Source organism: Rattus norvegicus, chromosome 9, assembly GCF_036323735.1.
Source record: "Rattus norvegicus strain BN/NHsdMcwi chromosome 9, GRCr8, whole genome shotgun sequence".
NCBI classification, from domain to species: domain Eukaryota; kingdom Metazoa; phylum Chordata; class Mammalia; order Rodentia; family Muridae; genus Rattus; species Rattus norvegicus.
The window spans coordinates 6,890,219-7,034,397 of NC_086027.1; the positions used below are offsets into that span (position 1 = coordinate 6,890,219).

General features: G+C 41.6%; 3 protein-coding genes and 1 non-coding gene across 25 annotated transcripts in view; 3 read left to right on the plus strand and 1 right to left on the minus strand.

Annotated features, from left to right (window-relative positions):
• The window catches only part of Kat2b (lysine acetyltransferase 2B), a 104,516-nt gene extending 91,118 nt beyond the window's left edge, over positions 1-13,398 (plus strand). For 4 of the 9 annotated variants that reach the window (NM_001024252.2, XM_039084398.2, XM_039084399.2 and 1 more), the window contains 7 exons: positions 930-1,040; positions 1,569-1,712; positions 4,826-4,940; positions 6,693-6,729; positions 6,932-6,995; positions 7,098-7,182; positions 11,376-13,398. In NM_001024252.2, coding sequence (NP_001019423.2) covers positions 930-1,040; positions 1,569-1,712; positions 4,826-4,940; positions 6,693-6,729; positions 6,932-6,995; positions 7,098-7,182; positions 11,376-11,569 — 750 coding nt within the window. In that variant the 3' untranslated portion in view covers positions 11,570-13,398. The other 5 variants (XM_039084397.2, XM_063266833.1, XM_063266835.1 and 2 more) reach the window with 5 other exon arrangements.
• Positions 13,399-18,442: 5,044 nt separating this feature from the next.
• Sgo1 (shugoshin 1) lies at positions 18,443-53,265 on the minus strand. 6 transcript variants are annotated; one of them, XM_063267351.1, is made up of 10 exons: positions 53,116-53,265; positions 52,734-52,875; positions 32,782-32,912; positions 32,520-32,667; positions 31,917-32,113; positions 26,838-26,938; positions 24,958-25,001; positions 22,385-23,167; positions 20,231-20,414; positions 18,449-20,029 (listed from the first exon to the last, which is right to left on the minus strand). In XM_063267351.1, the coding sequence occupies exons 4-10, from the start codon at positions 32,659-32,661 to the stop codon at positions 19,930-19,932; spliced, it is 1,551 nt and encodes a 516-aa protein (XP_063123421.1). In that variant the 5' UTR covers positions 32,662-32,667; positions 32,782-32,912; positions 52,734-52,875; positions 53,116-53,265; the 3' UTR covers positions 18,449-19,929. The 6 variants fall into 6 exon arrangements, with proteins under 6 accessions (NP_001386273.1, NP_001386274.1, XP_063123421.1 ...); NM_001399344.1 differs by lacking the exons at positions 52,734-52,875; positions 53,116-53,265 and adding an exon at positions 34,108-34,197 and having other exon boundaries at positions 18,443-20,029; NM_001399345.1 differs by lacking the exons at positions 52,734-52,875; positions 53,116-53,265 and adding an exon at positions 34,077-34,197 and having other exon boundaries at positions 18,443-20,029.
• Positions 53,266-54,381: 1,116 nt separating this feature from the next.
• Positions 54,382-76,487, plus strand: 4932415M13Rikl (RIKEN cDNA 4932415M13 gene like). Of its 8 annotated transcripts, none has more exons than XR_010054573.1 (7): positions 54,382-54,511; positions 62,703-64,277; positions 64,712-65,204; positions 66,458-66,852; positions 67,849-67,983; positions 71,163-71,400; positions 71,951-72,265. It is a non-coding gene; the product is annotated as an RIKEN cDNA 4932415M13 gene like (transcript).
• Positions 76,488-142,593: 66,106 nt separating this feature from the next.
• The window catches only part of LOC120093086 (sulfotransferase 1C2-like), an 18,470-nt gene continuing 16,884 nt past the window's right edge, over positions 142,594-144,179 (plus strand). The window contains exons 1-2 of one of the 2 annotated variants that reach the window (XM_039084404.2): positions 142,595-142,881; positions 143,464-143,580. The gene's annotated coding sequence lies outside the window, so the exon portion shown is untranslated. Of the gene's footprint in view, positions 142,882-143,463; positions 143,581-144,179 lie in introns of both variants that reach the window. The other variant, XM_039084405.2, reaches the window with a different exon arrangement.

Below are 144,179 nucleotides of genomic sequence, written 5' to 3' on the forward strand. Positions count from 1 at the left end.
GTTCTGTGCTGCGATTCTGTGAGGTTTTTTCTGTCTTTTGTGGGTGGTCACTGACCTCTGGATGCACCACCACCCAGCTCTCAGTTTGCACTTTTAAAATTAATATTTTAATTTAAAAAATACTTTATTAATTCTTTGAGAATTTCATACATTTGTACAACCTCTTGCCCCAACTCTCATTTTTAAAAATTTGAGACAGGGTTTTGTTTTTTTTTTTTTTTTTATATATATAGCCTTATTTATCAAATCTAGGTCCTCCCAGCTCAGCATTTTGAAAACCACCTTCACAGCTACACACCACAACACTGGGCCTGTTTTCATATATTAACCCAGTCATTTATTCAACGTTGTTCACAGTTTTTTGTTTCCACTGTTTTTTTGCTGACTCAGATTCTGGGTTTCTCAGGTTTTTCTTGGTCTGATAAACCAAGCTGGAAGTCCTGTGTCTGTGATGCAGTTGCTAGAAGGGTTGTTGGTGCCTGGAACAGGTAAATGCCTAGCTCAGTACACACAGTACCCAGTGAAGACCTGCATGGCTCATTTACATACCGCAGATATGCTAATGAGATCAGCACCATTCATCTGCCGCCCTCCTTTCATCTCAGCTTTTCAAATACTTTCAAGATTAAACTCACCATCAGCATTCACTCTGCAAACATCTGGCATCAGCAGGAAACATTGTAGGACTGAGTTTGGAGTCTGACTGTGCTATTTTCAAAGAACCAGGAGCTAGTGTTTGCCAGTGATGGTTTTGTCTTGAACCACAGATTTTGAATGGCTTAGTTTGTGATTCTTGTTCAAAATTCAGACATGCAAGAAATAGACCTTTCAAGAAAGACTCTGGTTGGTAAAATATTTAAAACTACAAACTACCATTTTCTGCCATGTCTTTAGGAATTTCTTTTCTTGAGTATCTTTACTTCCACCAGGGCTATGGAACCCACTTGATGAACCATCTCAAAGAATATCACATAAAGCACGAGATCCTCAACTTCCTCACATACGCAGATGAGTATGCCATCGGCTACTTCAAGAAGCAGGTCAGTCCCCAGTGGAGCGTGTGCTCTCAGACTGTGTGTGTGCATGTGTGCATGTACCGTGTGTGTCCAGGTGCATGCACATGTTTGTGCACGTTTGATGGCCAAAGCCAGACATCTTCTGTTTAGAGACAGGGTCACTCACTGAATTTGAGGCTCTTTTAAAAATTAAAAAAGGGAAATTGATTTGATTTCCTTCTGAAACGTTCCTTTCTGACAAAGTCTGCACTGTCTTAGGAGCTTGGTCTTATACTGCTCTTGAGTTACATCCCTTCTGCTGGGATTGGTGGTGTACACACTCCCAGACACTTTTACATTTAAATTTGCTTCCCATTGGCACTGTTTGATTTTTTGATGGTTTTGTTCATCAGGGGCCTCTCAGTGTGGCTGCTGTTCAGAGCAGGGCAACGGTGCTGGGAAGAGAGTTCCCCTTAATCCCTGGCACCAGGCTTGGCCTGGAGCCAACACTTAGCAGTCAATTGAATGGCGCTATGCACAGCGTCCTAATGAATGAATTGATTTGCCTTGTAGGGTTTCTCCAAAGAAATCAAAATACCTAAAACCAAATATGTTGGCTACATCAAGGATTATGAAGGAGCCACTTTGATGGGGTGTGAACTGAACCCTCAGATCCCATACACAGAGTTCTCGGTCATCATTAAAAAGCAGAAGGAGGTGAGCTGCCGATTCCTGTTGTGTCCAGGCCAGCCTTGGGGAAGGCTGCATTTTACCTGGCCGCTAACCCTTCTCCTCCACCCCACATATGTGTGTGTGTGCTTGTTAATTGTGTAAAATATAGCGTGTATCCAGTTAACTTCATTAGGGCCTATCTCTTCACTCTCATTGCCAAAAGGATCCTCCAGGGCCATTGCTCATGCTTTAGCCTCTGCCTCACAATACCCTGTTCCCTGTCTCTCAGGCAAATGGCATTCTTTCAGGTTCTGTGTCTTTGAACTTCTACAGCATTAGCCTCACCTACCCACTTGGATTTAATTATTTATACCACAGGCATTTCTTCTAGTGTCTGTTCCTCTCTCTTACACTGCAGGCTCTGTCGCCTTATCCTGCCAGGTGACAACTGGTTTATTATCTGTATCGATATGCCATCCTTTCGGCTTGCAAACAAGAAGAGGGAATGCGGGAGAAGGCTCCAGATAGGCACACTTAGAAGGCAGAATGGCATACTAGAGAGCCTTCAGGGTTGTTCATGAAGTGAATGAACTCTGGAATAGCCAGGACCATGAACCGGGGGAGCTGGGGTGCTGGCGACATCCATTTCATCCAGTACTCCTGTTACTTGATCTGCTGTGTTTTTCCCTGACAAGTTACTGAAGAGGGACATTTGCCTTAAAACCCGTCTGCTTTCTACTAAGATCCTTAATCCCAGTTCTTTTGCGTACTAGATGTGACCCAAATAACTGCCTAGAAGCTTACATAATGCCTAGTGACAGTGGTCACTCACTGAGTGTTTTATTTAAAGTGGGTCAGGCAGGTGCTGTTGTAGAAGAACAAAAGGTATTTTGTTCTAAGTTAGAAAATCAAAATACTTTTGTTGCATGGTCAAATATGTCTGCCCAATACGGAGTTCCAGACTGGGCTGTGGGGGGGATTCCTAATGCAGCAGATGTCTCTGGCCTGACTCTTTGAAGAGTCACCTTCCCTCACTGTCCTTTAGAGTCTAATGAGCAGGTCTAGACGTGACAGCTCTTTGTTGCATCAGTGACTGCTAATCAGTTGGCGCTGGCACTGTGCTGACAGCTGCTCACTGTAGTCTTCCTTCACCACAAGGGTCCATCCCCTAGTAGAATTAGAGTCCCTAGGAGGTCTGCAGGTCGCCATTGAGAACGGTCTCTTCACTCCTACTATGTAGAGGAAAGCTGGAAGCATGGAGCTATTTCATATGGCTAGATTTTTTTCATTTTTTTTTAAAAAGGCATGTCTTTCTCTTCTCCTCTTTTCTGTTCCTCTTGGCTCCCCCCTTTCTCTTTTACCCTTTTTGTCTCTGGTCTTTTCGCACACACACCATTGAATGGAAGAGTGTTTGGAGTATTAACCTAGCTTTTTTGCCCCCACACATATACAAAGTATCTTGCTCATATCTACCTTCTGCTCCTCCCCCCAGCATCAATATATCATCCATATGACTCCCAACTTTATATCTTAAAAAATAACCCCTGAATCACTAATTCTAGTTAGTGCCGCCCACGAACACCCATGCATGGGGTCATCCACTGAGGCGCTGACAACCTATCAATGGCCACACTTACAAAGAAAAGTGACTCTCCCTCTGAAGCCATCAGTTCCATTAGCTTCTTGTCTAAGGGGGTGGCATCTGGCATTCTTACCCTCTCAGTGAGGCAAGTTGTAACACTCGTGCAGGTGATGAGTCACTGCTGCTGTGTGTTCATGTGCGTACGTTTTGTGTCAGTGGTCTGTGTCCTGAGCAGCCTTCCCTTCACAACATTCCTCCTGCCTTCATCTTCTCCATGCCCTCTCATCTTTGATGGTCTCTGAGCCTTTGGGGTTGTACCCTCACAGCCTTATTCTCAGTGTTGTGAACTAGATTGTTTTTTTTTTTTTTCCCCTTTTCTTTTTTTCGGAGCTGGGGACTGAACCCAGGGCCTTGCGCTTGAACCCAGGGCAAGCGCTCTACCACTGAGCTAAATCCCCAACCCCGTGAACTAGATTGTTAAAAGAGAGCTGCAACCATGCCACAATAAAAGAAGTATTTTCTTGTAGAAACAGGCTAAGCATCTCTTGTCCAAAATGCTCCTGAACCGAGTATTTTAGAATCTGTTTTTTTTCCTTCTTCAATATTTTTATTGACTTACTGATAGAGCATTTTTAATGAGAAAATCCAAAATCGTCTAAAATGTGAGACTCCACTTGTGGAGAGCCCATTGAGTACGGAATGAGTGATGCACACTGAGAATTCTTTTAGTCCAGGAATGAATGCTTGATCCAAATCAGCTGAAGGTGGAGAGAGCCATCTCTACAGGTGCGATAGCTTCATAGAATACCTGTGTGTGTGCACTGGGGTGATGATGAACAAAGATCAGGTCCGTGTCCAGCACAGAATAAGAAGGACACAGAGTGGACAGGACCATGTAGAAAGAGTGGGAGAAAAGGTGATAGGCAGGGAGGCGCATGGCTGCCTGTGTGCATGCCTGTGAATAGGTTGTTGTGGAGTGTGATTCTTATATCTCAGTCCATATGTGAGGCAAGAGGCTGGGCCTAGAGGGGCCCCTGCTAACCTCTCTAACCGGCCCCATTCCTTCTTCTCTCTGATGGTTTTTTCCTTAGTGGCAAGGGGCTGGGTGAATGTTACTAGATGGGCATGGTATTTAAAAAATACTTCTTTTAAAAGATATATTTAAACTTTGTGTATTGTATTGATTTATGTGGGATGTGTAGGTGTACACGCACGCGCACGCACATGCACACGCACATGCACACGCACATGCATATGCACGCATGTACCACCTATGTGAAGGCACTCACATACCTATGTATGTGTGAAGGCCAGATAACAACTTCCTGGGGATGGTGCTCTCCTTTCACTATGTGGGGTCCCAGGGATTGAACTCTCAGGCCTTTGGACTTGGTGGTAGTCCTCTGGCCTCACAACCCTTTTGTCTCTTACCTGCTAGTGTGTACTCTGCCTTCCTTCCCTTTTCGTCCTATTGAAATATGTACAGCACCAGGCACACCGTCTTTGGTTTATCTGACTTGTCCTGGTCTGTGCTGTGGCTTCTTTGACTAATCACACTTTCCCCCATGTTTTTCAGATCATTAAAAAGCTTATTGAAAGGAAACAAGCTCAGATACGAAAAGTCTACCCTGGACTTTCATGTTTCAAAGATGGAGTTCGGCAGATTCCTATAGAAAGCATTCCTGGAATCAGTATGTATAAGACACTATTTTTTTTTTTTTTTAAAGAAAAAGCAAACTTTCCTGTTGCTCCTGTGAGATGTTTGAAGTGATTTCCAGAGTGCAGCCATTTGAAAAGCTTTCGCCTGTCTCCTTTTCCATGTGTGGTGTCTCTGGTCTTTGAAGTGGGCAGCAAGCTGGTTGTGGAGGAGCTCCCCTGTGATCCCAGCACTGGGAGACTCAGGCAGGAGGATGTAGTGTGGAGGCTGAGACAAGAGAGAGACATTATCTGGGGCAGGGGCAGGGGCAGGGGCAGGGACTGGGGCTGGGGCTGGGGCTGGGGAAGTCAATCATAAAGAGTTTCTGATGTCCTTTTCTTCCTAACTCAACCCAGACAGTGTACCTTTAAAAAAAGTTATTAATATCCATACTTTATTCAGTCTGGCACTTGCACACCACGCTTAGCAACAGGAATATGTACTAAGTAGCGTGGATTTTTATATTTACAAATAGAGGAACTGCTCTTCAAATGGTTGTAAAATTATCACGCAGAAGGTCAGAACAGGAAGTAACCCGTTCTGCTCTCCAAATGGCCTGCTGTGGACAACCTGCCTTGGTGGCACTGTGGCCTGCATGAACACATTGCCTGACTTCTCTTCTTCCGCCCTCTCCAAGAGTGACGGGGGTCACATCAGTTGTTTCACGTTTTTATTTCACAGTAGCTTTCTTAAGAATTCTTTTGTATTCCCGAAAATTGAACTATATTGGGTTGTACAGAATGACCAGGGTTTGTAGATTAGGAGCTATTGTTTGGCAATCTTATTTGCTTTGAATCTAAGTTCTTACAATGACTCAGCACTTCCCTGCCTCCAGCGGACACACACAGACAACTCAAATTTTCTAGAAAAGAGAGGATGCCTGTTTCACTGCATCTGCCCTACCTCAGAGCTCTCGATGCCGACCCTCAGGTCTCATGTCCCTGTGTAGTCACTGTTAATGACTGAGTAATTGCTCCATTGTTCAATGCCTAGTGGTGCCAGATATTTTTCTGTTTTTATTTTATTTGTTCCTGATTTATTACTTTTTCCTCTTTTGTCAAATATTTGGACTTTTTTTTAATTATTATTAATATCAACTAATGTCACAAGGGCTAACCACACCTAGTTTCTGTAGTTCTACTGTGTAGGTAGGTAAACCGAGAGAGGGATAAAGCGACATTTTAGGGGTAAGGGAAGAAGTCAAATCCAGATGCCCTAGATACCAGGTCTCTGAAAACCAGATGTGCATTGCAAGCAGGGGCTTGGCCGAAGAAAACAGCGAGCAGAATATTGTCCTGAGTTAAAATAATAGCCGTGCTTTTGTGCAGGGCAATTGAAGACACTGGGCTTCAGTTTAAAAGAGTAGTACTGTTTTCTTCTTTCCCTTTCTTCTTTCTCTTGAAGAGCTGAAGTTCTTGCCTTAGTAGACACTAACTAGCTGAGACAGAAGCTCAGGGATACAGTCCTTGCCTCAGTGGTGGTGTGTGTATTGGCTTCAATACTGAGCACTACAGAAGAAACGACTGAATCAAGAGAACAGAAGGTGTTAATACAGCCGCCAGGCTGGGAAAACCTTTTATGTTGTAAGCTGTGTGAGAAAGAAAGTATATGCCACTGATTGCAGTGTGTCTCCCCAACAGACATTTATTGAGATGTGGCTGTCATGTATGATGCTTTTGATAAGTAGTGTGTTATTCTCTTGACCCAAAGCAGTTCTCATTTAGTGTTTAATTTTGTTGACATATAGGAGAGACAGGCTGGAAACCAAGTGGAAAAGAGAAAAGGTAAGCAGACTGGGCTAGAGGATGTTAATGGAAGTGCTTTCCCCCTCCAGCGTGTTAGAGGAAAAGGGCCAAGTGATGGCCTTGGTGCACAGCAGTTGGTGGGCTTCAGTTCCTAGGCTGGGACCTGTGAGGCTGAGCTGAGCGGTAAAGGGGCTGGGAGCGAGAACACTAATCCTCTCTCCTTGCTCTCTGTTCTTTCAAGTAAAGAGCCCAAAGACCCTGAGCAGCTTTACAGCACGCTCAAGAACATCCTGCAGCAGGTGAAGGTGGGTGTGCCTGTCCTACCTCATGATCTTATTTTGAAGGGATTTCCCATTTGACATTCATAATAATGAGAAAGCTTTTTTTCCCCCTTTCTTTTACTCAAGAGCCATCAAAGCGCTTGGCCCTTCATGGAACCAGTGAAGCGAACAGAAGCTCCGGGATATTATGAAGTTATAAGGTTCCCCATGGGTAAGGCTACTGCAATTTTTTCAGTATAGATACAGAACTGGATGGTAGTGTGGGAGACCAATGTTGCCTAAGGAGGACTTGTCTTCTGTGACATTGAGTGTGTATTGAGCGGGATATGCGAGAGGGAAGTGGGTGCTGGTCAGTGACATTCTATGCATTTTCAGTACACTAGCTGTGGAGTGCAGGTAGGGATCTGCCTGTAGGCAGTTCTGGATTACAAACTGACAATTGGACTATAGCTGCCTGCTGGGTTTCTGACGAAAAGAAAGCATGTTTTTACCTTTCTTACATGGCTTGAGTCTGCCAAAAGGTGTTCTTATTTTTAAGGATTGTTCAAGATAGAGGGTTGGAGAGATGGCTCAGTAGTCAATAACACTGGCTGCTCTTGTAGAAGATTGGGTTTGATCTCCAGAACCCATGTGGTGCCTCACAACTGTTTGTAACTCCAGTCCCAGGGGATTGTATGAGATATACACGCAGGCGGAATGCCCATGTCTTAGTCACTGTTCTATTTCTGGGAAAAGACAACAGTTAGATGTTAGATCACCATCATGTGGAAACATGGTGACATGCAGGCAGGCATTAGAGCAGTAGTTTACAGCTGTATCTTGATTCATAGACAGAGGGAGAGACTGGGCCTCTTATGGGTTTTTGGAACCCTAAAGCCCCCTGCCAATTGACACACTTCTTCCAACAAGGCTACTCCTCCTAATCCTTCTAATCCTTTGAAATAGTACCATTCCCAGTGACTAAGCATTCAAATATACAAGCCTGTGAAAGCCATTCAAACCACCACACTGTATACATAAAGGATTTTTGTCTCTTTCTCCCCCTCCCCCATCTCCTTATTCCCCTTTCAAGTCAGGACCCCTCTATTAACCCTGGCTGACCTGGAGCTCATTATGTAGACCAGGCTGGCCTCAAACTTACAGCATTCCACCTGACTCAATTTCCCAATGCTGGGATTAAGGGTGTGTGTCAATATGCTTAGCCACAATTTTTATTTTAAAGAAGTTTTGAAGCTAACAGTATAAGGGTAGATTAAGCTCCCTTATGGTGGGAAAAACTGTAGTAAATGATTTTTCCCAGATTGTGGATGCCATATGTATATTTCCTTTAAAATATTCTTCTAAAACTGTATTGTTGTGTCTGTGTGTGGTGTGTGCATTCGAAGTCAAGTATCGTAGCACACACGCAAAGGAGAGTTGACAGCTTTGTGGATTCAAACTGGAGTCATTAGGTTTGTGCTGCATTTTACCGGCTTCTGTATATTTCTAATTTAATCTTTTTCCAAATCCAAAAAACTACAAAATATGCTTCTGGCATATAGAATTACAGAACGTGGGCTTTATCTGTGCTGGGATATAGGAACAATCGACTCAGAATCCTCACTTAAATCAGCTTGTCAGCATGCTGTGACAGAGAGCTGAAGCAAAAGCCAGAGGACATGTCTGTCCTCTTTTTTCTTGTGACCTGTTCCCAGTGTCAGAGTGGGGGAGGAAGAACTGGGGACTCACTGCCTCCAGTGTCTCTCTTCATGGCAGTCCATGCCATGTACACACACACACGTTGGTACCCAGGCAGATCCCCTGGAGACTGCATTTCTTACAGTTTGGAACCTATTGCTGTAGGTGCTGGGATTTGAACTCTGGTTGGCGTGCAAGAACAATAAGAACTCTTAACTTCTGAGTCACCTCTCCACACCCTCTCAACCTCCTTCTCGTTCTCTCTGAGCGCTGTTGAGCTTAGAGTAATTCCTTTCTCAGCATCCATCCCCCAGCGCACTGGCAGAGCTGTCGGACCTTCCCAGTCAGTGTAATCACTGCCTAGGGACAGGGCTTGCTTGTTTCTGCTTGAGAGGGCTATGAGCGTCTCTAGTCAGGTATACTTGTGTACACAGCTGAGGAGAAAACTGACTCCACTGGGTAAGACCGATGAAGCCTGGGAGATGTGCCTAGACAAAATTAACTAAAACATTCACCTACGCTCTGTAAGAGTGGAGTAACATTATTTCCTTGGGATATGAAATGTCTAATCCTTCCCTGGTATGAGACAGGACTGTCACACCATGTCGACACTGTCCCTGTTGCCTTTGTATTTTTTTTTTTGAAAGTACCCCTTCTCTTTCCTTCATATCCTAAAACTTCTCCTCCCATATGGATGGAGTCTAACTTGTCTTGGGGACAGATACAGGGTACTTTGGTACTGACGTACGACTTTTCTCTGCTTACATAGAGTTCCCAGGTTGGGATTTAGAGGAAAGGGAAGGAGAATAATTTACTATGGTTCCATGTTTCTTTGTATTTAACATTTTGTGTGTGTGTGTGTGTATGTGTGTGTGCACGTGCGTGTGTGTGTGTGTGTGTGTACATGAGCACTATGGCACATGTGTGGAGGTCAGAGGACACCTTGCAGTGGTTGGTTTTCTTCTTCTGTCATGTGGTTTGCACCAGGATTGTCGCCCATCTCATCAGCCATCCATATTTATTTCATGCACACCCCCTCCCCCCCCTTTTTTTTGTCAATTCAAAGAGTCTAAGATGTCTGCAAGAAGAAAGACATTATCTCTTTATAAAGCAAGTGTGGAGAAGAGGGAGGGACCAGTTATACTTACTTGGGAAGGTAGAAGCCTGCTGAGTCTAGCTTTGTGTCTGCTAGCAACCCTTTGAATTTACAACCAGCCCCACTCCAAGAAAATTTTGAAAAGCTTTGAATCAACATCTTGGCTTCTTTTAAAAAAAAAGGTGTGTGTGTGTGTGTGTGTGTGTGTGTGTGTGTGTGTGTGTGTGTGTATTTTTCAAGATAGGGTTTCTCTATCCTGGCTATCCTAGAACTCTCTTTGTGGACCAAGCTTGCCTTGAATTCAAATATCTATCTGCCTCTGCCTCCTGAGTACTGGGATTAACAGTCTGCCACTACATGCAGTTCTAATTTTTTTTTAATTTGTGTGTAAAGTGTTTGTCAACATGTGTATATATGCACCATGCGCCTGCAGAGGTTATAAAAGGGTCATTGGCTCTCCCAGAACTGGACTTAGAGATGTGAGTTATGGTTGTGAGCCATTTGTGAATGCTGGGAACTAAACCTTTGTCCTTGGCAAGCTAGTGCTCTCATCTCTCTCCAGCTCCTCACCCTGTATCAGATCATCTCTGTGCATGTTTCATCCCATTTTGACTTGTTATTTTGAGGTGGCATATCACTGGGTAAGCCTCACACTCAGTCCTTTTGCTTCAGCTTCCTGGATGCTGGCTTACCTCATGTTTCCTTCTTTTTGTATTTTACTTTGATTACCCCCTACAGGCTTAGTTTTCTAGAACATTATGGACACTCTATTTGTAGCAGTCTTAGGTAAGACTGGTCATTCATCTTACCCAGAGGCCCAGATTCCTTCCTCCTTCCTTGTCCCACAGAGGTATTGGAAACAAAGTCAGGTCCCCTACAGGTAAAATGCCCTATTAATTTTAGTGAGGGGAAATAAATTATTTTTGGCTAGAGCAATAGTTCAGCACTTAAGAGTACTGGCTGCTCTTCTGGAGGATCTAGGTTTGATTCCCAGCATCCATGTAGTTGATTACAACCTTCTTTAAATCTAGTTCTAAGGGATTCTATGTCCTCTTCTGACCTCAGAGAGCACCAGGCATATAGACATACACAGAAAAAAAATATGTATACAATGAAGTAATAATAAATATGTAGATTATTTGGTAAAGTTGGTCATTTTGACTTCATTGATGGACCTTCAACCAAAGGTCAATTGTTTTACTTTTAGTATTATATGTGTGCAGGTCACTAATGTATTTGCAAATGTTATTCATTTCTTTCTTTGTATCAACTGTAAGCTAAGCTCAGCTTGATATTTTTAGTGATCAATGATTCTGTGGTAGTGTTCTGCCTGCCCCACTCAGCATCCATGAGTATTCCACTCTTAGACTCCTGATGTACAGCAAGAGATGGGAGTGGACAACTACTGATGCTCCTTTGAATGCCAGTGTCTGTGCAGTGTTATAAAGAAATCCTTTTCAGAAGAATACTTACGAATTAGTTTTGCTTACTCCCAAGAATTTCTCCTTAGTATGGCCTCAGAGTGATAAAAATGTAAGCAAATCAAGAGTGTAGATCTCTTCCCAAGTCCCCTTTGTCAGTTGCTGAGAGGGCGGAGTCAACAGTGGCTAATGCTGCTCTTTCCCGTGCAGATCTGAAAACCATGAGTGAACGCCTCAGGAACAGGTACTATGTGTCTAAGAAGTTATTCATGGCGGACTTACAGCGAGTGTTCACCAACTGCAAGGAGTACAACCCCCCCGAGAGCGAGTACTACAAGTGCGCCAGCGTCCTGGAGAAGTTCTTCTTCAGTAAAATTAAGGAAGCAGGCTTGATGGACAAGTGATTTTTTTTTCCCCTTAGATACACAACAGCAGTGTGCCTAAAGCAGGTCATTTTGGTTTTTGTTTGCTTTTGTTTTTTTTTTTTAATTGTACATCATGTGTATTACAAGAGACTTGTAATAATTAGCACTTTTGAAAAACAAACAAAACCTCCTTTTAGCTTTTCAGAGACATATTTAAATGGAAATCATAGATTTTTTTTTTAATTTTGTGGAATAGATTTTAATCTATTTACTACTATCATGTAATTTTTCTCTGGCATGTCCAGTAGCTGACTATTGCATGGTAGATGATCAGGGGCTTCCTCAAAACCTGTATGTGAGGAAATTGCACACAGTACCAAGATTTGGGGGAATCTAGAGAAAATTTTGACCTTGAATGTCTCCATTTTTTTCTAATGGAACATGAGAGTTTATTTTATTCTGAAGGACTTTAAGGGTCCATGATACACCTGTGCAGTGAATGAACTGTGTGGTGTTTGAAGTCTCACTGTAGACTTTTTATAAGTATATATTTTTAAAACACTCGTCTAGATGAGGTGCTTTGAGCAGTTCTGAAAAATGCAGCTTCCATAATAGCAGCTGCTTTGACTCCTAAGGAAGGGACTTTTATAAGCTCCCAGGGCTTTGATCATTCTGTCTACCTATTACAGACTTGAGAATGCACAACCACTATTTAATAATTCTTGGCAGATATGTGTCCATCTCATATTTGACTTTGCTTGTGCAGGGCCCAACTTCTAAAAGATCCGCTGCCAGGCCACAAAGGTGTCAATTTGAAAACATTCAAGGTTGAGTCAATGTTAAGACATGTGGCCTACACATGAACCCAGGGGAGCCTTGCTCCAATATGTAAGGATTCTTTGTATTTTCTGGTACATTTAACCCCATCAACAGTGTCTATGTGAACATTTCCCATTTGTACTTCCAGATTTATGTTTGTCTGAGGTGAACTGAATTCTTACCGAAGTTTAGGCCAGTATTTTAACACCTGCATTGTTTCATTGGTCCAGGCTTCTATCCCACTAACGTTCTCTGTACAAACTCATTAACCAATTTGTCTTGGGACTCCAGCTTAGTGCCTGGATTTGTGTCCTAATTACACTACATAGAGAAGTGGGACCCCTGCCACCCCGACTCTGGGAAAAACCAACTAATATACAACCATATTAAACGAAGGCCACCTTAGTGGTTTCGACACTAATTTTTATGATGCAAATTTATAAACTGATTTTTTTTGTAAAGGCTGAGGTTTTAAAAATGTATTTAATGTATGTTTTCTATCACCATAAATTATATTGGGTCACTAACAGTCATTAAAAACAGCTCGCAGAGGGAGTGTGCTTGAAGGGAAATATCCTGGCATTGCTATCGAGTGCTGCTTCTGACACGGATGGCATGTCACATGTTCAGCGTGTTCACCGAGGATCACACTGAAGCTGCCTCAACATTTGGAAGTGTAAGGAACACTTTGGGTGGTGTCTAGACTCTTAATGAAGAATGATAATACAGGTCGCATTAAGGATCTCAGACTGGTTTAAAACAGCTTTGTACCAATCTCGCTGAAGCGTCTGTCCAGCTTGGTATCCTGTGAAAGTTTGTTAGACATTCTTAAAGAGTATTGTCTTTAAAATCAGATGGTCTCTTCTATATTGAAAGCATTTTTATGTTTTCTAATTTAAAATTAATATTTTCTTATAGATATTGTGCAATAAAGCAGAAGTAGAATGTGGTTTTTGCAAATGCTTTAATGGCCGACAAAAACTTTACATTTGTAAAATTAATATATTGTACTGGTACAAAATAGTTTTAAATTATATTTTGAAAAGCTCTGTCTGTGTTCTGTTTTATTTTCCTAACAGCCTGAAGTTAATAGAACAGTATGTCAGCTGGTATGAGTATCTTCATCCTTAGTGCTTGAGCACGTCCACAGTTGTTGCCACAGTTGTAGAAGTTTTAGAAACAAAACAAAACACAGTAAAGAAACTCTCCTTGTGGGGCAAGAGAGACAGTTTGCCATTAAGCGCACTTCCAGAAGGTATAAGGCACCCACATCTGATGGCTCACAGCTGCCTGTCGTTCCAGCTCCAGATCCACACCATCCTCTATACTCTAAGGCACCCATACGCATGTGCAAATATCCACACACATGTACACATAACTAAAAATAAGCTAAAAACATCCAGCCTGCTGGAATGTCAGAAGGAAGACACTTCTCTGTGTCATTCACTACACCACTGCCACTGAAAAAAATTTCACTCACATAAATGATGTTGAAGTTTAAAAGAAAAAAACTATTATCATTTCCACTTTATATCTTTCAGAGGGATGGGGAGAGGGCAAACATGTCATTTTTAAAACATCTACCATCCTCAAAACTCCCGGTCAAGCAATTACATTCGACCTGGGTGAGAGGACCCAGTAGCTGTGATGTTCGATGATTTCCTTAGGCAAAAGCAGGGATTTGCCCTTTAAGCCTTCTGTAATATCAAAAGCAATGGTATGACAGGCAGGCTTTAGGAACCTCTGGCAGAAGAGGGGTATGTACCCTAGCATGCTCAAAACCCTGGGTTCGTTCCCACCATGCCAGGGAGAGGAGAGGTGCACATGATCATGTCCACCCATGTTCAAACTACAAGTATGCTTAGTTGAGTTTCTCCCAAGTAAGGAACATTTGGGGGAGACAGGCTGGGGGAGACAGATGTTGGATGTCTTCTTACACATGAGCTAACTTACCTACCTATACATTTATAGTAAAAAAAAAAAAGAAAATTCTATTTTTGTGAATCTATTCAGTGCGTGATGCTGGGTGTCTTCGTCAATCACTCTTACCTCATCTTTTGAGGGAGGGTCTCTCCCTGAACCTAGGCTTACCAATTAGGTTAACAAATAATCTCCAGACACCCAGCTGCTCCTGTTTCTGGCACGGCACGGGGTGAAGTGGGGTGTTGCAGTAGCCTCTCCAACCTGAATATGCCCGTGCAAAGAGAACAACTCAATACGAGTACAAGCTCGCACCTAGATTGGGCAGATCTACCTCTACACGATCCTATTCCCCAGCTGTGAAATCCCTCAAACTTCCGGTTTCTCCATGTCATGTGCTTCAGCTCCATCTTCCTCCTCTCCTCCGACCCCACCTCCTCCAACTTCCCTTCCCCTGCACAATCTTCCGCACTCGCCTTTATTTTACAAATTAAATGGGGAGAAGATTCTGATGAAGTCACCAGTCCTCAGTACAAGACTAGGCAGAGGTCCTTGGGAATTAGCATCAAAATACAGATAACTCCAGGGCAAACCACAACAGTGGGGAATTCCAGTTCAGGTCTAGTCATTTTCACAGCAAATACTTTACATATGAATCACCCCCTCAAGGTTATTTACCTTTTATGTGAGTACCAGTTCTGGGCTGTGAACTCTGGCTGTCAGAGTTGGCACCAAGTTGCTTTTACAGGCTGAACAATTTTTTGCCCCCTACCTCAACTTTTCATTACACAGACAGTAATTTAAAAAGCTACGTGTAGCCAGGAGTGATGGTACAGGTCTTTAGGGTTTGGGAGGTAGATCTCTGTGAGGGCAGCCGGCTCTACATAGAATTCCAGGATACCCAGGGTTTCAGAGAGACCCTGTCTCAAAACAAAAGAAAAACAAAACAAGCAGCTACCCTAAAGTGGCTACATTTATTAGAAGAAAGGGTCAAATGACAGTGTTTTTCCCATTCTTGATTACAGAATCTAAGCACATAAACTCTTAGACCGAGGTGCTGTGGACAAGTTAACCGCCTGTAACTGTTTAGAGGCTGAGGCACCCCCTTTAACTTAAGAGACTATAAGACTGGTTGCAGGCCTTGGCCTTTCTGTATTGTTCTGAGCTCTACATCTAACCAGAGTCTCCTTGAGACAAGTAAAAATGTCCAAGAGAAAAAGAATCTGTTGACTTTGGAATACTGAAATCAGTCCAAGTTTTTATTTGAGGTATGAGAATTGGTTGAATTTTTTTTTTTTTTTAAGTCTCTTGGAACACTTGTTCAGAACTAGTTCACTTGTCCTGCCTCAGCCTCTGAAAATTTGGAATTATGGATGTGTACCACCCCAGTGACGTCAAGAAGAAAGCATAGTATGATTTTGCATTTGTGTGCAGAGTGTGTGTAGGGTGTATGGTGACAGGAGTAACCAGAATCATTGCCTCTCCTCGAATCTTAGGGCTTCTGATGATAGTACTTACTATGTTTATGTTGGATAAACAGGTAAAGTTGAATTTAGAGTGTAATACTTTCCTATCTTTTAATGAGATTTGTGTCTGGCGTCCATATATGTCTTGTATGTACATACATGCATGTAGTGCCTATGTGGACAAAGGCATCGAATCCCCTGGCACTGGAATTATAGGTGTCCATAAGCTTCTATCTTGGTTCTGGGAATTGAACCTGGATCATCTAGAACAGCCAGTGAGCTCTCTCCAGCCCAGACCTGATGCTTAGTTCTACATGTCTAACTTACCACTTACTACAATCATCCTGAGGACTCTTCTAGCCCCGGTTGGTCCCTTAAGGGTTGCTGTGGGGAAGACCCAGTCAGCCAGCCATCATGGGAAGTAGTATAGTCCGGGAAAGCTAGTGGAAAGGCCTTCATTTGTGCAGCTATGATCCCTGAGTGCAGATCTTCTCAGTGCACCTGCTTTTAGAGATACACACTCTTGGCTCTTAACCCCTTACACATGCTCAATAAGTAAGTCTTATAAATTCATGGTTCCTCAGGGTGAACTATATGTTAGGACATTAATTCACTCCTTTTGGCCAGATCTTAAAGGCTGAATCAGGCCAACCCTTCCTGCAGCTCTCTGGGACAAAGTTAAGAAGCAGTCTCCCTTGTGATTTCAAAACTGTCATTTAAAAAGATTTATTATATACACTGTAGCTGTCTTCAGACACACCAGAAGAGGGCATCAGATATTATTACAGATGGTTGTAAGCCACCATGTGGTTACTGGGATTTGAACTCAGGACCTCTGGAAGAGCAGAGCCATCTCTCCAATCTGACAACTGTTACTTATTTGTCCCCATCACACATCCCCCTTGGTGGCCATCTCACATTCTTCTTCTTGAGGCCTTAAATGGAAGCTGCTCATGCAGAGGCTCTCAACCTGTAAGTTTCGACCCCTCCCCCCTCCAAAGACCACTGGGAAACACAGATGTTTTACATTATGACTCATAACAGCAGCAAAATCACAATTATGAAGTAGCAACAAAAACAGGAGGAACTGTAATGAAGGGTGGCAGCATAAGGAAGGTGAGAACCACTATTCTAGTGGATCAAACTCAGGTCATTAAGCTTGGCAGCAAGCCCCTTCCCCTGCTATACCATCTCACTGACTTAATGCTTTGATAACTTTTGAGAGCTATATCTGACCCAGTATTGGTAACTCTAAAAGAGACGAATGAAAATTTCCTCATGGCCCTTTTTAGTTCATAGATGAGCCCGGTCTGGTCTTTCATTTCATGAAACCATAAAATGTGTATTCTTTGGAATCTGGACCATCCATGGGTAGCAATATTTATCTTTCTTTGAGACAGCGCTGCATTATATGGTATAGGGTGGTCTAAAGCTTAGATCCTCCTGGCTCATGCTTTTGCCTACTGAAATTAAGTCCTGAACCGAATCACCAAGCCTTTTAGTAGCAAGCGCTGTTATTGAGCCACCTCACTGGCCTGAGTCCTACTGCTTACTGTCTCCCACTCCTCTCTACGTCTCAGCTTATTTATAAATTACACATATTCATCTTCATGCTAGTTTTCCTCTTTTGGTATAGTAGTCAGGGTCTCACACATACTCTTTGCTCTATATCTCTGGCAGATACCCCTTATCGATCAATTACTGAAGAGGATTGATGCTGACACCATTGAGTAGCACACCTAATGAATCTTCCTTTAAGCTACAGCTCTCCATCTTTTCTAGAAGTGTAAAGCTGAAATACAATTTAATTCTCTCCATTTGTTTGTTACATGTGTCCCCTTGTAGAATCAGCCCTCTTAATACCTTGTATGTTGTAACAAACTAGAACAGTTAAAGGCCAGCTTTCAAGACTGTTACTAGAGAAGGAACAGAATACCAGGGAATTCTGAGGTAAGCGATCAATGTATAAATATGTCAAATGCTGGAGGACCTGGCTGGACTTCATGAAACACCCTGCTGAGGAGGAGCCTGGTCTTTATAGCAGGCCCTGGAGAACTACAGAATATTTACTGAAGCTGTAACTTTTAAAATAACAAATAACTGGTGTAGGATGATGTCACTATGCAGGTGAAGGCAGGTACACGATAGAACGAGGCCTGTCAATGGACAAGAAGGAAGGATGGGCGGGAGAAAAGTTTGAGAGAGGAGGGACTGGAGCGAGAGGAGGAGGAGAGCGGCCATGAGAACATGGAGGTGGATGTTAAGATTCCTCTCTGCACATTTACAAGCTGTTATGAATATTCTTAACAGATGGATGTGTACAGGGCTTTGTATGTCTAGGTGGACAATTATATCTTATTAATTAGATCAGAGGTTATTGTGTTGTGTGTTCTTTCATGTGGTGATTTAGTTGAATTCAAGAGAGTGTATGGTGGATGGAGACACTGGGCCTCCACAGAATTGGGATGTGTATATCTGGCATAGTGGCAACCTGTCTTGGAAACTAGCAGGGTAGAGAGATTGTTGCCAGGCTCAGAGAGTAGCCATCGGCAGTGTGATATGGGATGGAGCAAAGTGGGTGAGACACTTTGCTGACTGAGATGAAAATATCAGACAGATGTCACAGGGCACTATAGGGCCAGATCTAGTGTGGGATAAAAGAAAGCCATTTTTTATAATTTTACAGCAACAAAGTGGCAACCGACTATTTCTCAAAAGTGGTCATTAAGTCTGGTTTATTTATATAATATTATACAACAACAGAAATAACTTTATCTAACAACCAGGGAGGTCTCGAACTCTTAAGTCCATCATAAATGGTATGTACAACATATATAATACAATACATATTTTATAAAAATGTTGACACAAACTCCTTAATAGCCCATGAGTAAGCACTACAGCAAGAATAGGAAAAGGCGAAGAAAACTAAAGGTCTAGCACCAGCTTTAAATAGACATAGCCTATCTCTACATAGGCTTCACTAAGGTAATCACAGCTACATGAGGACAACTGAGACTGAGACTGGACTTTTAATTGCATTTATTTTTAGCTAAAATGGTTGCTTTCAAGGTACCATGACATTAGAAAATGATAAATGTAGTGGCTGACGACTGCTATGACTACTCCTATCACACACAGGGTTGTGGGTCCTATCCTCAGCACTATAAAAACCAGCAGCTAAAAGGCTGTGATGGGTGAGAGGGATGCACATGAGTGACAAAGAAAGGACTCTCAGTTTGATGGCAGATGTAGGAAGTAATGCAGATGTGGGGCAAATCTGAGATGAACACCAGATGGCCCTTCTGATAAGTTAGAAAAATCTCCTGTTTGCGGTGGGATTTATCCCTGGGCCTTGCCCATGTGAGGCAAATGTTCTACTACTGAATTAATGAAAATTGAAATGTCTTGATGTTGGCCCTGGAGGCCCAGGTGGGAAAACTTGACGGACAAATCTAATGGGAAAAGAAGGGAACGTTGGCAGGGAAGACAGAAGAGGGTCCAGCTAAGCTGGGAGTGGCAAAGGCCAGAAAGGAAGATAATCACGATTACCTGATTAAGAGCAGAAGCTGGTCATCATAGACTTCATCTTTCTTTAAAAACGGACCAGTTACAATGCTTTAGTTTTAAAGACATACATACACAGGTAGAGATTCACTTTTCTGAACTGGATACTTATATTTTCCCCATAGATCAAAACCAGAAGCCCCCTTTATTTACACATTTACACTGTAGACTGACCACACGAAGCACTAGCCCGAGGTTCATGACATGGTATTATTCTGCTGAGGAATAGCACTGTATTCACAGTTCACAACAGTTACCTTGTTCTGGAACCCAATTCATTCATTCTCTTAATCACAATTCCATATGCATTTTTCCAGGAAGAATCACAATGACAGAAGGGATCCTTACCCACTTATGGTATGTCTTACTGTGGTGTTAAGGATTTATGAAGTAGCTACATCATATTTAAGTTTTCTACTCTGCAAGTCTCCTGCTTAAGGAAAAAATACAGATGCCAGAGAAGTTTTAGATGTTGGTAGTAATCCATACAAAGTCTAGGTCCAAGGGACACTCCTGACCCAAAGCCTGACACGGGATGGCTCTGCCCATTGCGCACTCTCACAACACTCTATTAGGCAAAAGAGAAGGATCACCTCCAACAGTATCCAATGAAAGCAGTTATTGTGTTTACTTTGTTCTTTTACGATGTCTCATTTCCTTTTTCTGCTTGAAAATAGGAGAATTCAAGAAACACAAGTCTGTAAAAGGGTCCCCTCTTCTTAGCTTCCTGTAAGTAAAAAGAGAGAGGGAGGGAGGGAGAGATCGAGATCTTAGGCATGATTATAAATATACGAGTTTGAAGTCAGCACAGGATTATTCTAAGAATATGCCAGTCTTAGTGCTCAGGTATGATCCTCTCATGACTAAAGCTCTGCCTTTAGTCCTCCCACGAGAGTCATTAAGGATGAGTCCACACAATACTACTTACGAATTGAGTGTCGGCTCTTTATAGCTTATGATGGTGGTACACCTGCGCAGAGACACTGCTGGGCTGTCTTCATGCCGTTTTGGAGCCAGAGAAAGCTTCCTGCTTTTCACTATTGGACGCCGCAAGCTATTGGTGACATCCTTAAGGCCTCGGTGAGGTGACTCTTGAGTCTCAGGTGGGGTACCTATGATACAGTATTTATTGAATATGAACCAGTGGATAAAAACCACGGAAATAAGGCTGTGGTCAATTACACATTGTAAACACATACAATACCTGGCACTCCATGATCACTGATTAAAAATCTTTCTATTGCTTTTTCTTTTAATCCAGGTAGTGTAGAAACTATGATATACATAAAGCAACGCTAGCTACAACAGGCTGTTTTACTAAAACTCAACTTTCTTCCCCAAAAGCTTAGATGTTAGGAGTTGGTTTAAAGCATGACATGGCATTTTAGTCACACTTTAATACTTAGAATCATCAAGGCACCAGTCTCATTCAACACTAAAGTTTATAACACTGCTGGAGGTCCACTGATCACAAAGGTCCTTCAATTCATTCCATTAAATACACAAGAACTCTCAATCAGTCCACAAAGACCAGGTTAAAGTGTATTCCTAGTGGTGCTAATGTTAACAAAAATTCAGATGTCTCTTCCACCATAAACATCTGGGTCCTTCTATCCCTGAGATCAAGAGGTCTCTCCCACCATAAACATCAAATTCCGTCCATTTTTGAGATCTACGAGGCTTTCCTACAATAAACATCCAGGTTCCGCTATCCCTGACATCTAGTTGCTTCTTAAATCATGAACATCAAGGCCCCTGTCTCAGAGCTACATCTATATTGGGAGGTAGGTGCCCTATGCACAGTGAGAACACTGTAAGAAAATCTCCAATGGGATAAAAAAGAAAGCCCTGGAAAACTAAATTATAACTCTGAGATGATTTTAAGCTAAGCAGCCACAAAGTATCTAGGGTTCAGTCCCCATAAATATATGCGACTCCAGTCTTAATTGTGTAGAGTACCTTCAAACAACAGGATTAGACCAACTGCTGGATTCTAGATATTTATAACCATGGGGAAACTTGTAAAGCTACCTAAATTCTAATTCAAGAGATACGATAGAACCTATATTTATGGTTGCTTTCAGGTAATGCTGGAAGTCTGGGGTCAAACTACTTCAGTATTTGTTTTGTTCTTTTCAAAACTTCTTATTTTCAAAAGAATACAAAAGGTAACAGTAGTTCAATGAAGGCCTATGTTACTCAACTTCAATAATTATCGTTTGCCAATTCAGTTCAATTTATTCTATCATCATAGTATTTTTATTTAAAGCAGAGCAAACATATTTATTAAGAAAAAGAGAAACAGCCACTGAAAGTGGAAGGAATACCCAGGATGTATTGTTTATAAAACAGAGTCTTGCAAGCTACACTGTCCAGCTGTTCAACTGGGGAAGTTGATTCATTGTTTCAGGTTTAACATCCCTGCTAAGCAGACTGGGCAGGTTGACTGAGCTGTTACACTGTGACAACATTTGGGAGGTGATAGGACTCCACAGCCTGGAGCTATTGCTACAGGAATCAAAATTCCCAAAGGAGAGTCTTTGTGAGTAGGTGCCGGCCACTTTGATAATAGAAAAGGAAGAATGTCTCAGCCAAAGCTTTCAGCAGTCAGATGACACAAGAACTCCTTGCTCTCAGAAGCTCACCATCAACGAGGAAAAACAAGTTATGGTTCCTGTTAAATATAAGTTCCTGTTAAATATAAGTTCATTAAAATGGAGTTTGTTTTTCATTTTCCAGATGATCATGAGTACAAAGGTCTTTTAATTCAAACCAACCACAACAACCCTGTCGTCTCCTCACACTACTCAGAAGTTTCCTTTTCTGATAGGCATCTGTCTGGGAAGTAACACTGTAAGATTCACATTTGTCTGAAGTAGGTTGGAACAACACAGCCGTGTTTCCATTTTCCACCCCCTACTGTTTAATCAGGCTGTAACTTCCCCAACAGAAAGACAGATGGGAAGTCTCTTAACTTCCTCCAGAGTCACAGATGGTAGGTACAGCATCTACGATCACATCCCCATGAGGGACAACTATTTAGCAGCGACACTGAAAACAAGGCAGAAAGCAGTGTGCTTACCAGTGGGAGCTGTGGGTGGCAGCACCTCCTCCACCGCTTTCTCGTCTGGGTAGGTAGAGCCTCTTTTAGAGCGAGGCCTGGTAACTGGTTCCTCTGACCCTGTGTAGTCTTGCAAGCGCTTGTAAGGAGGCAGATAGGGGTCGTCGTCGTCAGACTCGCCCTCAGAGGTACTGCATGCACTCACTTCTGAGTTGATGCTGTCGGTTTCTCTATTGGAGCCATCCTTCATTTTTTGTCGGAAAGGGGTGTGGTGAACACGTTCTTTTAGATTAAAATCGTAAGCATCACTGGAACCAACACACCCATCCAGTGAATTCCGGGGTAAAGCCCGCTTTTCTTTGCCTCTGCTGCCCTTACTCCTCAATGAGAAGTTTGACTTGCATCTCTGGTTGGTTCTTCTATGCTCTGCTCTTCTTTTTTGTGCTCGTTTATGCTTGATCTCTTTTTGTTCAGGTTTAGATGATGAAATGGCTTCTTGTGTTTTAGTAATCTTTGCTGGGCTAATCAGTCTAGGGCATAAGTTAATTTGCTCTTTGTTCCACAGATAAACATTTTGTTCTATGTTGTCAAGTCTATGCAGGGTTACAGTTAGGTCTTTACATCTACTTCTTTTAACCTCCAAGGACGGCTCCTCTCTTGAACTGGCTTTACTTACATTACTAAAGTCTCTCCTTAAGTGCTGACGGGAAGATACAGTTCTAGGTAAGACTTCATCAGTAGAGTTGACTTTATCCGAATCAAAATCACAACCCAGTGTCTCTGGTGTAACAGTAGGACTTGCTTCTGAACAGTTAAAACACAAATCAGAAAAACAATGTTATGCTTCAGGAATCTGCATTCTAAGAATATTAGAATTCAAAGTTGCAGCAGTCACTCAATGGTTTCTCTGTACTTACTAAAAGTAAAGAAAAACCTAGACGGCTCAATATCACCATCTATCTATTCCTCACTGAACAACCGACAGCTTCCATCAGCATTTACAAACACCATTGGAATGAAAACCCAGAGGCATGGAGCTTGTACTTGGGAGACAGATGCGATCAAATGAGGTCCAACTTGGGCTACACAGCTCTAGGACTGCCTGGGCCACAGAATAAGACACTATCTCAAAATAAGAACTGAAGTCCGGTGCCAGCCTTTATCATCAACATTTTGAGTTCAAGGCCAGGTCTACATAGTGAGACCCTGTCTCAAAAGAACAAAACAATGCCCTCAACATAAGCAAATATACTCGTTATGCATACATTTTAAGAGGGGTTTTATGTGCTTCTGGTTCAAAGGTTTAAAGAAGCCACCTTTCTGTTTAGTCTGTGAACACAGAAAACTTCAAAAGCCTCAAGTAGGAAAATATATGGGAGCTAAATTAGTTTTTCAAAATGACCAAGATTAGGATAATTGTTAATTAGGCCTTTCAGATTAATATAATCAGTATTTATAGGAACAGCAGGGTTTTCATCTGGCTTAGATTATTCAAGTTTCATCCATGCTGGGAAGCTTAGTACAAAGTGGTGTCCTCTGCATTCCTTCTGGTGAGGTGTTTTATTTCTCTGAGGCCACAGAAAGTGGATTATATCTCTAGACTGCAAAAGGGCTAACTAAGTCAATGTATATCTAATGGTACAGCAGATAACAGCTGGTTACAGCTGCAGATGCATCCACAGTTTCTCCGTACAGACTTGGTCCAACGAATAGACGTGTTGGTGTGGTTTTTCATTACAGGGTCTCAACTGTGTACTCACAAGGTCTAGAACTCTTAAGCCTACTGTTGCACTGTGCTGTATGTTAACTTAACACATGCAAGTCATCTGAGAGGAGGAAGCTACCATTTAAAAAGTGCCTCCACTGGGCTGGAGAGATGGCTCAGCAGTTAAGAGCACCAACTGTTCTTCTAGAGATCCTGAATTCAAATCCTAGCAAACTCATGGTGCCTCACAACCATCTGTAACGAGATCTGATGCCCTCTTCTGGTGTGTCTGAGGACAGTGACAGTGTTCTAATATAGAATAAATAAAAAAAATCTTAAAAAAAAATGCCTCCATAAGATCCAGTGTAGGTGAGCCTGTGGGGTGTTTTCTTAATTAGTGACTGATGTGGAAGGACCCAGTCCACTGTGCACGGTGTCATCGTGAGGCTGGCGGTCCTGGGTTCTTTAAGAAAGCAGGCTAAGCAAGCGACGAAGAGCAAGCCAGTAAATAACACTCCCCCAGTAGCTCCTACTTCTTAAATTCCTGCCGTGTTTGACTTCCTGATTTGATGATGAACTGTTAGATGGAACTGTGAGTGGGAAAGAACAATGAAAAACCCTTACCACATTGCTTTTGGTCATGGTGTTTCATCACGGCAACAGTAACTAAGGCACCCACCTTCCTGAGTTCTGGGATTAGGGGTACAGGCCACTACTCATGCTTTGCATGGATTATTTTAATCTCATGCATAACCTCTACCTAAGATAAAGTTACTTTGAGCAGAATAACAGGAAAGCAGACTTAAAAAATAAAAAGAAGGAAATGGAAAACTTCATTAGGTTACTTGTCCACAGCGATCAGTATTTTTAGACATTCTACCCGACGTACCTGTGGTTTGGAAGGGACAGTCAGTTTCTTCAAGAGCAGTTTGCCTTAAAGAATAACAATGAAAAACAGGAATCTTAGCAATTATGTCAAAAGAAATTTAGCCTTTTCCCAGGCTACTGTATCATTTCACAATTCTAGTCCAAATCACCACATCCTGTTCCTTCCCTATCACAGAACACCCAAACACACTGACGCTGCTTACATGAGGCCTGGAATTTTTCTCTTTTGACTAGTATCAACTCTCACTGGAAGAAACAAAACCAAGGTAGACAGCTCCTTCTGAAAGAGTGACATAGTTCAGCCTCACGGCACAGTAGGAACAGTCACTGAGTTCTTCAGGACCTGGCATCACCTGCAGGGCTATCTTTGGTATATGCTTTAATAGTGTCAACTACGGACTCTTCTCAAACTGTTTGGTTTCCTCTGTTTCCTTTAAAATTTCCACGCTTTTGCTTCATGAACCAATTTTCCACTTAAAACCCGTTACTGATGATTTGTAATCTTATACTTTGTAAAAATTTCCATTTTATAAAAAGTAAAATATAGATTTGGTAATAAAGTAGTGGGAACTTCTAATTATTTAGAAATCTAATAAAAATCTGATTACCTCGTTTCATCTAACTTCATTTGTCAGATCTTAAAATCCGGCAGTTTAAAAAAAGACTAAAGCTTATTAACAGTGACCTGTGGTGCTAGAAATGGTATTTGTGGCTTCTTCTGTAAGAAAGGTCCAGACTTTACGGGGCAATCTGCCAAGATCTAGAAGCACTGTCTATCCTCACAGTTCGAGAGGGAGTGGCTCCTGGCACAGTGGTACAGGCCAGGGGGCCAACATGCACAGCTCATGGGCAGCCCCAGCTCAGTGGCAGCACTGCCAAGGTTGAGGCCTACACAGAGTGAAGCCATATTCTATAGCTTTCCTAGTTTTTGTTGTTGTTTGTTTCAAGTCAAAGTTCTGTAGCCCAGTTTTGTATCTTTGAATGTCCTCCTGCATCAGTCTCCTAAACACTGGGATTACAAACACAGTGTGATGTTCTCTATTTTATCTAAAGTATTGGATCTGTAGGTATATTTTTTAGTCAAAATCACTGAGTGGTCTAATTAAGAGCTGGATACCTCATGCCAGCAAAGAGAAAAAGAAGTTTTCTCCAATGAACCTTCACTAGGTATATTAACTACACCCCAGGGCAGGCCTCATGCCCAGGAGGATGACAAGTAGAAAATAGACTCAGTAGATTCTTGCCTGTTTGTTCTGATTCTCATTTTTGTGTTTCTTGTTTTTTATTTTTTTCTCTCTCTCGAGAATGAACATAATGTTGGTTGGGCAGAGAGGATCTAGGAGTTGGGGGAGGAATAAATGATCAAAATACATTATATGAAAAAAATGTTTGATAAAAAGAGATAGGTAATTTCATATATATATATATATATATATATATAATTTAATCTCCATAGTCCATGAAAGAACATAAAATATAAGTAATCAAAGAGAAGAGATCAGCATATGAATCTGGAAAAATAGAACTTACAAGGAGAGGTGTTAAGGTGTGGTATTTCACTGTATTTTTTCCTGCTAAATTGGACAGTTTTTAGGATTGGAAAAATAACCTTTTTAACAATGACTCCTAAAATAAAAATATGACATACAGAAAAACTCGACTGAAAGAAAACAGTTGAAAGCCTTGGGAAATTTCTAACTCTTAGTTGTTAAAGGAACTAAACAAAAGAAAAAGACAGCTCTAATTTTCTATATAAAATAGTATTTTAGTATCAAAAGTATACGCCTAGTAGAAAAAGCTTCAGATTATAGACACAAATAATGACAAATCCTTTTACAAATGGATCAGATTAATAGAAACAATAATGAACTTGGCACTAACTGTAAGGTCTTCACAGACAAGTCCCTGGTCGAATTGTCAAAGTCCCTGGTCATATTTTCACTGCTGGAGACCACTTCTGAGGGACGTTCTTTCCAGTTCTGCTAATATATTAAAAGAGAAACAAACAAAAATTCCTCACCATCATAAGTATATACTGCTATGAAGTATTCATATGCATTCTGCATTGTGAATGTCTTGTTGAATGAACAAATGCATTTGATGACAGTCTACAGCACTGTCATGTAATTTTAGGAACTAAAATTCTAACGGCTGAAACATCACACACTGCCTCTTACAAGTTATATTCTAGTCTATGTTATACCCTGCCTCTTAAAGCTTGCATTTCAGTGTACACCACACTCTGCTTCTTTTTTTTTTTTTTTCCGGAGCTGGGGACCGAATCCAGGGCCTTTCGTTTGCTAGGCAAGCGCTCTACCACTGAGCTAAATCCCCAACCCCCACACCCTGCTTCTTAAAGGCGTACATTCCAGTGTATAAAAAGAAAATTTAAAAACAAATCAGCAAGATAGGTCACGAGTAAGATCACTTGACATGCAAACCTAATGAGATCTGTGGAACCCAGCACAGAAGGAAGTTGTCTTCTGACCTTCCCATGCACACTGTGGCACATGTGCCTCTCGTCCCAAATGAAGAGATACATGTCAGACTTTTTCACAGGGAAAAGTGCTATGAAGGCAACAAGAGAGGGATCGAGAGCAACTAAAGTAGAGAGCTCTATTACATAGGGATGCTGACCTAAAATATGAGAACTAATCAGCTGTTGAAGAGCAGGAGGAAGAGAAAGCAGTGAAGCAGGAAAAGGCCTGGTAAGAAAATAGGTCGGTGTGGCTGAAACACAGAAACTGAGATCGAACGGTGGGAGATGTGCATCTAGCAGCCAGCCAGCAAAGAGCCCTCAGAGCTCTGAGTGTGATAGGAAGGGTAGATCAGTCTGGCTTACATGAAGCATGGCTCAGAAGGGACCCAGAGTGGAATGAGTGACGAATCATCACAGCAAATGGAGACGGGAGGCGAGGTAGAACTGGAACTGGCCTCTAGTGGTAAAGCCTGAGGAATGGCTCCATTAATAAGACATGCACAACCCAAGGGGTCTGTGGCAGAGTCAGAGTTAAGCAACTTGCTAAGGGGTTTCTGACAAGAGTCCCATCCTTCTCAACACTTAGTAGATGAGAATACGGGAAAACCTGCAAGCGTTGGATGTGGATGGAGTGATGACGGTCAGCATGAGTGGGCAGGCTACTTCATTGAGGTGAGGAGCAGCTGAGGAGGAAGAACTGGGCACAGCCTCATTTTAGCCTCTGTTGCTGAGGGGGAAGAAAATCAGGGTAAGGCTAGCTGGGCTGCAGACTGAGTTCTGGGCTGGCCTACGCTATATAGAGAGAGCATGTTTCCACAACCAACCATACAGGGAGAAAGGCAGAAGTGCACAGCACACTTGAGGACTGGAAAGCGGAGTTGTGCTTTGTATAAAGTCTGTTCGAGATGTTTTTAAAATCAAGTAGTAGCTCTGAGTGTGTACATCTGCATCTGAGCTTAGGCTTTGATAGATGCATTCGGTTAACCTCGAGAAGTCAATGATATAACCATGGTAGGAGCTAATGTATTTGGGCAACAAACATTTATAAATAAGGAAGCTGCCAACACAGGAAACTAACAAAGAACAGCAAGAATGTAGGAAGAAAACTCAGGACAAGTCTGATGGCCAGAACTGGACCAATATTTTTAAATAGAGAGGCTGCATATCACTACAAGGTTTAGAAACAAGGGCAAGCCAAACTTGGCAGCATGCAAGTTTTGCTAATCTTGACACATAGAAACAAAGTATAGTAAGGACAGAAGCTATGTACATGGTTTAAATGAGACAGGGCTTTACTATACAAGCCTGGCTGGCCTAAAACTAAACTCTCTATGTAGACCAGGCTGGCCTTGGCACTCACAGAGCTCTGAATGCCTCTGTTTCTACAGTGCAGGGATTAAAGGTGTGAACACCATGCTTGTCCCCCTTTCTCTTTCCCCATTTTTCTTTTTAAAGTTTTGCTGTGAGGGAGAAACAAAGAAAAAAATGGATGGAAACCTGACCAAGAGTTTCTACAGACACTACACCTCTTAAATATAATACAAATATATCACATATAAAATATAAAGATTTACTATGAACAATACTATTTACTATGAATCAATGATAACCTGGTCAAGGAAGAAATAAAGAAAGAAATTAAAGACTTCTTAGAATTTAATGAAAATGAAGGTACAACACACCCAAACTTATGGGACACAATGAAAGCTGTGCTAAGAGGAAACTCATAGCTCTGAGTGCTTGCAGAAAGAAACAGAAGAAAGCATATATTTGCAGCTTGACAGCACACCGAAAAGCTCTAGAACAAAAAGAAGCAAGGAGGAGTAGAAGGCAGGAAATAATCAAACTCAGAGCTGAAATCAACCAAGTAGAAACAAAAAGAACCATACAAAGAATCAACAGAACCAAAAGTTGGTTCTTTGAGAAAATCAACAAGATAGATAAATCCTTAGCCAGACTAACAAGAGGACACAGAGAGTGTTTCCAAATTAACAAAATCAGAAATGAAAAGGGAGACATAACTACAGAATCAGAGGAAATTAAAAAAATCATCAGATCCTACTGCAAAAGTCTATATTCAACAAAACTTGAAAATCTGCAGGAAATTGACAATTTCCTAGACAGATATTAGATACCGAAGTTAAATCAGGAACAGATAAACTATTTAAACAACCCCATAACTCCTAAAGAAATAGAAGCAGTCATTAAAGGTCTCCCAACCAAAAAGTGCCCAGGTCCAGATAGGTTCAGTGAATTCTATCAGACCTTCATAGAAGACCTCATACCAATACTATCCAAACTATTCCACAAAATTGAAACAGACGGAGTGCTACCGAATTCCTTCTATGAAGCCACAATTACTCTTATACCTAAACCACACAAAGACCCAACAAAGAAAGAGAACTTCAGACCAATTTCCCTTATGAATATCGATGCAAAAATACTCAAATTCTGGCAAACCGAATCCAAGAGCACATCAAAACCTTCATCCACCATGATCAAGTAGGCTTCATCCCAGGCATGCAGGGATGGTTTAATATACGGAAAACCATCAACATGATCCATTATATAAACAAACTGAAAGAACAAAACCACATGATCATTTCATTAGATGCTGAGAAAGCATTTGACAAAATTCAACACCCCTTCATGATAAAAGTCCTGGAAAGAATAGGAATTCAAGGCCCATACCTAAACATAGTAAAAACAGGACCCCTGTTGAGGGAATCTTAGAAAGGACTGAAAGAGCTTGAAGGGGCTTCGAGACCCCATATGAACAACAGTGCCAACCAACCAGAGCTTCCAGGGACTAAGCCACTACCCAAAGACTATACATGGGCTCCAACTGCATAGGTAGCCATGAATAGCCTAGTAAGGGCACCAGTGGAAGGGGAAGCCCTTGTTCTGCCAAGACTGAACCCCCAGTGAACGTGATTGTTGGGGGGACAGCGGTAATGGGGGATGATGGGGAGGGGAACACCCATATAGAAGGGGAGGGGGATGTTAGTTAGGGGGATGTTGGCCCGGAAACCAGGAAGGGGAATAACAATTGAAATGTAAATAAGAGGGGGCTGGAGAGATGGCTTAGTGGTTAAGAGCACCTGACTACTCTTCCAGAGGTCCTGAGTTCAATTCCCAGCAACCACATGGTGGCTCACAACCATCTGTAAAGAGATCCGATGCCCTCTTCTGGTGTATCTGAAGACAGCTACAGTGTACTTATATATATATAATAAATGAATAAATCTTTAAAAAAAAAAGAAATGTAAATAAGAAATACTCAAGTTAATAAAGATGGGAGAAAAAAAAGATTTACTATAAAACACAGGAACTACTAGAAAATGTTAGTGCAAAAGAAACATGTTTTAAAAACTTCCCTTCTTTGTCTATATATTAAAATATTTACTTATTTGGTAGCAAGGCATGCAGAAGCATGTGTGGATATCAGAGGACAACTATTTTGCGTGTGTGTGTGTGTATGTGTTCTCTCTTTCCCCCACGTTGAATCCCAGTGTCTGGACTTAGTTCATCAGGCTTGCATCAATGGGTGGCAAACACCTTTATCCAATGATGTCTTTGGTTCCAAATCTTCCCTTTTTCCTCTACAATTACTTTTGCAGCACTGGGGATGAATGAACTCAGGCCCTTATGCATTCTAGACAAGCATCCCACCTCTGAGCTGCAGACTCAGCCCAAGGAAACCTTATACTAAAACATCTTAACCTGCTCATTGTGCACTTTAATTAGTACTTAAGATGGTGGAGGCAGGTAGATTCTCTGTGAGTTTGGGGCCAGTGTGGTCTACACAGTGAGTTTGTGTACATATTAAGATGCTGTCAGAAACAAACAAAAAACATTAAGTTCTCAACTACTGAAAAGTCGATCTTGAACCAAAGCACAAGTATAGGATGGTTCAGAACAAGTGATCGCATACATGTCTGACAGGAAAATAAAGCGAAGCTCCTTATTTTAAATGCTAATGTACATCAGCGACTAACCAGTAACAACATACTTAGCTGAAAATCATCAAGAGTCGGCATTAAAGGCACTAGAATAATAGAATTTTCCCCCTACTTTTTTGGGCTTATGTCATTAAGTAGTCACTGAATACTGGTTCTTCTAATTTCAGCAAAACCTCTGGAAAGTAGGGGCTGGAGATAGGGCTCAGCAGTGAAGAGTGTGAACAGCTCTTTGGAAGAACCCAGGTCTGGTTTCCAGCACTTATTTCGAGTGGCCAAAAATGCCTGTTCAGGGAGGATCCAACGTCTCTGGTCTCCACGTGCACATGCATATACTCAAATGCATGTACACACACACACACACACACACACACACACACACACACACGATTAAATATAATGAAATATTTAAAAAAAAAAAATGATTCTCCAAAGAACACTTAGAACACTTTCCACATTGAATAGGTTTATAAAGCTGCACTGCAATGGCACGCTACATAGAAAGTCTTGTAGTGAAAATACCTGGGCACCTTCGTCACGTTGTCGGGAGGTTAGCTTCTCTTTCAGTGTACACAGCTGGCAGGTGAGGTGGTAGCACTCTCTTCTCAGCTGTAGGATGATATCTTGTGCTTCTCTCACTTTGGACTTCTCATTTTCCAAAGCCAAAACTAACAACCTGTTGTTATCTTGGTAATATTTTAGTAGTGTAGAAGTGTTAGCTATAAGATAAAAATGTCAGGTATTAAATCTCAACCTAGAAGGGGAAGCAGGGCTTAGAGACATCTCTCAATGGATAGAAGTGCTTGCTAAGAAATCGATGAGGCCCACAGTTCAAATCCCCTAAAGAGCCAGGTGTGGTCCTGCACACTGGTAACTCTACGTACTGTGGCAGGCGGGAAGGGAAGGTGTTGAACGTGTGTGGAGACAGGACAATCTCTGGGGCTCCACTGGCTGACATATTCATGTTCAGCGAGAGACCCTTTGCAGGGGAACAGGGCAGAGATTCTCCAGAACTTCTGCTGCAGCAACACCCCACCCCACACACAGAGAAGACTGCACACTACACATACAAATGCCACACTTACAAAGTAAGAAAGCTACAAGAAGACAACACAAAAATCTTACTGGATACTTGGCACGGTGCAACAATAAAGGACTTGCGTTTGCCAACCTCCGCCAGGTTTTTATTCCTTTTTTCTTTCATTCGCTTCTTAATGTCTTCAAGAGTATCTTGAAAGGACCTTTTCTGACACCTTTCCTTAACCATCTTTGTCTTTGAATTAAAAAGAATGAACACTTCTCAGATATTTGCAAACATAAAATTTAAGAAAGAAAACACAGGTTGTTCAAAAGGAAGGGATTACGAAAGACTAAATTGTAAACTTACTTCAAAAGCAGTAATTTTGATTTTTCAGCTTAGAAATATTAATAGTCAGGTGTTGCAGAATAATCCAAGCTACTAAAAGGCTAAGGCAGGTGGATCATAGACTCAAGCTTGGGCTACATAGTGAAACTCATCTAAAACAAAACAAAAGCGAAAACAAACAAAATGATAGAAAAAGATGTTAGAATCAAGCCATCATAAGAAAAAAATATCCTATAAAATGCCATTCATATTTTTGCCATAATCTTATCTTCTACTATTTCATAGAAAAGTATTAAATAATTCCAGAAAGTATCAATTATTCATCTTATGGTAAATACTCCTTGGAGGTGTACAACATTCTAGGCTCTATGGGAACTTATTATTTGGGGACAGGATATTGTTGTTACTCAGTCTGGTTTTGAACTTAAAAGCTCTGATGTCCTTCCTACCTCAGCCTTCTCAGAAGCTGGGACTACAAATGTATGAGCCATAAACAGGCTTACTTTTCTTACAGTGTTTATAGCCAACCTTTAGTGTTTAGGATTACAGTATTAGTTCAATATATATATATATATATATATATATATATATATATATATATATATATATATATATATGGGTTTCTGTTTGGCAGCTTTTCTCTAGTAATTTTGGGGCTGAGAAAACACGTATTCATGTTAAGAACAATAGTGTGCTTCAAGCAAAATAGACTTCCAGGTCTCAAAATTGTAAACTGTTGCCAACCACGATGTGTGCATATAATTTTCACAAGAACTATCTTGATTCATCTCCTCTTAGTTAAGTATTTTCTTGAATCTTGAGTATTTTCACCAGGACTTATTTTCCTCCACGCATAATGAGGCCTTAAATAGGTACTGTATATCTTATCTAAACCCTTTTATTCTACCAATGTATGTACGATAGATTTGGGGGGGGGGCGTTCAACAGAATAAATGCAACTACTTTTTAAAAGAACGGGTGGGTTGTGTAAGACAGCAAACCTATCACCATCAAGTTTTAGAAGCATGCACTGGAGACCTCTGAGTGACATACAGAAAGAATAACTGATGGAGTTAAAGTTGATTACAGCTTGTGAGCGCGCGCCAGCACAGTGGGATGGAAACCGGGCCTTGCGCCCGCTAGATAATAATGTCAGCAGGCCACATCCCCTCCCCCTGCCCCTATTTGACACTTTAAAAGCAAAGCCATATCTAAAAAGGGTTTGCGACTATGGAGCAAAAGTGGGCTAGAGCAAAAGCACTGTCTATTTCGGGGTGCTCGCTTTCGCGAAAGGAATGCGTCCTCCCGTCGGATACCTCCTTTGTCGCCGCCCGTACCGCTCCGTACCTCGGCCGCTCAAGTCCTACAAGTCGATGCAGCCTCCGGCTCCGCCGCGCAGCCCGCAGCTACCGCCGCCACATTCGAAATCCTGCGTCGGGATTATCCATTGGCTGGCCGGAGGACGTCACGTGACGCTTCGGCCCGCCCTCCTCAGGAAACGCAGCGCCTGGTCCCCGGGGGCGTCACGTGACGTGCCTGCGCACGCGCAGCTGTGGCTGGGGTGGGGCCGAGAGGGGTGGAGTCACGCTGGAATTGAGGCCTTTGTGTGGGGCCCGCCTTCCCGAGGCGTAGTCGCCCAGCCGCCTAGCCGCTTTGAGATTGGGTCCTGTCAGGGTGCATTCCTAACTTCTTGTTAGGCCTTGGGTGTTGATGCAGGCCCAAGGGCCCAGCCCTCAGAAGGCTGAGGCAGGAGAATGACGAGTTCGAGTCAAGCCTCCGAAGGAGCTCGAAAGATCAAAACATCCTAGTGGGTCTGGGCCCTGGGCCGCTCAGCTCTCGTGCTCAAGGGCGCACCCGTGTGGCAAACGTCAACCCAGCATGCCCAGGTCCGCGCTGGGCTCAGGGAAAGGGCAGATGTGAGAGGAAGGTTCAACCCACACAGGCGAGTTCGGCCAGTGGGCCTGATTCAAGGAAGAAACTCCAAGTGAAAGTGACAGCCGGATCCGGTCCTCTGCATTTACTGAAGAAATTCAGTCATTCTAGTGCAGCAGCAATGACTGAATTAGAGGGTTGAGTTGTACAGTAGAGGTTAAGGAATGCCGCTCAGGGCTGGGATCGGTTTTTTAAAGTGCTTTCTGGGGAACAATCTAATCTATCAGTTCCTGAGAATAGTCAAGGAATTGGGTTTAGGCATGATGGGGAAAGTTCAGCAAGGTCACACGTCAGTCATTGTACTTACTGTGTAGTTCTTAGGGCACGCAAAGAAAATGGAAAGGGGGAAGGTGGCAGCAGGGAACCCCACAACAAGAAATTCGAAACCTTGACAGTTGAGTAATTGCTTCATAAGCCATATCCTTGGCAGATGTCTTGAGCAAGAAGGTAGCTAGATATACTTAGTATAACAAAAGTTATAGTTTATTATGCTGAGGGTCATCATATAAGGTGTATACTCTGTCTTGGAACTTACTATATGGCCCAGGGTGGCCTCAAATTGAAACAAATCCACCTTCCTCTGCCTCTTAAATGCTAGATTAAAGATGTGTACCACCATGCCCATCTCTTAAAAGTTTTTTGGTCTGTTTATTTGGCATTCAAAAAAAAATGGGTCAAGGAAGGCTTTTTACACAGTCCGAGCAGACTTCAAACTCGTGATATTGCTGCCTCCACTTCTTTAGTGCTGGCATTATAGTCATGCATCACCATGCATGGCTTACAACATAGTTATTCTAATACTTGGTTTAATTTTTTTTCTTTTGAGATAGTGTCTCTCTGGGTAGCCTTGGCTGTCCTGGAACTTGCTTTATAAACCAGGATGAGCAGAAACTCACAGAGATATGCTTGCTTCTGCCTTCCAAGTGCTGCCATTAAAACTATTTTTTTAAAAGATTCATTCGGGAATGTGGATATGATCCAGATGTTAAAAGCCCTTGTTGCTCTTGCAGAGGACCTGAGTTTAGTTCTGAGCACCCATGTCAGGAAGCTCCAGGTGATCTGATGCCCTCTTCATGGGCACCTGTGTATAACTCTGTGGCATACTCGATCAGACAGATCATACATATATACAAAAATAAGAATAAAAGACCTTTAAAAGATTCTTGAATAGTTACCATGCTGAGCTCTGTGCATTAATTTGAACAGCATACAAATGTTAGAAACCTGGTGACCTCAAGTTTTAAGTAATTTGTCAGAACCAAAATGCAGCAAAGTATCAAAATGTTTTGGTACTCACTTATGTTGGTTCAGTCCTTTCCTTTGCTCAGCAGTCCCAAGCTGTGGAGAACCTACATAAGTGTATACAGTAGACAGACAGGCTGCAGGAAAGTCCTACTTTTCAGATTGCTTGTAGCTTTTGTTTGTGTGTTTTAGAAATGTATGTAAATCATTTGAAACAAACTTACTAAACCTCAGAATCCTTGCTGTATATTTCTATAGTGTGTACAGTGTAGGGTTGAATTCTCAGCCTAGTGCCAAGAATGTAAATATTTCATTGAATTTAATGCCTGTGGGAGTTTGCATATACTTGGGCTATGCGAAGTGGCACCATTCCCTTGATGGAGGGAATGTGTCACTGTTTAGGAAGCTTTGAGGGCTCCTAGGTTCAGTGCCACTGATGACAGTCTCTTTCTGGGTGCCTTCAGATCAAAATGTAGAACTCTCGTCTCCTCCTGAATCATGTCTGTCTGCAGGGTGCCATGCTTCCCACCATGATGATAATGGACTGAACCTCTGAAAGTGTAAGCCAGCTCCAATTAAATGTTGTCCTTTATAAGAGCTGCCTTGGTCATGGTGTCTCTTCACAGAAATGGAAACCCTAACTAAGATGCTGGCTGTGCTGGCGTTTTGTTTGTTTGCTTGCTTATTTTTGAGGGTGTCATTATATATCCCTGGCTGGCCTGCAACTAGCTATGTGGATCAGATTGGCCTGGAACTCATACAGATCCTACTGCCTCTGCCTCCTGAGTGTGCGATTAAAAGAGTGAACCACTATAGTGCATTCCTATTTTGGCATAAATATGAAATCTCCCATGTAGGCTCACACGTTTGTAATGCTGTTTTAGGTGGCTGTAAAGCCTTAGGATGTGAGACATAGCTGGAGGAAGTGGGAGAGTTGTGGATGACTGGTTTGGGCCTGGGCTCTCTATGCTTTCTGATTAGTGTCATGTACAAACATTTACTGCATGCTCCCACTGCTACACATCCGGTTTGTCACCATACCTTTCCTATGATGAACCGATAGCTTCTGAACCATCTTTCCTCCCTAAAGTTGCTTCTGTCATGTATTTCACCACAGCAACATAGAAATCTGTGACACACTGATGGGAGTACGCTCTGCTCTGTGCCAGAGTGTTCTATGGTTAAGTCTATGCTGTTCATTGTTAAGGAACTGGGTGTTTTAGATAAAAGAATGGATGTGTAGTAGGGTCAATATGTCAACTGTGAAACCAGGTACAATCTTCAGCAGGCTGACTTTAGGTCTGTGAACTTACTCAACATGATATAGACATGTTCACACACAAATAGGTGTATTCATGTGCTTATCTAACGTGGACGAGTGTTCATTTGCACGTGTGCATGTGCCTTGTGTCTGGTACCTGTGAAATCAGAAGAAAACGGGAGCCTCTTGGAACTGGATTTATACATGGGGGTGTTGGAAAACTGGAAAACTTAGGTTCTTTGCAAGACAACAAGTGCTCTTTCCATCTTTCTAGACCCAGTAGATTTTTAAAAAAATTTGGTAGTTTTTTTTTTTTCCCAGAGAAATAGGGACAGACAGATAGACGGAGACAGGTGTTGGGAGGATAAAGATGTAGGGAGGATCTGGGAGGAGGTGGGGTAGAGGAAACCATGATTAGAATATATTGTATGAAAAACATTGTTTTAATAAAAATACAAAGGAAAAGTAGACTCCAAAAATTGTGTTTAGGCTTGTTGTTTCATTAACAATGCAGATCATTGGTAATATAAAAATCTACTTTTCTCTATTTGCTTTGGGGTTACATTTTCATATAACACACAATATGCGCTTATCACTTTCACCTCCTCTGTTGCTTTTTTTCTCTCCCTGCCTTCTTGATTTTATCCTTTTCCAATTCTTTTTTTTTTTTTTTTTTTTTTTGGTTCTTTTTTTCGGAGCTGGGGACCGAACCCAGGGCCTTGTGCTTCCTAGGTAAGCGCTCTACCACTGAGCTAAATCCCCAGCCCCCTTTTCCAATTCTTGAATAGTCAGGTTTTTACTTTGATGTTCCCTGTACAACCCTAAATTCCACATAGGAGTAAAAACCCATACAATACTGTCTTTTAGAGTGTGCCATATTTCTTTTAGCATGCTGGTGTCCAGTTCTATCTATTTTCCTGTAGTGACATCACTTTGTTCTTTATAGTTAAATAAATTTCTGTTGTTTCTGTTTGATCTACACACCTATTAATGGACATTGAGCTAAATCCATATGTTGGCCTTTTTAGCATCTAATAGATGATTATGCGATTTTTTTCCAGTTTGCTTATATGGTGGATTACATTAATGGATTTTTGTATATTGAACCAACCCTACATCCCTGAGATGAAACCTACTTGATCAAGGTACATGATGTTTCTGATGTGTTCTTAGAGTTAGTTTGAGAATATTTTATTGAGTATGTTTGCATCAATGTTCATAAGGGAAATTGGTCTGAAATTCTCTTTCTTTGTGTGGTTTAGGTTATCAGGGTGACTGTTACCTCATAGAATGAGTTTGGCAATCTTCCTTCTGGTTCTATTTTGTGGAATAGTTTGAGAAGTATTGGTATTAACTCTTCTTTGAAAGTCTGGTAGAATCCTCTGCTAAAACAATCTGGCCCTGTTTTTTTTTTTTTTGTTTTTGTTTTCGTTTTGTTTTGTTTTGTTGTTTTTGGGGGGGGTTGGGAGATTTTTTTTTTCATCTTTATTAACTTGGATATTTCTTATTTACATTTCGATTGTTATTCCCTTTCCCGATTTCCAGGCCAACATCCCCCTAACCCCTCCTCTTCCCCTTCTCTATGGGTGTTCCCCTCCCAATCCTCCCCCGATTACCACCCTCCCCCCAATAATCTTGTTCACTGGGGCTTCAGTCTTGGCAGGACCAAGGGCTTCCCCTTCCACTGGTGCTCTTACTAGGCTATTCATTGCTACCTATGTGGTTGGAGCCCAGGATCAGTCCATGTATAGTCTTTGGGTAGTGGCTTAGTCCCTGGAAGCTCTGGTTGGTTGGCATTGTTGTTCATATGGGGTCTCAAGCCCCTTCAATCTCTTCCAGTTCTTTCTCTGATTCCTTCAACGGAGGTCCCGTTCTCAGTTCAGTGGTTTAATGATGGCATTCACCTATGTATTTGTTGTATTCTGGCTGTGTCTCTCAGGAGAGATCTACATCCGGATCCTGTCAGCTTGCACTTCTTTGCTTCATCCATCTTGTCTAATTGGGTGGCTGTATATGTATGGGCCACATGTGGGGCAGGCTCTGAATGGATGTTCCTTCTGCCTCTGTTCTAAACTTTGCCTCCCTATTCCCTGCCAAGGGTATTCTTGTTCCCCTTTTAAAGAAGGAGTGAAGCATTCACATTTTGGTCATCCGTCTTGAGTTTCATGTGTTCTGTGCATCTAGGGTAATTCAAGCATTTGGGCTAATATCCACTTATCAATGAGTGCATACCATGTGTGTTTTTCTGTGATTGGGTTACCTCACTCAGGATGATATTTTCCAGTTCCATCCATTTGCCTATGAATTTCATAAAGTCATTGTTTTTGATGGCTGAGTAATATTCCATTGTGTAGATGTACCACATTTTCTGTATCCATTCCTCTGTTGAAGGGCATCTGGGTTCTTTCCAGCTTCTGGCTATTATAAATAAGGCTGCTATGAACATAGTGGAGCATGTGTCTTTGTTATATGTTGGGACATCTTTTGGGTATATGCCTAAGAGAGGTATAGCTGGGTCCTCAGGTAGTACAATGTCCAATTTTCTGAGGAACCTCCAGACTGATTTCCAGAATGGTTGTACCAGTCTGCAATCCCACCAACAATGGAGGAGTGTTCCTTTTTCTCCACATCCTCGCCAGCATTTGCTGTCACCTGAGTTTTTGATCTTAGCCATTCTCACTGGTGTGAGGTGAAATCTCAGGGTTGTTTTGATTTGCATTTCCCTTATGACTAAAGATGTTGAACATTTCTTTAGGTGTTTCTCAGCCATTCCGCATTCCTCAGCTATGGATTCTTTGTTTAGCTCTGAACCCCATTTTTTAATAGGGTTATTTGTCTCGCTGCGGTCTAACTTGTTGAGTTCTTTGTATTTTTGGATATAAGCCCTCTATCACTTGTAGGATTGGTAAAGTTTTTTCCCAATCTGTTGGTTGCCGTTTTGTCCTAACAACAGTGTCCTTTGCCTTCCAGAAGCTTTGCAGTTTTATGAGATCCCGTTTGTCGATTTCTGATCTTAGAGCATAAGCCATTGGTGTTTTGTTCAGGAAATTTTCTCCAGTGCCCATGTGTTCGAGATTCTTCGGGTTGGGAGATTTTTAATCACTGCTTCTGTTTACCAATCTTTATTTAAAGATCTGCTTACTGATCTTTATTTAAATTTGGTAAGTGGTATCTCTCTAGAAAATCACCCATTTTATTTAGAATTTCCAATTCTGTGGAATATAGACTCTTGAATTTAGACCTAATGTTTGTTTATTTGGTTTTCCTTGGTGTCTATTGCTCTATGTCCCTTTTATTTCTGTTTTTGTTAATATGGGTACTGTCTGCCTTCTGGTTAGTCTGGCTAAGGCTTTATCTATCTTATTGATTTTCTCAAAGAATCAGCTTTTGGGTTCCTTGATTTTTTGTATTGTTTTCTTTGTTTCTAATTGATTGATTTCAGCCATGAGTTTGATTATTTCCTGAAATAGAGGGATATTTGATTTTGCTATGTCTTATTTATTTCTTCATTATTTACTATTCAATTTCCTATTAAAAACTCATTTAGTTACTCTTTTTTTTTTTTTTTTTTGGTTCTTTTTTTCGGAGCTGGGGACCGAACCCAGGGCCTTGCGCTTCCTAGGCAAGCGCTCTACCACTGAGCTAAATCCCCAACCCCTAGTTACTCTTTTTTAAAAAATGTTCTTCATTTTTATTTATATGAGTACACTGTAGCTGTCTTCAGATACACCAGAAGAGGGCACCAGATCTCATTACAAATGATTTTGAGCCACCATGTGGTTGCTGGGAATTGAACTCAGGACCTCTGGAAGAAGGGTCAGTGTTCTTAACCAGTGTGAGCCATTTCTCCAGCCCTCTAGTTACTCTTTTTAATGTGGTAAAATTCTGTTTTCTTCTGTAATAACATGTGTTACCAAGAAGCGGCCAAATTGATTTCCAGAGTGATTGTAGAAGTTTCCACTCCTAAAGTAAACCCACATACACTAAATCTAATAACACAGAATGTAGGGAATAACCTTGAATTCATTGGTACAGGAGACAACTTCCTGATCAGAACATTCATAGCTCAGGCACTAAGATCAACAATTAATAAGTGGGACCTTATGAAACTGAAAATCTTTAAAGCAAAGGACACATTCAAAAGGACAAAACTGGAACCTACAGAATGGGAAAATACATTCACCAGTGCCATATCTGACAGAGGCTGGTATCCAAAATATATAAGGAAGCCAACAAACTGGATACCAACAAAGTAAATAATCCAGTTAAAAGTGGGGTAGAGACTTAAACAGGTAATTCTCAGCAGAGGAACATCTAGTAGCTGAGAAGCACTTAAAGAAATGTTCAACATCTGTAGCCATCAGGTAAATGAATATCAAAATAATATTCCCATCAGATACACCTGTTAGAATCGGTAAGATCAAAGACACAGTGACAGCCCATGCTGCCACATGTGAAGCAAGGGAAGCACTTCTTTGTCCCTGATGGGATTGCAAAAATTATACAGCCACTTTGGAAATCAATATGACAGATTCTCAGAAAATTGGGGACAGATTTACTTCAAGATGCAGGTATACCAATACTGGGCATATATTCAAAGAATACTCTACCAAACCACAATGACACTTGGTCAAGTATATTCATAGCAGTTTTATTCATAATAAGTAAGGAACTGGAAACAACCTGCACGGAGCCATATTGGATTTGGGCCTAGCCGCTTTTTGACTGCATGGTTCAAAGTGACTCTGGGCTGTTTGGCCACAGAGACTCACCCCGAAGATGACTGCCATAAATCTTAAGATTGTTGGATAAAGCCTCTCCCATGAATTTACGGCACAGGAGTATAACATTCAAGGGATGCCTCAGCTCGAGCAGATACCAGTTATCTCTTCAGTCAACACCCAGTGTCTCCACCACCTGACCTCATCGCCTGACTTCTTTGCCTCCAGCTATCACTGCCTATACCCTCATCTCCCCCTCCTTCATATTTCACAAAGGTCACTCCCCCTACCTGAAAGCCTTAAAAGCTGCAATGATCATCCCAATAAACGAGACCTTGACAACAGAACTTTTGCTTGGTCTCCTTCTTCTCTTCACCCCCATTTTGGCCCACAGGTAGAAAGCCTCTTCGGGACCCTGAATAACTGGGTCCCCGCTGGCGGGGACAACAACCTAGATTTCCTCCTCTAAAGAATGGATAAAGAAAACATGGTGCATTCTAGAATGGAGTATTACTCAGCTGGTAAAAATGATAATATCATGAAGTTTGCCAGCAAAAGGATGTAAGTAGAAAAGATTATCCTGACTGAGGTAGTCCAGATACAGAAAGGCAAACATTGTATGTACTCACTTGTAAATGGATATTATCTGTACAGTAAAGGAAAACTATGCTATAATCCATAGACCCCCAAAAGCTAAGTAACATGGAGGGCGCAATGGGGGACAAGCAAATCTCACTGAGAAAGGGAAACCAAACAGGTGTCACAGGTGAATGGAGAGAGGGACTGGATAGGAGAGGGATGACCAGGAGGGATCATGTTTGGGGAGGACCAAGGGAGAGAGTTTTGGGAGTGACAGCTGGAATGAATGGGAAGGGCATACATCTCTGGGATGAGCTAGAAAGCTAGGACAATGGAAACATTCAGGAATCAATGAGGGTATATCGAGCCTGAATTGATCATCTCCTATAACTAGGGAAGACTTCCACTGGAGGTACTGGGATATTAACCCTGCCACTAAATCTTCAACCTACAATTTATCTTGTCTAATAGATGTGCTGGGGTAAAGGTTGTAAAGAAATCATGGGAGTGGCCAATCAATGACTGGTCCAGCTTGAGACCCATGCAATGAGAGGGACTCCACCGCTGACACTGCCTGGAAGGTCACAAAACTGCCATGGCAGATGGATATCCACAGGAGGCCTGCTCTTTTCTGAAGAGAAACAGGGAAGAGCAGAAGGTGACGATAAGAGGGGAGGTGTAGGAAAAGAAGTAGGGGTAGGAGGGAAGGGAAACTGTAGTCAGGACAGACAAGAAATAATAAACAATGTATTGTTTGGAAAACAAACCTCCTCACCCTGTGAAGAGGCAAATTCTATTTGTCAAGAAATTGACTTACAATGACTTTTCACCATGGCATCAATCTCATCTCAAAATTTCTATTTATTGGGCTGGGGATTTAGCTCAGTGGTAGAGTGCTTACCTAGGAAGCGCAAGGCCCTGGGTTCGGTCCCCAGCTCCGAAAAAAAGAACAAAAAAAATTTTTTTCTATTTATTTGGTGTTGTGGTACACACTTGTATCCCAGCACTGAGGAAGTAGAGAAGTAGGACTCCAAAATTAAGACTAGTCTTTGGATATTTTCCTCATAGAATTTGTATTGCTGATGGACATAATGACAAAAATCAATGTGAGGATGTGATTTTAGTTGGCAGCTTGTGATCAAAGCCCATCATTTATGGAAGAGGGGCGGGAACTTAAACAGGAGGAAAGAGAAAACCTGGAGGGAAGCTGGACACTGACTTGTTCTTTATGACTTTCTTGGTTTTAGACTAGTACCTGGTTTATTGACAATTCTGCACATATGCAGGCACTGCCCAGAAGTGGACAGCTGCAGCTTTACAACCCCTTTCCAGGACAACCCTGGAAGATACCGGTGAAGGGAAATCTTCACAGTGGGCAGAACTTTGGGCAGTAAACATGGTACTACAGCTTGTTTGGAGGAAGAAATGGCCAGATGTAGGATTGTTCACTGACTCAGGGACTGGAGCCAATGGATTGGTTGGTCAGGGACTTGGAAAGGTCATAATTGGAAAATAAGTGAGAAAGACATCTGGGAAAGAAGTATGTGGATAGATTTCTCCAAATGGCCAAAGGGTGCTTCTACTAGGAGCCACAACAAACATTCCATTGAACTGAAGCGCAGTCTTCCCCCTGGTCATTTTGGGTTTCTAAGGCCTTTAAACCAACAAGCTAAGAAAGGAATAACAGTATTAGGAGGGAGTGAGAGAGATCCAGATTGCCATGGGGAAATGGGATTGCCTCTCCTCAGTGGAGGTTAGAAGGATTATGTCTGGATGCAGGAGATCCTTTAGGGTGTCGCTGAGTAGTATCTTGACCTGTGATTAAAGTCAATGGGAAACTACAAAAGCCTAATCCAAGCAGAATGACAAAGGGCACAGACCCATCAGGTCACTTCTCCAGGAAAAGAGCCAAGACCTGCTGAGGTGTTCGGAGGGTATTGAAAATACAGAATGGGTAGTAGAGGAAGGCAGTTATAAATATCACCTAAGACGATGTGTCCAGTTGTAGAAGTGAGGGTTTTAAGTGGTATGAATGCTTCTGTTTTAGTTTGTTAGGAAGACATTTATATAGATATTTACACTATCTTCTAGTTTCTTTAGCATCAATTAAGAGATTATCTATCAGTATTTAAGTTGAGATACTAAAAGGATGTTCCCTAGGGACATTAGTCTTCTAAATTTACAATGCTTTTGCGACTGTATGAGGGACAGTAATATCATGCTAAGTATATTTATGATCTGGTTATTGTTTAATTTGGACATAAGATATGATTTGTGTCCAAGTTGACAAGGGGTGAATTGTGATGACTATTCCTGGTTGTCATCCTGACTGCCTCTGGAATGAACTACAATCCAGAAATGGAGGGCATACCTGTGATCCAGATCTTGAGGCTAGAAGACACAGGTTTCTGACCCAGATCTTGACCTGGAGATCTTGAGGCATAGTGGCCATGAAAAGCTTAGGCCCAGGCAAGATGATATGCACCCTTAATCCCAGGAGATTGAGGCCAGCAGATCCCTGAGTTCGAGGTCAGCCTGGGATAAAGCAGTTTCCAGATCCAGGTGTGGTGGACACACCTTTAATCTGGGCCACACGTGCTGGAGGCCTACATAAGGACATTGGAAGAGGGAAGACTCTTCTTCCCCTGCTTGCATTTACTTGCCAGTATGTCTGTTGGAACCTATCTCCTGCTTCTACAGGAGACCAGCTGAAACAACGAGCCTTGTGGACTGAGCAACTGCTAGATTTCTGGACTTCCTATTCACAGTTGCCCATTGTTAGATTAGTTGAACTGCAGACTGTGAAGGTCATTACATTAAATTCCCTTAATATACAGAGACATTCCATAAGTTCTGTGACTCCAGAGGACCCTGACTAACACACACACACACACACACACACACACACACACACGCACGCACGCACGCACACACACACACACACACACACACACACACACACACACACACACACACAACTCATGACTAACTTGAAATGGTGGAGTCGCCCATAGTAGGGTGGTATCTTTCACATCATTAATTCCACCAACTGAAAAATCATAAGCCCAGCTTCAGGCACTCAGCACATTAAACCTCTGTGTTGTGATCCATGTTTTTGGGGAAATGGTTGGATGAGGAAAGCATTACTTTGAGTTGGCGAACCCAGATCTAGACAGTTAAATGCCATTAGTTCTTTATTATCTTTATACCCCAATCATTAGCTGTGAGTATAAAACATGAAGGAAAAGATTAGGAAGGGGTTAATTAGCAGGACTTGATGCCTATCTTTGTATTTTGAACTTTTGCTGTAGGGAAGAGGCTACCAAGCAGGACTCTATACCTAGGTTTAGGTGTTGGGACTTGGGATGTAGGGAAGGGTGCTTAGCAGGAACTGAACCCCAAGCTGTATGTGCCTGTGTGCCTTTGGCTCTGTGGGAGAAAATACCATGTAGAACCAGACACAGTCATATATCGTATGAGGGTTTTGGTTACAGGGTAGGAGACACTTAGACTTGCATCTAGGTGCTTGTGTGAAGCGTTGATTGAATGAATGTGAAGCTATCCAGCAATAACCGAAGCAGCCTGAATGAGAGAGAGAGAGAGAGAGAGAGAGAGAGAGAGAGAGAGAGAGAACCTTTGTATCTTACAAGACCAGAAAAGTAGCCATGTGTGTGTGTGTGTGTGTGTGTGTGTGCATGGAGCTTTGTATGTAGCATGACATAACAGCTTGCAATGACAGCACACTCACATGCATGTGAGAATCTAGGTATCTAAGAGTTAAGCTTTGAATACGCTTGGCCCAGGGAGTGGCACTATTAGGAAGTGTGGCCTTGTTGGGATAGGTGTGTCACTGTGGTGTGAGCTTTAAGAGCCTTATCCTAGCTGCCTGGAAGCCAGTATTCTAATGCAGCTCTCAGATAAAGATGTAGAACTCTCAGCTTCTCCTATACCTTCTCCTACAACTGGGCAATGCCATGTTCCTTCCTTGATGATAATGGACTGAACCTCGGAACCTGTCAACCAGTCCCAACTAAATGTTCTTATAAGATTGGCCTTGGTCAAGGTGTCTGTTTGCAGCAGTAAAACCCTATCTAAGAAAGAAGTTGGTACCAGGGACTGCAGCATTGCTGTCATAGGCCTGACCATGCTTTTGTTTGGAAGAATATGGACTTTGGGTTTTGAATTTGGAAAAACAGTAGAATGGTTTAAATGGGGTTTAATGGGCTATCCTAGTAGGAATTTGGGCTTAGTTACTGCGTAGGAACTGTGAGAACCTGGCTCAAGAGGTTTCAGTGGAAAATTTCAACATGTGGCCTAGAGATTGTTTTGGGGTCTTTTGGTGAAGAATGTGGCTACTTTTTTGCCCTTGTCTGAAAAGTCTGCCTTAGGCTAATGTAAAGAGATTCATATTAATTGCATTGACAAAGAAAATCTCAAAGAAATCCAGGAAAGGTTTTGTTCTCTGGTTAGGTCCCATAAAGAACATTTTGAACAAGTGTAGCAAGCTTAGAAAGGAAAATATAAAATATATGGTATTAAAAGGGCACCAGACAATAAAATGGAGCTGAATCCTGTGTTCAAGGAAATCAAATTGAATTAAGGGAGACCTTGGGACAAGATCCCATCTAGCTAAATTTAGGTCCAGGAACCTTAGTACAAGCCTTTCAACCCAGGAGGCAAGGACAAACAGATCTCTGAGTTCAAGGCCAGCCTAGAACAAGGCAAGTTCCAGATGAAGAAAAACTTAAGTCTAGGGTTGACGGACCACACCTTTAGTTCCAGTGCTTAGGAGAAAGGCATGCAGATCTCTGAGTACAAAGTCAGTCTATGGAGCAAGTTCCGGGACAGCCAACCTTAGGCAGTGAAGGAATTGGAAATCAGAGTTAGTGATAATGTGATAGAACAAGGGGGACATGTTCCAGCTCTTGCAAGCAGCAGAATGTGGCAGGTTTGTCCACATGGCTCTGCTTTAAGAGGCCAGACCTGAAGGGACTGCTGAAACAATTGATGCTGTTTTAGCTGCAGCTAAGTTAATGGTGATTATGAAGAGACCAGCATCACTGAGGCGAAGTCTTCTGGGAAGTGTTTTCTGAGAGAACAAAGAGGCTGTGTTCCTGAGATAGTCAAGGTCTTACCTCGTGCTGCAGCTTCTGTTATAGGGAAGTGTGTTGCTAGCAGGAGTTGACACAGCTGTGTGTGTGAAGGCATTAACTATAGGGGAAGGTACATACGGGAGGACCTGACACCGAGCATACCATGTGATTGTATGTCTTTGGATATAGAAGAGGGTGCCAGGTCTGCCACACGCACAAGCACGTGATGCTCTGGATGTAGTGGAAGACAGAAATCAAACCTGACACTTGGCTAGTCCAAATATGCAACACTGTCACCGTTGCTTCCAGCCAGAGGGTATGTAGAAGGTTGTAACAGCTAGTTGGGTTCGGATAGAGTTATGTAGCATAAACTTGGATGTGTATGTTGGTCTTTTCCTGTAAGACAGAAGATCCTTAGCAGGAACTGAGAATCATATCTGAGTCAAATATCTGGTTGGGTTTTTACAGTGTAGCAGCCAATCATGCTCTGTCCAAAAGAGCAAGCTACGGAGCACCTCTGGGCCTCAGTTTCCTTCTCTGGGAGATGAAGATTACTGGCCAATTTTAGGGTCATGTTTGGGCAGGTCTTGGTTGAAATAGGTGGTGTTGACTACACCTGTCCAGGTGTCTCTGTCAGGCAGGCTGTGTGGAAAGGAAGGTGTTGAGTCTGTAAGCTTGGCCCTAAAGAGCTGACTTCTCTTTTCTCAGGTAACAGGCGGCAACATGCTCCCTCTAGTGGCTGCAAAGCAAAATGTCCACTTTATACTCTTCTGGTCTCTTGGGCATCAACTCTGCCCTGGGAAATTCACATACTTAGAACCAATGCCACAAGGTGGAGCCAAACATTCACTTCTGCTGTCTCTCCTGAGATTCCTTGATATGGTTACATTACTAAAGTCTCCTTTGCCCTGTCCCTGCATTCAGTAAAGTGCATCAGGACTGAAGACCACCTTAGTAGTCACTAACAAGCAGAGCAGCTATGGGCAAAGCAAAAAATGGCTAAGTGCTATTGTTGTAAAAGTATAAAAATAAAAAGTAGTATTGTTGTCTTTTACTCCGCTAGTTCTGCACCGCGGTGTCTCAAGATATCCACTAGATATCTTGGCAGAAACACATCCCAGCCACACACTTTCTTACACCCAAACCCTCACATAAAAGAACACACAACACATTAATCTTTGACGCAATTGGTAAGATATAATTGCCCACTTAAACATACAAAGCCCGGTACCATCTATCCCTTAGGAACATTGATAACAACCTGTAAATACACACACAGAGCAGAATCTTAACATCACCTGCCAAGGCTTCTCACCCTCTCCTCAGTCCTGTGTCCCCTCTCTGATCCAGTCTCCTCCTCTTCCTTCAAACTTCTCTCCTGCCCATCTTTCCTTCTCCTCCAATGACAGGCCTCCTTCTATCCAGTACCTGCCCCTCAACTGTACTTTACAAATTCAATGGGGAGGTGGTTCTGGTGAAGTCACCAGAGTTCTGAGTATGTGACAAGGCAGCTGTCCTTGGGGCAGTGGAATTAGCATCAAAATAGAGAAAACTTAAGGGCAAACCACAACAAAGTGCCTCTTAGCTAGCTTCTTCTGTTAGGTTATTTGTACCCTAAAGGTCATAGCTCTTGAAGCCAATACAAATGCAGTAAACATCCAGTGGCAGAATGAATGTCAGGACACAGATGTGAGTGAAGATGTTTACACTCTTTCTTTCAAACCTTCTTCTTCAACTGTTTTAGTACAGAGAATCACCTACACTAAGTTATCTCATGTTCCCTCAAAGCCATTCTTAGGTTCCCTGTCTCTATCTCACACTGTCTTCCTCTTTCTTTCTGTCACATATTTTGGGATTGAGGGAAGCCTGTCTGGACATCTTCATGGTTCCTAACATGTAGGCAAGTGCTAAGTTTAGACAAAATTCCAAGAATGTATTTCTATTATCACTGTGTTCTAGGCTAGATAAACCCTAATCCTCCTCCAAAGTGAAGCAGGAAAAAACGCTATTCATTTCCCTACATTGCTGGTACTCCCCTGTTAGGAGAAATATACGGTTCTGATAAAGTTCCCCAAGTGAGGCTCCTTAGTACACAGATAAACTGAGGCAGCATGCAGTGGACTATGACTTCTGTGATGGGAGAGATACAGGGATAAAGGGAGGCTGCAGACACAACAGCAGGGAGGTGACCTGGAAGAATGAGGGGATCACGCTGTTCTGTCCTCATGTGGGAAATCTGATGAGAAAGACAGAGAAATGAGTATTGCTGTGGTATTTCTCTACAGACTTGCCCGCAGAGTTGGCATATTCATGGGCAGGTTGGACATGGTATTGGCTCAAGGTGCCCACTGAAAACGATGCTATGAGAGGGTAGGTCTGGGCCATGTTTCCTTGTGAACTTTGGTTTCCTAAGGAGAAACCTTTGATAGATAATTTACATCCCCCTGTGTTGAATAGAGGCCTCTATGTTGGGTAAATCGGTAGATGTGCACAGTCTCTATGGATTTCCTGCAGGACTCTTCTGTACTCTCAGTCTACAGCAGGTGACCCCATGTCTCACAATATATAGAGTTCATCCCTTCAAAAAGAGTGACATGGGAAAGGGACCAGGCAAACTGTAGTTCTCCACCCTCCTAATTCTGCAAAACTGAATGCAGTTGGTGCTTCCTCTGCAACCTCTGCTTCTCATCCTCTGATGTCCATCTTGTGCTCAACTATTTTGTTTTACAAAGACATAAAAACTTCTGGGGAACTGGCATTTTGAAATAATGTTTCTGTTTCAATGGAATAAGGCAACTTCAAAAGAAAAATTAATGAAAAAATTATATGAAGGGGATACAGAAAAAAATCTCCACATACCCAGCCTCCATTATGAAATTTTGACACTTTCCAGAAACAGATGAAGATTAGGATGACTATGCTTTGTGTCACAACCTTTCCCCAAGGACAAAATTAGCTTCTTTTCACTCATATAGAAGTTTATTGGTTAGGAACCTCAACATAAATGATAAAGGTCTAAGGACATGGAATCGGACGTGGGTCTCCCTGAGGTGTTCAACAACTTTTTGGTATTTGGACAGTTCAGCTGTCCGATCACAGACATTCCAGGGTGTGCTGCACAGTGCTTTGGGTGGTGCAGAACTGAGATTCCAGCATCGCTGTCTCCCCAGTATCCAGTCAGGAGGAACATGTCTGTAGTTCAAAACTCAATCCAAGGTGGTTTGACAAGGAGAGAAAGCACTGTGGGACCCATGAAAGTTGGACTGCTCATGAAAGCCAGCAGCTGATCAGACTGTATCTGGGTGTTGAATCAGGAGAACGAGAGGCTCTCCTGTACCCTAGGTGACTGTGAGGTGAAAGCTGTGACTTCAATAATATATGACAGGTACAGTTGCCTCAGAGGACCATTGGTCTTCATCTGTGGCCTCTTGGCTCCAATCGAAAGAAGTCTGCTAATCAAACCGGCTAGCCAGTCTAGAGTGTCCTAGGTTGTCATGTTGAAATTACATTACTTGTACTTGGACTGCAGCTGAGGTATCCAGTGAAAGCAGGCAAGGCCTATGCCTTATTTCCCAGGATGTGCCCGCTAGGGCACACTGGCATCTCTCCACAGACATATTCTAAGTCAACTCCCACCTTCAGGTATCCACTCCCATGGGAACATAGAATACTATTGTGAAGTTGAAATTGGAGGTTGGTTTCCTGCCTGTTCATAGTCCACCCTGGATGCACTGGATGGAAATGCCTCTAGTTCAATTGCTGTATGTGTCAAATGAAGAAAGCTCTCTACTGGTAGAGTTTTACATTGAAAGATTAAAAGAATTCCTGACTGCTGCTGTACAGTATGAAGCCAGGCAGGGCAGTACAGAGGCCTGAGACATCTCTGTGTGAGTTTTAGAGCCTCCAATTCTAAATAAAATTGCCAGGCTAGTAAGGATTGTATTGTGAGGACTTTCCTCAACACCTAATCAATAAAAGTTCAGGACCAGAAATTTCCCCATTTTATTTAGAACCCCATCCATTCAACAGCTCTAGCTTCCCTGATGTGCAACAGGCTGGCCCCAGCTGATACTCCAAAAGATATAATTACCTCTCATCCACTAAGCAAGCAGTTTTCTTTTCTGTCCATATGGGACTCACCAGATAATCTCTATTCTAGAACATACTACCAGCCTGTCACATGGTAGAACATACTACCAGCCTGTCACATTGCCGGGAAGATTTGGCTAATGCTGTTAATATGCCTCAGTGTTTGATACAAGACCAGGGACAGGTGGTCAGAATGACTTTAAAAAGGCAGATTCAATGTCTCAATACTTCTTTGTGTTAATTATGGTGGTAGACAGAAGGAGGGTTTGCCCAGCGGCCTCTGACTGCTGGCACTAGCTTGGCTGAATAGACTGGCTTCTGTCATGGCAGGAACTCTGAAGTTATACTCTTCATGAACAAGGTAGTTAAGTTGCTCTGAGTCTATCCCTAATATTTCCTCCATTGTGAGGTGGACACCTGAGAGCTCTGCTTGTCTAATGTGTATGAAGAGACTGGAATACAGGAGCAGTTAATGACTGTCTTTTCTAGCTCTATGAGGGAGAGACAAATGGAGGTAGAGCGTGTGTGAGTTTGCTTCCTTTCTGGGCCATTCGCCTGTGTTCCTTCTCCCCTGGCAGTGTGGTGTATGCCTTTATCCCAGGACTCAGGATAGAGGAGGAATCTGTGGGAGTTCAGGATTAACTAGGAGGAGTGTCACTTCTGAGTAAGAAATTTGGGCTCAGCTATGATACCATGTGGCCGCTGACTGGGTCCCCTGGAGGACCAAGATAAACTCTCAGGCTCTCAAAGGGCCGTCTTGTGGTTATTGGTTCTCAAGATGGAGCTGAAAAAATAATTCCCGATGGAAGCTCATCATAAGAAGATGTTTTCTCTGTTTCAAATGGGAAACTAAGTGGGGTAGGAGGCTCAGGGTCCTGGTTCAGGCCTTTTGGCAGGAGGCAGATTCTAGTGCCAGGAGAGCAGCTAGCCTATCCAGGCCAAGCTTATCCCAGCAGTCAGTGACCTCTGGGCAAACCCTCTGTCGACCTCCTGAATGAACACAAAGAGTAGATGGGCTTTTCCATACCATTTTTGAGTCTCAGGACAGCTGCATACCTGAACTTCCTGTTCCCTGTGTTGCCCAAAGGCCTTCTTTCTGCTCAATATAGGACTTGGATGAAACTTTTTTATTTCTCTAGAATACAGTACAGTTTTCCGCATATAGGTAGATCATCTCTTACACATCTTTCTTATAAATCTGTCCAGAAAGAGGCAAGAAGAGGTTAGACAAGAGGTTAGACATAGTGCAACATCACAATCTTTTAACAGATTACAGAAGAGAAACACTGATGCCTCCTGCGTGTAGATACACTGATTATTTTTGAAGACACTGTGTTAGAATACAAAGCGTGTCTTAGTTAGGGTTTTACTGCTGTGAACAGACACCATGAACAAAGCAAATCTTATAAAGGACAACATATAATTGGGGCTGGCTTACAGGTTCAGAGGTTCATCTGTCATAATCAAGTCAGGAACATAGCAGTGTGTAGGCAGGCTTGGTGCAGGAGGAGCTGCGAGTTCTACATCTTCATCTGGAGGCTGCTAGGCCCACGGTATTAAGGCAAAGGCTCACAGTGACACTTCTATTTCAACAAGGCCATAGCTCTCAATAGTGCCACTCCCTGGGCCAAACATATACCAATCATCACAAAAGGCTTTCCTGCTGGTGACCTGAAAATCCCAGGAAGCAGTGATCAAGGGGGAAATTTTACAAGTGTAGTAGGTAAGGGGATTGAATGGGCCTTGTTTAGAATGTAGTGTCTTCCTGGAACAGGGAACATGTACACATTTTCACATACATGATTAAATGCATGAGAATAACCATTGGAGGAGGATACACTATTAAACGTGAACAGTTTCAGGTCATAGATGTGCCTTTTAGAGATAAAGGAGAGAAGGCTTGGGGAGAGAGAGACAGACTGGTTGACTGACTGTGAGGGTCATGGCAGCTAGAATAGAGCCTCACCCCAGCGGCTTAACGTTGAGCAGGGCTCAGCCAAAACGATGGTGGAAATGAAAAGGGCAGGGGGTGAGAGAAACATGGAACCAATAGAGTGTTCTGATTAAGGCTCAAAGTTTTAATATTCAGCACAGTGTATATAAAGGGAACAACTACAAAACCCATCCCCAGAACAGCATAGCAACAGCACATCTGTCTATGCAACAGGTTTCCATATCTTTGTAGTCTGTGAATTCCAGCACATCAAAGCTTGCAGCTGCAGCCAAGGCAGGTGTTGCTGTTCTGTCTGATGAAACCTACAGCTCAAGGTCTGCTCCTCCTGCCTTTCTGGGTTCATGTTCAAGGTCTGCATAGCCTGTGCAGACTGAGGAGGTCACACTGACTGAGGAGAGAAACAGACTTAAGATTTGCACTAGTGCTACATAGAAAAGACAGGGACATGACAGAGGACGTCCGGGATTGGAAATGCCATGGAACCAACTGCACAGCTATGCTGATCTGCATGGCATTGGCGGCTCCCATTATGGTGAATTATGTTTCCTGATGATCTGAGGCTAAACAAAACCTTGCTCCTATAAGTAGATCCTTGTCTGCATTTGATCACAATCACAAGGAAACTTAGCATTACAGAAGTTGGGGTCAAGAATGTGAGAGGAAATACATTAAAAAAACCATCAGATCTCTGATTGGCCTATTGCATGTGACATCATAATGAGACTGCTAGAATGTTAGATACCAGCCAATAGCAGGGTTCTGTCTAAGGCTGGGTTCTGTCCTTGTGCTTCAGAGAGGCAGTTGGTTTGTGAGAGAGCAGTTGGACTCAGTTGCTTCTCACAGATTTGGCCTTTTCCTCAACTTGTTGGATCTGAACATAGTGAGTTTGTTTCCTAGGTTTTCAGTTTGGGCTTTGGCATTTGGCGTTCATTTACTTTTTATTTATTTACATTCTTGGTTTGGGTTTTAAGGATACTTTTATGTTCTTTTTCTTCATTTCAACTGCTATTCCTTTGATCAAGTTCATCTACTCGTCCTGTTTGCCTTTGTTTCTGTCTATTTTACACCTTTGGTGGTCTGTATTAGCTGTACACAATGAGGAAATCATCATGACTTCACACATCTTGCTTGTCCTGCCTTTGGATTCTATTTATTGGCTTTACTTCATTTCCCTTCCGTTGGATGTGACAAGTCCTTCCCATAGCTCAAGGGTGCAATCCCCCTGCCTACTCATGGCCTGTAGGAAACAAAATGAGACACTTGTGTTTGTGGGATCGGCGTGTTTGAAGTCACACTTCTCTAGTTCCACTCGTTTTCCTGAAACATTGTCCTGACAAAGTTATTTCATCTCATATGTTGCCTGATGATGAAAAGAGTTGGAAAGTGTGCCTTCCCTCAGTTTCACAGAGTACTGAACTTCTTACCAATCATTCTGTTAGTTGTTGAGACTGCAGGAGTTGTTTCACAGTTTGTTGGTTTTGCTCTTGGGGTTTGTGTTTGGTCTTTCATAGTTATATTCAGGTAAACGTAAGTTTATATTCACATTTATATTTTTACTTTCTTTGATTCTTCTCTCATTCCAAACCTCCTAACAGCATCCTCACCTCACTCACTCCTCCAAGGTTTCCCCTTGCTTCCTCTGTCTCCCAAAGTCCCCACGGGCCCCCTGCTCCCATTTCCTTCAGAGAGGTGGCCTCCCGTGGACAGTGACGGAACATGGCAGAACTAGATGTAAGAAGCCTTTCTTAGTATTGTTGGATTTTCTTCTAGGGTTAACTTACCTATGGTATCTGTTTCTTCATTAATTATGACCTAATTTTCATTTTGAAAACCAAGTTTGTAATTTCCTTCCTTACCTTTTCCTTGTATAAAACATATATTTTTCTTATTTTCAACGTATTCACTTTACCTCCTGCTCACTGTCCCCCTCCTGATCACTTCCTCCCACAATCCTGCCTCCCATCCTCTCCCCTTCCCCTTTCAGTGGGTGGGCCCCCAGGGTATCCACCCACCCTGGCATATCAAGTCTCTGCAGGCTTAGATGTATCCTTTCCCACGGACACAGACAAAGCACCCGAGGCTAGAAGAACATTTTTCACGCACAGGCAACAGCTTTTGGGATGGCCCCCACTCCAGTTGTTCATGACCCACATGAAGATCAAGCTACACATCTGCTCCATACGTGGAGGCGAGGCCTAGGTTCAACTGTATATGTTCTTTGGTTGGTGGTTCAGACTTTGAGAACCCCAAGGGTTCTCAAGGGTTAGTTGATTCTGTTGGTATTCCTGTAGGGTTCCTATTCTCTTTGTGGGGATCCCCACAATCCTTCCCCCATTATTCTACAGGAGTCCCCAATCTTCATCTGTTCGCTGCAGGTGTCTCCATCTGTCTGAGTCAGTTGGTAGGTGGAGTCTCTCAGAGGACAACTGTGCAAGACTCCTGTCTGCAAGCATACTTATCCTCAATATGTATGGTACACAGGATATATATTAGTTGTGCCATATATGTTATATGTTATATAATATGATATTTATGGTAATTGCTTATATTATATATCAAAGTATTTTGTTATTTGAAACTATAAATATACTATTTTATGACTACAAATTATTACAGGCTGAAATTGTAATATCATAATATATATCGTGATTATAAAACAAGTATAATACACTACACTAAATTTATATTGCACTTAAATGTGTTGTAAATATATTATAAATAAGACACACCCAAAATACAGCAAACACATAGGCGAATGCTAGCAGCAATCCACTGAACTGAGAATGGGACCCCCGTTGAAGGAATCAGCGAAAGTACCGGCTCGAGACCCCATATGAACAACAATGCCAACGAACCAGAGCTTCCAGGGACTAAGCCACTACCCAAAGACTGTACATGGACTGACCCTGGGCTCCAACCTCATAGGTAGCAATGAATAGCCTAGTAAGAGCACCAGTGGAAGGGGAAGCCCTGGGTCCTGCCAAGACTGAACCCCCATTGAATGTGATTGTTGGGGTGAGGGTGGTAATGGGGGGATGATGGGGAGGGGAAACCAATGTAGAAGGGGAGGGGGATGTTGGCTTGGAAACCAGGGGAATAACAATCGAAATGTAAATAAGAAATACTCAAGTTAATAAAGATAAAAAAATAAACAAGCCATTATATTTTATTTTTTACATACCAATATCAGCCTACCTCACGTCCCAATACCCCCTCATATATCTTCTCCCAATCCTTCTCCAGTTGTTGGGAACACCCATGAAGACCAAGCTGTACTTATGCTATATTTGTGCACAGGGAGTCGGGGCACCTAGGTCTAGCCCATGATCTCTCCTGGATTGGTGGTTCATTCTCTGGGAACCCCAAGGCTTGTGTAGAGTGGACTTTGATCATTATCTCCTGAACACCACATTCGGTCCACCATGTGTTTGTACTCAGGCTTCTCCTTTCTCCTGAAGCACAAGAGACAAAAATGTAGCCCATTTCTGCTTGTGGAACTGCTTTCTTTCAAGTAAAAATTTGTGTATGTGCAGCGACTTTCCTCGTCCCTCAACAGTTCACTGTCACAGTGCTTACTACATGTACTCTTCCCCAGTCACTCCTTACAGGCTTTGCTGTTGTTCAATTTATTTTTGATACAAATTGTCCTACTGCTCCTCAATGAGGCCATTTTGATTGTGAATGAAGGGCTCTGTAGTCTGTTGTTGAAATGGATGTGAAATACCGAGGGTTTTCATTTACAATTTTCATGTTTATATTCACCAAGGAAGGGAGCTAGCTTATGCTTTCTTTTCCATCGTGATTATTTGGTTGTAGAAAGAGGGCAATACTAACAGACATGAGTTTGGATGTAGTCCTTTGCTTTCTCTTTCATGACATAATTTCTGTAAGTCTGGTATATATTTTTCTCCAATGTTTTTACACATTTGGGTAATCCACGGGGGCGGGCCTCAGATTGTTGGGAGTACTGTTTTTGTTTTTGTTTTTTTGTTTTTGAGTTTCTTTTATTTTATTTCTTTTTTTCATCTAAAACACGAGTTTATTACTTTGGGTAAACACTTATGTTACAGGCAATTGATACGTAAAAGTTAACAAATAATAATTTTTTTGATTTATTTTTGTCTTTTTTTTTTATTAGATATATTGCTATATTTATATTTCAAATGTTATTCCCATTCGTGGTTTCCGGCCCATAACCTCCCATGCCCTCCCAATCCCCCATATAGGTGTTGTCCGACATCCACCCCCTCTTATCCCATCATCCCCAAATTCCCCTGCACTGGGGTTCCAACCTTGGCAGGACCAACGTTTCTCCTTCCACCAGTGCACCAACAAGTCTATTCTCTGCTTCTTATGCAGTTGGAGCCCTGGGTCAGTCCATGTATAATCTTTTGGTAGTGGTTTAGTCCCTCGAAGCTCTGGTTGGTTCACATTGTTGTTCTAATGAGGTTGCAAGCTCCTTCAACTCTTTCTTTCACTTTTTCTCAACTCTTTCAATCCTTCCTCTAATTCCCCCCAAGGATGTCCTGTTCTCAGTTCAGTGGTTTGCTGCTAGCATTGACTTCTGTATTGGACATGCTCTGACTGTGTCTCTCAGGAGAGATCTATATCCGGTCCCTTTCCGCACGCATTTTTTTTAGCTTCATCAATCCTATCTAGTTTTGGTGGCTATATATACATGGGCCACATGTGGGGAAGCCTCTGAACAGCCATTCCTTCAATCGCTGCTCTAAATTTGCTTCCATATCCCCTCCTATGAATATTTTTCCCCCTTTTAAGAAGGAGTGGGAGCACCCGCACTTTGGTCATCCTTCTTCTTGAGCTTCCTGTGGCCTGTGGATTCCATCTTGGGTAATTCGAGCTTTTTGGCTAATATCCACTTATCAATGGATGCACACCATGTATATTTTTCTGTGAGTGGGTTACCTCACTCAGGATATTTTCCAGTTCATTCCATTTGCCTAAGAATTTCATGAAGTCATTGTTTTTGATAGCTGAGTAGTACTCTGTTATGTAGATGTATCACATTTTTTTTTTAAATTTATTTAATACTTAATAATAATTCTTTGGTTTCCGGGCAAACATCCCCCTCCCCCCTCCCCTTCCTTATGGGTGTTCCCCTCCCAACCCTCCCCCCATTGCCGCCCTCCCCCCAACAGTCTACTTCACTGGGGGTTCAGTCTTAGCAGGACCCAGGGCTTCCCCTTCCACTGGTGCTCTTACTAGGATATTCATTGCTACCTATGAGGTCAGAGTCCAAGGTCAGTCCACGTATAGTCTTTAGGTAGTGGCTTAGTCCCTGGAAGATCTGGTTGCTTGGCATTGTTGTACATATGGGGTCTCAAGCCCCTTCAAGCTCTTCCAGTTCTTTCTCTAATTCCTTCAATGGGGGTCCTATTCTCAATTCAGTGGTTTGCTGCTGGCATGTGCCTCTGTATTTGCTGTATTCTGGCTGTGTCTCTCAGGAGCGATCTACATCCGGCTCCTGTCGGTCTGCACTTCTTTGCTTCATCCATCTTGTCTAATTGGGTGGCTGTATATGTATGGGCCACATATGGGGCAGGCTCTGAATGGGTGTTCCTTCAGTCTCTGTTTTAATCTTTGCCTCTCTCTTCCCTGCCAAGGGTATTCTTGTTCCCCTTTTAGAGAAGGAGTGAAGCATTCACATTTTGATCATCCGTCTTGAGTTTCATTTGTTCTAGGCATCTAGGGTAATTCAAGCATTTGGGCTAATAGCCACTTATCAGTGAGTGCATACCATGTATGTCTTTCTGGATGTATCACATATTTTGAATCCATTGCTCTGTTGAAGGGCATCTGGGTTCTTTCCAGCTTTTGGATAGTATAAATAAGGCTGCTATGAACATAGTGGAGCATGTGTCTTTGTTGTATGTTGGAGCATCATTTGAGTATATGCCAAGGAGTGGTTTAGTTGGGTCCTCAGGTAGTACAATGTCCAATTTCCTTAGGAACCTCCAGATTGATTTCCCTAGTAGTTGTACCAGTCTGCAATCCCACCAAATATGGAGGAGTGTTCCTCCTTCTCCACATCCTCACCAGCATCTGGTTTCACCTAAATTTTTGGTCTTAGCCATTCTGACTGATGTGAGATGGAGTCTCAGGATTGTGTTTATTTGCATTTCCCTGATGACTAAGGATGTTGGACATTTCTTTAGGTGCTTCTTGGCCATTCAATATTCCTGAACTGAGAATGTTTTGTTTAGCTCTGTAACCCATTTTTTAATAAGGTTATTTGGCTCTCTGGACCCTCACTTCTTGAATTCTTTGAATATTTGGCAGCTACTATTTTTGCTACTCAATACTCGTTGCTTATGATTCTTGTGTTTATGTGTTTTATTTCATCTTATTTCAAAATTCACACAGGTCTACAATCTCCTTTCGTATATTCTTATTTCTGGAAGCATAAAACTTGAAATGTCCCTGAAAGATCATCTGGATTGTAGTCATAGTAGAGTATTTGTAGAACATCATGTCAGCCATATTAAACTCTAGTTGGAAGAGGAGAGTCTGGTCTCAAACTGGAGAGCCACTATCCAAAGGAACCAGAGCAGTGAAGCAAGCTGTTTATTGGTGGTCTGAGCTTTGAACTGACAGATGATAGCTTAAGAGAACATTTTGAGAAATTGAGCACAATTACACACTGTGTGGTAAGGAGAGATGCTCAAACAACCTTCCAGTGGTTTTGTTTTTATTACCTATTCTTGTGTTAAAGAAGCATATACCACGATGTGTGGTCAGCCACACCATGTTGCTGGGTGTGTTGTGGAACCAAAGAGAGATATTCTAAAGAGGATTCTGCAAAGCCTGATGCTCATTTAATGAAGAAAATTTTTGTTGGTGTTATTAAAGAGTAAACCCCAGAATATAATCAGACAGACTTCTTTAAAAAGTATGGCATGATTGAAACCATAGAAGTTATGGAAACAGGCAGAGTGGGAGGAAGAGAGGATTTGCTTTTATAACTTTTGATGGTCATGACGCAGTTGACACAATTCTTGTTCAGAAAAACTATAATATCAATGGGCATAAGTGTGAACTGAAAGGCCCTTTGTAAACAAGAGATGCAGTCTGCTGGATCACAGAGAGGTCATGGAGGTGGATCTGTCTACTTGATGGGTCGTGGAGGAAACTGGTGGAAGATGAGGCTACGGTAATGAATGTGGTGGCATCAGAGATAGTCATGGTGGCGGTGGTGGTGGATATAATGGATTTGGAGGTGATGGTGACTGCTATGGTGGCAGTCCTGGCTACAATAGTAGAGGAGATTATGGAAACCAAGGTGGTAGATATGGTGATGGTGGAGGAGGACATGATGGTTACAATGAAGAAGGAAAGTTTGCTTGAGGTAGCTATGGTAGTGGTGGTAAGTTTAATGACTTTGGAAATTATAGTGGGAAGCAGCCATCAAATTATGGAGCCATGAAGGGGGGGGCAGTTTTGCTGGAAGAAGCTCAGGCAGTCCCGATGGTGGTGCCTACGACTCTGGAGGTGAAGTGGTGGATGTGGCAGCAGAAGGTTTTAAAATAAAACAGAAACGGCTACTTTCTACTACAGTCTTAGTGGGAGAGAGAATGAGGAGTCGTCAGGAAAGCTGTAGGCTCCTTTGAGACACTTGTCCTGAATGCAGTGGAGGAACTGTAAAAATCTGCCAGAGAAGGAACGACGATCTATAGCCAGAGAAGTCATTGCAGCTTAAACAGGAAGCCCCTCTTGTTCAGGACTGTCATACCACAGTTTGCAAAATAGTGCAGCCACCGATTAAGGCAAGAGTGTCAGTTAGATGTATATTTCTGAGGTCTTTCATTTGTTGTAACCTTTTCTTTTTCTTTTTATTACATCAGATGTATTGCCCTGTAAATTTTGATATTGGTACAAGGAATAAAAATTGAGTAATTTTTAAATTAAAAAAATCATCTCATTGTTTTCTGTTTATAATCTGTAGAAGTCTCACTTGATAATTCAGGTTAACTGTTTGCATGGTTGTCTTGAAAATAGCCAGCTCATTTTTTTTTATTAACTTGAGTATATCTTTTTTTTTTTTTGTTCTTTTTTTTTTTTTTTTCAGAGCGGGGGACCGAACCCAGGGACTTGCGCTTCCTAGGGAAACGCTCTACCACTTAGCCAAATTGAGTGTTATTCCCTTTCCTGGTTCCCGTGCAGACATTCCCCTAATCCCTCCACCCCCTTCCTTATGGGTGTTCCCCTCCTTACCTTCCCCCCACTGCCGCCCTCCCCCCAAAAATCTAGTTCACTGGGGGTTCAGTCTTAACAGGACCTAGGGCTACCCCTTCCAGTGGTGCTCTTACTAGGATATTCATTGCTACCTATGAGGTCAGAGTCCAGGGTCAGTCTTTAGGCAGTGGCTTAGTCCCTGGAAGCTCTGGTTGCTTGGCATTGTTGTACATATGGGGTCTCGAGCCCCTTCAAGCTCTTCCAGTCCCCCCCGACTCCTTCAACGGGGTCCTATTCTCAGTTCAGTGGTTTGCTGCTGGCATTTGCCTCTGTTTTGCTGTATTCTGGCTGTGTCTCTCAGGAGCGATCTACATTGGGCTCCTGACGGCCTGCACTTCTTTGCTTCATCCATCTTGTCTAATTGGATGGCTGTATATGTATGGGCCACATGTGGGGCAGGCTCTGAATGGGTGTTCCTTCTGTGTCTGTTTTAATCTTTGCCTCTCTATTCCCTGTCAAGGGTATTCTTGTTCCCCTTTTAAAGAAGGAGTGAAGCATTCACATTTTGGTCATCCTTCTTGAGTTTCACGTGTTCTAGGCATCTAGGGTAATTCAAGCATTTGGGTAATAGCCACTTATCAATGAGTGCCAGCTCATTATTGATGTGATGTCAGTATTTCGCTTTGCATGCCCAGTTCACTGGAACCATTTCTGCTCTTTACCAGGACTTCTGCTCTACCAGTTTTCGGTTGGGATCTTCTGGGATTTATATGTCCTTGAGGTGCATCACTGGGTGGTTTGGGATATCTTAGGGTTCATGACAGAGAATTCTTAGTTGTAAACCTTCATTCCAAACTTGCATTCATTTTTATTTCTAGCCTTGTATGTTCCTGGTTTAACACATGCGATTAGGTGTTTGACCTTGAAGCAAGCATCATGGCCGGCCGCACAGAAGTGAACATCCTTGAAAAAGATTTCCGGATCTTGCTATCTCTGGGTTCTGGCTCATATGGAGAGGTGAAACTTGCCTGTCACCTTCCCACAGGCACAAGGGTGGCTGTCAAGGTCCTTGATAAAAACATCAACAGTGTGGCTGACATCACTTTGGAGGTGGAACTCCTTCAATCTTTAGAACACAGAAATATTGTTCGATTTTTTCACATGATCGACACACTGACAGCAAGTTTCATTATCATGGAATATGTGGCAGGAGAGGACCTTGAGAGCTGCCTCAGATCACTGGGCTGTATGAAAGAGGAGGAGGCTAGACCTATTTTCCAGCAGGTGGTGTCGGCGGTTCACTTCCTCCACCAAAGACGCATTGCACACCGCGATATTAAATTAGAAAACATTCTGGTCGATGCGGCAGGAAATGCAAAGCTTTGTGATTTTGGTATGGCAATTAAAATCACAGAAGGGCAGATGCTGGAGGAGATCTGTGGCTCCTTGCTCTATTGGGCCCCAGAGATCTTGGCAAGGAAACCCTATGATGGGCTGGCAGGTGACATGTGGAGCTTGGGCATCGTCCTCTATGTTCTGGTCACTGGGCACTTTCCATATCTAGAAGCTACCACTGAGGATATGCACAGGCTCATCACTACTACGATGTGTCCCATTCCTTACCACTTGTCAAAACCGTGTCACATCATCATTGCACGTTTACTCATGGTCCCCACATGGTACAGGTTGACAATATATCAGCTGGTGGAACGACCGTGGCTGGGCCCCATTCAAGAACATAGGCTGCTTGCCACAAAAGGAATACTTCCCAGGATCGTGAACACAATGTGCACCATTGGTTATACCTGTGAAGAGATTGTGTCATCCCTAACACACAGGCAAGTCAAAGGTGAAGTAATGGCAACCTTTAATATTTTAAAATACCAGCTGAACTGTGGGGACAGCCATCAACAAGTGGAGAAGCCCTGGGCAAACAGCAGCCCTGCAGGTGCCCTTAGCCTACTTCCAGCTTTGAAGAGGAGAGCGAGTGAACCTGTTCCTTCAACCCGTATAGAAGCTGGCAAGAGTCACTTTCAGGAGGATGGTGTGGAAGAAAGAGGCGAGAGTTGCAGAAGGTACCCCATGCTCACCAAATACTCCTCCGTGGACCTAATGCCCTGTTCAGATGACCCAGTACCAGAAGGATATTCTCTGGCAGTTAACATCACTAATACTGCTACAGAGGACATTGCAGTCAACAGAAATTCTATGGACAGCCTACGTGGCGAACACTTCTCTCCATTATCAGCCCAGGACGGAACAGCCACAGGGTTTGTGAACATGGGCTTTTTTGAAGAAGAACCATCCCCAGAGCTTGACATTTCCAGGGACCAGCCCCAAGTTGGACCCATAGCTTCTGCTTCTAGGCCACTTAGGGGCTGGAAGCTGATGAAGAAGCGAATTTTCCGTTTCCTGGAAGCATGCTGCTGCTGCTGCTGTCTGCCCTCCCCATGGTGAGCCTGAATCCCTGTGTTAGGTGCAACAAAGAAAAGATGGGATAGTGAAGTCCCTTAGAAAACACAGCTGGACTGGCTACCCAGATTCACAATTCCTGTGCGGTTAGGATATGCCTTTTAATATCCTCTGCAAACGATAAGATGGACCCTCTAATACGGCAAAAATATAAGATGTCTAGCACATTAAATGGCCCAATTCCACAGCTTTACCCTCATTTAAATGTCTAGAGGGTTGAGTCACAAGCAGATAGCATAGCATGGGGCACATTGGGTTGAAAGAGATAGAGGACAGTTTAGCTAAAGGGGAGAAATTTTATAGAGGAAGGAGGAAGGTGAGAGCTATGGCAGATCAGGTGAGTTCAGTGCTGAATAAGTCCTACCTCTGTCACGGTCAGTAATAGATGCACTTTCATATTTCTTTTGCTTTGAAGTGGGGAAACTGAAATGAATTAATAGAATTCCGGCCCTATTGAGGAGTGATGCCACAGCAGAAAGTCAGGACAGAACCCCAGGCTGCTGTGTTCCTCCAACCCAGGGCTACACGCTTCTGTGTCCCTCTCCAGCTCTTGGGTCTGAACTTTCAGTGTGCAGCTCCTTCAGTTTCCTCCAGCCCCAGCACTGCTTCGTGGACAGAAAGGTGCGCATAAGGAACATCTAGCGGGGGAGGCTCCACCTCCCCAGCTCTGGACATGCTATAGGACCAGTGCCTACAGCATCTAAAACAGAGGCCTCTACAGGCAGGAATGACCTGTCTCATGACAAGGCCTCTGTCATGGACATTGAAGACAGGACTTACTCAGTCCTGAGGAGGACGAGTGTCATCTTGGTCACTTTATACCCTCCATCTTATTTTGTGACTGTCCTTTGGAAAGGCCTGCAAGAACCATGGAAGTCCCCTGGAAGGAGGAAAACAGGTGAAAGGAGGTAAGCGGAACAATTGGCAAATGGGATGGAATGGGAAACAGAAATGAGAGGGTGTAGTGTGAGGAATAGATTCTGTCCTTAGGAACTTCCTGTCCAAAAAGTGCCATGAAAGAGATGCTTGTTTTGGACTAGGCAGGAGCTTGGGGCAATCAAGAGTAGGAATAGAGTTCCTGAGAGGTACAGCATGTAACTAGATCAGCCTGGCCAACGATGAGGAGAAGAGGGCCTGCTTGGATGGCTCCTTGCATGAGTCAAGGCAGACAAGTAGGAAGCTGCCTTGAAGCATCATCCTGTTCTATGCTCCTGAGCTGTCAAGTGGCAGGAAAAAGGTATAGCCCTGTAAAGTCAGTTGGTTCCTATCCTGCTCAGGACTCCGGAAGTCCTGTCTTCAATGTCAATAACAGGCCCTTCAGGATTCTTTGTTTCTTTTGAGGGGAAAGTGAAATGGCATAGTTGAGCTATGCCTTTGGTGTTGTATGTGCAACAAGAGGGACGCAAGTCAGATATTGGAGGTGCTGTGTAAAAATATACCAGGGCTACAGGTCATAGCACCCATCCTCCAAATATACAGTTTCAGCTACGGTGTTTAAACCCTTCACCTCCCTGGAGCGCCTGCCCTGCTTGCTAGATTTCCCTAAGTAGTCACATGCAGCTGTGACCTGATAAAATTCTATGTCCCTAGTTTTGTCATGTTTGTGGAAAAAGGCTTTGAGAGCATCTAGAACAGTGGCCTCTGCAAACAGAGCAGACATCCATGTAGTTCTCAGGCTCCACTCCACTCTGTTCACTTCATCATACCCAAGCTCCCTTCTGAAGGTTCTGTGGAAGAAGGCCATTAACCCCGAGTGAACTGTTGGAGCTGCGGATACACAAAGGGAGATAAGAGGGAGGAATAGGGAAAAGAAGAAATGAGTGGACATGGAGAGGGACAAAGCAAGAGTGTGCTGGGACACTTCCTGTCAGTGATGAAGCAGAAATGAGGGAATGTGTGGTCTCGGGCAGGAGTTTGATGAAGAAAGACTAGGAACCATTGTCCACCGCAGACAATGTGAGTTGTGAGGACACTGCACACCATGTGAAGTGGTCCTGCTCTGATGGTTACTGACATGTGTCAAGGTACAGAAGTAGGAGTTTGCCCCAATAAATACTCTCCTGTTTGGGGCGACTGATGGAGGGTGTGGCACTGGGGAGTCTGCTGCTCTTGTCTTATGCAGACTACGTCTCATCTGGTACCTGTGTCTTTTTCTTCACAGCCTCTTTCATCCAGGCCTTCCACGTTTCCTCCCATGTCATGTTTGAAGAATCTTTTATCATTCTCCCGTCTCATGGACTGATTCATAACTATCATTTGAGCTATGTTTGTTTTGCTCAACAATGGCAAGTTAAATAGGTATTACCGAGCCTGATGCCAGATATTGCCTCTAAGAGGCCAGCAGCCATGGTACTGGATTGTATCTACTGCCAATCAAGAATCCAGGCTTAGACAAGAACAATGGTGATCATGGAATTGTAGATGTCAGCCCCTGGTGGGGTATGGAGAATGGAATGAATGTTTCTGTGAGGTGTTTTTCAGGACACATTTCAGGGAAGGAGAAACTCTCAGGGTTGACCTGGCAACCGAGCTTCACAGAGAATCCAGAGGCCTAAGGTGAGTGAATCATGCAGCTGAAAGTAAGATGGAGTCCAGTAAGTATCTGTGTGCTGTAGACCATGAGTGTCCGAAGCCTGGTCTTCATATAGTGAAGGAAGGAACACAGAAGGTGGTTTATGCCAGCATCGCCTTCTCCTAGGGAAATTGTTGACTGTTTACTGACAACCAATGGGAACATGAGGGACGACAGAGCTGTGGTAAGGCAGGAACTGCCTGCTCCTTTATACTTGGCATCCAGCTTCCATTCTGCCCAGCTGTCCTGGGCACATTGACAGCATTGGTCAAATCTTCTTCCCAACAGGATGATGGGAAGTTTGGCTGTCAATACTTCCTAGAATCTGTATCATCTGGTGAGTCCTGTGTCAACAGAACAGAAAGCTGAGTTCATAGTGGTTGAGAGTAATTTTGACTTTCATGGCATCAACCAGGGTCAGCTTGTGTTTCTATTGCACATCATGGAAGCTAGAGCTGTTGAATGGATGGGCTTCTTTTTAATTCTTTAAAGGGGACAGTGAAATTTCTTGTCCTAACATTTAGTTTTTATTTTTTGAGACAAGAACTTAGTACATAGCATTTTTTTTGTTCTGTAAATCATAATGTAGAATTGGTGGTTCCAAAACTCAGTGAGATCTTCCATGGCACTGCATCTTGTATGCTAGGATTGTACATGGGTACAGCAGCAATAATAAATTCTTGTAATCTTTCCATGTAGAACCATTCCAGTCCTGAGCTTTCATCATTTGTGCATGGCCAGGAATTGAGCTGGAGGCACTGACATCCAGGGTCGACTAGGAACAGTGAGCAAACCAACCTCAAATGTAACCTTCAGAATAGAAGTCTATGTTCCCATGGGAGTGGACACCTGATGGTGGGAATTCAGTCTAGAATACTTCTGTGGAGAGAAGCCAGTGGGATAGGCGTTGTGTGTCATGCTTGACACCATTTGGATATAGGCCTCAGAGTGTGACTCTCTTACCTTGCCTGCTTTCACAGGATCCCTTAGCTGCCTTCTGGGCATAAGTCACATGACCTCAAAGTGACAACTTCAGGATACCGTAGACTACCTAGCCAGTCTTGTCGACAGAATTCTTTCCATCTGAGCCAAGTGGTCATAGATGAAGACATAAGGTGGGTCACTGAGACAACTGGTACCTGTCATTTATTATTGAAAGCACAGCTTTCACTTCATGGTCATCTATGGTAGAGGAAAGACTCTTGTTCTCCTGATTCAACACCAAGATACAGTCTGATCAGTTGCTGACTTTCATGACTAGTTTGGATTTCATGGGTCCCACAGTGCTGTCTTTGCTTGTCAAACCACTTTGGATTGAGTTTTAAACCACTGAAACGTGTTGATCCTGGCAGGCTAATGTGGAGATTGGGATGTAAGAATCTGAGTTCTGCATCACCCAAAGCACTGTACAATACCTCATGGAACGTCTGTGATGGGACAGGTAAACTCTCCACATAAGAATTGTCGAACATGTTAGGGAGACCCCGTCCTATTCCATATCCTTAGAGCTTTGTCATTTATGTTCAGGTTCCTAACCACCAAACTTCTATTGAGTGAAAACAAGCCATTTCTGTCCTTGGGGAAAGCTTGTGACACACAGCACAGTCCTCCTGATCTTTATCTGTCTCTGAAAAATGTCAAAATTTCATAATTGAGGCTGGTTATGTGGAGTTTTCTTCCTATATCATCTTCATATAATTTTTTCATTATATTTTCTTTTAAAATTTGTCTTATTCCATTGAAACATTAAATGTTTTCCATGGATGGGTATACACATTCAAAAATCTGATTTCATAATGCCGTTCCCCAGAAGCTTTTAGCTCTTTGTAAACCATCATAGTTGAGCTCAAGATGGACCTCCGAGGATGAGAAGCACAGGTTGCAGAGGCAGCATGAACTCCATTAACTTTTGCTGAAAATGGAGGGTGGAGAACTAATGTTTTGCATGGTTCATATATCCTCCTTGTTTGAAGGGATGAGCCCTATATATTGTGAGACATGGGGTTTCCTGCTGTAGAGCGAGAGAACAGAATGAAGAATCCTGTAGGAAATCCATAGAGTCTGTGTCCATTTACTGATTTACCCAATATAGAGGCCTCTATCCAACACAGGACCAGGTAAACCATCTATGAGTGTTTTCTCCACAGGAAACCATATTTAAGAAGGAAACATGGCCCAGGCCTACCCTCTCACAGCATTGTTTTCAGAGTGTACCTTGAGCCAATACCATGTCCAATCTGCCCATGAATGTGCCAATTCTTTGGGCAAATCTGTACAGAAATACTACAGCAATACTCATTTCTCTGCTTTTCTCATCAGATTTCCCACATGAGGAAAGACCAGCTCCATCCCTCTTTCCTCATGGTCCCCTCTCTGATGTTGCATTTGCAGCCTCCCTGTATCCCCGTATCCCTCCCATCACAGAAGTCATAGCTCACTGCATGCTGCCTCAGTTTTTCTGTATGCTTAGGAGACTCACGGTGGGGAGTTTTATCAGGACCGTATCTGTCTCCTAACAGGGGAGTACCAGCAATGAAGGGAAATAGGAATCCTTTTTAGTAGGAATACTTGGATCCTGCTTCCCTTTTGAGGGGGTGGGTTTACGTAGCCAGGAGCACAGTGATAATAGAAGATAAATTCTTGGAATCTTGTCTAAACTTAGCACTACATGTTAGCAACCATGAGGATGCCCTGGAAGGGTTCCTTCAATCCCAAGATAAGTGATGGAAAGACAGAGGGAGATAGTGAGAGATAGAGACACAGACACTAAGGAGTGGCTCTCAGGGAACATGAGATAACTTAGTGTAGGCGATTCTCTGTACTAAAACAGTTGAAGAGGAAACTTTGAAACAAAGAGTGCAAACATCTTCACTCACATCTATGTCCTGACATTCATACTGCCACTGGACTTTTACTGCATTTGTATTGGCTTCCAGAGCTAGGGTACAAATAACCTACCAGAAATGAAAGATAGAGTTTCAAATTAGCTCAAAACTCAGGAACAGGATCTGACTCAGGAAGACAGATTGTTAAAAATGCAGGAGAACCTATCGAGACTCACTGACCCTCCCCCTATCACCAGATATGAGTAAATGAGTAATGAGTTCTGTACTGCCCCTGTGATAGATACTTGTTCAAGTCCCGGTTGTGCCCTCCAGCCATTGAGTCCTGCAGAGAGTATTCCAGGAAACAGGCTGGCCAAGCCTAAGCAGATGTGTTTCAGATGCAGATGCCTCATCAACACTGACAAACATTTACCCTAAAGGACAATCAAGATCTGTTCTCAGGAGAATGCTTGCCCTTTCCCCTCATTTAAGTCCTAGAGTCTTAAGAACAATCTTGTAATTTTGAGAGTTTTCCCTTGTGACATTTTTGGTATTTCCTTTTGACATCCTCTCATCTCCTGGAGTTTGTGACTTCTTCCTTTAAAAAGCCCTTCTCCCAGCCACTCAGGGTCAACACCTCTGTCTCCTGCATGTGATACGTGTCGGCCCAGAGATCTCCTTAGTAGATCTCCATAATAAACCTCGCCTTTGTGTATACATCCAAAATGGTCTCTCTGTGTCTGGGGTCTGCGACTTCTCGAGACTTGAGTAAGGGTCTCCATTCGGGGATCTTTCAGAAGAAGATAGCCAAGAGGCAATTGGTCATTTTTTGCTTCGCCCATAGCTGGTCTGCTTTTAGTGACCACTAATGTAGTCTTCAATACTGATGCACCTTATGGAAAGCCAGACCAGAGCAAAAAAGACATTAGTAAGGTAGCCATGTCACGAAATCCCAGGAGAGACAGCAGAAATGAATGTTTGGCCCCACCATTTGCCATTGATTCCAAGTATGTGAATTTCCCAGTGCAGAGTTGATGCCCAAGAGACCAGAAGAGTATAAAGTGGACATTTTGTGTTGCAGCCACTAGAGGGAGCACGTTGCTGCCTGTTACCTGAGAGAAGAGAAGTCAGCTCTTTAGGGCCAAGCTTACAGACTCAACACCTTCCTTTCCACACAGCCTGCCTGAGAGAGACACCTGGACAGGCGTAGTCAACACAAGCTATTTCAACCAGGACCTATCCAAACATGACATTACAGGCCAGTAATACTCATCTCCCAGAGAAGAAAACTGAGTCCCAGAGATGATCCGTAGCTTGCTCTTTTGTACAATGTATGTTTGGCTCATATACTATAGAAACCCAACCAGATATTTGACTCAGACATAATGACCACAAGCACACTGACTTCCTTGTAGTCTTACTGTGTACACTACAGTCACTGGCCATGTTCTGTCTTCTCTAATCTGCAGGTTCTGCTGAACAAGATCTGTGGTCAAAGATCCTTTCACCGTCCTTGCATTCTGACTCATCTAGAAAATTGTTAAAGAAGATGGTATAGGAAATGCAGTGTCCAATCCACATAGAATGTTGGGAAACTGCTTAATTCCTTTCTCCTAGTTCCTGTTTATGGGACAGATGCAGGCAAACAAGCCAGACCAGTCCCTGAAAACATTATTTCCTGAAGAGAACCATTGAGTTCTTTATCACGTAAGTCACATAAGGGGAAAATAAACATTATCCCTGCTTCATTGGGTACTGAAGTCCACCCAAAATGAACAGGCTGTGTGATCTGAATAGTCACAAGTCTTAGGTAGGACAGTGAATGTTTCTGGCAACATCATCATGTATCTTCAATGAGCCTTCTCTAGTAGATAGACGTCTGTCCACATCTTGAAACATGTACCCAGAAAATTCCTGCCTCAGGATGTGGCACACATTACTATGACACTGGCTGTGGAGAGCATCTCCCACCTACACGTCTCATGAATGAGTATCATGTCATTGCCTGAGATCTAGAGGAGCTCAGAGGCTTCACACAACACCAGGAGGACATGCTGTGGAAGACAATGAAATGTTTTCCCTTCTACCATCCAACTACACACAACCACTCCACATTTCCAACCATATCTGGGCACTCTACAGGAGGATCTCTTCGTGAAACCACCCACTGGGTAGATATAGCCGATTCACTGCCCATCTTAGATAGTTTGCATTTTGGCTGTGAACAACTCTCACCTATGCTTCTCTATTCTCACAGATATTCAAGGAATCACTCCTGAGCAGATGAAGTATGTGTCTCCGCAGAGCCTGAGCAAGTGAATGTGCCTCCATGTCTGTTGTCTAGACTGGATCTCCTGAGAAGGCCAGTGGCCATGGACCCAAGGACCACTTACAGGAAGATGGTGAAATTGAGGGCGTTCTGTTGGGCCATGTCTTAGTGGTGTTGGGTAGATAATATTCACAGTCAAAAAGTACTAAAGTGTTTCAGTACAATTCCAAAATCAGCTTTGAATTGGTATTCAGAACACTTTCACACATGGCTGAGAGAAATACAAATTGACCTGAACCCTTATGCCTGCCTAGTCACTGTTCTTTTCTTCAACAGTTCATTTTTTATACACTTTACACTTTGATCACAGCCACCTTCTTTCCTGTGCTCCCAGTCAGGGCCTTACATATCATTCCTCTCATTGCCCCATCTACCTTCTTTTCAGAGAAAGAGGGAGCCTCCTTTGGGCACCACTCCACCCTGAGACATGTAGTCTCAGCAGCACTGCATACATCCTTTTTATACATCATCTATATGCTCAGCAAAACCACTTCGATGGCCAAACACCAAATGGAGCAAACAGCTGGTCCTAAACCTAGAAGATCTGACAGAATGAAGACGAGATTCCTCCCTACCCGGCCCTTCTCATTCCATCCCTTCCCACATTGTCTCAGAGTTAGAGGAAGTGCTCCAGAAAAAGAACAGAGACTGGACAGATATGACTGAGCACATAGTCTAGCAATAGACCCACCGAAATCAGGCCAGCTAATTTTGTCAAAGGCAACCAGGGAAATCAAGGCACAAAAAAGTGAGCTGCCGTCAAAAAATGTTGAATTGTGTTAAAGCAAATATTAGAAAATCCATTGAAAAACAGAACACAGTCAACAAAGTTACTTGTGTCTCCAAATGCACACGATATAATTTTTATATACATGTTAAAGAAGAGGCATATATGAATTTGTCTCATAAGTAGGATGATCAGAGAAAATGTAGAAGATGAACTGTGCAAACGAAATCCTTAAGAAAATCAAGAACCAGACAATGGCTGGAGCAAAAGCCTCCCTAGGGCACCTACAAGGAACCTGACTCCTAACACACCCCAGGAGACAACACATCCCTGTACTACCTAGAGATTAACAAGTAGAAGTGCTTTAACATACACTCTCTTCCATCCATGCAACTCTAATAATTACTGCATAAGCAGAAGGGGTAGAGGTCGAAAATGATCACTATTCAAGCCTTGGTGATTAATTCCAGCTCTGACAGTCAGCACCATTTTGGCTCCCAAATACCCGAAGCCAATAGAGGGAAGAGGTTTAAGATGGGAGACATATAGGACTCTTTGGACCTGGTGTGTCTTGCTGTTGCTCATGGAGAACAGGAAGGCCAGAGCTGCAAGTGTCCACTGATTCAGATATGCTGCTACATATCACCCACATGAAACATCTCAGCCAGCTGCTGCTGCTCAATCCATGCCAGGGACCAACCTGTGCTGTCCATTCCACATGCCTCTGCATTGCTAGGTGTCAGGACCTGGGAACACTTGCTTCCCCCGTATCACATATACTTCTATATATTTGGCCTTGCCCTCACACTTGTCCTCTGACATAGCCACTCCACATCCACTACTAGGTGCCTGTTCTATATGACCCTCTCCTACCACTCTAGTCAACACACACCAGTAGGATTCAGGACGTGCCAGATATGTTGTCCTCAGCTGCTGTGCTCCAACACCCATGCAAGTAATTGTGCTAGCCAGATGTCCCCACCCATGACACCCCCAAATGTACTAGAGTCATCAGGACACCTCCAGTACAAAGCCCCATGTACTATCTATCCTCTGTGTCTAGCGTTGCTGATACCAACTATGTCATACATAAGTCTCAAGACTGCAGGATTGAACAATTTGATACACAGTAGTGCATAAGGGCTCAACAAGGTGTCCAGTGAAACCTGAAACCAAGCTACGGTGGCAGGGGATGGATTATCTTGTGGACCTGATAAATAGCAGTGCCTGAGTGGGTTTGGCAGTAGGATTGAGGGTATCTAGTAAGATAGTGGTAGAAGCTCCTGATACTGAAATGATTGATTTCCAGAGCATTAGCAAGATGTTCTGTAATGTCTTATGAACACAGTAATGTGTATTGAGTTCCAGCAGTAGGGACCTGAGATATACTGGTCTGTGCAGGGGACCAGGGTGCTGTCCAGCAGTAACTTATCAATAGTATGTATGGAGCACAGGTGGTAATTATGATGTTATATGGAACAGTGTGTGTGTGTGTGTGTGTGTGTGTGTGTGTGTGTGTGAGTGTGTGTGTATGTGTGTGTGTGTATTGTGAGGGGTTATAAAGTTTGGTGTGGTGTTTTCACCTGCAGTGAATATGAACCTAAAATCTGTTGTTGTGGATTGTAATGCACTTTGGATTACATCTGTGAATGTGAGGTGATTTAGTCAGTTTTCCTTGGAACCTGATATCATGGAAGACATCGATCCTTGGAAAGCAGTGAAATGGATGTTAGCCAGTGTGTGTAGAGAACCTGTGACTTTAGGGAGGTATACCCAGCAGATCCTTGCACTATGGGTGTGTGTGTGTGTGTGTGTGTGTGTGTGTGTGTGTGTGTACATGAGCGTATATCACTTTTACTGTAGGTAATAAGAACTTACCAGGACCCCATACCTAGGGATGTGGATGTTTGTGTACATGGCGATATCTTGAATAATGTGAAAGTCAATTTAGGTCTCTGAACACATGGCTAGGTAGCTGGTTCTGCTAGGTATCTAACCCCATTCAGAGCCCTAAATTGACTTTCATGTCATTCAAGATATTGCCCTATAGACAAAGATCTCCATAACACTTCTAGGTATAGGGTCCTGGTAAGTTCTTATTCCCTATAGTCAAAGTCACATCCATGCATGCACACACACACCCCTGGTGCTAGGGTCTGCTGGGTATACCTCCCTACAACCAAAGGCTCTCTTACACAGCTATGGTTCAGATCCTCACAGTAACATCTTCTTTTACAAATCCTCACATGTTCAGATACATGTATACCTGTCCCTAGAGCCACACTAGGAACATGCACACATGCATTCATGTACACACACACACACACACACACACACACACACACACACACACACACCCCAGGAGATTGAAAAGAGATGGCGTGGGAGGGAGGGAGACAGAAATAGAACAGAAGCACAGATACATAGATTCCTATACAGAGGCAAGCATGCTGTCATGGCAACCAGTTGGGTTGTGCTATGGACAAAGGTCCATGTATGCACACAGATATACACATGGCTACATTTTTTGGCCTGTTAGGTATGAATACACATACACATGAGCTGGGTTTCAGTTACTGATATCTTCCCAATCAACTAATTCTCCACACATGTTTAGATGTAGGTTCAATTATGTGTCTCCTACCTGTAACTAAAAGCCTCATACAATACATGGCTTTGTCTGGTTCTACATGGCATTCACATGCAGCCAAAGCCACAATACACATAGAGTTAAGTTTCAGCTCTTGCTAAGAGCCTTCTTCCCTACAGTTAAAGTCCCAAAGCAAACAGGAACCTAGGTATTGAGTCCTGCTTGGTAACCTTTTCCCTCCAGCAAAAGCTCAAAAATAAGAATAGGTGTCAAGTCCTTCTAGTTAACCCCTTAACTGTGTCTCCCTCCATGTCTTATATTCACATCTCAGGATTAGGAACAGAGGATATAAAGATCTTCTGGGGCCACAAGCTTGGAATAGAGTTATGGCTAAACATCCAGATTTTTCTGCTACAAGCAGGCTTGTGTAGCTTTCAGAAGACTGTGTGAAAAATAGGATGGCAAATGTGTGATCTGTGATTCCTATGTGTAGCCCTGCACCCTCGTTTGCATATGTGATGAGTGTGACTTTGGATCTAACCAGGCTGTTGTGTGATCATTGAAGGTTCCGAATTCTTTGATGCCTACTCTTGTAAACAGTGTATCATTCTGGAGAAAGATAGAGATTGTTGCCCAAAATTTGTCAATTTGGGGAGCTCTAAGCGAGCCCTGTTCTATGAGCACAAACGATACAGGCCCAAAGCGGGATGCAGCTCAAGGGGAGTGCCCAAGACCTAACACCGTTCCTGAGGCTATGGGGCTTTCACAAAAAGGGACTTATCTTGACTGCCCTCCGAAAGACCTAAGAAACAGCTGAGAGAGTCAAATGCAGATATGTGCACCCAACCAATGAACAGAAGCTGCTGATCCCTGTTGTTGAATTAGGGAGAAGCTGGAGGAAGCTGAGGAGGAGGACCACCATGTAGGAGGATCAGCAGTCTCCATTAACCTATACACCCATCTCTCAGACAGTGGATCATCATCCAGGCAGCCTCCAACAGCCGAGTTGAGGACGCCAACACATATACAGCGGAGGCCCCCCAGGTCTGGGTTCAGTCAGAGAAAATTCACCTAATCCTTGAGAGAGTGGAGGCCCCAGGAAGTTTAGAGGTCTGGTGGGGTGGGTGGGGTGAGGACATCCTTGTGGAGACATGGGGTAGGGTGGTGAGATGGTATGGGATGTGGAACAGTTGGGGAATTGGGGTTGGACTGGGACAGGAATAAATCTGTATTGTAAAAATAAGTTAAAAAAATACGGCTTCAAGAAAGGTAGTGCTTGGGTGGCCCTGTCTTCCCCCATCAAGCTGCTGCAGCTGCCAGGAAAGACACCTATTACCACCTCCAGAACGAGAAGGGAGCTCAGAGTGTCACCAGAGCAGCCTGCTAGTGCTAGTGTCCTGGACCCCTGTCATCCCTTCTTTCCCTCCCCGTGTTGCAGAAATGGAAGCGAGTTCCCATACAACTCTCTCGCGGACTCTGTTTGTAATTAAATGGAAAAGGAAATCTGTGCTCTCCTCATTCATCCTTTCCACGGCCCAAGCTTCAAAACAAGTCTGTGTGCAGCCCTGACTGTCACTTAGAAGTGTGGTCTTGCAGCAGCTATGATGGGGTTTTCCTGTGACCCTCAGTGTGACCAGGTGCCATCAGAATAGTAATATGATATGACACTTCCCAGGCAGTGCTGGGTTCATGGTGTTTTCTGTCTTGTAAATTGGAAGTTTCTGTTATTCTAATAAAGTTGGTGTGTATTTAAAACAAACGTTCTGGTAATTGTCTATCTAGATATGTGTTCCCAGACTCAATATGTTTCCTTTATCCATCCTTTTACCCAAAAATATGGCTCAGAAACAAAGAGCTTTAAGGAGTTGAACATCTGAAACTAGGCTTGAATTTACAATTGGTAGAAGGCTACAAACCCATTGTTTTTGATTAATGATGTGGAGGGGCCAGCCTACTGTTGGTGATTCCACCTCTTTAAGTTGGTCCTGAGTTGTGTGTGTGTGTGTGTGTGTGTGTGTGTGTGTGTGTGTGTGTGTGTGTGTGTGTATGCGTGGAAGGCGTAAAGAACAAGACTGTAGACTGGTTTCCTCATTGTTTTCTGGCTCTCTTGCTGTATAAATTCCTCTCCCAACCTCCATAAATGATGGACTTTGATCAAAACAAGTAAGCCAAATAAAATCGTTTACCCCACATTAATTGGTGTCTATAAGAAATACAAATTATACTAGGACTATCCTAAGAGAAATCTCAGTGTTTGAATCCTACTGCCTTACCTCCTGAGTGCTAGGATACAGGTATTTAGCATAATACTGAATAGATAAATAGAAATCTTGAGATAATGTAATGATGGAAAATAATTGCAAGTCAATTTCTTGGCAAACAAAGACAGCGTGAGGGTTCTCTCTCTCTCTCTCTCTCTCTCTGTCTCTGTCTCTCTCTCTCTCTCTCTCTCTTTTATGTCATGATTAAAGTTTCCCCTCTTGGTCCTCGTTTCACTCCTCCTCTGTTTTTCTTCAAAAAAAGGGCGAGCCTCCTGTGGGTATCAGTCTGCCAAGGCAGGTTCCTGGCTTTCCAGGCAATGTCAGGGATGGACTCCTTCTCATGGCATGGGTCTCATTTGTTGGCCAGTTCCACATTTTTGTAAACCACCATTACCCCAGCACATTTATTAGGCAAGATAAATTGTAGGTTGGAGATGTAGTGGCAGGGTTGGTGTCCCAGTATCTCCACTGGAAGTCTTCCTTGGCTACAGGAGATGGTCAGTTCAGTCTTGATATTCCCTTATTGCTAATAGTCTTGCTAGAGTCACCATCATTGATTCCTCAAAGTTTCCATTGCCCTAGCTTTCTAGTTTGTCCTGGAGATGTGTCTCTCTTCCATTCCTGTTGTTCCTCTCAGTACTCTCTCCCTTTGTGTGACCTAAACCTGATCCCTCCTGGTCCCATCCTTAACCCCCAATCCTATCCAGGCCCCTCTCCATTCACCTGTGACATCTCCAACACTGACATCATCTGTTTGGTTTCTCTTTCACAGTGAGATATGCTTGTCCTCCACTGAGTCCTCTGTGCTGATTAGCATTTAAGGTCTGTGGGTCATAGCATGGTTATCCTTTATGTACAGAAAATATCCATTTACAGGTGAATACATACAATTTTTGGCTCTCTGTATCTGGGGTACTGCACTTACATCCTTTTACTCACATCCTTTTGTTGATAGACTTCATGATGTTATCATTTTTACCAGCTGAGTAATACTCCATTTTATAAATGCACCACATTTTCTTTATCCATTCTTTAGTTGAGGAAATCTAAGTTGTTTCCAGTTCCTGGCTTATGAATAAAAATGCAATGAATATACTTGAACAAGTGTCCTTGAGGTTTGGTGTCCTTTGGATATATGCCCAGGATTACTACACTTGGTTCTTGACGTAGACCGATTGCATGTTTTCTGAGAATCTGCCGTATTTATTCCCAAAGTGACTATATAACTTTTCAATCTATTTAGCAGTAATGGAGTGTTTCCCTTGGTCCACATCCTCGGTAGCATGAGCTGTTGAAAGATCCCCGAAGAGAGACCCTCTCTAAAGTCGCGGGAAATCACGGACCCCAGACACAGAAAGACCATTTTGGATGTAATAAGCAAAGACGAGGTTTATTACGGAGATCTATTACGGGGATCTCCGGGTCGACACGTATCCTGTGCAGGAGACAGAGGTGTCGACCCAGAAACTCAAAAGTCAGGGGTTTATATAGGGAAGGCTAGGGGTTTTGGCGTGGTTACACACAATTGGCTAATTTCTGGTGCGGCTATAAGTAATTGGCTCATTTAAACATGGCAGTGAGATTACAGCACAGCAGGAGAGTACGTATTGACTGGAGCGTACAGAATTTTAGAAGCTAGGGGCGTATCAGGGTTTGAAGGACATCTGGTTAAGGTGTGACTCTGAGTAAGCTGGGGGAGGTGCCTTTCTGCCAGATGGTTTGGGTCAGTCCTGATAACTTGGGCTGGTTCCTGCATTCCTTTTCTTTATCTTTATCGTCTGTTAGTCCTAGTGGCAGGGCGGGGCTGCCAGAACTTGCTTTTCACAATGTTTAGGCCTGAGTCTGTGAATTTTGAAACTTACTCTTTTAATTTCATATTTTTAAACCTTAAATCTGTATAATTTTCCTTTCACTGTCATTTGTGTCTTTGATCCTACCAATTCTGACAAATATTGTATAAAATCTCTGAGTTGTTTTGATTTGCATTTACCTGATATCTTCAGGTGTTGAACATTTCTTTAAGTGCTTTGCAGCCATGCCATTAGAGATTCCTTCGCTGAGAATTGTCTATTTAGATCCGCACCTTATTTTTACCTACATTATTTGGTTTTGTGATGTTCCATTTCTTGATTTACTTATATATTTTGGACAGCAGCCCTCTATTAGATATGGGATTTAGGGCAATATTTTCCCATTCTGTAGCCTGATATTTTACCCTTTTGACCATGTCCTTTGTCTTATTGAAGTTTTTCAGTTTCATGAAGTCCCACTTATTGTTGATCTTCGTGCCTTAACCATGGATGTTCTGTTCAGGAAGTTGTCTCCTGTATCATTTTGTTCAGGGCTTTCCCCCACTTTGTGTTCTATTAAATTTTGTGTATGTGGTTTTATATTGGAGTGAAAACTTGTACAACCACTCTGGAAATCAATTTGTCAGTATTTTAGCAACACATATGTATAGAATGTCTTATGTATTATATGTATGTATCACTTACCAAATAGCCTGTGACCTATGACTTAGTCAGGAAATGGAAGGACATCCATCATGGAGGAGAAAATATTCAGGGATAAAGCTAGGCCTGTTAGATTTGCCAGAAAGATGTGAGGAGATGGATGCATGGTGCCTGAGTCCACGTAACCAGTCATGTGGCAGAATGTAGTATAAAATATATAGGATATTTTAGTTATGATCTATTCAGAGTTGAGACTAGCTGTATGGACAAAGTATTTAAGTCTGAGTTTTATTTCTGAGAACATGGGGCTAGGAAGTAGAACCAGACATAACTTCTACATGTTTTTAGAGGAGGAAATAGAAACCAAATTAAAAAGAGTAACCAAATGAGTTTTTAAAGCAGAATTTGCCTAATAATCAAGAGATAAGACATAGACAAATCAAAACTCAGACAAAACCTAATAATATAAATTAGAAAACATGGAATACCATAGTTAAACCCTGGACACAAAACCAACAATCCGAGGAACAAACTCAGTAGACTGGAGATTCCAAGCCATAAGGATGAATTTTAAGTCCAACTGCTCTGTAGGCATCAGGGGCTACTCCAGGATACAAGGAGAGGAGGAATATGCAGGCAGTGCCTAGTATTGACTTGTTGCTAGCATTCTTCATTATTCCTTCTTGTTATGACATCTCAAGCAACCAACCAATGATGGCTTGTCAGAGCTGACAGTGTTTTTCCTCAGGTTCTGTGCTACACCCGGTGCCCTGGTTATTTTTCTCATGGCTGTACCAAATCCCTGGCCAGAATCACCTCTAAGAAGGAAGGTTTTGGTTGTGCATTGGCTTTGAAGAGACAAGGAAGCCATACTGCTGTCAGCATCTTGTACTATACATGATGTAGTTATCTGGTCAAAGTAACACTGCATTAGATATTCTCTATCACCTAATGACGCAGTTCCTTTAGCTAAGGAACTCCATCTCCCTCTGTTCCACAAAAACACACACTAGAAATCAAATGTTTAAACATCTGAGATGATTGAAAACAACCAGTGTGGTTTTGAATGTGTAATTTCTCCCACTATCTAGTGCATTTGGACACATGTACACCAGTTGTTAAACAGTTTATGGAACATTATATTGTGTAGCCATGGCAGCAGAAGCTCATCACTTGGAGTCTCCTTGAGGGAGCCAAGCCTAGTCTTTATTTGTGATGCTCCCAGATGGCTGCTCCAGCTAACTGCCATGCTTCTACCTCATGTTCATGAACTTTTATCACACACACAAAACAGAATAGTCATCAATATATCCACCCTTAGACAAGAGAGCTACTGCTCATCTCCACTCTATCTATATTGCCTAGAATTCAAGGCAGATTCATTGCTGTCACACAGTTACACAACCCTTCCAGAGACACAAGCAGCCCTACAAAGTAGCCTCAATTCTAGCCTCATCCTCTGTCATGTAGCATAGGTCTCATGTGAACCTAGTAGCACAGGAATTCTTATTCCATCAGAAACATTCAGTCTACAGAGACCTATTTTATTTGATGAGAGCAAAAATAATCAGAAATTGTCTCCTTCAGACTGCCGCAGAGTGAGCCTCATTACTGAAGACTCTTTGCCTGAAAGGAGATCTTTCCTAGCATCACTGTCCCTGTGTATCTATCTTCTTTATCCTGCTCACCCAGAATAGAAACAAATTCACACAACACTGAGAGAGAAAAGAATCAGTGGAACACTTACAATCTGAATAATAAAACCAGGCAACAGATTCTAAAAGAACTAATGCATCAAAATAGTCTTGTATTATAGCCAGGGAAATTAACAGGGAAATTAAAGAGCTAATAGCAGTGATCCACAAATATTCCAGTAGTCCATAAACCTAAGGAAAGAAGCGCTTTAACACTCTTTTATTTATTTTCTTTTTTCTTTTTTAAAAATCTTTATTAACTTGAGTATTTCTTATTTACATTTCAATTGTTATTCCCTTTCCCGGTTTCCAGGCCAACATCCCCCTAACCCCTCCCTCTCTATATGGACTTCTCCTCCCCATCCTCCCCCCATTACCACCCTCCCCCCACAATCACGTTCACTGGGGGTTCAGTCTTGGCAAGACCAAGAACTTCCCCTTCCACTGGTGCTCTTACTAGGCTATTCATTGCTACCTATGAGGTTGGAGCCCAGGGCCAGTGCATGTATAGTCTTTGGGTAGTGACTTAGTCTCTGGAAGCTCTGGTTTGTTGGCATTGTTTTTCACACTCTTAATCAAACAAGTGTTACCCTTACTGTCTAACCAAGTAAACACACTACACACTGAAAACCTCCAAGTATCTGACAACACATTTGATTACCAAGATGATAAAATCCTTAATGAGGGTAATAGATGCTTTACCCCATAGCCAATGATATGGTAAAGAAGAGCATTCTTTATGGTCCAGGGGTCTTCACTGGGAACACAAGGATCATTCCATGGGCCAAATTGGCAAAAAGCATAGCATACACACAGCATTGAGGGATGCCAAGGAATTAAATGTCATGGCCAAGGACAAACATGGCAGTATAGAAAGTTTTACTGCAGCCAGGCCTTTCCACAAACACAATTATCACTTTGGCTTACCTGTGTCCATATTTACGCTTAGGGACAAATGGTCATATGAAATGGGTTGGGGGGCTGGGGATTTAGCTCAGTGGTAGAGCGCTTACCTAGGAAGCGCAAGGCCCTGGGTTCGGTCCCCAGCTCCGGAAAAAAAAAAAAAAGAACCAAAAAAAAAAAAAAAAAAAGAAATGGGTTGGGAAACACAACAGATCAGGTGAATATGACTACAGTGCTGGGATTGGGAAGGCTGGATCTTGAAATCATGATCAAATTCCTGTCTGGACATACATACCTTACCAGTTTAAAGTAAGTAATTACAAAGCCAACTCTCACAAAGCTGTGAGACTGATAACTGGAAAGTCTTAGTCAATGAAGGGATAGAACGTACAGCCATATTTCAAAACTAAAACCAATATTGTCAAGAAATCCAGTCAATAGATATCAAACACCAAAAGCTAAATTGAAAACCTGGGAAACTAACTTTATGTCAAGGTCCAACAGTTTGTGAAAGTTCAATTCTATGAAAATCACTTGAGTGAAAAGCTTATCATTCATAGAAACAAGGGCTACTGATTTTTTTGAGTTAATTTTTTCAGCAATATTTCTGAAATGTTTTACAGCGTGTTTATCACCTGTAAAAGTTCTCTGGTAGAATTTTCGGGGTTGCATATACACACTATCATATCATCTGCAAATTGTGATACTTTGATTTTTTTCCATCCCAATTTGTACATACATACAAACATGCACACTCATACACATAAATGTGTGTATGTATATATATATTCTTAAATGTATAAGTACCCCTGTAAATAAACCACACACGTTAAATTATATGTATGTTATATTATATATAATTATATATCAAATATAGAAATTATACTATATATAAATTAATTATATATAAATGTGTAAACATATAGATATGTAAATATGAAATTGCAATAATTGAGTCTTTCCCTTTTCAAATAACTGTAGCTGGTGTAACATTGACATAAACTAGTGAGCACACTTTCCTGTATATAAATGGCAAACATACCAGGGAAGAAAGCAGGGAAACAATAAATACCAATCTAGAATATATCTAATTAAGGAAATAACAGACTTGTGCAATGCAAACTTTAAGACTCTCAAATAGAATTAAAGACACCAGAAGATGGACCTTTCTATGCTCATGGACTGGTATAATTAAGATGGTGAAAATAGCCATTCTAGCAAAAGCAATATATAGATTCAAGGAAATTGTCATTGAAACAGCAATGGAATTCTTCACAGAAATTGAAAAAAATCTTTGGATATCAAGTGGAAACACAAAAGACCCAGTAACACCAAAACCATTCTAACCAGTAAAAAGGAAATCGCTCAATGTATAACCATCTCAGATTTCAAATTATACTACAGAGATATAGTAATAAGAACAGCACGGTGTGGCCATAAAAAGGAACTCACTGACTGACGGACCGTAACTGATTTTCTATATGTAAATCCACCCTCCTATATGACACATAATTTTATATGGTGAAGCCAATAATATACATTGTCACAAAACAGCATCTTCAACAAATGGTGCTGGTTAATCTGTGTCCACATGTAGAAGAATGTCATGTGACTCTTATCTCCCACCCTGTACCAATCTAAATAATAAATGATTTAAGAACATGAACCCAATGGAAGAAATAATAGAAAATCTTGAATCTTCTGGTACAGGAAAGAACTTTCTGAAGAAGACCTTTGTCACACAAACATTAAAACTAAAAATTAATAAATGGAACAAAATGAAATTGAAAATCTTCTGAACAAGAAGAGCAAAGGACATGATCATTTGAGATAAGAAGCAGGATAAAGAAGGAGAGGCAAGCATCAAATGCCTCCCCTCAGGACTCAGGGTACACTGCAGAAGAGGAGACAGAAAGACTGTACAAACCAGAGGGGACGGAGGACCCCGAACAGTCACGACATTCTAGACACAGCAGGACTAGAACACATATGAACTCACAGGGATTGCGACAGCACGCACAGGGCTGGCATTCATCTGTATTAGGAGGGGTCCTAGAGCTGAGAGAAGTGAACACATTCTTGACTCTGATCGATAGTCTCTTAATAATAGAAATCTAGTTTTCTTCATGAGAGTCTCACTGCAATCCCAGTGCTTAGTTATAGATGGTCAACAAAAAACAAACAAGACAAAACAAATTCAAATGCATCTTCGGACGTTTTCTGTGTCATGATGTTGAATCAAGGTCATTTTTTTTTGGATGTGAAAATCCATCAATGCATCATATTTTATTTGCTTACTTCTACCTTCCTTTTTTAAAAAAATCTTTATTAACTTGAGTATTTCTTATCTACATTTCGATTGTTATTCCCCTTCCTGGTTTCCGGGCCAACGTCCCCTAACCCCTCCCCCTTCTCTTCTATATGGGTTTCCCCTCCCCATCCTCCCTCCATTACCACCTTCCCCGCAATAATCATGTTCACTGGGGGTTCAGTCTTGGCAGGACCCAGGGCTTCCCCTTCCACTGGTGATCTTACTAGGCTATTCATTGCTACCTATGAGGTCAGAGTCCAGGGTCAGTCCATGTATAGTCTTTAGGTAGTGGCTTAGTCCCTGGAAGCTCTGGTTGCTTGGCATTGTTGTACATATGGGGTCTCGAGCCCCTTCAAGCTCTTCCAGTCCTTTCTCTGATTCCTTCAACGGGGGTCCTGTTCTCAGTCAGTGATTTGCTGCTGGCATTCGCCTATGTATTTGCTGTATTCGGGGTGCGTCTCTCAGGAGAGATCTACATCCTGTCCCTGTAGGCCTGCACTTCTTTACTTCATCCATCTTATCTAGTTTGGTGGCTGTATATGTATGGGCCACATGTGGGGCAGGCTCTGAATGGGTGTTCCTTCAGCCTCTGTTCTAAACTTTGCCTCCCTATTCCCTGCCAAGGGTATTCTTGTTCCCCTTTTAAAGAAGGAGTGAAACCTTACTGTTCCTTTGTGTATATGTTGTGGCTTCTAGTTTTTGGGTTTAATGAGATTCCTATGTGTGGGGGAGCATGTGTGTCTCTTCCTATATGTATTTCTTGTGCTTTTCCTTTGGCTCCGATTCTTGTTTGTTTGTATTTTTATTAAAATTTGTTTGCTTTAATTTATCTCATCATATTTTGTGTCACTTTATTACTATTCCTTAAGTAGCTGTTTGTTTTTAAATGAGAGACAGAAAGGATAAGAATCCAGATGGGAGTTGGTATGGGCAGGAATAAGGAGAAGGGAAACTAATCAGAACAAACTGTATTTAAAAAATCTATTTTCAATACAAGACAAAACCTATAATACCATATCTTCAATACACCTATACCCTGTGTCCATATCAATAATAAAATATGTTCTATAAACAAACAATAATTAGGGAAAAATCTTTCCCATCTTATACACTTCACAGTTGTCTACTATTTAGAATAGGCAAAGTCAAAAGACATTAATCCTCAAGAAAACAGCACATAACCCAATTAAAATTGAGTATGAACCTAAACAGAGCATTTTCAAAAGATGAAAAATATGTGACTTATAAATCATTTCCATAGTTTAATATCAATGTGATGGTTTGTATATGGGTGGTTCAGGGAGTATCATTATTTGGAAGTGTAGCCTTGTTGGAGGAAGTGTGTCATTTTTGGGGTGGGCTTTGAAACCCTTTTCCTTGCTGCCTCCAAGACAGCCTTCTCCTGGTTGCCTTTGGAACAAGATATAGAACTCTCGCCTCCTTCAGGGCCATGCCTGCCTGGATGTTGCCATGCTTCCTGCTTTGATAATAATTGCCTGAACCTCAGAACCTGCAAGCCAGGCCCTTTAATTGGTTGTCCTTATACAATTTGCCGTAGTCATGGTGTTTCTTCACAGCAACAATGGAATCCCGAACTAAGACAATCAGAGAAATGAAAATTAAAGCTACATTTAGATTTCATATTTCTCAAGGCATGATGGTTAAGATCTTAAAAAAGAATCAATTAATGAAAACAAATGATAACACATGCTTGCATAGATATGGGGACAGAAGTATGGTTACTACATATTAGTGGAAATGCAAACTGGCATTGCTACTATGGCAATCTATTTGGAGGTTTCTCAAGTAGATAGAAATACCACATGATTTTGGGCATATGGCTTTAGGGCCAAAGCTTCCACTGATATACTTGCTGTTCTAGTCACAATAGCCAGGAAGCAGAGTCCACTTAGTAGGTGTGTTCCAACTTGTGAATGAAAATGTAGTAATTTACACAATAGAATATTATTCAGTTTTTTTTAGTTTATAATTTTTTCTTTTATTGGATTTTTAAATATGCATTTCAAATGTTATCCCCTTTCCCATTTTCCCCTCCAGAAATATGCTATCACATCTCTCTTTCCCCTGTTTCTATGAGGGTGTTTTCCCAACCTGCCACCAACCCTCTCCCACCTCCCCATCCTGACATTCCACTACACTGGGGCATTAAGCCTTGGTAGGACCAAGAATCTCTCCTCCCATTGATGCCCAACAAGGCAATCCTCTGCTACATATGCTGTTGGAGACGTAGGTCTATCCCAGTGTACTCTTGGGATGGTGGTTTTGTTCCTGGGAGCTCTGGTGGGGTTGGGTTGGTTAATATTGTTGTTCTTCTTATGGAGTTGCAACCCCATTCAGTTCCTTCAGTCCTTTATCTAATTCCACCATTGGGGATCCCGTTCTCAGCTGAGTGGTTGGCTGTAAGCATCCACCTCTGTATTTATCAGGCTTTGGCAGAGCCTCTCAGGAGACAGCTATGTCAGGCTCCCCTCAGCATGCATTTCTTGGCATCCTCAATATTGTCTAGATTTGGTGACTGTATATAGGATGGATCTTTCAGATGCGGCAGTCTCTGGATGGCCTTTCCTTCAGTCTCTGCACCACACTTTGTCTCCATATATCCTCCTGTGAATATTTTTGTTCCTCCTTCTAAGAAGGACTGAAGCATACACACTTTGGTCTTCCTTCTTGAACTTCATGTTGTCTGTGAATTTTATCTTGGGTATCCTGAGCTTTGGGGCTAATGTCCACTTATTAGTGAATGCATACCATGTGTGTTCTTTTGTGATTGGGTTACCTCAATAAAGATGATATTTTCTAGTTTCATTTGCCTAAGAATTTCATGAAGTCATTGTTTTTAATATCTTAGTAGTATTCCATCATGTAAATGTACCATATTTTCTGCATCCATTTCTTTGTGGAAGGACATCTGGGTTGTTTCCAGCTTCTCACTACTATAAATAAGGCAGCTATGAGCATAGTGTAGCATGTGGCCTTGTTATATGCTGGGGCTTGTGTATATGCCCAGGAGTGATTTAACTGGGTCCTCAGGTTGTACTATGTCCAATTTTCTGAGTTCAATCACCAGACTGATTTCCACAGTGGTTGTACCAGCTGCAATCCCACCAACAATGGAGGAGTATTCCTCTATCTCCACATCTTCGCCAGAATCTACTGTTTCGTGAATTTTTGATCTTACCATTATGACTGGTATGAGGTGGAATCTCAGGGTGTTTTGATTTGCATTTTCCTAATGACTGAGGATGTTGAACATTTCTTTTGGTGCTTCTTGGCCATTCAATATTCCTAAGTTGAGGATTCTTTGTTTAGCTCTGTACGCCATTTTTAATAAGTTTATTTGGTTCTATGAAGATTATTTGAGTTCTTTGTATATATTGGATAGTAGTTCTCTTTCGGATATAGGTTTGGTAAAGATCTTTTCCCAATCTGTTGGTTGATATTTTGTCCTAATGACAGTGTCCTTTGCCTTACAGAAGCTTTGCAATTTTATGAGGTCCCATTTGTGCATTCTTGATCTTAGAGCATAAGCCATTGGTGTTCTGTTTAGGAAATTTATTCCATGTGCCCATGTGTTCGAGGCTCTTCTCCACTTTCTCTCCTATTAGTTTAGTGTATCTAGTTTTATGTGGAGGTCATTGATCTACTTGGACTTGAGCTTTGTTCAAGAAAATAAGAATTGATGGATTTGCACTCATCTACATGCTGACTGCCAGTTGAACTAGCATCATTTGTTGAAAATGCTATCTTTTTTCCACTGATTGGTTTTAGCTCCTTTGTCAAAGATCAAGTGACCATAGGTGTTTGGTTTGATTTCTGGGTGTTCAATTCTATCCCACTGATCTACCTTCCTTTCTCTGTACCAACACCATACAGTTTTTATCACTATTGCTCTGTAATATAGCTGGTGGTTAGGAGTGGTATTTCCTCCAGAAGGTATTTTGCAGTTGAGAATAATTTTTGCTATCCTGTGGTATTTTGTCATTTGAAATGAATTTGCAAATATGCTCTTCTTAACTCTGTGAAGAATTGAGTTGGGATTTTGATGGGATTGTATTGAATTTGTAGATTGCTTTTGGCAAAATGTCCATTTTTAGTATATTAATCTTGCCAATCCATGAGCATGGGAGGTCTTTCCATCTTCTGAGATCTTCAAATTCTTTCTTCAGACACTTGAAGTTCTTGTCATACAGATCTTTCACTTGCTTGGTTAGAGTCACACCAAGGAATTTTATATTATTTGTGACCATTGTGAAGGGTGTTGTTTCCCTAATTTCTTTCTAACCTTGTTTATTCTTTGAGTAGAAGAAGGCTACTGATTCGTTTGAGTTAATTTTATATCCAGCCACTTTGCTGAAGTTCTTTATCAGCTGTGGGATTTTTCTGGTGGGATTTTTAAGTGAATTAAGTGTACTATCATATCATCTGCAAACAGTGATATTTTGACTTCTTCCTTTCTAATTTGTATCCTTTGTCCTCTATTAGCTCTGGCTCGGACTTCTTGTATAGGTAGTGAGAGAGTCGGCAGCTTTTTCTAGTCCTTGACTTTAGTGGAATTGCTTCAAGTTTCTCTCGATTTAGTTTGATGTTGGCTACTCGTTTCTGTATATTGCATCTCTGGGATGAAGCCTACTTGATCATGGTGAATGTTTGTATTGATGTGTTCTTGGATTTGGTTTGCAAGAATTTCATTGTGTATTTTTCCATGGATATTCATGAGGGAAATTGGCCTGATGTTCTCTTTTTTTGTTCAGTCTTTGTGTGCTTTAGGTTTAAACACAATTGTGACTTCATAGAATGAATTCTGTAGTGTTCGTTCTGTTACTATTTTGTGGAATTGTTTGAAAAGCATAGGTCTTCTATGAAGGTCTGATAAAATTCTGCACTAAACTCATCTTGTCCTGGGCTTGTTTTGGTTCAGAGACTTGTAATGACTGCTTCTATTTCTTTACTGGTTATAGGACTGTTGAGATGGTTCATCTGATCCTGATTCAACTTTGGTACCTGGTTTCTGTCTAGAAAATTGTCCATTTCCTCCAGATTTTTCAGTTTTGTTGAGTATAGGCTTTTGGAGCAAGATCTGATTTTTTTTTTTTTTTTTTTTTAGTTTTCTTAGTTTCTGTTCTTATGTCTCCCTTCTCATTTCTGAGTTTGTTAATTTGGATACTTTCTCCGTGGCCTCTGGTTAATCTGGCTAAGTGTTTATCTATCATGCTGATTTTTCTCAAAGAACCAGTTCCTGATTTTGTTGATTCTTTATATAATATTTTGTCTCTACTTGGTTTATTTCTGCCCTGAGTTTGAATATTTCCTGCATTCTACTCCTCTTGGATGTATTTGCTTGTTTTTGTTCTAGAGATTTCAGGTGTGCTGGCAAGCTACTAGTGTATGCTCTGTCCTCTTTCTTTTTGGAGGCCCTCAGAGATATGAGTTTTCCTTTTAGCACTGCTTTCAGTGTATCCCATAAGTTTGTGTATGTGCCTTCATTTTTATTAAGTTCTAAAAATTCTTTAATTTTTAAAAATTTCTTCCTTTACCAAATTACCATTGACTAAAACGTTGTTCTACTTACATGTGTATGTGGGTGTTTTGACATTTTTGTTGTTATTTAATATCAGCCTTAGTCCATGGTGATCTGATAGGATGCATGGCGTTATTTCAATCATCTTTTATCTGTTGAGGCCTGTTTTGTGACTGATTATATGGTCAGTTTTGGAGAAGGTACCATGAGGGGCTGAGAAGAAGCTATATTCTTTTATTTTAGGATGAAATTTTCTATAGATATCTGTCAAATTCATTTGGTTCATAAGTTCTGTTAGTTTCTTTGTGTCTCTGCTTATTTTCTGTTTCCACGATCAGTCCATTGATGAAAATGGAGTTTCCAAGGCTCCCATAATTACCATGTGAGGTGCAGTGTGTGCTTTGAGCTTTAGTAAAGTTTCTTTTATGAATGTTTTAATTTTCATAATGGGTGTGATTTTAAGTCTTGTGAGTATATTATTCCTCTGGGAGATAATGCAAGATACAAGTTTTTCTGGTTACAGACTAAAGAACATGATATTTTGGGAGAAAGGTTTTGTCTTTGTGTTTTTTTTTAAAAGAGGGTGATTAGGCTTTAGACACCTTCCAGAGTTAAATACTGATTAGATTTGGTAAAGAGAGACCACCTGAAGAACTGAATTCAAGAGAATCAAACAAAGAGATATCTTGATTCTAAACTTTTGTCTTGAGAATTATGTATTGCAGAATGTACCTGTTTTGATTCCTGATCTCAAGAACTTTAAGCTGGGTCTAGTCAAGGCAGACACATCAGGCTACAACATTCATTCTGTTTTCCCTACCTCCTACCCCCCAATGCCCACGTATAGCTTGAAAAAGCTTTTGAAGAGTCATCGCTCCAATTTCCTGGAATTTGGGGGGTCTGAAGGTGGTATTTTATGCTGTTTTTATGAGGAATTTAGAAATGGTCATAATGTAACAGGGAGGAATTAGCTAGGTTGATTTGTACAGACATAATCTCATTTGGTATCTAAACTAAAGTCATATCTTTACATTGGTATAGAACTTACTTGTTACAAAAAATTTAAAAGTATAAAGTTTGGATCCAGTCCTTCTATTGATGCCATTGCGAACTTCTGAGTTTATTAAACATAGGAAAGAGGACAAATAACAAATTCATGGCTCCTAGTTCACCATTAGGGTGTTTTTCAAATATTCTCATCAGAAATAGCTGAGAAGAGTTAACGATCAACAGTCCAGTTTACCTTATATAGATAGATGGTTTTCAAAAACATCAGAAATCCACAAAATATGACATTTAAAGTTATTTTATCTTTTGTTAAGACATATCTGCTCCTAACAGTTCCCCTTTTATGGGGAGCGGGTGTGGCGGCAATCCCAAGATGGCACCCGGGACTGCTACCAAGTCTTATGACTAGCACCTGACTTCCTCATACACCCAAAAGTCAGCCATGCCCATCGGGAGAGCTGCGCAGGCTCACCATGTCACAAGATCAGGCCATTTGGTGTGGACCTATGAACTGAGACTGCGTAGACTGGACTGATGGGGCATGGTTACGGTTTTTTTAGTAGGGAGTGTGCTTGGGGGTAGGAGATTGCTGCTTGCATGCAGAAAGAAAGGTTCCTGAATAAACTGCTTTGAGAAGAACGTCATGGTGTTGCTCCTTTCTGCGGGATGGAGACGGAGATGACACCCTTTGATGGATTTAATGAAGAAATTGAACATCTCTACCTCCAGGTGAGGTAATACTTTGTGGCTAGGCAGCCACTAGGCAGAAACTGCCTATTTCACCTATAGACTAAAACTACCCAAAAAGGGACACACTATGCAGAATAGTCAACTGATAATCTTTGCTAAGCCAGAATTATCAGCCTTTCTAGTTTTCTGCATTTCAAAAGTCTGTGAAATGATGCTAGGCCAGAAGGCTGAAGATTTGCTCTCATGTGTTCCTGACAGGAAACTGCAAACAGAAAATTGTTTCTATAACCTGTCTAAGTTACAGAAGCCATTTTAGGCTTACTATATTTACAGATATATTGGTCATTCTCAGATTTTTGATGGCATTGAAGACTGATTATAGTTTCATAGCCTACCCAGGCTGTTTAATTTTGAGAATACATATTTAAGTAGATAGTTATCAGTTAGTATACAAGCAAGCCAAGATATAACACAGATTTTAAGCTTTCTTTTTTCCTTTAATTTTTATTTTTATTTTATTGGATTTTTTTCTTTTCTTTTTTTCGAAGCTGGGGACTGAACCCAGGGCCTTGCGCTTGCTAGGCAAGCACTCTACCACTGAGCTAAATCCTCAACCCCTGGATTTTTTAATTTACATTTCAGATGTTATTCCCTTTCCCAGTTTCCAGTCCATAAGCCACCTATGCCCTCCCCCTCCTCCATAAGGGTGTTCCCCCCATCTACCCCCACTTACTACCCCTCACCCGACATTGCCCTGCACTGGGGTCCAACCTAGGCAGGACCAAGGGTTTCTTTTTCCACTGGTACCCAACAAGGCCATCCTCTGCTACATATGCAGTTGGAGCCATGGTTCAGTCCATGTATAGTCTATCTGGCTGGTTAACATTGTTGCCCTTATGGAGTTGCAAGCCCCTTCAGCTCTTTCAATCCTTTCTCTAATTCCTCCAATGGGGGTCCTGTTCTCAGTTCAATGGCTTGCTGCTAGTGTTTGCCTCTGTATTTGACATGCTCTGGGTCTGTCTCTCAGGAGAGAGCTATATCTGGTTCCTGTCAGCATGTACCTCTTAGCTTCATCAATCTTATTTAGTTTTGGTGGCTATGTATGGGCCACATGTGGGGCAGACTCTGAATGGCTATTCCTTCAGTCTCTGCTCTAAACTTTGCCTCCAAATACCCTCCTATGGATATTTTTGTTCCCCCTTTTAATAAGGATTGAAACATCCGCATTTTGGTCATCCTTCTTCTTGAGATCCATGTGGTCTGTAGATTGCATCTTGGGTAATTCAAGCTTTTGGGCTAATATCCACTTATCAGTGAGTGTATAACATGTGTGTTTTTCTGTGATTGAGTTATCTCACTCAGGATAATATTTTTGTAGTTCAATCGATTTGCCTATGAATTTCATGATGTCATTGTTGTTAGTTGAGTAGTACTCCAACAATGGAGGAGTGTTTCTCTTTAATCCACATCCTTGCCAGCATCTGCTGTCACCTGAGATTTTTATCTTAGCCATTCTGACTGGTATAAGGTGGAATCCCAGGGTTGTTTTGATTTGCATTTCCCTGATGACTAAGGCTGTTAAATATTTCTTTAGGTGCTTCTCAGCCATTCAATATTGCTCAGCTGAGAATTCTTTGTTTAGCTCTATACCCCATTTTTAATAGGGTTATTTGGCTCTCTGGAGTCTAACTTCTTGAGTTCTTTGTATATTTTGGATATTAGCCCTCTATCAGATGTAGGATTGGTAAATATCTTTTCCCTATCTCTAGGTTGCAGTTTTGTCCTAATGACAGTGTCCTTTGTCTTACAGAAACTTTGCAGTTTTATGAGGTCCCTTTTGTTGATTCTTGATCTTAGTGCAGAAGCCATTGATGTTTTGTTCAGGAAAATTTTCCCAGTGCCCATGTGATTGAGATTCTTCTCTACTTTTTCTTCTATTAGTTTGAGTGTAACTGGTTTGATGTGGAGGTCCTTGATCCACTTGTACTTAAGATTTGTACAGGGTGATAAGAATGGATTGATTTGCATTCTTCTACATGCTGACCTCCAGTTGAACCAGCACCATTTGCTGAAAATGCTATCTTTCTTCTATTGGATGGTTTTAGCTCCTTTGTCAAAAATCAAGTGACCAAAGGTGTGTGGGTTCATTTCTGGGTCTTCAATTCTATTCCACTGATCTATCTGCCTGTCTCTTTACCAATACCATACACTTTTTTCACTATTGCTTTGTAATACTGTTTGAGGTCAGGGTTGTTGATTCCCCCAAAAGTTCTTTTATTGTTGAGTAGTTTTCACTATTCTGGTGATTTTTGTTATTCCAAATGAATTTGCACAATGCTATTTCTATCTCTCTGAAGAATTGAGTTGGAATGTTGAGGGGATTGCATTGTATCTGTAGATTGCTTTTGGCAAAATGGCCATTTTTACTATATTAATCCTTCCAATTCATGACCATGGAAGGTCTTTCCATCTTCTGAGATCTTCTTCAATTTCTTTCTTCAGAGACTTGAAGTTCTTGTAATACAGATCTTCCAATTCTTGGTTAGAGTCACCCCGAGGTATTTTATATTATTTGGGACTATTTTGAAGTGTGTCATTTCCCTAATTTCTTTCTCAGCCAGTTTATCCTTTGAGTAGAGGAAGATTTCTTTGAGTTAATTTTATTCCCTGCCACTTTGTCAAAGTTTTTTTAAAATCAGGCTTAGTAGTTCTCTGGTTGAACTTTTGGGGTCACTTAAGTATACTATCATATCATCTGCACTCATGATATTTTGACTTCTTCATTTCCAATTTGTATCCTTTTCACCTCCCTTTGTTGTCTGATTGCTCTGGCTAGGACTTCAATTACTATATTGAATAAGTAGTGAGAGAGTGGGCAGTCTTGTCTAGTCCCTGATTTTAGTGAGATTGCTTCAAAGTTTTCTTCATTTAGTTTGATTTTGGCTACTGATTTGCTGTATATTGCTTTTACTATGTTTAGGCATGGGCCTTGAATTCCTGATCTTTCCAGGACTTTTATCATGAAGGGGTGTTGAATTTTGTCAAATTCTTTCTCACTATCTAATGAGATCATCATGTGTTTTTTTTTCTTTGAGTTTGTTTATATAGTAGGTTATGTTGATGGATTTCCATATATTGAACCATCCCAGTATCCCTGGGATGAAGCCTACTTGATTATGATGAATGATCATTTTGATGTGTTCTTAGATTCAGTTTGTGAGAATTTTATTGAGAACTTTTGCATCAATATTCATAAGGTCTGAAGTTTTGCTTCTTTGTTGGGTCTTTGTGTGGTTTACGTATAAGCATAATTGTGGCTTCATAGAAGGAATTGGGTAGTGCTCTGTCTGTTTCTATTTTGTGGAATAGTTTGGACAGTATTTGTATGAGGTCTTCTATGAAGGGCTGATAGAATTCTGTACTAAACCCATCTGGTCCTGTGCTCTGGTTAGTCTGGCTAAGGGTTTATCTCTCTTGTTATTTTCTCAAAGAACCAGTTCCTGGTTTGTTGACTCTTTGAATAGTCCTTTTTGTTTCTACTTGGTTGATTTCAGCCTTGAGTTTGATTATTTCCTGCTTTTTACTCCTCCTGAGTGTATTTGCTTCTTTTTGTTCTAGAGGCTTTTAGGTGTGCTGTCAAGCTCTCTCCTGTTTCTTTTTGGAGGCATTCAGAGCTATAAATAATAGCAGTGCTCTTAGCAGTGCTTTCATGGTGTACCATAATTTTGGGTATGTTGTGCCTTCATTTTCATTAAATTTTAACAAGTCTTTAATTGCTTTTTTTTCATTTATTCATTGACCAATTTTCATTGAGTAGAGCGTTGTTCAACTTCCATGTATATATGGGCAGTGGGCATTCTGTGGTTATTGTTATCAAAGACAAGTCATAGTCCATGGCGAACTGATAGGATTCATTGGATTATTTCTATTTTCCTGTGTCTTTTGAGGCCTGTTTTGTGACCGATTACATGGTCAATTTCAGAGAAGGTACCATGAGGTGCTGAGAAAGTATATCCTTTTGTTTTAGAGTAGAATGTTCAATAAATATCTGTTAAATCCATTTGATTCATAACTTCTGTTAGTTTCTCTTGTCTTTGTTTACTTTCTGTGTATATGATTTGTCCATTGATGAGAGAGGGGTGTTGAAATCTCCTACTGTCATTTTGTGTGTGTGATTTGAGTTTTAGTAAGGTTTCTTTTATGAATGTAGGTGCCTTTGAATTTGGAGCATAGATATTTAGTATTGAGAGTTCATCTTGGTTGATTTTTCCTTTGATGAACATGAAGTGACCTTCCTTATCTTTTTGGATGATGTTTGGTTGAAAGTCAATTTTATTTGATATTAGAATGGCAACTCCAGCTTCTTTCTTCCAGCCATTTGCTTGGAAATTTGTTTTCCAGCCATTTACCCTGAGGTAGTGTCTGTCTTTGTCTCTGAGGTGTGTTCCCTGCATGCAGCAAAGTGCTGGGTCCTCTTTACATATCCAGTCTGTTAGTCTATGTCTTTTTTCGGGGGAATTGAGTCCATTGATGTTGAGAGATATTAAGGACTAGTGATTGTTGCTTCCTGTTCTTTTCATATTTAAAACTGGAATTCTGTTTGTGTGTCTCTCTTCTTTTGGTTTTATTGCAAGGAGATTACTTTCTTGCTTTTTTCTGTGGGGTAGGTTCCTTCCTTGTGTTTGAGTTTTCCATCTATTATCCTTTGTAGGGCTGGATTTGTAGAAAGATATTATGTAAATTTGGTTTTCTCATTGAATATCTTGGTTTCTCCATTTATGTTAGTTGAGAGTTTTGCTGGATATAGTAGCCTGGGCTGGCATTTGTGTTCTCTTAGGGTCTGCATGACATCTGCCCCGGACCTTCTGGCATTCATAGAATCTGGTGAGAAGTCTGCTGTATTTCTTATATGAAAAGGTGTGCCTTTTTATGTCACTTGACCTTTTTTTCTTACTGCTTTTAATATTCTTTCTTTGTTTTATGCATTCAGTGTTTTGACTATTATGTGATGGGAGGAATTTTTTTCTGGTCCAATCTATTTGGACTTCTGCAGGCTTCTTGTATGTTTCTTTTCTTTCTTTAGGTTAGGGAAGATTTCTTCTATAATTTTTTTGAAGATATTTCCTGGCCCTTTGAGTTGGGAGTCTTCACTCTTTTCTGTACCCATTATCCTTAGTTTTGATCTTCTCATTGTGTCCTGGATTCCCTGGATGTTTTGGGCTAGGAGCTTTTGGCATTTTACATTATTTCTGATGGCTGTGTTGATGTTTTTTATGGTATCTTCTGCTCCTGAGATTCTCCCTTCCATCTCTGGTATTCTGTTAGTGATAACTCCTGATCTCTTTCCTAGATTTTCTATCTTCAGAATTGTCTCCCTTTGTGCTTTCTCTATTGTTTCTATTTCCATTTTTAAATCCTGCATGGTTTTGTTCAATTCCTTTACCTGTTTGGTTGTGTTTTCCTATAATTTTTAAGGGATTTTTATATTTCCTCTTTAAGGGATTCTACTTCTTTACCTGTGCTGTCCTGTATTTCTTTAAGGGAGTTGTTATTTTTGATCTTTTTAAAGTCCTCCATCATCATCATAAAGTGTGATTTTAAATCTAAGTCTTGCTTTTCTGGTGTGTTTGGATATCCAGTATTTGCTTTACTGGGAGAACTGAGCTGTGATGATTCCAAGTACTCTTGGTTTCTGTTGCGTAGGTTCCTTTGCTTGCCTCTCACCATCAGCTTGTCTCTGGTGTTAGCTTGTCTTTCTGTTTCTGACAGTGACTTGATCCTCCTGTGGCCCTCTGTGTCAGCACTCTTGTAGACCTTTTTTTCCTGTTTCCTTTCAGCCATTTTTGGAAACAGAACAGAGTGCTCTGTTCTCAGGTGTGTAGGTGCTCCTGGTGACTGTCTTTCAGCTCTTGGTGCAGGCAGGAATCAGAAGGATCCTGTCCTTGACTGTTCCTATGTCCCTGTGCCCAGGGGGCACACATAGCACTACTCGTTTCCCTCTTGGGTTGGGACTGTGGGCAGAGGGTAATTTCCTCTGATTTCTCAGGAGCATGTGCACTTCTGAGGGTCTAGCTCTCTCCTCCATGGGATTTGGGTGCAGGGAGCTATTTGACCATTTCAGTTCAGTTCTGGGCACAGTCAGAAACCTCTATTTCCATTTTTAAATCCTGGTCAGTTTTGTTTAATTCCTTCACCTGTTTTGTTGTGTTTTCCTGTAATTCTTTAAGGGAGATTTGTGTTTCCTCTTTAAGGGCTTCTACTTGTTTACTTGTATTGTCCTGTATTTCTTAAGGGAGTTATTTATGTCCTTCTTAAATTCCTCCACCATCATCATCATAAAATGTGATTTTAAGTCTAAATATTGGTTTTCCAGTGTGTTTGGATATCCAGGATTTGCCTTGGTGGGAGAACTGGGCTCTGATGATGCCAAGTAATCTTCGTTTCTGTTGCTTAGGTTCCTTTGCTTGCCTCTTACCATCAGGTTGTTTCTGGTGTTAGCTTTTCTTGCTGTTTCTGACAGTGGCTTGACCCTCCTGTAAGCTTGTGTGTCAGCAGTCCTGTAGACCTGTTTTCTTTCAGCTGGATCTGGGAAGAGTGAGCTCTGGTCTCAGCTGTGTGGCTGCTCTTGGCGACTGGCTTTCAACTCTGGGTGAAGGCAGAAGCCCAAATTCTCCTGCCCCGGACTGCTCCTAGGTCCCTGTGCCCAGAAGGCACACATGACACTAGGAGATTTCCTCTTGGGTCAGGAATGTGGGCTGAAGTAGTTGTCTCCTCTGATTCTCAGGAGTGTGTACACTTCTGAGGGTCTAGATCTCTCCCTAGGATTTGGGTTCAGGGAACTGTGGGACTGTTTCAGTTCAGTTTCAGGCGAAGGCAGAAACCAGCAGGCTCCTGCTACTCACTGCTCCTATACTCCTGTATCCAGAGGCACTATGCAGTTTCCTCTTGGGCTAGGATGTGAGCAAAATTGGGCAGAAGTGGCTGTCTGTCCCTAGGTCCCAGGATTTTCTGCACTTCTTGGGGTTTAGTTCTCTCCCCCATGGGATTTAGGTGCAGGGACTTAAACCTTTCTTAAGCTAGAATAGATAACTAAATCTTCTGTTTAACGGATAAAATGTTGGACTGGGTGTTAGGTATATGTTATACCTTTAAATTACAAAATGATAATAGTTGTGCTCAACTTACATTGAGAGAAAAGTTTTTTTTTTCCTTAGAAAGGGTGAAATATAGGTTGATGTCATTATACAAGTAAAGGCTGATAAGATAAAATGAGGCCCGTCATTGCATGAGAAGGATGGGAGGCAGGAACAGAGGTTTTAGAAGGAGAGGGAGGAGTCAGAGCAAGGAGGAGGCAGCTGAGAGAACCTGTGGTAGCTGTTAAGATTCTTCTCTGCACATTTACAGGTTGTGATGGCTATTCTTAAAGGATAGATGTGTACATGATTTTGTGTGTCTAGATGGGCAAATTATAGCTTATGTAGGTGGGTGGTTTATATTCTTATTCATTGGTTGTAAGCTTATTGTGTAAATGTATTGTGGATTGAGAATTTAACATGTAAATCTTACTGTTGGGTTACAATTGGTTGACTCTTGATTTTCCTGGGGGGCTGGAACCAGAGAGTCTATAGCTAGTAGAGAGATACTAATGCGAGTGTTTGGGTTGCTTATATGTAAAGGTAGGGGTGTGAAATTGAATGAAAGTGGGGGAATGTTGTTTAGCAACAGAGGGATTCTGGATATACCAGAATTGCTGGTCTGCCTAGGAGGCTGCCAAAGGAAATAATGTCTTAGATGTGGACCTGTTTAGAAATAGTTCTTTGGAGCAAATCCAATCTGTGTTGTCAGGATATCAGCAGTTCAGATCACACAAGTCAGCAGTGGGATCTTTTTTTTTTTTTAATTTTTTTTTATTATTAACTTGAGTATTTCTTATATACATTTCCAGTGTTATTCCCTTTCCCGGTTTCTGGGCAAACATCCCCCTAATCCCTCCCTCTCCCCTTCTTTATGGGTGTTCCCCTCCCCATCCTCCCCCCCATTGCCGTCCTCCCCCCAACAATCTAGTTCACTGGGGGTTCAGTCTTAGCAGGACCCAGGGCTTCCCCTTCCACTGGTGCTCTTACTAGGATATTCATTGCTACCTCTGAGGTCAGAGTCCACGGTCAGTCCATGTATAGTCTTTAGGTAGTGGCTTAGTCCCTGGAAGATCAGGTTGCTTGTCATTGTTGTACATATGGGGTCTCGAGCCCCTTCAAGCTCTTCCAGTTCTTTCTCTGATTCCTTCAACGGGGGTCCTATTCTCAGTTCAGTGGTTTGCTGCTGGCATTTGCCTCTGTATTTGGTGTATTCTGGCTGTGTCTCTCAGGAGCGATCTACATCCGGCTCCTGTCTGCCTGCACTTCTTTGCTTCATCCATCTTGTCTAATTGGATGGCTGTATATGTGTGGGCCACATGTGGGGCAGGCTCTGAATGGGTGTTCCTTCTGTGTCTGTTTTAATCTTTGCCTCTCTATTCCCTGCCATGGGTATTCTTGTTCCCCTTTTAAAGAAGGAGTGAAGCATTAACATTTTGATCATCCGTCTTGAGTTTCATTTGTTCTAGGCATCTAGGGTAATTCAAGCATTTGGGCTAATAGCCACTTATCAATGAGTGCATACCATGTGTGTCTTTCTGTGATTGGGTTAGCTCACTCAGGATGATATTTTCCAGTTCCAACCATTTGCCTACGAATTTCATAAAGTCATTGTTTTTGATAGCTGAGTAATATTCCATTGTGTAGATGTACCACATTTTCTGTATCCATTCCTCTGTTGAAGGGCATCTGGGTTCTTTCCAGCTTCTGGCTATTATAAATAAGGCTGCTATGAACATAGTGGAGCACGTGTCTTTTTTATATGTTGGGGCATCTTTTGGGTATATGCCCAAGAGAGGTATAGCTAGATCCTCAGGCAGTTCAATGTCTAATTTTCTGAGGAACCTCCAGACTGATTTCCAGAATGGTTGTACCAGTCTGCAATCCCACCAACAATGGAGGAGTGTTCCTCTTTCTCCCCATCCTCGCCAACATCTGCTGTCACCTGAGTTTTTGATCTTAGCCATTCTCACTGGTGTGAGGTGAAATCTCAGGGTTGTTTTGATTTGCATTTCCCTTATGACTAAAGATGTTGAACATTTCTTTAGGTGTTTCTTAGCCATTCGGCATTCCTCAGCTGTGAATTCTTTGTTTAGCTCTGAATCCCATTTTTTAATAGGGTTATTTGTCTCCCTGTGGTCTAACTTCTTGAGTTCTTTGTATATGTTGGATATAAGGCCTCTATCTGTTGTAGGATTGGTAAAGATCTTTTCCCAATCTGTTGGTTGCTGTTTTGTCCTAACCACAGTGTCCTTTGCCTTACAGAAGCTTTGCAGTTTTATGAGATCCCATTTGTCGATTCTTGATCTTAGAGCATAAGCCATTGGTGTTTTGTTCAGGAAATTTTTTCCAGTGCACATGTGTTCCAGATGCTTCCCTAGTTTTTCTTCTATTAGTTTGAGTGTATCTGGTTTGATGTGGAGGTCCTTGATCCACTTGGACCTAAGCTTTGTACAGGGTGATAAGCATGGATTGATCTGCATTATTCTACATGTTGACGTCTAGTTGAACCAGCACCATTTGCTGAAAATGCTGTCTTTTTTCCATTTGATGGTTTTGGCTCCTTTGTCAAAAATCAAGTGCCATAGGTGTGTGGGTTCATTTCTGGGTCTTCAATTCTGTTCCATTGTTCTATCTGTCTGTCTCTGTACCAATACCATGCAGTTTTTATCACTATTGCTCTGTAATACTGTTTGAGTTCAGGGACAGTGATTCCCCCTGAAGTCCTTTTATTGTTGAGGATAGTTTTAGCTATCCTGGGTTTTTTTGTTATCCAAGATGCATTTGCAAATTGTTTTGTCTAACTCTTTGAAGAATTGGATTGGTATTTTAATGGGGATTGCATTGAATCTGTAGATCACTTTTGGTAAAATGGCCATTTTTACTATATTAATCCTGCCAATCCATGAGCATGGGAGATCTTTCCATCTTCTGAGGTCTTCTTCAATTTCTTTCTTCAGAGTCTTGAAGTTCTTATTGTACAAATCTTTTACTTGCTTGGTTAAAGTCACACCGAGGTACTTTATACTATTTGGGACTATTATGAAGGGTGTCGTTTCCCTAATTTCTTTCTCGGCTTGTTTCTCTTTTGTGTAGAGGAAGGCTACTGATGTATTTGAGTTAATTTTATACACAGCCACTTTGCTGAAGTTGTTTATCAGCTTTAGTAGTTCTCCGGTGGAACTTTTGGGATCACTTAAATATACTATCATATCATCTGCAAATAGTGATATTTTTTTTCTTCTTCTTTTCCCATCTGTATCCTCTTGACCTCCTTTTGTTGTCTGATTGCTCTGGCTAGAACTTCAAGAACTATATTGAATAAGTAGGGAGAGAGTGGGCAGCCTTGTCTAGTCCCTGATTTTAGTGGGATTGCTTCAAGTTTCTCTCTTTTTAGTTTAATGTTAGCAACTGGTTTGCTGTATATGGCTTTTACTATGTTTAGGTATGGGCCTTGAATTCCTATACTTTCCAGGACTTTTATCCTGAAGGGGTGTTGAATTTTTTGAAATGCTTTCTCAGCATCTAATGAAATGATCATGTGGTTTTGTTCTTTCAGTGTGTTTATATAATGGATCACGTTGATGGTTTTCCGTATATTAAACCATCCCTGCATGCCTGGGATGAAGCATACTTGATCATGGTGGATGATTATTTTTATGTCCTCTTGGATTCGGTTTGCCAGAATTTTATTGAGTATTTTTGTGTCAATATTCATAAGGGAAATTGGTCTGAAGTTCCCTTTCTTGGTTGGGTCTTTGTGTGGTTTAGGTATAAGAGTAATTGTGGCTTCATAGAAGGAATTCGATAGTGCTCCATCTGTTTCAATTTTGTGGAATAGTTTGGATAATATTGGTATGAGATCTTCTATGAAGGTCTGATAGAATTCTGCACTAAACCTGTCTGGACCTGGGCTCTTTTTGGTTGGGTGACCTTTAATGACTGCTTCTATTTCCTTAGGAGTTATGGGGTTGTTTAACTGGTTTATCTGTTCCTGATTTAACTTCGGTACCTGGTATCTGTCTAGGAAATTGTCCATTTCCTGCAGATTTTCAAGTTTTGTTGAATATAGGCTTTTATGGTAAGATCTGATGATTTTTTGAATTTCCTCTGAATCTGTAGTTATGTCTCCCTTTTCATTTCTGATTTTGTTAATTTGGACACACTCTCTGTGTCCTCTCGTTAGTCTGGCTAAGGGTCTATCTAACTTGTTGTTTTTCTCAAAGAACCAACTTTTGGTTCTGTTGATTCTTTCTATGGTCCTTTTTGTTTCTACTTGGTAGATTTCAGCTCTGAGTTTGATTATTTCCTGCCTTCTCCTCCTCCTGGGTGTATTTGCTACTTTTTGTTCTAGAGCTTTTAGGTGTGCTGTCAAGCTGCTGACATATGCTCTTTCCTGTTTCTTTCTGCAGGCACTCAGCGCTATGAGTTTTCCTATTAGCACAGCTTTCATTGTGTCCTATAAGTTTGGGTATGTTGTACCTTCATTTTCATTAAATTCTAAAAAGTTTTTAATTTCTTTCTTTATTTCTTCCTTGACCAGGTTATCATTGAGTAGAGCTTTGTTCAGTTTCCACGTATATGTGGGCATTCTTCCCTTATTGTTATTGAAGACCAGTTTTAGGTAGTGGTGGTCTGATAGCACGCATGGGATTATTTCTAACTTTCTGTACCTGTTGAGGCCTGTTTTTTGACCAATTATATGGTCAGTTTTGGAGAAAGTACCATGAGGAGCTGAGAAGAAGGTATATCCTTTTGCTTTAGGATAGAATGTTCTATAAATATGTGTTAAGTCCATTTGGCTCATGACTTCTCTTAGTCTGTCTACGTCTCTGTTTAATTTCTGTTTCCATGATCTGTCCATTGATGAGAGTGGGATGTTGAAATCTCCTACTATTATTGTGTGAGGTGCAATGTGTCTTTGGATCTTTAATAAGGTTTCTTTTGCGCATGTAGGTGCCCTTGTATTTGGGGCATAGATATTTAGGGTTGAGAGTTCATCTTGGTGGATTTTTCCTTTGATGAATATGAAGTGTCCTTCCTTATCTTTTTTTGATGACTTTTAGTTAAAAATTGATTTTATTTGATATTAGAATGGCTACTCCAGCTTGCTTCTTCTGACCATTTGCTTGGAAAGTTGTTTTCCAGCCTTTCATTCTGAGGTAGTGTCTGTCTTTGTCTCTGAGGTTTGTTTCCTGTAGGCAGCAGAATGCAGGGTCCTCGTTGCGTATCCAGTTTATTTATCTATGTCTTTTTATTGGGGAGTTGAGGCCATTGATGTTGAGAGATATTAAGGAATAGTGATTATTGCTTCCTGTTATATTCATATTTGGATATGAGGTTATATTTGTGTGCTTTTCTTCTCTTTGTTTTGTTGCCAAGACGATTAGTTTCTTGCTTCTTCTAGGGTATAGCTTGCCTCCTTATGTTGGGCTTTACCATTTCTTATCCTTTGTAGTGCTGGATTTGTAGAAAGATACTGTGTAAATTTGGTCTTGTCATGGAATATCTTGGTTTCTCCATCTATGTTAATTGAGAGTTTTGCAGGATACAGTAACCTAGGCTGGCATTTGTGTTCTCTTAGGGTCTGTATGACATCAGTCCAGGATCTTCTGGCTTTCCTAGTCTCTGGCGAAAAGTCTGATGTGATTCTGATAGGTCTGCCTTTATATGTTACTTGACCTTTTTCCCTTACTGCTTTTAATATTCTTTCTTTATTTTGTGCGTTTGGTGTTTTGACTATTATGTGACGGGAGGTGTTTCTTTTCTGGTCCAATCTATTTGGAGTTCTGTAGGCTTCTTGTATGCCTATGGGTATCTCTTTTTTTAGGTTAGGGAAGTTTTCCTCTATGATTTTGTCGAATATATTTACTGGTCCTTTGAGCTGGGAGTCTTCACTCTCTTCTATACCTATTATCCTTAGGTTCGATCTTCTCATTGAGTCCTGGATTTCCTGTATGTTTTGGACCAGTTGCTTTTTCTGCTTTACATTATCTTTGACAGTTGAGTCAATGATTTCTATGGAATCTTCTGCTCCTGAGATTCTCTCTTCCATCTCTTGTATTCTCTTGGTGAAGCTTATATCTACAGCTCCTTGTCTCTTCTTTTGGTTTCCTATATCCAGGGTTGTTTCCATGTGTTCTTTCTTGATTGATTCTATTTCCATTTTTAATTCCTTCAACTGTTTGATTGTGTTTTCCTGGAATTCTTTCACGGATTTTTGTGTCTCCTCTCTATGGGCTTCTACTTGTTTATTTATGTTTTCCTGGAATTCTTTCAGGCATTTTTGCAATTCCTCTCTGTAGGCTTCTACTTGTTCTCTAAGGGAGTTCTCCACGTCTTTCTTGAAGTCCTCCAGCATCATGATCAAATATGATTTTGAAACTAGATCTTGCTTTTCTGGTGTGTTTGGATATTCCGTTTTTGCTTTGGTGGGAGAATTGGGCTCCAATGATGCCATGTAGTCTTGGTTTCTGTTGCTTGGGTTCCTGCGCTTGCCTCTTGCCATCAGATTATCTCTAGTGTTACTTTGTTCTGCTATTTCTGACAGTGGCTAGACTGTCCTATAAGCCTGTGTGTCAGGAGTGCTGTAGACCTGTTTTCCTGTTTTCTTTCAGCCAGTTATGGGGACAGAGTGTTCTGCTTTCGGGCGTGTAGTTTTTCCTCTCTACAGGTCTTCAGCTGTTCCTTTGGGCCTTTGTCTTGAGTTCACCAGGCAGGTCGCTTGCAGCAGAAAAGTTGGTCTTACCTGCGGTCCTGAGGCTCAAATTTGCTCGTGGGGTGCTGCCTATAAGCTCTCCGCAGGGGCCACATCCAGGAAGATCTGTGCCGCCGTTTCCGGGAGCTTCAGTGCACCAGGGTTCCAGATGGCGTTTGGTGTTTTCCTCTGGCATCAGAGATGTGTGCAGAGTGCAGTCTTTTCTGGTTTCCCAGGTGTGTCTGCCTCTCTGAAGGTTTAGCTCTCCCTCCCATGGGATTTGGGTGCAGAGAACTGTTTATCTGGTCGGTCCCTTCAGGTTCTGGCGGTGTCTCAGACGCAGGGGACCCGCTGCAGCTGTGCCCTTATCCAAGGGAACGCAGAGGCCGTATACAGTTTCCTCTTGGGCCAGGGATGTGGGCAGGGGTGGGCAGTGTTTGTGGTCTCTTCCACTCTGCAGTCTCAGGAGTGCCCACCTGTCCAGGTGGTGAGGGCTCTCTCCCATGGGGTTTGGGAGCAGAGAGCTGCTGCGGGCAGGGATTCGCAGGTTTGGGACTCCCTCTAAATACTGGAAGTGTCCAGTCCTAGAGGAATTTTTCCTCTGTATGTCTTGAGTTCACCAGCAGGTCACTTGCAGCAGAAAAGTTGGTCTTACCTGTGGTTCCAAGGCTCAAGTTTGCTCGTGCGGTGTTGCTTATGAGCTCTCCTCGGCGGCCACAACCAGGAAGATCTGTGCCGCCCTTTTCGACCCATTTTTTTTCTTCTTGTACAAAGCTCAATTCCAAGTGTATCAAAGATCTCCTCATAAAACCATATTCACTCAAACTAATAGAAGAAAAATGGGGAAGAGTCTTGAACACATAGGTACAGGGGAAAATTTCCTGAATAAAACACCAATGGCTTATGTCTAAGATCAAGAATTGACAAATGGGACCTCATAAAAATGCAAAGCTTCTGTAAGGCAAAGGACACTGTGTTTAGGACCAAAATAGCAACCAACAGATTGAGAAAAAGATCTTTACCAATCCTATATCTAATAGAAGGCTACTATCTAATATATACAAAGAATTCTTCAAAGTCTTCAGAGAACCAAATAATCTTTTTAAAAAATGGGGTCTAGAACTTAACAAAGAATTCTCAGTTGAGGAATTCTGAATGGCTGAAAATTACCTAAAAAAATTTCAACATCCTTAGTTGTCAGGGAAATCAAAACAACCCTGAGGTAACACCTCACACCTGTCAGAAAGGCTAAGATCAAAAACTCAGGTGGCAGTAGATGATGGTGAGGATGTGGGGAAATAGGAACACTCCTCTATTGTTGGTGGGATTGTAAACTGGTACTGAAAGGAAAATTATACGAATTTAAGGTTTAAAAATATGAAACTAAAAGAGTAAGCCCCAAAAGCCACAGACTCAGGGCTAAGCCCTGCTGCCAGGAATAACAGGCCATAAAGATAAAGAAAAGGAATGCAAGAGAACTACTTTGCTTATCACCGGGTGTGAGTAACTGTTCTTTGTTCTGCCCCTTTGATGTTTATTTAAGCCCCTACTTGTGGTTTCCAGCCATTGCATCCTTCAGAGAGCACTCCAGGAAACCCGTGGCCCAAGCCTAACCAGAGGTGTTTCAAATACAGATGCTTCATCAATTCTGACAAACTTTTAAAAATAATGAGGACCTGAAGACCCAACCGTTCTCCTGATTTAGTAGCTCTGTTCCAGGAACCAGGGGGCCATAAAACCTTCTGGGTCCCCTTGTCTCCTGGAGCTATAAAACAATCCTGTGACTTGGGTGTGAAAGGAAAATTATACGAATTAAAGGTTTAGAAATATAAAATTAAAGGAGTAAGCCCCAAAAGTCACAGACTCAGTAAGCCCCTCCGCCAGGAATAGCAGGCCATAAAGATAAAGAAAAGGAATAAAAAAACCAGCTCAGGCTATCAAGGACTGACCCATAAACCATCCAAAGATATCCCCCCAGCTTACTCAGAGTCATACTTTAACCAGATGTCTCCAGACCATGATAAGCCTCTACTTGTGCTTTCTAGCCATTGTGTCCTATAGAGAGTACTCCAGGAAACCAGTGGCCCAAGCCTAACCAGAGGTGTTTCAAATACAAATGCTTCATCAATTTTGACAAACTTTTAAAAATAATGAGGACCTAAAGACCCAACCATTCTCCTGATTTAGTAGCTCTGTTCCAGGAACCAGGGGGCCATAAAACCTTCTGGCGTCCCCTTATCTCCTGGAGCCATAAAACAATCCTGTAACTTGTAGTGCCTTCCCCTTTGACATCCCCCATCCCCTGGGCTCACAGCCTCTGCCTTTAAATACTCTTTCTCCCAGCCTCTCGGGGTCGACACCTCTGTCTCCTGAGTGGGATACGTGTCGGCCCGGAGATCTCTGTAATAGTTCTCCGTAATAAACCTCATCTTTGCTTATTACATCCAAAATGGTCTCTCTGTGTCTGGGGTCCGCGATTTCCCAAGACTTGAGTAAGGGTCTCTCTGTGTGGGATCTTTCATAATGGGGGCTCGTCCGGGATCTGCACGACCACCCCAGACTCCGAAGACCCCTTGGAAGTGAGTTAGATGTTTGTCTGAATGTCTCCGTGTGAGCGGCGCCACATTTGTCAGTCTGTGTCTGTCTCTGTTTTCGTTCCGTCGTGTGTGTATATATGTGTGTCTCGGTACCGGTGAAGTCTCCCTCTGGTCAGTACTTAGAGTGTGGAAGTGGAGTCTCACTCTGGTCAGTACTTAGAGAGTGGAAGTGGAGTCTCACTCTGGTCAGTACTTAGAGAGTGGAAGTGGAATCTCACTTTGGTCAGTGCTTAGAGAGTGGACGTGGAGTCTCACTCTGGTCAGTACTTAGAGAGTGGAAGTGGAATCTCACTCTGGTCAGTGCTTAGAGAGTGGACGTGGAGTCTCACTCTGGTCAGTACTTAGAGAGTGGAAGTGGAATCTCACTCTGGTCAGTGCTTAGAGAGTGGACGTGGAGTCTCACTCTGGTCAGTACTTAGAGAGTGGATGTAGAATCCTACTCAGTGTTGCCTCCTAAGAGAATGGATATGGAATCCCACTCTGAGAGTGGATGTGGAATCCCACTCTGTGTCTGTGTTGAGAGAGTGGATGTGGAATCCCACTCTGTGTACCTGACTGTGGTTTTCTGGATAGGATGCTTTGTCTTGGTCTTGTTTGTCTGGTTTGTTTTCTGTGGTATTGTCGAGTGTTTTTTTTTTTTTTTTTTTTTTTGGCTTAGACTGACGACTGTGTTTGAAATCTTGGACTGACGACTGTGTTTAAAATCTTGGACTGATGACTGTGTTTGAAATCATGAAACTGTCTGCTTTGTTCATCAAAGAGTTTTACTTGGTCCTCTTGGTGCTTAAGTTAAAAGTTAAAAATAATTTGCTTGAGAAAAATTGTTTTCTGCCAGGGAGTTTTGTCTTTCTCTCTTGAGCCTCCTTCCCAAGGAGAGAGGCCCCTCCCTTTGCTCCCTTTGACCAACCTAGCTGCTGTTAACAGTTGTGTAAACAGACATTAACAAAAACCTTGAGGAAGAAACTGCTCATAAAAAAAAAAAAAGTTCCCCAGATTAGGCAGCTGGCTATAGAACAAATATAGTGAGTAAGAAACTTAATTTTATGGACCCCACTCTAGTGGAGGTGTGTTGGTTGATAGCCAATGTTAATTTTTTAAAACATAGTGTTTTATCTGTGCTTGTGCTCACAACACACAGTAGCGGGGAGTGAAACTAGCTGCGGAGCTGCTGCAGCGAGCATGGGGACTTCTCAGTCTCAACCAATTTTTCTGGCTCTTCAGGAGCTGTTTAAAAGAAAAAGGCTTAAGATTAAAAAAAAACACTGCAGAGAGATTTCTTAGTGAATTGCTACACCTTGGTTCACGATCTCTGGGAATCTCACGGTGGACAGCTGAGATAAGCTAAAAAAAGATTTAAATTTTGCTTGGGAACAAGGAATCTTAAAGGCGGAGTTTCAGCCGGTTTGACACTTAGTGCGTAGCTGCCTAAAAGATCAGAAATGCTGTCAACAGGCTATTAAAAAGGGACAGGCTATAAAAAAAGGGACAGGCTGTGTTAGAAATGCTACAGGAAGAATGATCTAAAAAGGCTGAGAGTGAGGTGGGGGAAGACTGTAAGGAAAACAAGAACAAGAAAGAAATTTCTGCTTTTAGTGGCCAGACCTTCCACTCTTGCTCACAGAAAGAGAGTGCTCATTAAGAGAAGTTCTTTAGGGAGCCTGCCTTATCTGCTGGCCCTATTCCAAGAGAGGAGTCAGTCTCCAGCATTAAATTACTTTTCTCATTGGTCATCATTAACATAGAGAATGCCTTTGATCCTATCCCCACAGCAGCCAGTTCCTGCCCCTGTGGTCGAAATGTCCCAGGTTGGGGGGCAGAGAAACCCCTAAAATAGTTTTAAAAAATCTACAACAAACTGTAAAGAACTTTGTTTTGTTTTGCCAGTCAAAATTTAGAATTCAAACTTTGGCTGTGGCCAAGGTCAGGATTAATGTTTTCTTTTCCATGGGCCCTTAGCCCACTGAGACAGTTTGGTGAAGGACTACTACTACAGTCCTGATATTCAGAGACATGGAGAGAGCTATAGTTTTTTTATTAAAGGTTGATACTATAGTATTAACAATCTCTTTATTAGATGTAAGAGACAAGAAGCCCCAGGTGAACTGGTTACAATTCTTTTGTCAGCTGCTTAGTATCTAACACCCAGTTTCTTACGTCTCTCCATCCTTTTGTTATTAGTTCTTACTAGAAGCCTAGTGCCATTTAGAGAATGGGTTTCTTGAGCGATAAAACCACGGAGCTGACACTATAGGGAGGTACTCCTTAAGGGAAAATCTAAGTCCAGAGAGACAGCCGGTAACAGATAGGCTGCCCCTCTGCTCACTTTTCTGTTTCACAGACACAAGGCCTTTTTGTCCCAAGAAAGCCGCCTGGCTTAGCTGTGTGACTAAATGCTATTTGCCCTCTTCAGTGGACCTCTATTCTCGAGATTCCCTTGTTTTCTCACCATCCCATTTAAGATGCTTGTTAGTGACTGTTACAGGTCTTCTTTACCACCGAGGAAAGACGGAATCCTACTAGAGGCCAGAAAAAATGTTCCAGACACGGATGGAAGGCCCTCACTTCTGTCTGTTGACTTCAAAACACCTAAAGGTGGGGAGTGCCAGGTCTGCCGCCAGACTCCAAGGGTGGGTCTCTGAGGGGCTAGAAAATGCCCCACCAATCTGGCTAAGATAAGAAAAGGATATGAAGAGAAAGTTACAGAAATTTAAAGGGTTAAGTTAAGTTGCTGAGAGTTAGTACAAGTTACAGAGAAAGAGGTAAAAAGAGCAGGAAGCTAGAGAAGAGAAGAGACAGAAAGTTAAGAAGAGGAAGTTAGAGAGCTAAAGAGAGATAAAAGATAAGAGAGGAACATATACTGGCCACAGTAATTAGGGAACCTAGGAAGATAGTACCTGGCAACAGAAGAGAATTCCTGGCTAAAGATCAGGGTGCCTAATGCAAAGAAAAAGGACACTGGGTCAGGGACTGCCCAAGAAAAAACAAGAGGGGCCACTGGAGAGCTTCTTGGTCCTAAATTTGCTCTCTAAAATGGCTTGCGTGGGCTAAAATGGCTGGGTGAGGCCATGTGTATACATATCTGCAGACTGTATATGTGGAGCTTAAGACCTGTCTCAGTGCACCAGTACCTGATGCTGGGAGATGTGTGGCTTAGTGCTTTTCTGCCTGGAACACATCACTCCTGCCAACCAGGCACTAACAATTATCACCCAATCCAGGACTTAAACTGTGATAGAGTGGCTGATGTTTTGCCTTTAAATAAAATGTCCCAGAGGATGGGACCACTGGTCTAGATTCTCCACCTGTTGGGGGCAATCTGGTCACCTTGCTGCCCAATCCAGACCTGGAGCCACGACAGCACGAGTGTCAAACACTGACAGAAGCATGGCTGATTGACCCCTGCTGAAAGGGAGGACCTTGTCCACAGACGGGAACAGTTCTCTTCATGAATGAAGGTCAGAGACAAGTGGGTGCTGCCATGGTGGACAACACGATGTCATCTGGGATGGCTGAACTTCTACCCCCCAGCACATCAGCACTTCAGATGCCTTTACCATCTCTTGGATGCCCTGGTGAAGCCAACAACTGCAAGAGATGGCCTTGATAGTCATCAAGAAGATACTGGAAGAAATCTTCCCCCAGTCTGGAGTGCCCAAGGTAATCTGGTCAGACAACGGCCCTATTTTCGTTGCCAAGGTAAGACAGGGTGTGGCCAAGTTTTTAGAGGTCGATTGGAAATTACATTGTATCTACAGACCTCAAAGTTCAGGACAGGTAGAGTAAATAAATAAAATTTTAAAAGAGACCCTGAACAAATTAAATTGACCATGGAGACTGGCGCAGACTGGGTGACACTCCTTCCCTCTTGCTCTCTTCAGAGCAAGAAATATCCCTTCCAGATTCAGCCTTATCCCCTTTGAGATCTTATATGGGGCCTCAGCTCCCCTGACTGTATTAGATGATGTTACTGAACCAACATGTCATAATAATAATGATTTGTATGCCAGGCTAAAAGACCTACAGGTGATACGAAAAGAATTTTGGTCACAGCTGACAACAGCCTATACCCCAGAGACCCCTGAGACATCTAATCAATTCCAGGTTGGAGACTACAGCTACATACAACGACACGGAGCCCAGGCACTCGAGCATCGCTGGAAAGGACTGTACCTGGTGCTGCTGACCACCCTGACAGCCGTCAATTCTCAGCCCTCACCAGCCACATACTAGCTGTTGGGGCTGAGAGCTGAGACCTAGAGGGACACTCAGCATGTTTGCCCTGGGTTCCATCGGGATAAGTGTGGGAATAGGCTTGATTTCTATTACAAATGATATAACATTACATATGTTAGTACTCCTAACACTTCTTGGGACTGTGCCTCAGGGATCACAATCTATATAAGTTTAGAAGTTCTAAAAGCTAGTCATGACCTTGGTGTATAGGTTTAGATAGTGTCCAGATAAAATCCTGATGCTAAAAACTTAATAAAAAAAAGAGTTGAAAATTACTTAAGGCTATCTAGGTGCTACAAGGGCAACACAAAGACATCTGCTGTTGCCCTACAATACAAGGCTTATAGAGAATTCAGAACTGCCATTGACTCAGATATAAAAAGAGGGAAGGACTTTATAGCTGACCTCCAAGAACACCTAACCTCCCTCTCAGAGGTAGTCCTTCAAAATAAGAAAAGATCAGACCTGATATTCCTTAAAGAAGGAGTCTGTGTGCTACACTGAAAGAAAAGTGTTGCTTCTATACAGACCATTCAAGAGTAATTAAAGACTCCATAAATAAACTTAGAAAAAGGTTAGACAAAAGACAGACAAAAAAACACATCAGAGATGGTTCAAGAGCTGGTTTAGTAGATCTCCTGGGATGACTACTCTGATATCTTCCCTTAAGGGACCCTTCTTAGTTTTGCTTCTGCTTCCGGTTATAGGTCCATGTGTGTTAAAAAAAAAAAACTAGTTAATAGACTTGACTCCTACAAAAAGATAGAGACGCTTAACAAGGTTGGTTTGAGTCTTGGTTCACTCGGTCTCCCTGGATGACTACCCTACTCTCTGCTACAGCTGGGCCATTATTAATAATTTTCTTGGTTTTAGTTTTTGGCCCCTGCGTGACAAACAGGTTAATTGCTTTTGTTAAAAATCGAGTGTGTGCTGTGCGGTTGATGGTTCTGAGACAACAGTACCAGTCAGTTAGGACAACTGGTGAGACCAAATACGAGACTTGATATCAAAATTCTAAGATTAGAATTATTTAGTAGAAGAAGAAGGGAATGAAAGCAAAATTATACGAATTTAAGGTTTAGAAATATAAAATTAAAAGAGTAAGCCCCAAAAGCCACAGACTCAGTAAGCCCTGCCGCCAGGAATAGCAGGCCATAAAGATAAAGAAAAGGAATAAAAAAACCAGCTCAGGCTATCAAGGACTGACCCATAAACCATCCAAAGACATCCCCCCAGCTTACTCAGAGTCATACTTTAACCAGATGTCCTTCAGACCCTGATAAGCCCCTACTTGTGCTTTCTAGCCATTGTGTCCTATAGAGAGCACTCCAGGAAACCGGTGGCCCAAGCCTAACCAGAGGTGTTTCAAATACAAATGCTTCATCAATTTTGACAAACTTTTAAAAATAATGAGGACCTAAAGACCTAACCATTCTCCTGATTTAGTAGCTCTGTTCCAGGAACCAGGGGGCCATAAAACCTTCTGGCGTCCCCTTATCTCCTGGAGCCATAAAACAATCCTGTAACTTGTAGTGCCTTCCCCTTTGACATCCCCCATCCCCTGGGCTCACAGCCTCTGCCTTTAAATACTCTTTCTACCAGCCTCTCGGGGTCAACACCTCTGTCTCCTGAGTGGGATACGTGTCGGCCCGGAGATCTCTGTAATAGGTCTCCATAATAAACCTCACCTTTGTTTATTACATCCAAAATGGTCTCTCTGTGTCTGGGGTCCACGATTTCCCAAGACTTGAGTAAGGTTCTCTCTGCGTGGGATCTTTCAGGTGCATCCCCCTTTGACATCCCCATCCCCTGGGCTCACAGCCTCTGCCTTTATTTTTTTTATTTTTTTGGTTCTTTTTTTCGGAGCTGGGGACCGAACCCAGGGCCTTGTGCTTCCTAGGCAAGCGCTCTACCACTGAGCTAAATCCCCAACCCCAGCCTCTGCCTTTAAATGCTCTTTCTTCCAGCCTCTCGGGGGTCGACACCTCTGTCTCCTGCGGATGCGTGTCGGCCCGGAGATCTCTGTAATAGGTCTCCGTAATAAACCTAGCCTTTGCTTATTACATCCAAAATGGTCTCTCTGTGTCTGGGGTCCACGATTTCCCAAGACTTGAGTAAGGGTCTTTCTGCATGGGATCTTTCAGTACAACCACTCGGAAGAGGGGGTAAATAAGAGATAACATTTGAAATGCAAGTATGTAAAATATCCAAGAAAAATAAAATTAAAAGAAAACAAAACACCCCCCCCAAAATGTTAGTGACTATAAGATGCTTGATTTATACCACTTTAAAAAAAAGGAAGAAGAAGAAGAAGGAGGAGGAGGAGAGGAGGAGGAGGGGTAGGAGAAGGAGAGGAAGAAGAAGAAGAAGAAGAAGAAAGAAAGAAAATCACCTACAAACTCGCATACTTGCAAATCTTTTAGAGGCATTGTTTTGTTTTGTTTTTAATTCAGAATTCCTCTTCCCAAATAACTCTAACTTGCTTAAAGTTAAAAATAAAGTAACCAGGATACCGCTGAGCCTTGAAAGAATTACAAAATTGAGACTGTACGTTTGAGATTGTGAAAGCAGCCAGTCACAAAAGAACCTGAGTGACTGTACTTGCAGGAAATGTGAAGAATTGACAAATCTATTTCCAGTTTTAAAGAGTCATAGATGAGTCATGTGGGGGATGGAAGGCTCAGAAGGTAAATGAAGACCACAGGGTTTCTTTGAGAATTGATGACAGTATTTTAACATGGAAGGAGGCAAAAACCTGTGAATATACTGAAAATCCCTCAACTAATACATTTTGATCATATTCTTTTCCTCCCCCAAATACTCCCAGATTATATTCAAAGTACTTTTATTTCCTTGTCTTAAAAACAAAACAAGAAGGAACAGACCGGATAAACAGTTTTCTGCACCAAATCCCATGGGAGGGAGAGCTAAACCTTCAGAGAGACAGACACGCCTGGGAAACCAGAAGAGACTGCACTCTGCACACATTACTGATTCCAGAGGAAAACACCAAACGCCATCTGGAACCCTGGTGCACTGAAGCTCCCGGAAACGGCAGCGCAGATCTTCCTGGTTGCTGCTACCACAGAGAGCTCATGGGCAGCACCCCGCCAGCGAACTTGAGCCTCGGGACTACAGGTTAGACCAACTTTTCTGCTGCAAGTGACCTGCCTGGTGAACTCAAGACACAGGCCCACAGGAACAGCTGAAGACCTTTAGAGAGGAAAAACTACACGCCCGAAAGCAGAACACTCTCTCCCCATAACAGGCTGAAAGAAACCAGGAAAACAGGTCTACAGCACTCCTGACACACAGGCTTATAGGACAGTCTAGCCACTGTCAGAAGTAGCAGAACAAAGTAACACTAGAGATAATCTGATGGCGAGAGGCAAGCGCAGGAACCCAAGCAACAGAAACCAAGACTACATGGCAACAAATTCTGGCAAACCGAATCCAAGAGCACATCAAAACAATCATCCACCATGATAAAGTAGGCTTCATCCCAGGCATGCAGGGATGGTTTAATATACGGAAGACCATCAACGTAATCCATCATATAAACAACCTGAAAGAACAAAACCACATGATCATTTCATTAGATGTTGAGAAAGCATTTCAAAAAATTCAACACCCCTTCATGATAAAAGTCCTGGAAAGAATAGGAATTCAAGGCCCATACCTAAACATAGTAAAAGCCATATACAGCAAACCAGTTGCTAACATTAAACTAAATGGAGAGAAACCTGAAGCAATCCCACTAAAATCAGGGACTAGATAAGGCTGCCCACTCTCTCCCTACTTATTCAATATAGTTCTTGAAATTCTAGCCAGAGCAATCAGACAACAAAAGGAGGGCAAGGGGATACAGATCGGAAAAGAAGAAGTCAAAATATCACTATTTGCAGATGATATGATAGTATATTTAAGTGATCCCAAAAGTTCCACCAGAGAACTACTAAACCTGATAAACAACTTTATACCCAGCAAAGTGGCTGTGTATAAAATTAACTCAAATAAATCAGTAGCCTTCCTCTACACAAAAGAGAAACAAGCCGAGAAAGAAATTAGGGAAAGGACACCCTTCATAATAGTCCCAAATAATATAAAGTACCTCGGTGTGACCTTAACTAAGCAAGTGAAAGATCTGTACAATAAGAACTTCAAGTCTCTGAAGAAAGAAATTGAGGGTCCCACACCCGAGGATCCGGCCCGCAGCAGCTCTCTGCTCCCAAACCCCGTGGGAGAGAGACATCACCACCTGGTCAGGTGGGCACTTCTGAGGCTGCAGAGCAGAGGAGACCACCAACACTGCCCACCCCTACCCACATCCCTGGCCCAAGAGGCAACTGTATAAGGCCTCTGGGTTCCCATAGGGGAGGGCCCTGGAGCGGCAGGACATCTGCGCCTGAGACACCGCTGGAACCTGAAGGAAACAGACCGGATAAACAGTTCTCTGCACCCAAATCCCGTGGGAGGGAGAGCTAAACCTTCAGAGAGGCAGACACGCCTGGGAAACCAGAAGAGACTGCACTGTGCACATCCAGACGCCAGAGGAAAACACCAATCGCCATCTGGAACCCTGCTGCATGGAGGCTCCCAGAAAGAGCGGCGCAGATCTTCCCAGTTGCTGCCGCCGCGGAGAGGTCTTAGGCAGTACCCCACGAGCAAACTTGAGCCTTGGAACCACAGGTAGGACCAACTTTTCCCCTGCAAGAAACCTGCCTGGTGAACTCAAGACACAGGCCCACAGGAACAGCTGAAGACCTGTAGAGAGGAAAAACTACACGCCCGAAAGCAGAACACTCTGTCCCCAGAACTGGCTGAAAGAAAACAGGAAAACAGGTCTACAGCACTCCTGGCACACAGGCTTATAGGTCAGTCTAGCCACTGTCAGAAATAGCAGAACACAGTAACACTAGAGATAATCTGATGGCAAGAGGCAAGCACAGGAACCCAACGAACAGAAACCAAGACTACATGGCATCATTGGAGCCCAATTCTCCCACCAAAATAAACATCGAATATCCAAACACACCAGAAAAGCAAGATCTAGTTTCAAAATCGTATTTGATCATGATGCTGGAGGACTTCAAGAAAGACGTGGAGAACTCGCTTAGAGAACAAGTAGAAGCCTACAGAGAAGAATCGCAAAAATGCCTGAAAGAATTCCAGGAAAACATAAATAAACAAGTAGAAACCCATAGAGAGGAGACACAAAAATCTCTGAAAGATTTCCAGGAAAACACAATCACACAGTTGAAGGAATTAAAAATGGAAATAGAAGCAATCAAGAAAGAACACACGGAAACAACCCTGGACATAGAAAATCAAAAGAAAAGACAAGGAGCTGTAGATACAAGCTTCACCAACAGAATACAAGAGATGGAAGAGAGAATCTCGGGAGCAGAAGATTCCATAGAAATCATTGACTCAACTGTCAAAGATAATGTAAAGCAGAAAAAGCTACTGGTCCAAAACATACAGGAAATCCAGGACTCAATGAGAAGATCAAACCTAAGGATAATAGGTATAGAAGAGAGTGAAGACTCCCAGCTCAAAGGACCAGTAAATATCTTCGACAAAATCATAGAAGAAAACTTCCCTAACCTAAAAAAAGAGATACCCATAGGCATACAAGAAGCCTACAGAACTCCAAATAGATTGGACCAGTAAAGAAACACCTCCCGTCACATAATAGTCAAAACACCAAACGCACAAAATAAAGAAAGAATATTAAAAGCAGTAAGGGAAAAAGGTCAAGTAACATATAAAGGCAGACCTATCAGAATCACACCAGACTTTTTGCCAGAAACTATGAAGGCGAGAAGATCCTGGACTGATGTCATACAGACCCTAAGAGAACACAAATGCCAGCCCAGGTTACTGTATCCTGCAAAACTCTCAATTAACATAGATTCAGAAACCAAGATATTCCATGACAAAACCAAATTTACACAATATCTTTCTACAAATCCATCACTACAAAGGATAATAAAGGGTAAAACCCAACATAAGGAGGCAAGCTATACCCTAGAAGAAGCAAGAAACTAATCGTCTTGGCAACAAAACAAAGAGTAGAAAAGCACACAAACATAATCTCCCATCCAAATATGAATATAACAGGAAGCAATAGTCACTATTCCTTAATATCTCTCAACATCAATGGCCTCAACTCCCCAATTAAAAGACATAGATTAACAAACTGGGTACGCAATGAGGACCCTGCATTCTGCTGCCTACAGGAAACACACCTCAGAGACAAAGACAGACACTACCTCAGAGTGAAAGGCTGGAAAACAACTTTCCAAGCAAATGGTCAGAAGAAGCAAGCTGGAGTAGCCATTCTAATATCAAATAAAATCAATTTTCAATTAAAAGTCATCAAAAAAGGTAAGGAAGGACACTTCATATTCATCAAAGGAAAAATCCACCAAGATGAACTCTCAATCCTCATCTTTGGTTGGTTTATATACAAGTGTGCAATTTCTAGGCTTGAAAGTATAATGATGCTATCTGGTGCTGGATAGAGGAGCCTTATTTTTTATTATGGCAGCTTGCTATTTTTGTAACATGGTTATTTGGTTGAACACAATAAAGTACAGTAGTAACTGAAAAAAAAAAGAACATCCTATTTCAGAGATGGAGTCTAGAGAGGTAGCGCCTAGGTTCAGGGGACTGGCTGCTCTTCCGATTCCCAGCACCCACAAGGCCGCTCGTGCCGTCTGTAACTCCATTTCTAGGTGATGCAACAGATGATGCAGTTCAAGAAAAAAATGCATGTAAAATCTGAAAAAGAAATCATTTTTATAAAGTTCATATCGATTATTTTGTGATAAACGTAAGAAAACATTTTTTAAAAATGAAAAAAAAAACATTTCAGACAGTCAGAACCTTAACTGTATGAAGGAAAGTACTCAAACAATATTTTCTCTTCTTTTTGTAAGATAGGGTTTCATGTAGCCCAGGCTGCCCTAGAACACACAAGGCAGCTGTGGATGACGTTGACCTCGCTGGGTAGCTGAGGATGCACTTGAATGTACTCTCTCCACCTCCAAAAAGGCTGGGTTTAGGATGTGCCACCATACCTGGTTTCATGCAGCTATGTTGGATAAGCTTTTGTTTGCTCCTGAGTTCCCTGAGCTGAGAACACAAGACAAAGCTGGTTTTGAGAGTTTGTAACAATACGGGGAAAACAATCTAACTTCTAGGTGCCAGACACTAATTATTATAGAAGATAAAATGTTATGTTATTTACCAAGCCTTTTAGGTAATTGATAACTTTATAACTTTGAATGTGAAGGAATCCTTCATTATTCTGTCAAATGATTCCATGCAACCTTCTTATTTAGATGGTAAATCAAATGTAACTGTGCATTATGAAGTGAGCTCTGGTAACATGTTATTAACTCTGAAAAAAAAAAAAGAAATTGAGGAAGATTTCCGAAGATGGAAAGATCTCCCATGCTCATGGATTGGCAAGATTAATATAGTAAAAATGGCCATTTTACCAAAAGTGATCTACAGATTCAATGCAATCCCCATCAAAAGACCAATCCAATTCTTCAGAGAGTTAGACAGAACAATTTGCAAATTCATCTGGAATAAGAAAAAACCCAGGATAGCTAAAACTATCCTCAACAATAAAAGGACTTCAGGGGGAATCACTATCCCTGAACTCAAGCTGTATTACAGAGCAATAGTGATAAAAACTGCATGGTATTGGTACAGAGAAAGACAGATAGACCAATGGAATAGAATTGAAGACCCAGAAATGAACCCACACACCTGTGGTCACTTGAATTTTGACAAAGGAGCCAAAACCATCCAATGGAAAAAAGATAGCATTTTCAGCAAATGGTGCTGGTTAAACTGGAGGTCAACATGTAGAAGAATGCAGATTGATCCATGCTTATCACCTTGTACAAAGCTTAAGTCCAAGTGGATCAAGGACCTCCACATCAAACCAGATACACTCAAACTAATAGAAGAAAAACTAGGGAAGCATCTGGAACACATGGGCACTGGAAAAAATTTCCTGAACAAAACACCAATGGCTTATGCTCTAAGATCAAGAATTGAGAAATGGTATCTCATAAAACTGCAAAGCTTCTGTAAGGCAAAGGACACTGTGGTTAGGACAAAACAGCAACCAACAGATTGGGAAAAGATCTTCACCAATCCTACAACAGATAGAAGCCTTATATCCAAAATATACAAAGAACTCAAGAAGTGAGACTGCAGGGAGACAAATAACCCTATTAAAAAATGGGATTCAGAGCTAAACAAAGAATTCACAGCTGAGGAATGCCGAATGGCTGAGAAACACCTAAAGAAATGTTCAACATCTTTAGTCATAAGGGAAACGCAAATCAAAACAACCCTGAGATTTCACCTCACACCAGTGAGAATGGCTAAGATCAAAAACTCAGGTGACAGCAAATGCTGGCGAGGATGCGGAGAAAGAGGAACATTCCTCCATTGTTGGTGGGGTTGCAGACTGGTACAACAATTCTGGAAATCGGTCTGGAGGTTCCTCAGAAAATTGGACATTGAACTGCCTGAGGATCCAGCTATACTTCTCTTGGGCATATACCCAAAAGATGCCCCAACATTTAAAAAAGACACGTGCTCCACTATGTTCATCGCAGCCTTATTTATAATAGGCAGAAGTTTGAAAGAGCCCAGATGCCCTTCAACAGAGGAATGGATACAGAAAATGTGGTACATCTACACAATGGAATATTACTCAGCTATCAAAAACAACGAGTTTATGAAATTCGTAGGCAAATGGTTGGAACTGGAAAATATCATCCTGAGTGAGCTAACCCAATCACAGAAAGACATACATGGTATGCACTCATTGATAAGTGGCTATTAGCCCAAATGCTTGAATTACCCTAGATCCCTAGAACAAACGAAACTCAAGACAGATGATCAAAATGTGAATGCTTCACTCCTTCTTTAAATGAGGAAAAAGAATACCCTTGGCTGGGAAGGGAGAGGCAAAGATTAAAACAGAGACTGAAGGAACACCCATTCAGAGCCTGCCCCACATGTGGCCCATACATATACAGCCACCCAATTGGACAAGATGGATGAAGCAAAGAAGTGCAGACCAACAGGAGCCGGATGTAGATCGCTCCTGAGAGACACAGCCAGAATACAGCAAATACAGAGGCGAATGCCAGCCGCAAACCACTGAACTGAGAATAGGTCCCCCGTTGAAGGAATCAGAGAAAGAACTGGAAGAGCTTGAAGGGGCTCGAGACCCCAAAAGTACAACAATGTCAAGCAACCAGAGCTTCCAGGGACTAAGCCACTACCTAAATACTATACATGGACTGACCCTGGACTCTGACCCCATAGGTAGCAATGAATATCCTAGTAAGAGCACCAGTGGAAGGGGAAGCCCTGGGTCCTGCTAAGACTGAACCCCAAGTGAACTAGACTATGGGGGGAGGGCGGCAATGGGGGGAGGGTTGGGAGGGGGACACCCATAAGGAAGGGGAGGGGGGAGGGGGATGTTTGCCCGGAAACCGGTAAAGGGAATAACACTCGAAATGTATATAAGAAAAACTCAAGTTAATAAAAAAACAAAACAAAAACAAAAACAAAACAAAACAATACCAAACCAAAATGTAAAAGTACAGATTCAATTAACCAAAGTGAAGTCATTCTTAGGGTTCAAACCTGGGACAATGGCTGAGGTGTCTATTTAACATATCAAAGCAGATGCTGCCTATTAGGATCTCCACACAACCCTCAATCTTAACTTGTTATAGAGTTCTAATGGGTGGCAGACCCTGCTGTACCTGGACCTTTTCAGCCCAGAGGGTTCTTTATACCTTTGGGCCTCCTGCTGCAGAGCCTGTCCGTGTCCCGTCCCCCCATCCCCCCCTTGTCCCCCCTCCCCCCGTTCCCCGTTTACTCACATGGCAAACTCAGTCTGGTTTTGTCCTCACTGAACTCTCCCATTTGTTCCTGCCTCTGACTATGCTCTTCTCAATATCTACAATAAATCTCCTCCAACATTTCATTCTCCCTCTCTCTCTCTCTCTCTCTCTCTCTCCCCTCCTCTTAACCCTCCCTCCCTCCCCCCTCTTTTTTCTCTTTCTTTTTTTATTCATCCATTTTGTATTGGGTCACTATTCTTGAAGATGAAGCTTGTCCTACAGAGTGATTGATACATCCAGTTTCACTCCACTGAAGAAAACTCATTTTCCCAGTTCTAGCAGTTACCAATTTCAAGTAGCTTCTAATTAGGGATGCTACTTTGGGTCTATTTCTCCCCTGTGCTAGGATTTTGGTCTGGCTTAACTTTGTCTTTTGCATGTAGTCAGGGTCATTCTCTTTGAGTGCTTGTGCACCTTCCCTATTGTCTGGAAAATACTTCTTTGTTGGACTCATCGACTATTTCAGTCTCTTTCTACCTCCTTTCCTTCATAGATCACTGAACCTTGAGAGGAGTTGTTTCATAGAGTCATCCTATTTGGGGCCAAATGCTCCAAATCTCTTACTCTTTGCACGTTGTCCACTTGTAGTGTCTCTTAACTACTGTCTACTGCAAGAAGCTTCTCTTGTGAGGGTTGAGTGATGCAGTTGTCTACATCATTAGGAGTCATCCTATTGCTGTGTTCACTTAGCAGAAAAATATAAAGTTTTCCCCTAGTAATCATGACCTATTTTACCTCGGGTTATTGATCATGAACAGTGCCAAATATGGCTTCTATTCTCTTGGAGCAGGCCATAAATTCTATTCAAGCGGTTGGTTATTAGCATAACATATTAGACCAGAAAGTATACCTTGCATTGAGGTTGCTATTATAGCTCACAGAATTTTTAGTGTTCTGTGTATGTATGTCCAATGCTAGTATAGCTGGCTCTTTTGCTAGATCTATTTTCTGCTTTTTGAGAAATCTTCATATTGATTTCCATATTGGTAATTTTTTATCAGCAATGAATACATGTTCACCATTCCTCAAATCCTCACTAAGATCAGTTGTCATTTAGTTTATTAATATTGGCTATTCTTAGGGGAGTGAGGGGAAATCTCAAAATAGTTTTAATTTGCATTTTCCTGGTGGCTAAGATGTTTAACAATTTCTAAGTGTTTCTTAACTATTTTCATTTTCTTTGACAAACCTTTGCAAACTGTTTACTTTTATACCCACTTTAAAATTGTTTTTTCCCCTCAATGGTCGCTCTTTAGTTATAAATATAGTTTGGATGATAACCCTCTTTTAAACGTATAATCAATCAGTCAGGATATTTTTCTATTCTGCAGGCTGACATTTGAATAATGATGATCTTTGCTGTACAGAAAATTTTCAACTTCACTAGATTAAATTTATTAATAATTGGTTTTAATCACATTCCTGTTTAAAAACTATTTTCTTCTTTGATGAATTCAAGCCTCTCTCCCACTTAAACTTTTACCAAACTGAGGAAGATTTCAGAAGATGGAAAGATCTCCCATGCTCATGGATTGGCAGGATTAATATTGTAAAAATGGCCATTTTACCAAAAGCGAAAAACAGATTCAATGCAATCCCCATCAAAAGACCAATCCAATTCTTCAAAGAGTTAGACAGAACAATTTGCAAATTCAACTGGAATAACAAAAAACCAGGATAGCTAAAACTATCCTCAACAATAAAAGGACTTCCCGGGGAATCAGTATCCCTGAACTCAAGCAGTATTACAGAGCAATAGTGATAAAAACTGCATGGTATTGGTACAGAGACAGACAGATAGTCCAGTGGAATAGAATTGAAGACCCAGAAATAAACTCACACACCTATGGTCACTTGATTTTTGACAAAGGAGCCAAAACTATCCAATGGAAAAAAGATAGCATTTTCAGCAAATGGTGCTGGTTCGACTGGAGGTCAGCATGTAGAAGAATGCAGATTGATCCATTCTTATCACCCTGTACAAAACTTAAGTCCAAGTGGATCAATGACCTCCACATCAAACCAGATACACTCAAACTAATAGAAGAAAAAGCAGGGAAGCTTCTCGAAGACATGGGCACTGGATAAAATTTCCTGAACAAAACAGCAATGGTTTATGCTCTAAGATCAATAATTGACAAATGGGATCTCATAAAACTGCAAAGCTTCTGTAAGGCAAAGGACACTGTGGTTAGGAAAAAACGGCAACCAACAGATTGGGAAAAGATCTTTACCAATCCTACAACAGATAGAGGCCTTATATCCAAAATATACAAAGAATTCAAGAAGTTAGACTGCAGGGAGACAAATAACCCTATTAAAAAATGGGGTTCCGAGCTAAACAAAGAATTCACAGCTGAGGAATGCCAAATGGCTGAGAAACACATGAAGAAATGTTCAACATCTTTAGTCATAAGGGAAATGCAAATCAAAACAACCCCGAGATTTCACCTCACACCAGTGAGAATGGCTAAGACCAAGAACTCAGGTGACAGCAGATGTTGGCGAGGATGTGGAGAAAGAGGAACACTCCTCCATTGTTGGTGGGATTGCAGACTGGTACAACCATTCTGGAAATCAGTCTGGACGTTCCTTAGAAAATTGGACATTGAACTACCTGAGGACCCAGCTATACCTGTCTTCGGCATACACCCAAAAGATGCCCCAACATATAACAAAGACACGTGCTCCACTACGTTCATAGCAGCCTTATTTATAATAGGCAGAAGTTGGAAAGAGCCCAGATGCCCTTCAACAGAGGAATGGATACAGAAAATGTGGTACATCTACACAATGGAATATTACTCAGCTATCAAAAACAATGACTTTATGAAATTCATAGGCAAATGGTTGGAACTGGAAAATATCATCCTGAGTGAGCTAACCCAATCACAGAAAAACACACATGGTATGCACTCATTGATAAGTGGCTATTAGCCCAAATGCTTGAATTACCCTAGATGTACAGAACACATGAATCTCAAGAAGGATGACCAAAATGCGAATGCTTCACTCCTTCTTCAAAAGGGAACAAGAATACCCTTGGGAGGGAATAGGGAGGCAAAGTTTAGAACAGAGGCAGAAGGAACACCCATTCAGAGCCTGCCCTACATGTGGTCCATACATATACAGCCACTAAACTAGATAAGATGGATGAAGCAAAGAAGTGTAGGCAGACAGGAACCGGATGTAGATTTCTCCCGAGAGACACAGCCAGAATACAGTAAATACATAGGCGAATGCCATCTTAAACCACTGAACTGAGAACGGGACCCCGGTTGAAGGAATCATAGAAAGGATTGAAAGAGCTTGAAGGGTCTTCAGACCCCATATGAAAAACAATGCCAACCAACCAGAGCTTCCAGGGACTAAACCAGTACTCAAAGACTATTCGTGGACTGACCTTGGGCTCCAACCTCATAGGTAGAAATGAATAGCCTAGTAAGAGCACCAGTGGAAGGGGAAGCTCTTGGTCCTGCCAAGACTGAACCACCAGCGAACTGGATGGTAGGGGGGATGGTGGTAATGGGGGGAGGATGGGGAGGGGAAGAACCATAAGAAGGGGAGGGTAAGGAGTTAGGGCGATGTTGGCCCAGAAACCGGGAAAGGGGATAACAGTCGAACTGTAAATAAGAAATACCCAAGTTAATAAAGATGAAATATATATATATATACATGAAATGAAAAGAAAAAAGAAATTCACGCATTTTTGTACGTTTTCCAGTTTAGTGTAATAAAGTTTTTTAAACTATTTCTTTATGATTCTCTGAATTTCCTCAGTGTCTGTTGTAATGGCCCCCTTTCACATCTCTAATTTTCCTAATTTTGATTCTCTTTCTTTTGTTTTTTTTTTTGTTTTCTTTTTTTTTTTTGTATTAACTTGAGTATTTCTTATATACATTTCGACTGTTATTCCCTTTCCCGGTTTCCAGGCAAACATCCCCTCCCCCCTCCCCTTCCTTATGGGTGTTCCCCTCCCAACCCTCCCCCCATTGCTGCCCTCCCCCCACCAGTCTAGTTCACTGGGGGTTCAGTCTTAGCAGGACCCAGGGCTTCCCCTTCCACTGGTGCTCTTACAAGGATATTCATTGCTACCTATGGGGTCAGAGTCCAGGGTCAGTCCATGTATAGTCTTTAGGTAGTGGCTTAGTCCCTGGAAGCTCTGGTTGCTTGGCATTGTTGTACATATGGGGTCTTGAGCCCCTTCAAGCTCTTCCAGTTCTTTCTCTGATTCCTTCATCGGGGGTCCTATTCTCAGTTCAGTGGTTTGCTGCTGGCATTCGCCTCTGTATTTGCTGTATTCTGGCTGTGTCTCTCAGGAGCGATCTACATCCGGCTCCTGTCAGCCTGGACTTCTGTGCTTCATCCATCTTGTCTAATTGGGTGGCTGTATATGTATGGGCCACATGTGGGGCAGGCTCTGCATGGGTGTTCCTTCAGTCTCTGTTTTAATCTTTGCCTCTCTCTTCCCTGCCAAGGGTATTCTTGTTCCCCTTTTAAAGAAGGAGTGAAGCATTCACATTTTGATCATCCGTCTTGAGTTTCATTTGTTCTAGGCACCTAGGGTAATTCAAGCATTTGGGCTAATAGCCACTTATCAATGAGTGCATACCATGTATGTCTTTCTGTGATTGGGTTAGCTCACTCAGGATGATATTTTCCAGTTCCAAACATATGCCTACGAATTTCATAAAGTCGTTGTTTTTGATAGCTGAGTAATATTCCATTGTGTAGATGTACCACATTTTCTGTATCCATTCCTCTGTTGAAGGGCATCTGGGTTCTTTCCAGCTTCTGGCTATTATATATAAGGCTGCGATGAACATAGTGGAGCATGTGTCTTTTTTATATGTTGAGGCATCTTTTGGGTATATGCCCAAGAGAGGTATAGCTGGGTCCTCAGGCAGTTCAATGTCCAATTTTCTGAGGAACCTCCAGATTGATTTCCAGAATGGTTGTACCAGTCTGCAATCCCACCAACAATGGAGGAGTGTTCCTCTTTCTCCGCATCCTCGCCAGCATCTGCTGTAACCTGAGTTTTTGATCTTAGCCATTCTCACTGCTGTGATGTGAAATCTGAGGGTTGTTTTGATTTGCATTTCCCTTATGACTAAAGATGTTGAACATTTCTTTAGGTGTTTCTCAGCCATTCGGCATTCCTCAGCTGTGTATTGTTTGTTTAGCTCTGAACCTCATTTTTTAATAGGTTTATTTGTCTCCCTGCGGTCTAACTTCTTGAGTTCTTTGTATATTTTGGATATAAGGCCTCTATCTGTTGTAGGCTTGGTAAAGATCTTTTCCAAATCTGTTGGTTGCCATTTTGTCCTAACCACAGTGTCCTTTGCCTTACAGAAGCTTTCAGTTTTATGAGATCCCATTTGTCGATTCTCGATCTTAGAGCATAAGCCATTGGTGTTTTGTTCAGGAAATTTTTTCAAGTACCCATGTGTTCCAGATGCTTCCCTAGTTTTTCTTCTATTAGTTTGAGTGTGTCTGATTTGATGTGGAGGTCCTTGATCCACTTGGACTTAAGCTACGTACAGGGTGATAAGCATGGATCGATCTGAATTCTTCTACATGCTGACCTCCAGTTGAACCAGCACCATTTGCTGAAAATGCTATCTTTTTTCCATTGGATGGTTTTGGCTCCTTTGTCAAAAATCAAGTGACCATAGGAGTGTGGGTTTATTTCTGGGTCTTCAATTCTATTCCATTGGTCTATCTGTCTGTCTCTGTACAAATACCATGCAGTTTTTATCACTATTGCTCTGTAATACTTCTTGAGTTCAGGGATAGTGATTCCCCCTGAAGTCCTTTTATTGTTGAGGATAGTTTTAGCTATCCTGGGTTTTTTCTTATTCCAGATGAATTTGCAAATTGTTCTGTCTAACTCTTTGAAGAATTGGATTGGTATTTTGATGGGGATTGCATTGAATCTGTAGATCGCTTTTGGTAAAATGGCCATTTTTACTATATTAATCCATGCCAATCCATGAGCATGGGAGATCTTTCCATCTTCTGAGGTCTTCTTCAATTTCTTTCTTCAGTGTCTTGAAGTTCTTATTGTACAGATCTTTTACTTGCTTGGTTAAAGTCACATCGAGGTACTTCATATTATTTGGGTCTATTATGAAGGGTGTCGTTTCCCTAATTTCTTTCTCGGCTTGTTTCTCTTTTGTGTAGAGGAAGACTAGTGATTTATTTGAGTTAATTTTGTACCCAGCCACTTTGCTGAAGTTGTTTATCAGCTTTAGTAGTTCTCTGGTGGAACTTTTGGGATCACTTAAATATACTATCATATCATCTGCAAATAGTGATATTTTGACTTCTTTTTTCCGATCTGTACCCCTTGACCTCCTTTTGTTGTCTGATTGCTCTGGCTAGAATTTCAAGAACTATATTGAATAAGTAGGGAGAGAGTGGGCAGCCTTGTCTAGTCCCTGATTTTAGTAGGATTGCTTCAAGTTTCTCTCCATTTAGTTTAATGTTAGCAACTGGTTTGCTGTATATGGCTTTTACTATGTTTAGGTATGGGCCTTGAATTCCTATTCTTTCCAGGACTTTTGTCATGAAGGGGTGTTGAATTTTGTCAAATGCTTTCTCAGCATCTAATGAAATGATCATGTGGTTTTGTTCTTTCAGTTTGTTTATATAATGGATCACGTTGATGGTATATTAAACCATCCCTGCATGCCTGGGATGAAGCCTACTTGATCATGGTGGATGATTGTTTTGATTTGCTCTTGAATTCGGTTTGCCAGAATTTTATTGCGTCGATATTCATACGGGAAATTGGTCTGAAGTTCTCTTTCTTTGTTGCGTCATTGTGTGGTTTAGGTATAAGAGTAATTGTGGCTTCATAGAAGGAATTCGGTAGTGCTCCATCTGTTTCAATTTTGTGGAATAGTTTGGACAATATTGGTATGAGGTCTTCTATGAAGGTTTGATAGAATTCTGCCCTAAACCCGTGTGGTCCTTGGCTCTTTTTTGTTGGGAGACCTTTAATGACTGCTTCTATTTCCTTAGGAGTTATGGGGTTGTTTAACTTGTTTATCTGTTCCTGATTTAAGTTCGGTACCTGGTATCTGTCTAGGAAATTGTCCATTTCCTGTAGATTTTCAAGTTTTGTTGAATATAGGCTTTTATGGTAAGATCTGATGATTTTTTGAATTTCCTCTGAATCTGTATTTATGTCTCCCTTTTCATTTCTGATTTTGTTAATTTGGACACACTCTCTGTGTCCTCTCGTTAGTCTGGCTAAGGGTTTATCTATCTTGTTGATTTTCTCAAAGAACCAACTTTTGGTTCTGTTGATTCTTTCTGTGGTCCTTTTTGTTTCTACTTGATTGATTTCACCTCTGAGTTTGATTATTTCCTGCCTTCTACTCCTCCTGGGTGTATTTGCTTCTTTTTGTACTAGAGCTTTTAGGTGTGTAGTCAAGCTGCTGACATATGCTCTTTCCTGTTTCTTTCTGCAGTCACTCAGCGCTATGAGTTTTCCTCTTAGCACAGCTTTCATTGTGTCCCATGAGTTTGGGTATGTTATACCTTCATTTTCATTAAATTCTAAAAAGTTTTTAATTTCTTTCTTTATTTCTTCCTTGACCAGGTTATCATTGAGTAGAGCATTGTTCAGTTTCCACGTATATGTGGGCATTCTTCCCTTATTGTTATTGAAGACCAGTTTTAGGTAGTGGTGGTCTGATAGCACGCATGGGATTATTTCTAACTTTCTGTACCTGTTGAGGCCCGTTTTTTGACCAATTGTATGGTCAATTTTGGAGAAAGTACCATGAGGAGCTGAGAAGAAGGTATATCTTTTTGCTTTAGGATAGAATGTTCTATAAACATCCGTTAAGTCCATTTGGATCATGACTTCTCTTAGTCTGTCTACGTCTCTGTTTAATTTCTGTTTCCATGATCTGTCCATTGATGAGAGTGGGGTGTTGAAATCTCCCACTATTATTGTGTGAGGTGCAATGTGTGTTTTGAGCTTTAGTAAGGTTTCTTTGACGTATGTAGGTGCCCTTGTATTTGGGGCATAGACATTTAGGATTGAGAGTTCATCTTGGTGGATTTTTCCTTTGATGAATATGAAGTGTCCTTCCTTATCTTTTTTGATGACTTTTAGTTGAAAATTGAGTTTATTTGATATTAGAATGGCTACTCCAGCTTGCTTCTTCTGACCATTTGCTTGGAAAGTTGTTTTCCAGCCTTTCACTCTGAGGTAGTGTCTGTCTTTGTCTCTGAGGTGTGTTTCTTGTAGGCAGCAGAATGCAGGGTCCTCGTTGCGTATCCAGTTTGTTAATCTATGTCTTTTTATTGGGGAGTTGTGGCCATGGATGTTGAGAGATGTTAAGGAATAGTGATTATTGCTTCCTGTTACATTCATATTTGGAGATGAGGTTATGTTTGTGTGCTTTTTCTTCTCTTTGCTTTGTTGCCAAGACGATTTGTTCCTTGCTTCTTCTAGGGTATAGCTTGCCTCCTTAGGTTGGGCTTTACCATTTATTACCCTTTGTATTGCTGGATTTGTAGAAAGATTCTGTGTAAATTTGGTTTTGTCATGGAATATCTTGGTTTCTCCATCTATGTTAATTGAGAGTTTTGCAGGATACAGTAACCTGGGCTGACATTTGTGTTCTCTTAGGGTCTGTATGATATCTGTCCAGGATCTTCTGGCTGTCATAGTTTCTGGCGAAAAGTCTGGTGTAATTCTGATAGGACTGCCTTTATATGTTACTTGACCTATTTCCCTTACTGCTTTTAATATTCTTTCTTTATTTTATGCGTTTGGTGTTTTGACTATTATGTGACGGGAGGTGTTTCTTTTCTGGTCCAATCTATTTGGAGTTCTGTAGGCTTCTTGTATGCCTATGGTTATCTCTTTTTTTAGGTTAGGGAAGTTTTCTTCTATAATTTTGTTGAAGATATTTACTGGTCCTTTGAGCTGGGAGTCTTCACTCTCTTCTATACCTATTACCCTTAGGTTTGATCTTCTCATTGAGTCCTGGATTTCCTGTATGTTTTGGACCAGTAGCTTTTTCTGCTTTACATTATCTTTGACAGTTGAGTCAATGATTTCTATGGAATCTTCTGCTCCTGAGATTCTCTCTTCCATCTCTTGTATTCTGTTGGTGAAGCTTGTATCTACAGCTCCTTGTCTCTTCTTTTGGTTTTCTATATCCACGGTTGTTTCCATATGTTCTTTCTTGATTGCTTCTATTTCCATTGTTAATTCCTTCAACTGTTTGATTGTGTTTTCCTGGAATTCTTTCAGGGATTTTTTGCGATTCCTCTCTGTAGGCTTCTACTTGTTTATTAATGTTTTCCTCTGTTTCTCTAAGGGAGTTCTTCACATCTTTCTTGAAGTCGTCCAGCATCATGATCAAATATGGTTTTGAAACTAGATCTTGCTTTTCTGGTGTGTTTGGATATTCTGTGTTTGCTTTGGTGGGAGAATTGGGCTCTGATGATGCCAGGTAGTCTTGGTTTCTGTTGCTGGGTTCCAGCGCTTGCCTCTCGCTATCAGATTATCTCTAGTGTTACTTTGTTCTGCTATTTCTGACAGTGGCTAGACTGTCCTATAAGCCTGTGTGTCAGGAGTGCTGTAGACCTGTTTTCCTGTTTTCTTTCAGCCAGTTCTGGGGACAGAGTGTTCTGCTTTCGGGCGTGTAGTTTTTCCTCTCTACAGGTCTTCAGCTGTTCCTGTGGGCCTGTGTCTTGAGTTCACCAGGCAGGTCACTTGCAGCAGAAAAGTTGGTCTTACCTGTGGTCCCAAGGCTCAAGTTCGCTCGCGGGGTGCTGCCCATTAGCTCTCTGGGGCGGCAGCAACCAGGAAGATCTGCGCCGCCCTTTCCAGGAGTTTCCGCGCACCAGGGTTCCAGATGGCGTTTGGTGTTTTCCTCTGGCGTCCAAGATGTGTGCAGAGTGCAGACTCTTCTGGTTTCTCAGGCGTGTCTGCCTCTCTGAAGGTTTAGCTCTCCCTCCCACGGGATTTGGGTGCAGAGAACTGTTTATCCAGTCTGTTTCCTTCAGGTTCCAGCGGTGTCTCAGGCGCAGGTGTCCTGCCGGTCCTGGGCCCTCCCCTACAAGAACCCAGAGGCCTTATACAGTTTCCTCTTGGGCCAGAGATGTAGGCAGGGGTGGGCAGTGTTGGTGGTCTCTTCCGCTCTGCAGCCTCAGGAGTGCCCACCTGACCAGGCGGTGGGGTCTCTCTCCCACGGGGTCTGGGAGCAGAGAGCTGCTGCGGGCCGGGATCCTCGGGTGTGGGACTCCCGCTAAACACAGGACATGCCCGGTCCTAGAGGAATTCTGCCTCTGTATGTCCCGAGTTCATCAGGCACGTCTTTTGCAGCAGAAAAGTTGGTCTTACCTATGGTCCCGAGGCTCAAGTTTGCTCGCGGGCTGCTGCCCACGAACTTTCTGCGGTGGCAGCAACCAGGAAGATCCGCGCCGCCGTTTCCAGGAGCTTCAGTGCACCAGGGTTCCAGATGGGGTTTGGTGTTTTCCTCTGGTGTCCGAGATGTGCGTGCAGAGTGCAGTCTCTTCTGGTTTCCCAGGCGTGTCTGCCTCTCTGAAGGTTTAGCTCTCCCTCCCACGGGATTTGGGTGCAGAGAACTGTTTATCCGGTCTGTTTCCTTCAGGTTCCGGTGGTCTTGATTTTCTTTCTTTTCTGGCTAATTTGTCTAAAAGTCTGTCAGGACTATTAATTTTTTAAATGAAATAGTTCTTAATTTCACTTACTTTTAGCGTATTGCTTTTTTTGTTTATATCTATCTTATTAGTTTGATCTCTGTGTTTGATTATTTCTTTCTGTCTGTACTTTTGGGGTAATGCTTCTGCTTGTTTTTTTTAAAGTGTTCATGTGTATCATTAACTTACTAATATGAAATCTTTCCAAGAGTTTTTGTGCAGACATGCAGAAAGTCAGAATGACCTAGATAGATAATCTGCATGCTCTAAGAAAATCAGATGTCAGCCCAGAATACGTAGTAAAACTATCAAACATAATGAAAGGTTAAAGAAAAAACATTTCACAGTAGGGACAAATATCAGCAATTTCTGTCCACCAATTCATTTCTACACACGGCATTAGTTATAGACCAAAAGAAGGCACAATGAGTAAATAATCCCAAAACACGTAGGCAAAAGATGATTAAAAAGTGAGTCAGGAACACAAAAACAACAGGAATTAATAAATACTCCTTAATAATAACTGTTAATATTTTTAATTTCTTAATAAAAAGATACAGAATAAGAGATTTGATTAGAAAGCAGGATCCTGCTCCCTGGAAGAAGCACGCTTGTCCATCAAGGACAGGTACCATCTTAGAGTTAAAGAATAGAGAAATGTACTCAAGGGAATGAGGAGAAGAAGCAAACAGGCTAACTATTTGATATCTGACAAATATACTTCCAACAAAAACTAATTAGAAGATATAAGGGAGGAAGCTAAATACTCATTAAAGGAAAAAACTACCAACAGGATGTTACAGTTTTAAACATTTCTGTACCAAATGTAAGGGCACCCCCTTTCATACTACAAACACTACTCTATCCAAAATTGTATGTCGAGCATCACACAGGTATAGTGACTTCAGGACCTACTTCTAACCAATAAGCAGGTCACCCTGACAAAAGCTAAACAGAAAAACTCTGGAGTTAATTACATCATACATTGAATGGAGCTAATGGAACTCTTACAATGTTTTACCCAATCATTAAACATTAAATTTTATTTTGGCAGTTAATGACATTTTCTCCAAAACTAAACACAGTACTAGGAGAAAAAGTAAGTCTTCATGAACATAGGAAAATTGAAATAACATCTGACACCTCATCTTGTTAATGCAATTTTATAATTAACAGTTTCTTGTTTATCTTGGTTATCTTCCAAATACATGAGACAGAGACTATAAGGTTTATTTGATAAGCTTTACAGAACAATATCTGAGTAGTTATTAATCAATCTAATCCTCTAAGCTAATCTGGCTACCTCTCAGGGAAGATTCCCAAGATACTTGCATTTTAGTATTGATTTGGCTCTCTCTGCTCTGGGCACTTTTCCAGGTATCTCTCGGACTCTCTCTTTGTGTTGACGTTTCTTTAACCCCTTTATTTACTCCTTTCCACTCACTGGAATCGGAAGTCCACCCCTGTTCTCTCCCCTGCTCAGCCATTGCCTGATCAGTTTTCATTGACAAATCAGAGAATAAATGGGGAGCAAAATGTATATAACAGCGAGACAGGAGATATTGGAATAAGCATTACAACGCCATGTCTGGATTAAAGAAGTTATGGGAGCAGAGAAATCAACATTTGAATAATACAAGGCTAATCTTTATACAATGCACAAAACATTATGCCTATGCCATCAGACTACCATGTATTAAATATGGATATCAACAATAGATATATCAAAAATTATACAATCTCATGTATAAAAACTGGTTCAAAACAGAATCCAAGAAGGAAGTAAAAAAGCTTTAGAACTGAATGAAAATATGACATACCAAATCTGTGGGAAACAATGACAGTATATTTAGCAGGAAAGTTCTTAGGCTAATTAAATGGTACAATTTAAATGCATTATTTATATGATGTCCAAACTACACCCAAATGACGTTTTTATAAAAAAATAAGTAATGAAAATGTGGTAGAACACACTTCCAGCTTTTAGGAAGTGGAAGCATAGGAGGAGTTCAAGGCCAGGCTAAACTACATAGCCTCAGCTAAATGATCTTTGTCCACAAAAGGAAAAGACAAGTAGGGAAAAGACAGTAAAACCAAGGCCTTCAGATGATGGCTGAAGGAGAATGTAACAGGGAAAAGAGTCACAGAGATTCCAAGGTGTGGGTAAGGAAATATTTACTGAAGGGATGGGGTGTTGTTTCTAGTACAGGACTTTCCTCTTTATTCTGTATACTAGAATGGGGAAAAACAGTTCACTATCTCTATTTGTAAATAATGTTTTATTTGAATACAGTCATGCCTAACTACTTAGTGTGATGTGACTGATTTCACAGTAAATAGACCACTTTGCAAAGTTACCATATGATCGATCAGTAAATCATAACATATTTTTATATGATGCTGCCCAAGATATACATCTGGTCTTTATTATTAAGTTTAAAGTGTACCACAAAAACCATGTGCTAGAAACAATCATCCCACATTCATGCATGAATCCTATTTAGAAGGGTCTTTGAAAAGTAAATAGGATTGGGTGAGAATACATAAGGCAAGAACTAGAATGTTTCCTGTTCTTCACTGTGTGATACCTCTGCCTCAGAGGGCACAAGGTTCTCTATTCTTCACTTCTTGATAAATTACCTAGTCTAGGCTATTTTGTAATAGGAAGAGAAATCAAACTAAGACCCTGCTATGTAGAGGGTGCCACCACTGAAGGTTTTCAGGATAACCATGTTTACCAGCCAGTAAGTGCATCTGAATGGACAGAACCAAGGGAGCACATTGTCCTATTGCACATTCTTTTATCTTACCTGTCTCCAGAATTCCACTGTCTTTTAGAGAAGCAGGAGATAGGGCTATATACTCAACCCAGGAGTTTTGGGCCATTTCTCTTAAGATTTTGAGAGCAGTAACTACACATGCAGTACCAAGTTTTAAAAATCTTAAGATTTTTAACACTTCTTTCTTTGCACACTCCTCCATGTCTGATACAGTTCCTAGTAATCAACCAATATTTAATGAATAAATGGCCATCATCACTAGTTACTAGAACAATATCAGTATTTCTTTCCATCTTTTTATAGAATTCAAAGCCTCCTATTACCTGTTCATAGAACCTTTTGGCTTTCTAACTAGAACATGTTTCCAGAAGCTACTAGCCATCACCAATATCCCCCTAAAGTCTCAAAAGACATAAGTGTAGTGCACTGTTCTCCTTCCCTTGAACAGAGGCCCTCAAGAAGAATGTTTCTGTCACTTTCCTCCCACATTGAGAATTAATTCAGCCTGCATGCTCTTTCCTCTAGAGGACAAAAGTCCAACCCTGATTTTAAACATATATATGGCCAATACTATCAAAAGTAAACTTATTAATCATAATACAATATGGCAACACTGAGGAGTGATTTCCTGAAGAAAGCCACAGCATTCATGCCAAGATGTTCTTGTGCCTCCAGGATGGGGTCAAAGTGGGTGGATTCCTGTGCTGCCAGTTAACCTTGGATCAGGGAATTTACTAGTCTGAAGGAGGACCTTCAGAAGAGACTGTCAGAAAAGGAAGACGGTGCATCTGTTCTGCTTAACATCTTACAGACCCATACTGCTTGTGCTTAAACACTAACTGTAAGTAATTAAAGATAGCATATAGCACTGACTTTACTTAGTCCTTTAAATGAAATGCCATTAAACACTGAATAGAAAATATGCTGTTAGGCTGAAGAGATGGCTCAGCCATTAAAAGCTAGGCTAACAACCGAAAATGTAAGAAAATAGATTACACACTTTGAAAAATGAATGGGATTGTTGGCTCTTCAATTGACAAGGGCAAATTTCAAATGATGTTGGCTAACAAGAAAAATGTTATTTTTCTTTAAAAGAAGTTGTTTAGAGTAATTTTCTTTTATGTTTGAGTGCTTTACCTGTGTCCACAGAAGCCAGAAGAGGGCATGGGTCCTGTGATTGGATTTACCAATTCTTGTAAGCCATTTCAAGTGTGAAATAGTTGCATGCAGTGTATGACATCCCCAAAGAGACACCAGGACACAGGACTTTCTACTACAGGGTAATTAATTGGCTTGATGATCTTGTACAGGTGTTATACAGGTAACCACATCAGCTCTGATTCTTGCACCAGCTGTTTCATTTCCAGAAGCCAACATTTTATAGCTGTCCTCTATATCTGCTGGCTCATACACTCTTTTTCTATTTTGTGGAGTCGTTTCCATAGCAATTGGATAGTTCTTCTCTGAACTTGTGCTAAAATTCTGCAGTGAGTCCATCTGATCTTTGGCACTGGTTATTTGGGACATATATTATTTTTATTATTTTCTTCAGTCTCATCACTAATTTATGGATCTGTTTAGCTCACTTGTTTTTTCTTGGTTTAATTTTGATATGTCAAGTGTTTCTAGAAATTCATCTGTTTCTTTCAGACATTTCAGATTAGTGGAAAAGAGACTTTTAAAATAGGTTCTTATAATTTTCTTAATTACATTTATATGTTATAATATTTCCTTTTTCATTTCTCATTTTATTATTTGGGTCTGTAAAAACACACATGCACTTAGGCTTTCATTCAGGGCTTTCTATATGTGAGTTCTTTTTACTTTTCTTAGATTAACATAGAGTTTGCCAAAATATATTCAAACATAACTTTTAATTTAATGGATTCTTTGGAAACTTTTTTGCTTCCATTTCATTAACTTTTGACCTCTTTTCATCTACTGGTTTGGGGTTTGGTTTGCTCAAGGCTTTTGGATGTATCATTACGTTATTGATTACTGATGTCTCGATTAGTTTTTCATTAAGCATTCAAAGCTGTAATATATCATTGTGTTCAGATAGAATGCAGGAAGTTATTTCAATTTTCCTGTGTTTGTTGAAAGTTGCTCTTTGTTCTAATATATGGTGAATATTGGAGAGATTTCTTTGTCTCGTTGAGGAGAAAGTATAATTTTAATGTTTAGGTAGATGTGCTATAAGATATATTTTGTCCTTTTGCGTTATGATTTCATTCAGTTCCAATGTTTCTCTGTTTAGTTTGAGTCTGGACAACCTCTCAGTTTTTGATAATTGGGTACTAAAGTCATCCAATGTCATTGTGGTGATTAATCTATAGATTTAGATCTAATAGACAGTATTTGTTTTATGAAATTGTGTTTAGTGCAGTTATGGTTATAAATATTTACAGATTTTCTTTTCTAGAGGCCCCTTACTTGATCAATGGGCTGTCAGGAGTGACTGAATATTTGAGGACTTTTACCATCTTTTCCCCTGGCTTATAGCTGCTTGTTTCAACTGTCGAAAGCTGTATACCATTTCTGCTCTCTCATTTATTGGCGTCTGGTTGGTGGCCCACAGTTTGTTGTGTGGTAGAGGAAGTAAATAGAGCTGTTGGAGGGGTGAGTGTCACTTTAGTTCATCACTGTGACCATGAAGGAATCAGTTGTAATCAATGCTCACTAAATACATATGCCAGGTTGTTAGAACCTATTGATTTATCTCCTTTACATTCACCCTCAATACATAGCTGTTCAATTAATAATATCACTCTGATATGGGATAAAGAGTCTAAAGTGACACATTGAGTGTGAAAATAGTTGCATGCAGTGTAGGATATCTCCACACAGATACTAGGACACAGGGACTTCTGCTACAGGGCAATTGTGACTTGCGAGTCAACAAAGAAAACCTCTTTTTTTGAAAGGAGGTGGTAGAAGACATATCAGCCATGGAGGAATTACAGTATCAAAAGATGAGTTAAGCTTTAATTTCCTGGCTAAAGCAACTTTGGAAGTTGCCAGAAGATATCTAGTAAGCTCAGTTTGATCTTAGGTAGCCAAGAACAACATCAAGGAACATAATTTGCCTTCTTCATGCAAGTATATATGTATGTATATATATACATGTACATATATATATCATGGGATGATGTGAGTATAAATAAATATATACATAGTTTCTTCGTCTAGACTTTTGTTCTGTCCTTTCTTCATATGTGTGTATCAATGAATATATTCTGGAAAGAAAGGGAAAAAGCCAGCATTTGTAACTATTTAGTCTGTGTTGGGTCTGTCTTTCTCTCTCTATTTCTTTTTAAATTTTATTTTTCTTGGATATTTTATGTATTTACATTCCAAAGGTTATCCCCTTTCCCTCTCTCCCATACCTCCTCCCCCTGCTTCTATGAGCATGCTCCCTCTCCTACCCACCCACTCCAACCTCAGAGCCCTGGTTCCATGTTTTTAATCTAACAGTACTGATTGGAGGTAATTAGCGTGACTCACATTTTATAGATATAGAAAAGAAATCTCTAAGAAGGTCCCACTGGGTACCTGAGACCATGTAGCCAGTATTTTAGTTTCTCCATTACTGAACCCAAGTCTGTTTACTTGCCAACAGAACAGGACCCAAGTAACTAAGACTAGCTCTTGTGGTAGAAGAAAAACAAAGATTCTTTAGACTCGTGTTCTGAAATGTCTTTTTAAACTCACTCAGGTTTTAAGCTTCTTTTTATCACAGTCAAGGGGAGATTGGGAATTAGTTTACTTAGTGAATCCTGGTGGTTAATAATTTTTTTAGTTTGGCACACCTTAGCATCACGAGTCTTAAAAGGTAAATGAGGTCATGTATGTAAGCCTCATGTGCCGGGTTTGAGTAACTTTATAAGGGCTGCACTCATCTAGGCACAGGGTGCTTTGAGCAAAAGGCTGAATGTGTCAGCTTTTGAGTTATTTTTCGTGTTGAACATAAGCATGGCTATACTCTTGTTTTCCCCAGTTTAAACTCTATCAGACTGGAGAGGAAGAAGACCAAGTAGCATGGGAACTCTGCAACAAAGTCAGGGCCTGCACATAGTGGGGAACCAGGTGGTCTTAGAGAGGGAGGAGCAGTGTGTTTGCCTCTGTGCATTTCTCTAAACAGCCTTGAGTCTGAAAGTACTTAAGGTAGTGGAGATTTATAGACCAGTGATCACTAAACAGTGAGACTTACTTCCTCATTGGCCAGATGCCAAAGTTTGTTTCTTGTAGTCGTGACTCTGTTGATTAAAGCTCTAGCTGATCTCGTTGATTGCAGAGCATTTGAGATTGATTGCTAAAGGTTGGGTACATTTGGCATAGTAGAATTTGAGCATCTGTGCTTGCCCTATACCAGAAATACTTTCCTCCTTCCTCTAAATGTACCTTTATACTTACCGAACACTGGGGAGTCCAGCTTTTAGATTGCTGACAACTAGAGTTTGAAGGTAATAACAAAGCTTATCTAAAACATTTGGCATAACTTGTTGGTGTATGTTCTTAGTTCTCAGACATACAGGTGCTAATGTGTAAGTGGTGTAACTCAAGTCAGAAAGATCCTAAGACTTAAGAAACCTAAGAAAAATAATGAAAAAAAAAATCTGAAGCTAACATTGGCTGTGTTCAACTTAGAAATTCATGCAGACACCTTTCCACAATACCATCTCTTTGTGCATACTGTACTTTTCCCTCAGAAAGACTCCCCTCCTGTCAGCCAGCTACACTGCTCTGGCTATGACTCTTTCTTCACCACACTGGACCCTCTTTCATCTAAGTCTTTGGACACCATTCAAGCTAGGCCTATAAAAGGAACTGGACCAGGTCTCCTGCTTAGGGAAGTTACTTATATAAGCAAGTAACCATAGCACTGTGGCATAAGATCTGGAAAGTTCTAATGTAAATTTAGATCCTCTTGCAGCTCAGGGTGGAGGACAGTTATGATTTCAAATCGTGTCTGGAGGACAGTGTGAGGACCTGTCTCAGAAAACAAGATGAAAGGTTAACTCTATGGAAAAGACTAGAGATTGTTTCACAAAGGAGGCCACAGGGACCTGGCCTCAGAGGACGAAAAGGAGCCTGCCTAGGAAAGTCTGTGCGTCTCTCTGCCTTACTCTAAAAATAGCAGTGACCACAGCTGAGACCACCTATAAGTAGAAGCCCAAGGAAGCACTCTTTTTCTCTTCTAGCCTGCATGCTGTGGGCTGTCAGATGGCAGGTGTATTTCTACCTGTGTGCTCCTTGACCTTCTATGAGGTTATCAGAAGTAGAAAGTGTCATTCTCAGTATTTGATGTACCCAGTCTGCGAGGCACTGGTGCTCAGTAGCACAGGAAGCTGCTTTCAGTTCTTCCCCTGTGATCTCTGCTTCTGCTCAGCAGCAGAAGTGAGGTTTGTGCACACATCAACTCCAATTCTGGGAACACATTCAAACTTGAGAATCTGATTTCAGCTGGGTGTCTGTGGCTTTTGTATCACTGTAAGATAAGGCATTCAGAAACCTCTATTCCTCCCCAACATTGTCAAGCTGGGCATGGTGCACACTGGGCAAACCTTTACTACAGAACTACACATCAGCCCCCACCTGACTCACTGTACATACTTCCATGGCCTCACTCAGCCCCTCAAATCTACCTTTATACCACACAGACTCTATTAATGAGCTGGTCTCTGTCAACTGAAGATTTTCAGTCCTTACCTCCAGGTCATAATTTTAAACTTATTTAAATTCAGTTACTTGTTTGGTCAAGTAACAAAGAAACACTAAGAGAAATGCATAATTTTCTTTATTTTCCAATGTTCAATGAAACAGCAGGTCTCTGAGCTTTAACTGATCATGCTATTCTGCTCAGTTTTAAAAAAAATTCCTACAAAAAAGTCCCAGATCAAGGTGTCTGTCAGTATGGTTTCTCAAGGCCTTTTCCTCTGCTTGCAGGGGGCCTTCTTTTACTATGTCCACACATGTTGTTCCCTGTGTACATCCCTTGGTATTTCTCTGTATGTCTAAATCTCTTCTAAGAAGAACCCTAGTATGATAGAATTGGAGCCTCATCTCAACTTAATGACATCTTCAGGGCCCTGTCTCAAACTGTCACATTTTAAAGTAAGAAGATTAGAGCTCAACATGTGAATGTGGAGGCACACAGTTCAGTCCATCATATTCACCAATGATATTGCATTATTAGTTTATGCAAATAGTTTGCTGTTGCTCACAAATTGAGCAATTTAAAATGATGCAACAAGATGTGGTAGTACGTATCTGGAATCGCAGCATTTTGGAGGCAGAGGCAGAGGCAGAGGCAGAGGCAGAGGCAGAGGCAGAGGCAGTGGCAGAGGCAGAGGCAGAGACAGAGGCAGAGGCAGAGGCAGAGGCAGAGGCAGAGGCAGAGGCAGAGGCAGAGGGAGAGGCAGAGGCAGAGGGATACTTGCAATTTTGTTTAGAAATACAAAGGATGAATTAATTAACTCAAACTTTTTCCTTTATTCTTATTTTGTTTTGTGCCAGCCTAGGTCTGCTTCTGCCCTTGAGGTATCCAGGTACCATTGTGCACTGAGTAGGACTGAAAAGAACAAAGTTTATTCTGGTAGGTGGATTTCACAGGGTGTCAGTCGGAGTGAATGCAAAGGGATAAATAGCCTTCTTTAGTGATGGTTTTCAGTGAAATAGCTCTCTCTTATTGGGGGTATTAAGGGGTATATATAAACCTTGGTGTGTAGTTAGGAGTTTCCATAGTGAGGGTATATTACTGGCTGGTGTTCATATGTTGGGAATGTTCCTTTACCTGTGGAGGACTATTTGATTCCTGAACATATCCTTACAGGGAAAGAGGAAGGTTAATCTCTAATTTTGCCATGACTACCTCAAGGGTTGCAAAAGTGGGGATCATAGGGTTTATGTGCACGGGGAATGCACACCCAGAGCAAGGAGGAAAACAGTCCTACTCCTGCTGGTGTCAGGATGAGATTTTCAAGGCTTCGACACATCAAACTTACTCTTGCTCTGGATTGGCTCCCTTGGTTGCATGGCATTCCAGACTCACAGGTTTAGTGCTTTGAAACAGTATTACTATAACCTAGACTGGCCTCAAAGTCACACTCTTTCTGCTAGCTTCCCTCATATTGCTTGCCATCATAGCCTACTGATTGTTTTAACTGTTTTTGGTCAGAAGTTTGAGCAGATTACAGCGGCTGGGTGAAATGAAGTTTTGCACACCAAGAGGCTAGGGGAAAGCATCCCTCCTCAGTTCATCTGCTGAACATCAGCCTTCTGTTCTGTTGTGCAGGTAAAGGACTGAGGATGCTGCCTCCAATTTATCCTCAGCTTCTAAAGGCCGTGAAATCTATTCCCTTTTGTCTATGAGCTGGTAGTGGGAACTGCATCATCATTATACTTAGAGAACTCCCATATCCACCACCAAAGTTCTATTGGAGTTCAAAATGAGAATGTGTTTGGGAACTGTTATATTGAATACCTAAATTTACATTTGAAAAGGACACTGTAGACTTGCAGACTTGTGCTCTCATGTTGCCAACAGGGGAATGTGCTAGTAGAGATTTGTCTCTACAACCTCTCAGTTCTGGAGGCCATATTAGGCTTCCCATCTTAATAGATATTTGGTCATTCAAAGATTTCTGGTGGGGTTGAAGACTGATTACAGTCTCATAGCCTATCAGGCTGTTTAACTCTGAAAATACATATTTTTTGTATAGTTATCTATACTATACAAGCTAGCCAAGATATAATATAGATTTTAAGCCTTTCTTAAGCTGGAATGGATAACTAAATGTTCTGTTTAACTAAACAAGTGATGGACTGTGTGTTGAGTATATCATATGCTTTATAAATTTTAGAATGGTAATAATTGTACTCAATTTATATATA

Coding starts and splice junctions, on each gene's coding strand:
- Sgo1 (NM_001399344.1), bottom strand. CDS start 32,661: ATGGTTAAGGAAAGGTGTCAGAAAAGGTCCTTTCAAGATACTCTTGAA. Junction 23,168..24,957: donor CTGTCCCTTCCAAACCACAG/GTACGTCGGGTA, acceptor TTAACTGTTCAG/AAGCAAGTCCTACTGTTACA. Junction 20,415..22,384: donor GCCACCCACAGCTCCCACTG/GTAAGCACACTG, acceptor ACTGTATCATAG/GTACCCCACCTGAGACTCAA.